This window comes from Aulonocara sp. 'chitande type north' Nkhata Bay, linkage group LG18 (genome assembly GCF_057382095.1).
Source record: "Aulonocara sp. 'chitande type north' Nkhata Bay isolate Kocher_YH1m ecotype deep benthic linkage group LG18, A_spYH_male_GT1.1, whole genome shotgun sequence".
NCBI lineage: Eukaryota > Metazoa > Chordata > Actinopteri > Cichliformes > Cichlidae > Aulonocara > Aulonocara sp. 'chitande type north' Nkhata Bay.
Genome location: NC_141361.1, coordinates 23,782,476 through 23,926,654, shown reverse-complemented (window position 1 = coordinate 23,926,654; position 144,179 = coordinate 23,782,476). Strand labels below are relative to the sequence as shown.

Here is a 144,179-nt window from a genome sequence, read left to right as displayed (position 1 = left end):
CAAGAAGGCCAGATTGTACGTACTTTGTCAGAAAACATCTAACAGAGCCTGAAGAGTTTTGAAAATATCAAACTAAACCAAGATGAACTTGTACCAGAATGACAGGCAGAGAAAAGTATGAGAAATGAAACAGCTCATGAAACGAAGTGCAACACGCCATCTGTCAGCCACTATGGAAGCAGTGTTGCGATATAGGTATGTATAGCTGCCAGTGGAACTGGGTCACTAGTGTTTATTGATGTGATTCCTGAATGAAGTAGCAGGATGAAGTGCACAGGGTTATACTCACTGCTCAGATTCAGACAAACTAATGGTGCAAATGGTTAATGAGTCAAAGCAACCCAACAGTTTCTGAAGGCAAAGTAATGGGATGAATCACCTGGTGTCAGCTCAATAGATCAAGCTTTTCTGTTACTGAAGACAAAGATCCACAAACACACCAGAAGCTGAACATGTTTGCAGTAAAGCCCTCATGGCTTCTACATTTCAGGAGGTCATTGACTGTAAAAGTTAATTCCATTATTTAAAAACAACCCTTATATTTAAAATAATGATCGTTTGTCCAATTGTTAATAAAATTAACTGTGGGTGATGTAGAGAAACAAAAAAACAAAAACAATAAAACTATTGTCTCCAGAAAGTAAATTTAAGAAAATTAGAGTTTTTATTTGGCACGTGTTTTCTGGCTCTTTAAGAGAATCAATGTATTATTTCCTTAAATACTGGAAAGCAAACAAAACTGCACAAGAAGACAAAAACAAGTGATGCCACCAAAGTTCTCATAGTGTCATTGTATTGTGATTTATGATGAAAAACGTCTGTTCCTCCAACATGAGACAATTTACAGAGCTACTCAAATTTGAATTTTCTCTTTTATATGAATGATTAAATTGTTTGAATCCACCAACAGTTTATGAACCCCATTAAGGAGTACTTGACTTTCTCTTATCTAAGAAAACGAAGTCATGTACTGAGCGTGTATCTGACCAAAGATAACAAAATCTGACACCAACAACGTGGAGTTGTTTCTTTAATAAGTGTGTTGTTGATTTTGAGTATGCAAGCACACCGACCCACACGTTTTATTTTTTTCATAGTATTAAGTCATTTATAGAAATTCTAGGCTAAAGCAACAAGTGCAAAGCTGGGCTCCCCCTGAACTGCCCTGATTGTAAAAAAAAAGATTGCAATTGTACCTTGCACAGCAGCGACCGAGCCTCAGCTCTCAGATCTCCTTTTGCTCCTTTGCTTTGTGAATTTATTTAGTACAAGATAAGCAAAAATAATCTCAATCACAAGCATATTCATAGTCTTGTTGGATTTTCACAGCATGCTTTTGATTTTGAGCTGATTAGGAGATTATGAAATGGATGTTGAAGCTCTTTGGTATGTTTTATTACTACACATTGATCTTTAGTGCTGGCTGCATGCTGCATTAGAGCCGCTGCTTATCTACAAGCCCAAGGGCGTGGGAAAATCTACCAAGTCAACCTCCAGCTGATTTACAGTTATGGAAGTCAAACAGCATCAGAGCTTCTCTGAGTGCAGTTCAGTGATGTTTAACACTGCAGTACCAGCATGAAGTGTACACATGTGAATTACGAAGATGGATGGTTAATAGCACGTTGGCCACAGCATAAAAAAACACCTGGATGATACGAGGTAGTTCTACTCATGCTTGATTTTACAAGATATGGGCACCATGTGGACACAGGACCATGGGTCCTTTGGTGTCTGACAACAGGAAACTGGCAGACAGTGGATTATTTGGATTATTTGGGGCAGTGAATTATTTGGCTTGCTGGGTCAGGCCATCGTGGTTTGGATGCTCAGTCATATTTGAGTATTGGGAATTTCGAGGTTGAGTCTTAGGCTCTTTGTCATTTTTCTTGGGTTGATCCAATAGTTTTCACAGGATGGCAGAGTGAATTGTCCTGCTGGGGTGTCTGCTTCTATAACGTATAAAAGAATGCCTGTCTTCCCAACAAACATTGCATTGTAATCCGATTATCCATTTGATTCACTTCAACCTGCAGCGTAATACATCTGCGTGAGGTTTACAAAGTTTCACCTGCTATGACCACATCCTCATTTAGGTTTGACAGCATTTCTAGTAGATAATGGCAGATGGCTTGAGCATTAATTAAGGCTCCGGTTTGCGGAAGCCCTCACAGGGGACTGGATTTGGCTCCCCATGGACTAATGAGAGGTGAATGAATTGAAAAAGGGAGGGAGGGTGGGGCTCGAAAATAAGAGCAAACAGTTTTTAATGCAGGGGTGCCATATATAGGCAGGGAACCAGAAGGTGGTGTGTATGAGGTGTGGTCCTGCTCCTGAAATTCAGGTAAATTATCTCAAAAGATAGGAAGCCTCGCCCAATAAAACCCAGTAAAACCGAAACACAGTCCTAAGTTTTCAAGAAAGAATCACCAGCCACAAAAACTTGAAATTCTTATCTTCTTCTCCTATCTATTGCCAGGATTTTTGCTTAGCCACCTTGCCCAAAATAACTTTGGTATGCAAGCTTTACGGGGATGAATATCCTCAAATTTTGGAGCAGTCAGCTCATAAATATTCCACACTCTCACCGATTTTAATTTCACAGAGAGCAAGTGCCATTTAGAGTTTTTGTGCACAGATGAAGGAACACATTTCGAATGTTTTGGAGACTTGCGTTCTTCAGTAAACAAAGCCTTTCCAAGTCTTTTTCTGTCTGTCAAAGAGAGATGGAAATCACCCAAAGGAGAGGCCCTGGCATGCTAAGATAATAGGATATCTGCTTGTCTCTGTGTTGGTTTTGGTCTTTGCAAGAGCCAAACCTGCCGCACTAAACACTTTTGAATTCTTCCTTCATGAAATATGGATTTGTGTACAGGCGGGCACAAATGCTAATCACTGGGCAAGTGTGTAAGTGTGTGTGTGTATATCTCTTTGTGCACATGCGTAAATGCTAGGGACTTTGTGTTAAGTATGTGTACGCGTACGTGTATGCACATGTATGTGTGTATTTCACCCAGGCCGAATTAGATTTGGGTTTCGAGGCGAGAAAAGGAAGAGACGCATGGAGGAATTTAGCTATGAGGCTCATAAATAGTTTAGCCACCCAGAGCAGATTCATCAAGTAGCGTGAGGGATAAATCATATTCCTCCCCTCCTTCCTTTACCCCTCCTTCCCCTTCCTTGGCTCCTGTCTCACCCTGAAGAGAGGCATGGAATAAAAGATGCTACATGGTAATCCTGAGACTTCAGAGCACCTAATACCTACTTGTGTTGCTCAGATCCTTGATAGGCATCTAACTGCATGCTCCAAACTGCTTAAGTTTTAGACATGTGCTTGCAAATGCACATAAATGAACAAAACTGCGCATCCACTTATGTACACATTTTTTACCAACATGTTCAGTGCACTTTCTCTTGCCTGTGTCAGGGAATCTAGCATCAGACAGTATTGACACTAATGAAAAATCATCATCTACACGTAGGTTGATATACTCTACCCATATGGAAAAGATATATATAAATCTTATAAAGTTTGTATCTGTCTTGTGTGAAACTTGTATGAAAAGCATATAAGTGTGAAAACAGATATAAGATCCCTTGAAAAATTATATAATGAAACTTGTATGTTTTGGATACTTACTAAAACAATGTATGAAAGTAATGCGAAAGTGGCCACTTTCATGACTAATCACATATAAGTTTTTACTATTTCTTTTCCGTATGGGTAGTTTCTCCTTTCTCTCTCTAAAACACACACACGCACACACACACACACACACACACACACACACACACACGCACACACACACACACACACACACATTCTTTTTTTTTTTTCTTTTTTTTTTTTTTTGTGCCTGTCCCGTTTGGCTCTTTTGCCATCAGAATTGTTGTCTAAAGGCAAAGAAAGATGCCCAACGGATTTACTTTACCAAATTGACCATCCCAGCCTTGCCGTAATGGTCCATTTGATTCACCTTTTATTGTTTATTTTATTTTCACTTACTGAATACGGGACAGACTTGACTGGGGGAAAGAAGGGGAGAAAGAAAGAGGGAAAGAGAAACAGCTGGAAACAGCTGAGAAGAGGGACGGGGGAGAAGGGCAAAAGACAAAAACCAACAGAACGGGCAGAAAAAAAAATGCATATATCAATCACCTGGATCACCTGTTGAGAAAGAAAAAAGAAAACAAGCAGAAGAGAACAAGAGTAATAGAATAAACAACATCACAATGATATATGGGAATATGACAGTAAATACTAAATATTAAACATTATTGTGCAGCACATAAGATCAACAGAACACAGTGTGCTTTGAGGTAGGAGCCAGAAAGGGTGTAGTTTGTGGGTGTGATCACCCGTGTGTACACCTGTGAACATGGACGCGCTTGTTTTTTTTAAAAGGTTCCTTCATGTAATGATCTGCTAGAGGGTGTGGGGGGGCCACAGCCCCGTCCTCCAGGGCATGAAGCAGGTATGGAGGAGATCAAAACTCCAGACATCCAGAGGCCCCCAGAACACAAGAGACCAAGGAAGACCAACAGAGGGGCAGCCGCGCCACTGTCCCAGAAAGAGCTGAGGAGAGTCCCTGTCATGAACCGAAGTTCCTCGCACAAGCTGGACCCAGGAGCAGAACACACACACAGAGGTACGAGAGAACAAAAAATAAACTTTATTATAACTGAGGGTGTCCCGGGAGGGTAGAAGGGAAAAAAACACACGGAACCAGAGAAACCGAGGGACCGGGAGGCGAGTCGCGCTGGAACGCCGAGAGCGGGACTGTGGGAGGCTGAAACAGAAAAAGGAAAAAGGATTATTGGGGTGCGGAGAAAACGGCAGCATACGAGGGGAGGTAGAGTACGCGTCTTACGATGATAGCGGGGCCGAGGGAACCGGAGGGAGGGGTGAGGGTCCGTGGGGAGAAGCTCCAGAAAGGTCGAGGCAGCTGGGGCTGATCGTGATCCAAATTTCCGGACGGGCAGGTGGACAGGCTGGTGGCTCAAACACGCCGAGCTGTGATCTGAGTACACAGGGCAGAGTTAGTTCACACGGATAGGTTTGCATAAGGGCTTTCCCGCAGGTGTACGTTACCGCTGAAGGACGACTACGGACTGGCGTGGAGCAGCAGGCTGGGCAGGATTAAATAGTCCACCTGGTGATCCCCTGGGATGGGATGCAGGTGTGGAGATAGCAGCCACGCCCACGGGAGTGGGCATCCCATCAGCACCTCGGACGGCGGGCCACGGACCATGACAGTCCCAGATGAGGGCTCACTCAGCAGCCGTGGAGCAGAAGCCAGGGCGAGTTGCAGTGACGCGCCCGTGAGCTCCGCCGGCAGCCAGCCGTGCCTGAGAGACCGAGCCCCAGGCCGAGAGGCCAGGGGCACCCCACCTCCGAAGTGGCCCGAGCGAGCCCCAGGCTCCAGGCCCCGATAAGCGGCCGCCAAGGAGTGAGTCGGTGTGTACCTGGACGCCCATCCCCGGACACAAAGAACCACCAACGCACCGATGTCTGAGGGAGTCTGCCACTGGCAGGGGAAGTGGTGGTAGAGGGAGATAGGCCTCCAAACCTTGGAGGGCCTGAGATGTCCCCAGAGAGGTGGCGCCTGACACCCAACCTGACATATAGACACAGACATACAGGCACACACATATACAAACATCCATTCCCACCCTCATGCTCTCATATGCACTTACTCCACACTCAACCAACGTGAAGACAGACATAAAGAGACGCTGTACACACGATCACACTCCCCAAGCGTACTCTAAGAACTGGGTCTAGGTACCCTTGCCCCTGGAGGGGGGAACTGCACCCAGACCCAGGTGGTGTTACCCTTTTCCCTGCGGTGGGGGGAGGCAGACCGCCCCGACTCTGCAGCAGCAGGGAGGCCCCACACTCCAGACCGCAGTCGGACGGCCAACTCCTCCTCCTAGCCCCCCCCCCCCCCCCCCCCCCCCCCCACGCTCCAGCAGGCCGCAGAGAATGGGGGTGGGAGAAGACTCCAAACCTCCCTCCACCCGCTCATTGTAGTGTTGATGCATGTGTGTTCTAAGGTGCATTTAAAACCCAGGAGGGCATGGAGCTACCTGCCAGAGAGCAGCAGGTAAGCGCATGGTCCCTCCTGCTAGCCCTCAATGTCTACGTGTATTTAACATTGAGAGGTGTCAGGAAATCTAGCATCAGACAGTATTGACACTAATGAAAAATCATCATCTACACGTAGGTTGATATACTCTACCCATATGGAAAAGATATATATAAAACTTATAAAGTTTGTATCTGTCTTGTGTGAAACTTGTATGAAAAGCATATAAGTGTGAAAACAGATATAAGATCCCTTGAAAAATTATATAATGAAACTTGTATGTTTTGGATACTTACTAAAACAATGTATGAAAGTAATGCGAAAGTGGCCACTTTCATGACTAATCACATATAAGTTTTTACTATTTCTTTTCCGTATGGGTAGTTTCTCCTTTCTCTCTCTAAAACACACACACACACACACACACACACACACACACACACACACACACACACACACACACACACACACACACACATTCATGCTGACATACCGACTTCACGCAGCAGACCTTTTCCTGTGAAGCATGTCACGTAAAACCCGAGCAGTTCAATCGATAGTGATATGTTGCTCTGGATTGTCCAGTGACGTGACAAATATCCCTGTATGCTGCTGCGAGCAACAATTTCCCCCAAATTGAAAGGCCCTGAGGCCCTCTAGGCACTGGTGTTATTTGGCTGCTGTTTTCCCCTCATGGCCATCCAAGGAGGATGAACCTCTCTATATATCATCTCTGTCTCTTTGGATAGAGCCCAAGCTCCATCACCATAGCAATGGGTGTTTAGCCTACATCCCAAGAGACATAGTCATTCCGCAGATTGCCTGAAAGAATGAGATTGTGTGTGTGGCGATGGGTTTTGAGGCTTTGAAAGTGTGTGTGCATACGACTTGTGTTCCTGCTGGTGTTGCCTCCATTTGTCGGTATGAATTATAGATCAGGGTAGCCGTGGGATTTACGATAAAGGCCGAAGAGTCTCCCAGTCACACACCTGAGCCCTGTCGTCTAATTTGAAGCAAGTGGCAACAACTTTGAGGCAACCTGTTTCATAGCAAAGTGCTGAGATGACCACATGACTTTCAAACAATGTATCCTTTTCCAGTGACTCCAGGTAGCTTGTTCTTCACCTCTGCTCTTAATGTCAAATGCATGCAAATGTATATCCATGCGTGACTCATATCCCCTGCCCCCAGTGCTCTCTAACCTGTACTATCTCCTCTCATTTCTTTAGCTCCCTGTCTGTTTCCATTCCTCTGTGCTCCAGACACACTGCTTTCTCCAAACTGCAAGCTGTTTGCTCCTTCATTACTTCATTACTTCACTCTCTCATTCCTCTTCTTCCCAGTGTCTCTCACAGGAGTACTACAGTGGGTTTTCATTACCCAGTAAGCCAATCTTAATCAGAGTGTCCTTTGTGTGCTCTCATTAGCTCAAACGCACATAGTCCCAAACAGATGAATCCAGGTGAACTGCAAGAAGAAGAAAAGAAGAAGAGTGTGTGTGTGTGTGTGTGTGTGTGTGTGTGTGTGTGTGTGTGTCTGTGTGCGTGTCTGCAGTCAGATCCCACATTTAACAGTATTTGGCCTGCTGGCTCCATGGAACAAACTACAAGATTTCTGATTGCACCAATGTATGAATAGCACAAATAATAGTCCCGTGTATTCACTGCTAGTAAGTGGGTGTCATGTGCCCTGCTCCTTTTTCTACACAATGAAGTATTTACAATAGTGCACATCAGAATATGTGGGAAATGTCTGACAGTTGTCTGAGAAATTGTCCAAAGTTCGTGTGCGAACACACCTTAACAGGGTGGCTCATACTAGAATAAGCAGTGAGACATCGCACATATTATAATATATAATGTGGAATATGTTGTCTTTTCCCCGAAACCCATTAAGTTGTAGTTGCTATCTTGCTTATCTGCAGTGGGCCTGTGGGAGAGCAAAGCTGCCACACAGAATACCAAGTATGAGTACATGCATATTTACACTTCTCGTTGTTTTCTGTTTGCAAAGAAGCATCATTGTGGAGGCTTATAGTTGAATCAGGGAGATGATTTCAAAGGCTGTATCTTTATACACGCATTGTTTTGAGGCTGAGTTAGCTGTAGCACAGTGTCTTTGTGTTTGTGCTGTGTTTGTGTTTGTGTGCGTGTGTATGTGTTTATTTGATTACTTTTGTCTACTTAGCAATTAATTTGGGAGAATATAAAGTACTTTTTTTCTTGCATGTGCCTCAGAGACCTCGCTGTGTTTGATTGTCTTGAAAATGAACTCCAATGCACACACAAATACACACACACACATATGAATTTTATCTCCCCTTGTTTGGAACCTCCAGAGAAGAGACAGTCTGTAGCTGGCTACCACCTTACCACTGAGACAGAATCTTGTTTAGCATTTAGATTGGCCTGATCAACCACCAGTTAGCCACTGTGTGTGTGTGCGCGTCTATGTGTGTAGGCATCTATGAATGTGTGCACCAGTACATATGAAAATGCATAGGCTGCTCTGTTTTGTGTGCATGTGTGTGTATGTGTCAACACGTGTCTGCACACCTTTGTGCGACAACTTTTGCTTATATATTGCACAGCGGGTGATTGGTTTTTGTGTGTATGTGCACATGTGTGCATGTGTGTGATGAGCCATGCCTCACAGCACTTGGTGAGCACTCCAGGCCAAGGTTGCCAATGAGACTTAGTGAGGCAGTGAGCCGGGGTCACACAAAGTTACACATTAATCTTTTAGAGGAAAACTTGGCACCACCATCACCAGAGTGCACCACAGCTTTACCGCACAAGAAATCCCCAGCACTATCTACCTTAATCCTGCTCATACCTGCAGGTGAAAAGCTAAAATAAAATATAATAATCATAACCATAACACTGTGCAAATTAAAAGAAAACAATTTTATGTGTTTTTTAAAAACTTTTTTTTCAGGGAGTACATATATGTTCGCTATGATCATCCCTTGTGTGTCTGATGTACAAGGGGAATATGGCGGTGCTTTTCTCCAATCCATAATTGATGGGGGATTTCAATAACACTCAATCACTCAGCTGTATTTAAGGGAGGAGGTTTGTAAAGGTTAATGGGATTCTGACTACAGGCATGCACATGCACACACATGCAGGGTTAAATTGAGTGTGTGTGTTCTCGGCTTGTGTACATTAAAGTTAAAACCCCATAATTTAAGATTAAAAACATCATCTGTATGTGTCCAAGCACATTGCACCAACCTGCAGTTGGCCACACACTATTTGTCATAATACCACTGGGTGTTTATGTGAGTATCTGTCCGTGCACGTGAGTGGCACTGCCTCTCACCTCTCTTCTACCCCGAGTTCAACCAGAGTTCACAGTCTCCCCTACGCCACTTAATGCGTGTGCTGAGGAAGAGAAAGGGAGACACGGAGATACTGTGTCTGCGTCTGTCTTCCGTTCATGCCTCGAGTCTCCCCAAAAGCCACTTACGTGCTCACAAAGTTATAACTGTGTGGAAAGAGACAATTAGCGTGTGTACATGTGTTCACTGTTGTGTTTATGTCCTGCCCAGGAGTGCGTGTCGGCGTTTGTGACAGATGTCCGGTCTCTGAAGACCTGAGGTTCTGCGATATTGTTGCCCCTGAGCGTCTGTTTTATAGCTCACTATGACATTATGGTTTCAGCTCTATTTCCCTCTATTACACAGCTGACGGATGTGCGGTGTTTGACAAATTACATTAGCTTCTTTTAATACTCCTCCAGAAGAGTTCCACGTGCTTACTACAAAGCAACCGTCCAACTTCTGTCCTGTCGTTCGTGTAATGCTTTGCCACTGGGTGATTGTGAGCCAGCCAGGAAAGATGAGTATGATGCATTTACTCTGTGTGCACACATGTGTGTATCGGGCTTAAATAATTCAGCCCAGAGGTGGTGTGCTGGTAATGGTGTGCCCAAAGTGAGCCCGTCTTTCTCTTCCTTTCAGGAAAACACACATCACCACAGTCACAGCGATGTGCACCTGTTGTGGTCTGTGGGGAAGAAGGCAGTTGTGTGTTGATGTTCATGTGACGGTAGCAGTGTGCAAACAGGACGGAGAGCTAAAGCAGATTTGACAGGCTGTCCACAGCACTAACGCCACAAATGGCTGCTTGGATGGAAATATCTTCATCATCCCAAACAAATAGGCTGTCCCTCATTCCTGCAAAAACTCCTGCAGTGAATCTTGCAGGTAGACACCTTTTTTTTCTTTCTCCCAAACCATCACTTTTGTTTCCATGATCTCTGTTCCTCTAGAGTGAGAGAAACCCCACATTCTGCACATGCATGTGTGGAAAAATAAGTGTATGTGTGGGGGAGATCATAAGTGAGGCAGACACGTGGCCTTTGTTTGAAAAATGAAACCGCTCTCAGCTGTATAATATTACAGCAATAGAACGGCAATCAGACGTTAATTGAATCTGGGCTATGACTTTTCTGTGTTCTTACTCAGCTGAGCATCTCTCCAATTTTCCCTTTCTGTCTGTCTCCCTCCCACTCTCCTCCGTTTCAGTGACTCTTATTTTCTCATTTTTCCTGTATCACCAGCTAGCTCACTTTCTAACTATCCCAAACATGTATCTCCTGCATCCTGGCCCTATCTCATTTGAACTAATATTGCAACATTAAGCGTGGTCCCCTCTGCTGTTTCACTTATACCAGTCACATTTCATTAAAAGGCCCTTTGGTGAAATGTCACCATCTCAACTACCCTTTGACGTGGGCCACTGATTTCAGAATCTGGACCGATGGGTGTCTTTGTGCATGTAAGTGTCCTCCCATGCATGTCATGGAATCTGCACACTTTCATACTGTCTGTTGCTCTGCGTCTGCATGCCTGTGTGTTCATTTATTCATTCTCACACTAAAGCTAACACTACTTATTACACGACAATATGCGTATGTGTGTGCGTGCGCGTGTGCTTCTCCTCCTTCACGAAAGCGGAGACTATCTATTCAGCCTGACCTTTTCCTTAATTGCTTAGTTTGGGTTCTGTCGCAGCTCATTTCAGGAATAGCGGTCTCCCTAAAATGACTTCTGACTCCCAATTGTCTCCGGCAAAACCTCACTTTACCTGTCGCAGGAGACATCCCAAAGACCCAGGTTTGAGCAGAGATGCAAAGGCACACATGTACACCGGGAAAACCGGGAAAGTAAGGCAATTTGTTTTTACTGTCACTCAAGGTCATTTGAAAGTATCGATCATGGAGAATGGGGTTTTATGTCATATCTGCATCCTTCTTTATGTTTCATTATGTTTCGGTAGCTAGTACACCTTCAGTATCTATGCTTTGTCATTTGTACGTTGTCTATTTTCTTATTATCCCTCTTTCATATGCTCCTTTAAGGGGTCACCATAACAGATCCCCAGTATCTTCCTCAGTCACACCAACCCTCTGCATGACCTCCCTCACTACATCCATGAATCTTCTCTGTGGTCTTCCTGTTCTCACCCTCTTCATCATCTTGCCACCTCTGAACCTGCCTTCCTCTTCTGTTCCTTTGTCTTTGGCCAACAGTAGTAGTTTGCTACTAGTAGTAGCTTTGAAACAGATCGCTGATAATAAGCTGGATGGTCCATGTTTTCCAAATATGAGGTGATTTGATTGTTAATGATCTCGTACCACAAAATCACAGATAGTCTTCGTCTTCTTTCTCTTTTTCAGAGCTATTTTCTGGATTTAATGCATTTGAGTTACTCCTGTTTTACAACCTTTGCGGCAAAGGGTAGCTTTACAGTGCAGGTAGTCAATGCTGAATTTGCATTGGCATTGGCGATGGAATTTATAGATTCATGCATACTAAACAAAGGCAAATGAGATGTGCTTTTAAGAGTTTAATCAATGCCGGGAGAGCAACGTTAAAAATCTAATTCTAATCAGTTAGTTTAATTTAGCATCAATGCATAAAATGTGGTGCAATTAAAGGGCAGCGTAGACTAAACAGGCAAAGTTTATCTGGAGGTGATTAACTGAATGCAGTTTTTCATTATTCAAATCTTTGAGATATTTGGGTTAGTGTTCTGCTGAATCTTGCCATTTTTGCACGAGGTCTAGGAGACTTTTTTTCCCTTTGAAAAACGACTTGGAGGAGCAAGTAGTAATTTCTTTAACTGCTCAGACACTACAAGAATGAATGTGTACTCTAATAAGGACACATTTTCAGGCTAGTAGAAGAGATATTTTGAAAATGGCAGACTGATATGGGCCAAGTGCTATGGTCAATTTAGTGAGAAGAAAAGAAGAAAAATTTGAGATTGTCTTGTTTCTCTGTGTTATTCCGTTTGCTTCAAATTGAAGAGGCAACTGTTTCCTCGATCCCATCATCTAATAAAGGGAATCTAAAACCACTGCTTCTCCTTCTTAGCGCACACGGTAGACTAATCAGCTTGCACTTTATTAACCTTGTTAGGTGCACCTGTAGCGTACTAACTCCAGCTCTTGGCACAGTTGCCAGCATTCAAACCAAAGCACTCCACAAAGCTGGGAAATAATGCCGCAGGTTGATTATAGGGTTCATCTGAAAGACATTAATCAGATGAAGTATGATCTAAATCTGTAGTTTATTTGTATAAATTGTTTAATGTTTACATTTGTGCTTAATTAACTGGTTGATTTTATTAGATATTTAAAGCTGGCCTTTAAGATTGTACTTGTAGTCTGAGCAGAATGTGTTCTCAAAGAACTACAAAGCACTATCTCGGACATATTGTCTGGGCTCTAGTTGACTTCTCTAAATGAGCATTTCGGCGCTGCCAGCCTACCTAGGCTTTCCTCACTATCTGGTCTCTTCCTTTTTCTCTGTCTAGCTGACAGTCTAATTGTCATGTGGGCAGCCTCTGCTGCATGGATTTAGTGTCGCGCTTGCCTTAATTTAATTGAAAAGCTGCGGAAAGGAAGGAGGAGGGAAAGGAGGGTGGGGATGAAAAACAGATAAATAAAAAGTGGAACCAATCTTTGCCGGGTGCGCTGGGCGGTAAAATGGCTGTGTGTGGTGAATAATGCATGGGGGAGATGGATAGGTCTGTGTGGTTAGAGCCCAGGACTGCTGGCGCTTCATTACTGAGGTGTTTGTATGCTGATGCTGTGATGCTGGTTTCTTCGCTCTGTGACAGAAAAGTGGCTGCAGAGGTGGCACCTCCCTAAGCTATTGCATATTTTGTCATTTATCCCCTCTTTAGGCTTTTTTTCCTCCCTCTTCTGTAAATTTTAACACTTCATTTCCCACAATATTCTTCACTCTTGCCTTATATGCCTTAATTATTACCTCATATGCTCAGATGGTCACACGCACGCACACACAGACACACATGTACACAAAAACAGAGCTAGTTTATGGGAAAAACAACCTCTGGGAAGAAAGAAAAGTTCTGCTTTTGACCTTTGACACATGCTGCTCCTGTTCTGTTTGTCCTACAGCTCTTCTATAACAGTCTCTATACATTATTATTTCTGCTGTAGAGGTTCAATAACAACTGGTTGGTATGTTTGTTTTAGCTTTAACCACAAAGGGTGTGGGACATCCCGCTTTTTAACCAAAAACATGTTTATATACCTAAACGTAACCTTATTAACTTAAAAAAGCTTTGCCAGGCAGGTTTTGAAATCTTGTCTCGTGGTTGGGTTTGGTTGTAGTTTTTTTCTTCTTCACAGGAAAATTGCATTGAAGTTTGATGAGAGTGCATTAGCGAATATATGCTGAAGATTTTAGGTTCTCTAAGACCAAAGATGCTTGAAAAGGAGTAAAATGAAACAGTGATGTAGCAAAAAATATTGCTACATCAGTGTAGTATATAATAATATTGTATTATATACTAATATATACTAGTGTAGTATGTAATAAGAGTGTGTTGTCTACTTTAAAGAGAAAGAAGAGAGCTGAATTGTTCTTGATAATTAGATCCACTGGAGCATTGGATTGTGGTTTTTTTCCTTTACATGATGCAATGATATTAAAGCACAAACAAAAATCAATCATCAAAAACATATTATATGAATACCACCCAGTGATTTAATTTATAGCAAACTACTGTACAAAGAAAGCAGGTGCTGTGTTCTGTTTGTACTCACTTTGTTTTCAGTACTGTGACTGTTACATTTGAGCAGGGAATGCTGCATGTTAGTCAGACAAAGTAAACACCTCACAATGCAGAAGGTACTCTGGAGATTTTTGTTGTTTTGAAAATCCAGGAGACGGGCGAGGTTGCGTTGCTGTTGTTGTCTGTCTCCCACCTTTTCTGCCTTTTTTCACATGAAAGAAAAGCAAAGATGTAAATGCAAATATAGGGGAGGATGTCACTTTACCTCAAGCTCTGATTGCAGAGATTTTGATTTTAATTATCTTGAGGCCGACAGCGCGTTACGTAGCTATCAATAGATAGAGCAAACGTGGAAAAACAAGTCGAAATTTTCCCCAGTGGTTACTCCCGGAGTAGAAAAACAGTGCAATATGATTACCCCGTACGCAATATCAACCCTTATGCACTCATGTTACTTTGACTTACAAAAAAAGAAGAAGAAAAAGAAGAAAACGAACAACTCAATTCTGTCTTGTAGCTGTGGTGGGATTTTGTGAGAACCTATTGGTATGCTATGTCGAAGCAGCAGGTATCTGTAAGGACAGGCTTATGGTGTTCCAGCATCCTGTAATGTATTCCTTTTCATTATATTCAACCTCCCAGCCTGCTCTCATCAGTGGATCAGGAGTGTGCCGTCTTGGAGGCATACTGAGATATAATTACTTTCTAACTCGTGAAGAGCAGAGAAAGAGAGTGGCAAAGAGGCAGGGGGAGGATGGAGGAATGAACAATGAAGTTTAATTATGCTTTATGGCAACAATTATGGAAAGAAAACAGTAAGTCAATAGGCAGAAACACTGTCTCATTTTCTCTGCTGAGGTGGACTGGGTTTTCCACGGGACCCAAGGCAAACCAAAATAAGAAACAGTCAAGAGGAAACAGAGAAAAGAGGGAGAACTATGCGGGATCGTATTTATTAAAGAAACAGGAGAACTGGTGCAAACTCCATCTGCAATCCCCCCACTGCTCCTCCGTACTTCCTCATGCAAACCAAGAGCACTGCTTTTGTTAATTGCACCCTTTGCAGGAAATTAGGAGACCATAGTGGACTCCACTTGTAGTCTCTCCACCTTGACACCTCGTAGGTGTGCAGTTTTGCCCTGCTCTGAGAATTCAAGGAGCTCCACATGTTGCATAAATCCTGCCACTTATTTCCAGAGCGCTGGGATCACTGGGTCACATTTGCAGTGTTGCCTACATACAAAGTCGCCCACACAAGTACACAAGCACACTGTGCGCTCACACACACAGACAAACACTCGCTCAGTCAAAGGTAGATTAATTAAAGGGAACAGTCTAATTAGTGCCATTAAGGAAGGAATAATAGAGAGGCTTGTACATGGGGATAAGAACAGAGGCAGGCTGTCAGTGTGTTTACACACACACACACACACGCACGCACACACACACACACACACACACACACACACACACACACACACACACACACACACACACACACACACACGCAGACATTCTAGGACACAAATCCCCATCTCTCCTACATGACTTTTCCATTTTATTGATGCCCTTAAGAATAAATAGTGCATCAATTTGTTTGCTGGTGTTTACCTGTGTTGAATCAATAATGCACTATGTAACACATTTGAGAGGGCACAAGTCTTTTTCTTTTTCGCTCCATTGTTCACCATCGTGCCTCTTTTGTGTCGGACCAGAGCAGACAAAAGTGGACACAGCTGAATTTTTCAATTGCCCAAAAATGCCTCGTGGACTGTTGAACTCAAGCGCCAAGGAGCCAATCAGTAAGATGGTTTCCAAATGCAAATATACAGTTCAGACTGCACAAAAGTACACACGAATACATGCGCACACACACACACACACACACACACACACACACACACACACACACACACACACACACACACCTGGGGTTACAAGAGGCAAAATTTATACAAAAAGTAAGATGCCTTGTAGCAGAAAAACCTCTGAACGCCCTCCTCTTTCTTTTTCCTCCCCCTTCATACTCTCATAGAGGCAGACATGAAAAAACAGAGCGTCTCTCTCTCTCTCTCACACACACACACACACACTGCTGATTTTATGCTAAAGGCTGCATAAATATGAATCAGGGGTGACAATGGCGTGCAGAGTGGAGCCCTGTGCATCCTATTTTCATCATTTACCTCAGGCTAAATGGATTTGGAACACCGTTGGATGGCTCACCTCTCACATCGGTTTGCCTGCTTAAATGTGAAAAATGGTACAGTTCCAAACTCAACCTTACTTCCTTTCATTTTCCCCCCATTCTCTCACTCGCCTCCGCTCCAGCACTTACTACCACCGATTCAAGGACTCTTTGGGAAGAAAAAAAGATGACCAAAAAAAATTGCAGAGGTATTATCACTAAAGTAATATGCATTCGCGCCGACGGAGGTGGTTGATGTGCACACATTTCACTTGCAAATGGAGTAGAAACGGCATTAACTGTTACAAAGTGACAAAAGTGGCTAAAAAAGTTTTTTTTTTCCTAGTTTCATGGTTACTCGTAAAAGAAAAGTTGTTTGCAGTAACACCGTATTAAAATGTTTTTTTACCTAAATTAATGAAATAATTTTTTGAGGAATGTTTTGGTTTTTGCTGATTTATTTGGAGTCTAACATGTTTGTCTCCGAGCTTCACCGCAGTGCAGTGAAGGTGACTTTAAGTTAATGTTTAGAAAAAACCTTTAACGTCTTCCTTAGTCATCTTCCCCTCACCTGCGTCTGTGGGAGTGTTTTTGTCGTTCTCACCTCCTCGTTTTCACTAACCTCTTCTATGCGCTTGTCCTTTGTTGCAACTCTTTACCCTTTCTCCCAGGTCCTCTATTTCTCTCCATGACTCCTTCTCCTTCACTCCCTGCTGATGGTAACATGTTTATCCATTATTGATATTCTGACTGGGCTCACTTCCCGCCCCCCTGTTGCCCCACTTTCCTCCAGCCTGCCCTACTTCACCAGAGTCCTCATGAGACACACACACACAAATGTGCAAGTTTGTGTGTGAGACAAAAGTTGTGATAACCTTGAGTGTTTGTTGAGGGGTGTGTGCTTGCGCGCGCCTGTGTGTGCGTTCAAGCCAGTCAGACAGAAACAGGGAGACTAAGTGAGAGTCCACAGGCAGCAAGAGCAGAGTTCCTATATTTAGGTCCATATAAGAGACTGTTCCCGGCATCCAACTGTGCATACACAAGTCTCAGTAATACATTATTCTCTCAGGTATTTCATCTGTGACCCTGCAGCTCTGTGGTGCCGTCTCCGTGTGCCTTGTGTGCACATACATGCAGTTTCACATACATTAAAAACAGCATTTTCCCCCTAAAAAAGCCTTTCACAATTTTTAAAGTTCTTTCTCCTGTTTGTTTGCTTTTTTTAAATTTATCTGTGAGATTTATGTTACGTGATGAACAAAAAATGGCTTTCAGTAGACTTTGTGAAGCTTTTGAAACATCAACACATCTTTGGGGGTTTACTGCAATTAACAGTTGGCTACCTTTTCCTTTTATACTCATGGGTCTATGTGCAAGGGCTGTGTGTGCGTGTGGATCACGGGAAAATGAGAAAAACATATGAACATACATCATGCAACACGGATATACACACATACTGACTGACGTGTGTGCGTTCATACTCACCCACTCCGAGGCCTTTGATAAGCCAGACTGTGGAGTGTATTAACTTTATGATTCTTTGAAGAGAAAACATAAAAATGTTTGTTTTGCTTGGAGCAAAAGGTTTGTTTGTAGCTGTCACTGGATTTGGCTCATTTGGGCCCTCCCAGTTGTGGGCTGTTTTTGAAGCTCTTATCAAATAAAGATTTCACAGCTTCTGCTTTTCTCTAGCAGCAGATTGGCGTTAAGCTCTATTGAATCATCTTCCACTTTTATGTACATAAGCTTTGTGGTGATGTGTTCATTCGTCTAAGTCTGGTCTCCTTGAATGTCCTCTGTAAGACTACATTTGCACTTGAGTATTTGCTGAATAGATTAGTAATATTAGTGCATGCCACACACACACACACACACACACACACACACACACACACACACACACACACACACACACACACACGCCTCAAAAAGATCTTGTAAGTATATGCAGAAAAAAGGAAGGGGGCAAATACCTAATGTGTGTGTATAAATTTTTCCCTCATGCTGACTTTTAATTGTTCAGTGCTTCTGAGAGTGTGTGTTCAGTCCAAAGCAATTGATCTGCAGAGTAATGATTGGTGAATAGTCCGAGGTCTTCAGAATCACGGTCTGAAACTTTTTATAATTACCTCTGGGAGCACTGGCAATGATGACGGGAGTAGGAGACAGAGTGAGAGCAAATATGTGCAAAGCACACACATGTGAGGCTCATCTCATGGCAGTAAGAGGTTTCAGAGATTCTTGAGAGCAGATGGGTTTGTTGCCCATTTGTTTGTCTGACTGAAAGAATACACTGATCCCCACTGTGAAAGAAAAGCTCAAAACTCAACAGGCCATCGCATGGTAAATCAATTACTACCTTTGAAATGTTTTAATATTCTTTCCAGTTGGGTATGGGTAAAAATATAAATATAAATAAAATTTAAATTTCTTTGAAAAAAATAAAGAAAGCATGACTTCTAAATATTCTGCAGAAGCCCTGCAACACACTGTTCAGTGTGTCTAATGACGGCTGGGATAGGCTCCAGCCCCCCACAGCCTTGAACTGGATCAGCGGTAGAAGATTGAGAAGAACAGGAAGTGCACGGTCTGTATGTCTAGAATAAAGGTAGCGAGTGTTTTTATTTTGTTTGTGCCAAGATTGGAGTTCAGGCCACTTTCTCAGAAGTTGTTAAGCTATTAAGAGGAAAGCAGCTCAGTGTGTGTAAGTTTGTGTGTGTGTGCTGCGATCCAATCAACATCTGACATCCTTGTGCAGGGTAAAGGCCAGAAACAAACACACTCACACACACGCTTCTGAGTTATCAATGCTAACAAGTACAGGGGTGCAGTGAGCTCCCAGCAGAGTTGCAGGCTTTGGAAAATTGTTTAAGGCCTCTGTCATTGTTTTCTTCTTCTTTGTGCATGTCTGCTTTAACGCGTCTTTTCCTGTCAACCGCACAACGTTCAAATTTGAACTGATCCAAATCCAATAGATAAAGGTGAGAACTGATTCAGTGTGTCTTGCGAAGTGACGATGCTCATTTCAGGGGTATTCATGCAAATGGACTTGCATACACAAGCACACAAACACATTCGCCTGCAAACACGGGGGAGATGAACATCATCAGTACCTCCAGCGGTAAAAGCAAATAGCTTTTGTGTCGTTGTTAAGGTATCATCATTTCTCTTTCTCTTTTATTCCTTATCCGTAAAGAGATTACATCGGAAAAAAGCCGGCAGATGAAACCGTGGAGCAAAAGAGCAGAGGGAAAGGGGATAGAAAGAGCGACTGTGCCGAAATGAAAATAGGAGATTACCGATCGACGGGTAACACAGGATGAATATTTGATTCAGCCTTTTTGTGATGTTTTCCCATCTGGAAACACATAATGTTGTTATATTGGTGTGTTAAGAACAAGCAGCGCGGGGAGGTTCAACGCAGACGCAGAGGATTATTGTTAGATAGAACATTTAAAAATCAGCAATTTTGAATGTTGCTGGGGCACCGGAGAGGCTCTGTTGGTGGTGTCATGGTGAAATTGTGTTTCATCTAACAGAGATTTCAGTGTTTGTTCCCTTTTGAATCAAATAAAGCCTTTGGGGCGTTTGAGGCACTTAGTGCTGAACCTTCTAAACTACCACATTGTTGCTGTAGCTTCACACACACATATATAACTAGTGTCAGTGTGAGCCATACTTTAGAAGATAAACCAATGTAAACTATGGTACTGATTTAGAAGGGATTTATTACACTACGTGTGCATTACTGGGTTGAAATTACTGCAGGATAAGGATCATGTCCTTGTACTGGAGATCATCTGTAAGCAGTGGTGCATATCAGAGGGCTGATGACATATTAAACATTGATGCAACTTTGAAAATAACGTATTAGGAGTTTATTGGCTTTGAGAGGTAAACGCTGGCAGGTGTGCTTGTGTGTGTGTGTATATACAGACGTGCAGAGACACACTCACCAGACATCCCTGTCCTTGTAATTGCTCCTCTCATTGCCCCAAGGCACCGTGAGCTGGCATATAAGCTATATAATAAAGAGTATTATCCTGGCTGGTAATGTATTCCTGCCTCCTCTAGCCTGATGACAGCTGGAATTGAGCAATGCGTGCTGCAGAAGGTGATCCACACTAAATCCCTTTAGGCAGCTTAGAGGTCTGTGTCATAGTCCTGACCTTCTCCTGACAACTAGCGTAATGAGTTTTGGAATAGCAGCATCTTTCATGAATGAACAAGGTTGTTATTTAGGTTATTACTTTGAAGTCTCTACACCTAAGGCTTTGATTTCAACCGTCCAGGAAACCTCTGCCTCTCTATATCCTCTAGAGCCAAGTTCGGCTGAGACAATTGAAAAAAGCAGAAACTTCACTTCCCCTTTAACCGTACTTTCTAATCACAGAAGTTAAGCGAGATCAAGGACTTTGAAAAAAAAAAGTGCACAAACAAAAGCAGCAGCATGCCAGTCGAGTAAAGTGATGTGTCCCATTTTGCTCTGATCCGTGGCATGAAAATCAGCTCCAATCCATCTGTCAAGTTGTAAAGGGAGCTGCAAATAGAGTTTTCCTGCCACTCATTTTGTATCCACCTGTACTTGTACAGCTGTGCTTTGACACAACACGGTGCTTTTCCAGTGGAGCAAAAATGCCTGCAGTTTTGGTGATTCTTTGATCTGAGTGAAGCAAACTGTCAGCTGTGCCAGGTTGAAGTGTTTGGTAGTGTTACAACGGAGAGACAGGTGAAGTCAGTCAGAGACAGTGGAAATAAAGCCACAAATAATCCATCCTTTTACTTGGCTGTAATATGTTGCTACTCTACAGTATATAGCAGGACAGCTTTCACGGAGCTGTGACAGATGGAAATGTGACTGGTCACTGACTGTATATAAAATATGAATGCTGTGACCTTGATGCCACCCATTGGTTATTGGATTAGACTTAGAAGCCTCAAGTTTGGCCAAGATGGCAACACATATTTTGCAGCCAGAAATGACCATAAGGGGGGAACGTGCAGCATTATGAGATAACTGGCTTAACAAGGTGCATAGATACTGTATAGATAGCATAAAACATAAATGTGGCTTCTGGGGCAGAAAAAAGTTTGTTAAACCTGCATCTAATCTGGAGACCACCAAATGGCGATAGCTGTGGTGGCAAAAGGACTTTAAAAGGTCCTGTTATAATCTATGGGAAAGCACAGACTGGAAAGCGTGTTGTTTTTTAAGTGCTCTATAAATAAAGTTGGATTGGAATTGAATTTATTGAATATTTAAAATGCTTCAGACTGCAGCAAACACTGTCAAGAGGTTCAATTCAATGGTTTGAATTAGTTAATTTTTTACAATTGTTGTATTCGGTTGCAATGTTTTGTTCACATACAACAATTACAGTAGTAATTACACTGATGTCTTAATCGCTTAAAGCTCATCTAAACTATTATCACATGCACAGCCTTTGTTAAATCTGACCCATCAGGTTAATAATTTCATAAAATGTTTGCTAGTTTGAGTCACATTTCAGTAATTTCATTATTTGCATTTGCTGTCAACAACAACTAAAGACAGCTTAGCCTCGGTTTTTGTTAGAGGTTTTTTCATCGTGTGCTTTGAATTTTAATGTCTTTTAAGCTGAGGGAAGTTTAGATGGCTGTCATCAGGAATTAATCCAGCATTCATTTCTGCTTCTTCAAAGGGACACCCAGCTGAAAGTCACATTACTGCTACATGCACCTGCTGTATGCAACTGCCTTTAAAAATGCTGTTGATAATTCCTTGTTTTGCATATATAAATATCAGCGTGGTGGTCTTCATAGTTTGGGATTTGTGTCAGCTGTTTTAATGATGGATCTAAATTCAGGTAAATGTGGTTTACAAATATATGTATATAGTATATAGTAGTATATAGTAGGGGTGCAACGATATTCGTATCGATATTGAACCGTTCGATACAGTGCTTTCGGTTCGGTACGCATATGTATCGAACAATACAACATTTGTAATTTATTTTATCAATTTTCCTTCTGACGATGCTGTCTGTGTTGAGCGCTCAGTGAATCTGTGTTCGACTACTCCGCCTAGGCTGCACTGTCGAGCGCAGATCCACTGAGCGCTCAACACAGACAGCATAGTCAGAAGGAAGAGCGCAGGGCAAGCTAGCGAGACAGAAGTTAAGCTCTCCTTGCAACAGGCAAATTGAACGTCATTCAGATCTGGCGTTTGGAATTATTTTGGTTTTCATGTGACGTATGACCCTGAAGGTAAGCGAGTCATGGACTAAAGTAAAACAGTATGTTGAATGTGCCATGCAATGCTCAATTACATTGGTGTGAACTAGTGTGTTAGCGCAGTTAGCTCGTTAACGTGTTGGCCGTCTAGCCCCATGCACGGAGTGATCGGCGGTAGCTCGTTAACGGAGATTTGCCGTGTTGTGGCGTTAAGGTCATTTCAACGAGATTAACCTGAAAGCACTAGCGGGAACACAACGAATATGACTGCACATTTACGCCGACATCATCCTAGTGTAAAGACAAAAACAACAAGCATGCTACTAACTTTAGCCGAGTCATTTAGACAGCTGTTAGCACATGATTCTCCTTATGCTGCTGAGAATATAGCCCAGAAGAAGCGGATAGTATAGCTTTTATTTTGGAAAGAGACATTTCTCTGTAATAAACTCTCTTTTCCAAAGATGAGTGATTCCTCAATCAGATACAGGGCTTGCAATATCGCTAGCCCGACGTCCCGGAGCTAGCGATTTTTTCAGTCGGGCTACCAAAATCTATCTCTTCCCTGCCCGTCGGGCTATTGTAGGAAAAATATATGTCAATGCTTCTGCATTCTTTCGGAAATGTAGCTGGGTAATTATGTCATTGGCATCGGTGAGCCACTGTCAATATGTGACATATTGAAATCGCGTTTGAATTTGCGCTTGTTTTTTTGCTTTCACTTTGCAATCGTGCGAACTGTGTATAGAGAGCGACAGCACTGATCTGTGAGTGATGATAATTTGTGCACCAATTCCTCTGACATCGTCTTATTAATCGTTAGCTTACTATGCAAACATGACAAGTGAAATCTCCCGCAGCAAGCTTAAACATGTGAGAGGTTGATCGCGCAGAGAATCGCTGAGCTTATGTGAGTGAGTGTGTAAAAGCATTTCAGTTCTGCTGAGCCAAATAAGACAGGTCAGGGTGAAGAAGTGACAGCCAAAGAAAAGCTTACCACAAAACGGAGAAGTTATGACAAATCAGACTATAAGGCAAAAAGAAAGTGCAGCTTTATGGTTTCATGGACAAAAGAATTTCTGTGGCTGCAATATGACGAGCTAAATAACCAGGGCTGCACATAAGTGGTCCGCAGGTGCGCATTCGCTGTCAAAATAAAAAACACGCACAAGGGTTAGGGTTAAATTTAAAAACTGTACTTTTGAGTTAAAATATATATTTATAATTTTAATAAATGACAAATTAAAAATGCATGAACATTTTTTTGTATCGAAAAAATATCGAACCGTGACACCAAAGTATCGAACCGAACCGAACCGTGAATTTTGTGTATCGTTGCACCCCTAATATATAGGTATAGATATAGATATAGATATATATAGATATATATAGATTGATATATTTTTGAAGTTTACATTTCATTACACAACAGGAAGTGCAATTAAATCACTTATTAAAGGAATTATTCTAGTAATGTTATCCTGTTATATGAGGCGATATGAAGTCTAAGAGTATGTTACACTTATTAATCTACTTTGACATTTAGCAAAGCATCAACAAAAAACATGAACTACTGATAAGTATCAGTGGAATCCTAAAACAGCTTATACTGTAGATGGTAAAGTCTGATAACTTGCCATTGTTTAATGCAAAATAGATGATCTCATGTAATTTACTTCTTAAATAGAACAGAAGAGAATGTTAATCACAATACAGACAGCTTCAGTGGTTAAACAAGTTTTTTTTTTTCTGCAACGGGTACATCGTAATAGATGAGGTGTGTAAAAAATGATAGTGTAAAAGCGAGCGTGGCTCCTGCTGTATTCTTCAGTGGTCTGAAGGTGTATGATTCATGCACCATCGTGCTTTTTGTGTCTGTGTGGGCTAATGTTTGTGTGAGCAAACTGATACCGGTGTAAAAATGCCCCAGCGGTATACTTTCGATGTGTATAAAAGAAAAGTGCTGGGGGTTTGCGAGGAGAGAGGGGGAAATGTGAGAGAGAAAGTGTGCGCGTGTGTGAAAGAGAACAGGGGTTATTTAATGATCAGAGCAGTGTAATTACCTCCCAGTGTGTTTCAGCCTTTTAGATGGATGATTATTCAAGGGGAGAAATCTCATTTGCATCTTGTACAGTAATATGTAAAAGTGTTCATTCTACACTAAATTAAATTGCCACATTGATTTTTTCCCCTCCCCTTACTTAAAGCACTTTTTTGTCCTTTTTCAGCAGAATTATGGTTTTTAATGTAAATTTATCTGTGAGCCAAAAAAAACAAAACAAGAGAAGACTTACTACATCCATCAGTTTGTATCTCATCGTGTCTCGGGGGTTCAACTCGCAGATCATTAACAAGGTTTTATACTCTGTACTTTATGATAAGGAGCTGGGAAAAGAGACACCATGCAGGGAACCTGTGTCACGGCCTCGCTAAAACTAGGCAGGGAGTACCAGTGAGAATGAACAGTTTCTTGCCATAATTATCCAAACATCTGCAGTACTTAAAACTGCATGTCCTCCCCTTTTCACTCTCTGTAGTGTTAGATTTCACACCAGCCACCCACACATACATACACGTAGACTTACACACACCTACACCTGCTCTTACACACACACACACACACACACACACACACACACACCTCCCCTTGGCAAGTGCACGGTTGGCTATCAGTCTCTTCAAAGTATGAAATCAAGGACCCTACTTTCATTCACAGCACCTCCAATTACAGTGGGAATGAAATAGCACAGAGTGAGTGTAATGACAGCAATCTAAGCCGTGTGTGGGGAGTGGAGCAGCACATCTTACTGAGCTCATGTCACATTTGTTGCTGTGCCACCTGGGGACAAACGGAGAGCCAGAGGAAAAAGAAGGATTCAGGGGGTAATATAACATTAGGCTTTATTGGATTGTCAGGATAAGAATGCGTAAATAAAGGTGGAGAACAGAGAGAGGTGTGGTGAGATTAAGAAAAAAATAGAACCCCAGGATGATTGACAGCGAGCCATCTGTTGATCTTCATGCTTATTTGTGTTGCTCTGAGCCTTTCCCCTCCCAGCTAGTCCCCTGCGTGGCTGACTGGGGGTCAGCTGTGACTGATACTCTGCGCTCCTGTTTTCGGCTGACAGATGGGCGCAGGGACCGACTCTGGTGCAGCCTGAAAAAGGATTCTCCATGCCTCTGTGTGCTGCCACAGCCATTTTACGCAGCTGTCAGTCACAGACAGCATGGTTGACTTTATCAGTTGTACTGCGCTTAACGGTGGAGGTCTGCTCAGAACTGCTGCTGGGTAGGAGTCAAATGGAAAAGACAGTGAGGCTGGGAGGCGACGGAGAAGATGTAGGCACAAAGCAAATGGGTAGAAGTGGGGGGGAAAAAAAAAGGGTGAAGGCAGGTATGAAATGGAAAATGAAGGAGAGCTATGGCATGTTAGATATGAGTGCAGAGTAATTAAAATGACATCAGACGGCGGGGCCACTAACACTGTCTCCTTCTGTAGACGCACACTTAATGAAGATGGCTTCCAAGGCCTTTGGCTCCGCACCAAGAGCAGAGGGGCTAAAGATGAAGTACAACAAGAGAATCAATTCACTCCTCCCTCCTTTCTGCTTCCACTCAGGGAGAGATTTACAAGCCAAGTTATGACAGCATACAATAACGGCAGCCATATTTTACTCCTGCTGTCTGACAACAGCATCTGTGGCCAATCAAAACTACCACAAAACCAAAGTTGTTATCACTGATGGGTGTATGCGTGCGTGCGTGTGTGTGAGCACGCATGCATGCATGTGTTTGGGTGTTGAAAACTGCTTGTCATTGCTAAATGTGATTGTGCCACACTGAGTTGATCTGCTCAATTTATTGCTGTCAGAGATAAGGGATCCTGAGGATAAGGAGACTTTTATGGGAAACACATTAGAAAAATAAACACCCATAAAAGAGCCGGTTTCAATCACTCAGAGATAAATTGAATGGAAACATGATCGGGAAATGCAGTATGCTCTTAAAAGTTCACCTAAGTCCTAAAGGGGGGGCAAGGGAGATGGAAAAAAGAAAGAAATATGAGCGCGCAAGAGAAAATACGGGATACTTTTGGAGCCTGGACAGCCAAACAGAATGAGGGGGGGAAAAGAATGAGAAGAGGAGATGCAGAGAAAAGGGAAAACAGCAACCAGAGAGTTACTTAAAGCTGGATGAAAGTGTGCATGGATCAATAGATATGGATGTGAATAGGGAGACTTTTAAATAAGGCTCTCGCTTGTGTCCTCAGATCCTGTTTCACAAAGAAACTCAAACTCTGCAGATCAATACCCAGCTCATCTCTCTGGTCTGAGTCCTGTAAAGCCTGTAGCCAGTGGCTCCTTTGTATGCCACTGTCTGTCTGTTTGTCTCTCACAGCACTTGAAACCCACTCAAACAGTCTCTTTATCTTTGCATTCCCTGGTTCCCTCAACATCCACACCACCTTTGCTCATTTGCTGCTTGTTTATCCATTTCCCAACAAAGTAACCATCTTTCGAATGACTGCCAAGCAACGATTTGCCATATTTCGATTCCATTTAAATACATGCCAGTTCTGCTCTTCTCTATGGCAGTTTGGTATAACAATGGCAGTGATTCCAGTCTGTACCCAATTCAAGACAGAAAAAGGCTTTATATAATTGCTGTTTTGACATCTGGTATCGGGTAGGGCTTGGAAACCTTTAGAAGCATTTTGGTAGTTTTATAGTCCTGACAGCAGTTGGATTTGCCATGAAATTTTGTACACGCATTTAATGCCACCCCCAGGATGAAATCTAATAGCTGGCTTGTCATATAACTTTTTGCATTGAGCGCCATTATCAGATCAGATTTTTCGATTCATCCTGTAACGGCCAAAAAGAGTTAGCTTGATATGTTGATACAGATATTTGTAGATATGGTGAACTTAGAAAACAAAGCAGTGCTAGCCAGCCAGTTGCCTGCTAAAAAAATAAAAATAAAAATAAAATATGCAGCAAGGATGAGACAAAAACATAATTAAAGAAGACAGATGTCATTTAATAAAAGACTTAAATTTGCAGTACAGAAGAACACACATTTTTCATTAATTCCTGACCAGCTAGTGTGAGTCATCGACAGCCCTGGGACGTCTGTTATTGAGATGCAGAGAGACTGCCAATGGTTAGTTTAAACTGAGGCTGTGCTCCACTGCTTCACAGTAGCCTCTGGTCATGTGTGCATCGATACTCCGAATATGCTACATTACAGCTCTGTTTGACCCGAGGCTTTTTGGATTTTGCTGGGTGTATGCGTGTGTAAGCACAGGTGTGTCAGCATGCACTCCTGGTACTCAAGAAACATTTTATTAGTCACATCTGAGTCAAACAAGCAAAGACACTGTTTTTATGGACCAAAAAGGGTGTTTTGTTACACATGTGTTCGTTTCTCTGTGTGCGAACATACAGATGTAAGGCCATCTCTCTGCCCGCTTTCTTCCTTGTTTTTCTCATTAGTAAATCGTCATTATGCTGTGGCGGTCAGTTCCCACTGTGCAAATGTCACCAGAGCCCTCTCCCTGTGTCACCTCTGTCTGCTTCCTGCTGTCCACTTTGACACCTCTGGGACCCTCCATGCCCTTTCTCTGACAAGGAATCCTGATGAACATGGTATACACACACACACACACACACGCACACACACACACACACACACGTACTTTTGCACATGGGCATACAGACTCACTGATGAAAAAATACACAGATACACACACATTACCATACTAGATGACACCTACGATGTAGCGCGTTGTGCCTGTGGTAAATCTACTTCACACTCCGACAGCGAATCGCTTTGACACAACCTACCTACACAACAAATCCAGCATGGCCAAATTATATGGAACTCCAAAGTGTTCAAAATTAAATAAATAAATAGGTCAAGATGAAATAAATAACTATGTGAATAAATAAGACACAGATATGTAATGTGAGAATGATATTGTGAAATCATGGAACACATTTTGAAAACAATGCTCATTATTGTGAAATATATTACATTCTGCTATATAAATTGACTTATTATTGTGAAATATTATTTCATGGTCATTATTTTTCACAATAACAGAGATTATTCCTGAGGCATTTTATTTATTTCCAGCCGTTTTTATTCCAAAATGACCTTTTTTCAAAGTCAGTCTTTATTTCAAAATCCCGTTTTTCCCGATGGCCTATTTATTTCATAATGCGACTTTTCAGCAGAATGACTTTGTCTGTCAATCAAGAAAGACAGGGCGGAGCCAGTTGTGTGATTGGTTGCTCCTTTACTCAGACATAAGTAATAGCACATGAATTGTCGATTTAGGTTTAATGGTGCAATGCGTCTCCTATGCAGCTGGCGGCAGTATGCAGCTCAAAATAAACTTAAGGCACCGACAAATGCAAAACACTGGGCGCGAATAACGTTACAGGTGTATCAATTCTTGTGAAGGGCATGGCTGCAGGAAACAAGTCCGTTTCTGAGTTACTCAGAGAACTTGCTAACCGCTTAGATTGAACGTCTTCACCTCAGTCTGCGTATTGCAGCAGTGTACTGGAGATGAAGTGGTCCCTGGTCCAAGTTCTCATCACAACCGCACAGGGTTAACGTTAGCAAATGCTAACGCTATCACAGCTAGCTCCACTCCACGAAACGCTGTTCAGGGTAAGTAACGATATGTTATTATTGCTTGGTTAGTCTGTCTGTCTGCCAAATATGAGCTTTTTAAACAGTTTAGTCACAGATTTTTTTTAATACTGTTTTTTATCATAGCAAAGAATTCTATAAATTAGGTAAGAGAAAATAATTGTCTTCTGGGTTAATGTCTGTATTACTATTTACATTGTTGTAGGTAATAGTTATTCATGACTGTTTTAAAGTGGCTTATCTTCTGTGCTAATATGGAAGACAAGTAATCTATGTGAAAGAAAAGAAAGCAATTTTAGTTCAACGTAGTGATTTTGTAAGTGGGTATAATTTGAAAATGCTTTTACTAGTACAGTGGATGTTCTTTAAATATTTAACATTTAAAGTGTGTGTCACTTTACAGACTCCAACTTCAGTTTTGGTTTGGTCTCACCGTTGTAGGTCATAACACAAACAAGTCGTCAAGTCAAGCAGCTGAGGAAAGGGCTTAAGGAAACCATGGTATGGCCGCTTCTCTTACCAAGGGAATCAGAGACTGCTCCCTGTTGTGAGGTAAGGTCAGGTCACATCTTTTAACATCTGAATAGTAAAGGTATTTGGTTAATTTATGAAGGATGAACATTAATTGTTGACACAAAACACCAATATACTGTTTTGTATGCTTGGGTTAGTTGAACAGCTGGGTTACATTTAATAAAAATACACCTAATGTTGCTGATGCTCTTAAGACTACAAGATAAGTAAAGCTATAAAATGACTGTGGCCTGCCACAGAAGATGAAGATGAGGAAGAAGAGGAATGCTCTCGAGGATAAATGCAGAGTGGCAGGTTACCTTCGGTCCTTCATTGAAAATGGTAAGTCTGCTGCGATAGGTATTTTGCCATTGGTTTTCTCTGATTATACTTTGGTAAATTACATACAGTCCAGTGATCTTGGGTCATTAACAAAGTACACTATAGTAGAGCTGGGCGATATGAGATTTTTTCATATCACGATATATATATTTTTTTTATAAAAGGACAAGAGCGGTGAGGTCTATCACAATAGTTTAATTTTTCTATTGAGAAAAAGTTATTTCGCAATACATATCGTTATCGTTCTATCGCCCAGTTCTACACTATAGTATAATTTTGTTTTGTTATTTGCTCCATGCAATACATAAGTGGTGGCATTATCAGTTGCACTAGAATTGTATGTAGACTACTTTTAGCTTTGTTAACATAAAAATATCTATAAAAGCTACAACAGCAATTTGAGTGGGGCAAAAATGTCTGGTGCCCTGTATGTAAGTGGTCATCTTTTATGGTATTTCTCTATAAAAGATTCAAAATAATGAATATAGGATGTCATTATAGTTTAAAACAATCTTCTGTTGCAGCATCTTGTGCACAACAAAAAGCCCTCATCAAGTTTTGGACAGGATGGGAAGTCTTGCCGAGAAATGACTGTGGAAGTGGTCAACAGCAATCTTCCAAAGTCTTCCACCGGTTTTGAAGTACTACGTCTTCCTGCACACTACTGTACCTATGAGTCATTTCTAATGGACATTCAGGTGTGTCTCAACTCTACTGACTCAGGTTTTGGTCTGGTTTACGATTGATTCCATAACCACATGGTAAAATTAGACCATTTCTTATTTCTTGCATCACATTACTGTACTCAGTGTTCAAAGAAACGGACAATCTAGTGAGTTCTAGTTCTTTTTAATACACTTGACAGTGAAAAATACACACTACAGGTGTGCATTTATGGCTTTTTTAATATAAACTGATGAAGAGTTCAGATATCAAAATCAGTTGTTCACTGTACATTATAAATTACACAATATGTTTTGTTTATACTCGCTACTGATACAAAAAAAATTTCTAGAAAAAATTATTTGAATTAAGATGTTACACTACTGTACTGTGTTCATTGTATTAAATCTGCTCAGAGTTGACATATACTGTATATCCAACCAAGAAATGAATATAATTAAAGTGACAGCTGTATAAAACAAATCCTGTTTTATAGCCACTCACTGTTTTGTTGAAAATGAAATTGGTTATGCTGTTTTGAGTCAGTATTAGCTACAAAGCTGTAAAAAAAAAAAAAAAAAAAAAAAAAAAAAAAAAATCCTCCTGACATAGAAACTGATTAAATGTAATAATGTCTTTCTACAAGTGATTCTGAAGTATTGGTAGCACAGCAGGGTCTTGTTCATTCAGTGCATCTGGGAGCTGAATCTCAGGAATGGTGATCTCATTTGATGGGCGGCGATTATGTTGTCCTGTCCAGTCCACACCATAATCCTCATCAACCTGAAAGAGCATGCACATGTTTTAAATCTAAACTGAAGAGGTGTTTCCTGCAGCTGTTCCTAGATGGACTTATTGAGTCTGCCAGGGCCTATGTGAGTTGCTTAGGCATTGGCTACCAACTAATTATTCATTCACCCATTCTAGGTCAGGATTGGTTCTCTTCAGGTATAACAAATTTAACTTTGTTTAAAGTATTGCCATCTATACCTGACAGGTGGGATAAAAGAGAATGGCTTGGGAGACACACAGCAAATCTCAAAGTTTTCCAATTAATGCTGAAAGAACCAAGGATGTAAATGTATTCTTGTTTTAGCTTTGCCGAAGACACCAGAGAAAGTATGATATCTATAATGCTGCTGAAATAGACAAAACCATTTCAATAAACTCGCTATTTAACATCAACCTTGTTATGCATTATCAGAGAACAATCAACTGCAAACAGCAATGAAACATTCAACTATGTACTATTTAAAGCACTAATGACCCTGTTGTCTAACAAGATGTGATAAGTAAGTAGACTGTGGAAAGCTGGTGGGTCTACTCTCTGTGTAAAAGGTTCCTACAGGCTCCACTGACCCCAGTCTCCGAGTTAACACACTAACAGCTAACACTGCTAAACGTGTCTCAACGCCGAGATGGCGCCGATAGCTTTAGCCGTAGCTGCCCCACTTTAGACAGTAACAAAAAAAAGTAAGCGATAATTCATTGTCAAACGTCATAATTAAGGTCAACATCTAAACAATGCTGTGTACAGAATCACACAGGTGCTCAATTACAGCATAAACTTACCTTAGACCTTCCTCCGTCATTTCCCTCCTAATTGTGCTCGGAGACACAGAAAACGTATCGGCAATTACCCCGATGGTTATCCCGGACAGCACTAAAGTCCTGAGTGCTGCACCGGGATTTCTAGACGTGGACGGCCAACATTTGAAGACTGTTCTTCCTCGGCGTATTCCAAACGAACACGGTGCTGAATTGCTCTTAAACCTTCGACAATGCTGTCATCGATGCTAAGATTTTGAAGAGCAATTATCATCCAGACATTTCAGAAACATCATCTAAACGACTCAAAACAGTATCTACAGGTAAATGATCCCTCTCTGATTTGCTTAAATGAGCAGAACTGGCTGAAGTTCACACCAGTCCGCCATCCTCCGTGACTTTTGACCTAGCACGCTGTTGCTAGCTGTAGCAGCCGTCTGCGGAGCCGGTATCCAGGAAAACTAGTCGATGGTAAACGATAAGCCAATAGGTGCAAAGGTCCAGCCCACTTACATTGATTGACAGACAAAGTCATTCTGCTGAAAAGTCGCATTATGAAATAAATAGGCCATCGGGAAAAACGGGATTTTGAAATAAAGACTGACTTTGAAAAAAGGTCATTTTGGACTAAAAACGGCTGGAAATAAATAAAATGCCTCAGGAATAATCTCTGTTATTGTGAAAAATAATGACCATGAAATAATATTTCACAATAATAAGTAAATTTATATAGCAGAATGCAATATATTTCACAATAATGAGCATTGTTTTCAAAATGTGTTCCATGATTTCACAATATCATTCTCACATTACATATCTGTGTCTTATTTATTCACATAGTTATTTATTTCATCTTGACCTATTTATTTATTTAATTTTGAACACTTTGGAGTTCCATAAAATTAACACTGTCAGATTTGATTTAAACACTACTGTCGTGTCTATATGGGTCCACACCAGAGAGTGTTAATTTAACTCTTTTTGGAGAGTTGGTATATTAGCTCTGATTTAGTGTTAAATACCAAATTTGTCTGGAGTTAATAATTTAACACTTATTAACACTAACTAGAGTTTATATATTAACTCTCATAGAGTATTTTATCTTAACTACATACGAGTTATCTTCTAATTAATTCTAAAAGGTGTAAATTTGACTGTTCTGAATTGTGTATTATTGTAGTGTCTACCTTACAATATAAAGCGCCTTGAGATGACTGTTGTTCTGATTTGGCTCTATATAAATGAAATCGAATTGAATTTATCAAAGGGTCTGACGTAGGTGAGATTGGTCAATGCAAATAACAGCATGCTCATTACTCTTTTCTTCAATACGATATGCATGTCCTCCATTAATCACTTTGTGGAACTTTAACATACTTCTGCACTCCCCCATTTTCCACCTTTGCAAGCATATACTGTGTGGAGATTCAATAAAAATTTGTTGTGCAGTAGTTAATTGCACAAATAATCTGGTAAACAACTGCAGCACAGTAAAAAAGAATCATTTTGAGCCATAACTTGTGTAAAGTATTTTCCTAAAAGATAATTCTAGATTCCAGATTTCATTGCCCATATTTAAAGGCAACATTATACCCAGAACACATTTGTTAAAATGGTGCTCTCTGAAACAATTGAAGAACACAGACAACAGTTAATGCTGAAATAAACATTATGCCAACATTTCATGATTTAAACATTGTTTTAGCTTTGAGTTTGAGTTTGACTGGATATTCATATACAAACATTTTTTTTCAACACTATAGTATTTGCCTGCATACAATAAATTTCAGCGAGCTAAAACAGATTATTATGCTATCACTGAGCAACATGGCTAATGCCTTTCACACAGCTTTACTTCAGCTCAAAAAAAGCCACAGAAGCAAAAGCTGATAATAATGATTAAAACAATCTCAGAAAAAAACAACTTAACAAGCATGACAAACAACTCAGAAATATGGAGGGTAACACGTTCTTCTTGCTTTAGCTTCAGTTGGAACCTGTGATACTGGGGGTTGCGTCTGTGAACTTACTCTGCTAGTGTTGTAGCCCCTGTAGGAGTTCAGAGTTAAGAGGTCAGGAGTTAATATTTCCATTGTAACACCTCCAGATATGATATAGAATCGCTCGTTTTTAACACGATTTTAAATAATATTATTTTGCACCTCAGAGTTTCATGAAAAAAATGTGGCTCTACTTAGAGTAAAATTGACTCTACTTTTCCACAAAGTCTATTAACACCAAAACGTTTAACACTTTTAAATTTGCTGTGTACTATACAACACAATACAACTTTATTTATATAGCACATTTAAAAGCAAAGGTACATCAAAGTGCTTCACAATAATACATCCATCCATCCATCCATCCATTCGCTTCCGCTTATCCTTTTCAGGGTCGCGGGGGGCGCTGGAGCCTATCCCAGCTGTCATAGGGCGAAAGGCAGGGTACACCCTGGACAGGTCGCCAGTCTGTCGCAGGGCTAACACATAGGGACAGACAACCATTCACACTCACATTCACTCGCACATTCACACCTAGTGGCAATTTGGATTATCCAATTAACCTATCCCCACAAGCTGCATGTCTTTGGATGGTGGGAGGAAGCCGGAGTACCCGGAGGGAACCCACGCAAACTCCACACAGAAAGACCCCGGCCTGATGGTGGAATTGAACTCAGGACCTTCTTGCTGTGCGGCAACAGTGCTAACCACCGTGCCACCGTGCTGCCCTAGCACTAGCACCAACAGTAGCAGATGGGAAGCACTAATTAGACCAGAAGTGTGGGCTAAATAAAGTAGGTATCAGACCTCAATTCGGAGATAGGGTCAATTCATACATATAAAATATCAACTAGGAGGCTAAACAAAGATCCAATAATAGGATTAAAATAGACGAGATGAGAGCACTGGCTAGTCAGGAATGCCAGATTAAATAGGTACGTTTTCAACCGTGATTTGAAAGTTTGGATAGAGTCCGAGGCATGAATAGTAGCAGGAAGGCTGTTCCAGAGGTTAGGCGCACCTGAGACAAAAGCACGATTGCCTCTGGTCCTCAGCTGAGGCCAAGAGTAATTGACTTGATGATCTTAGCGCTCTAGTTGATCATTGAAGTGACCTGGAAAGTGTTATGACCGCAACAAAGATCTGACTAAAGACAAACCTAAATACTGCTTCTTATTGTAGCTGGCTATTAGCACCATGGTATTGATGTGCCATGTGATTGTGATGCTTTCAGTATCCTTCCTGTAACAGTTTACAGTACAGTCTGTTGTAAAAACATTTTATTGCCATGGAAGACTCAAGAAATGTAAACACTTCAGTTAAATTCAAATAAATACTCATGTGCAAAGTGTTAAGGCCAATGTGTGAACCACCTGCCACTGGAACACAAACAGAGAGGTAAATGTGGGTAAGAGCACTGTGTAATAACAAAAACTAACCATGTCTTTTTACTATTTTTAATTTACTTTTTATATAAATAAAAGAATTGATACAAATATGTAGCTACAATAGTAATGAGAAAAGCCCAACAATCTGACTATGAGCAAGCACTTGGCAACAGTGGGAACGAAGAACTCCTTTTTAAGAAGAAGAGATCTCCAGCAGAAGCAGGTTCAGGCCATCTGCTGTGACCAGCTGAGCAGTGAGGCGAAAGAAAAGTGAAGAAAGGAGAGACAAGGACAAAACATAAACTGTAGGAGGTGAGTGAAAACAAGGGAACAACATGAGTGGAGGAGAAATGGGAAGTCCCTCAGCAGCCTGAGCCTATTTCAGCGTAACTAAATCCAATTAAGTATTTTACTGTCGACATAAATCATATTTTTATAATAACACATAAAAAAATTAGTAATTCAGCATGATTAATAAGATTAATAAGACACATCAAAACTCAAATGATAAAACACGTTTTCTGTTAGTCGGTTTAGAAAGAAAAATGAATAGAATGTATGTTTTGTTGTTGGATAAGCCTTTCCTGCCTATATTATGCCTTCTTATTTGTGTAGCCCTTTGCTATGCTTACAGGCTCCAAGAGCTTTGCGAAAACGCCCACAGTCTGATAACAGTAAATGAAAACGACATTGCTGATGTTAGAGTGGCAGTGACAACAAGGGGAAAAACTCCCACAACAGCATCAGCAGGAAGTAATAGATCCTGTGCTCTGATCTTCATGTGCAGAGAGCTATTCAAAACTGTAAATAAAACTATATATATTTTTAGCTCTGATTATGTATTTTCATAAAGTGGTAACTCTACAAAGCAGTTATCTAGATAGTGTATCCATACCTCAACAGGGCTTTTCATTTTTGTGAAGTTATTGCATTATAATGCCTCGTGTGAATCAGTTTTTTAAAATTTAGATACGTTTAAATTTCTTTTTTGTAGCATTGTTGGCACTGAAGTAGTTTTTTGCTGCTCAAAATAATTGGGCTGAAGGAGGAGTGTGAGGCAGCTTTGACCCCCGCTGGTTGCTAAAGGGAGTTGTTTGACTCCGAGCTGACCAAGCCTGGCTGCTCGCCAGCATGCCCTTACAGCAGTCTGGCTCTTGCCTTCCATGTTGTTCATCTCTGTAGAGAAGCTGCTCCTCAGAGGAGAGTATATAAGACAAGAGAGCTGTGGGGGAAACCCCGCTGTGCAGCAGTAGACTGTAGTTCATCTGATGAGAGGATTTAGAGATCAGTAGTTAAAGCGTTGTAGGTACGTAGGCAGAAAGCTGGAAGAATCTGAGAGTTGTTGAAACAATAGCTTGTCTTAACAGCACTGTGGTGTTGAAAGATAAAGACATGGTGTTTGGCACATGTTTACTAAACCTTTTTCTTGTTGCGCTGATCCCCTATGCAACAGTTCAGTGCCCTTCCAAAATATGCCTGTCTGGAATTAGCTGATGTTTTCACAAAGCCATCAGAGATACGAAATAGTGGCATGGCTGAGAGTTACAGAGTCGACACAACATGCAACAATCTGAAGTAAATGTCGGTCCATTTGCTCTGGCAAAATCCTGCTAGATTTTCCTACAGGTTGTAAATTAACCGCTGGAGATTGATCACAGTGCATGCAAAGAGTCACACACTGATATATGCAGCCTACATTGTATGAAAAAGTTTTGCTCTCTTTCTGATTTCTTTCTGGTTTTTTGGATATTTTTTAAACTTCCATGATTCAGATCATCAAACAAATAAACAAAGACAACCTGAGTAAACACAGTTTCATTGTTTCATTCATTAAGAGGGGAAAAAAGCTAATTGGCCCTGTGTGAAAAAGCAATTCTTCACCTTTGTTGAATCGTGAATTAACTTTGATTAACCACATTTTTCGAAAAACTGAGTTTAATTTCACCAGCCATAGGCCTGTTGATTTAAGAAATCACTTAAATAGAATCTGTCTGACAAAGTGAAGCAGGTTCAAATATCTCAAAAAGCAACACATTATGCTACAATCTATTGTAAAGAAAATCAAGAAGGGTTACAAAGCTATTTCTAAGGCTGAGAGCCATCTGAGAGCCATTATCCACAAATGGAGAAAACATGGAACAGTGGTGAACCTTCCCAGGATTGGTCGACCTGCTAAAATTACTCCAACAGTGCATCAACGAGTCATGCACTGCTAACAAAAGAATCTAGAACAACATCTAAAGATCTCAGTTAAAGTCAGAGTTCATGATCCAACAATAAGAACGAGATTTTGAAGGTGAAAATCGCTTTTGGCTGAAGAGAACACAAAGGCTCGTCTCACATTTGCCAAACACATGAAGTAGTGTTTGGCAAAAGAGTGCTCAGGAGAAAAACCGAACTTTTTGGAAGGTTTGAGTCTCATTGCATCTGACATAAAACTAGCGCAGCATTTAATAAAAAGAACATTATGCCACCAGTGAAACATGGTGCTGGTAGTGTGACGGTCTGGGGCTGCTTTGCTGCTACAGAACCTGGATGACTTGCTGTAACCATGAATTCTGCTCTTGACTACTCTTGAGTGCTCAGGTTATGCAGCAGAACAGTGATACGAAACACACCAGCAAGTCCACCTCTTAATGGCCCACAAAAAACCCAAAATGAAGGTTTTGGAGTGGCCTAGTCAAAGTCTAATTGAGATGCTCGAAAACCCTCCAATGTCGCTGAATTAAAACAATTCTGCAAAGAAAAGTGGCCCAAATTGCCTTCACAATGATGTGAAAGATTTATTGCCAGTTATCACAAACACTTGATTGCAGTTCTTGCTGTTAAGGGTGTCACAACCAGTTATTAGGTGTAGAGGATATCTTTTTTTCCCTTAATAAGTCATTTAAAAACCACTTTTTTTCAGGTTGTCTTTCTTTAATATTAAAATTTGATGATCTGAAACATGTCTGTGTGTTAACTCAGGAATAGGGTGGATACTTTTTCGCAGCACCTTAGGCTATCAGTATGGTGAGCCAAAATACGATCACAACAGTTCAAAATCTGTCAAGAAGCACAAAGTGCACAAACTAAAATCAGAAATATTACTGGACTTAAATGATTGCTAAATCAGACAATCGGGCACTCAGCATGACTTTACTTAGTCGTCCTTACACAATGTAACTGCCTCCACCAACACTGGGCTTTGTTTAATAGGAAATACTAAAAAATAAAACAGAAACACACAAACACAAAACAATCCTCAAACAGAATTTCGAATGAGTTAAAAAAGAAGGAAAATAATGAGGTCAAGGACCTTAACACTAAGGAATATATTGATCTCATTCAGATGAAGATAACTAATCAGTACCTCTTCTTTTTACAGTCTTTGTATTACTGTATGTTTTTAGCCTGTGTAGTCTGTATTGTGTGTTATCTGTGACAGTTGTTACGTCTGGTTCAGTTTGGGTAAGAAGGAAAAACAGCCGAGTCCGTGTAGGTGACAAACATAGTGATTTTATTACATGCTTCTAAGACAGAAGCATGGGAAGACAAGCGTACAGCCACAGATCTCCAAAGAGTGGACAGCTCCCCGTCCTTATATAACCCATGATGACGTAACACAGTCAGACCTTACTGGAAATGATAACAGTCTCCCCATAGTCCAAAGTTCTCCTTATACAAACATCAGATGATACTTTAGAGAAAAACAAGTGTGTGACATGTCATGTTGTGCAGTTCTGTGAGCCTGTGTGTCCAACTAGAGAATGTCCTGACATGACCTCCCTGTGTAAATAAGGGTGAACGTGCGTGTTTACATAACTCTCTATGTGCATGTTCTGATGTAGGCCTGCAAATGAATTAGAACAAGGTCCTGCTGGACCCTCCAGTTATGGACGGTGAATACAATGCTGTGGATACCATTTGAAACTTGATTACAATGATGATAACCTGCATACATTAATCTTTACTCAGATTACCATAGATATAAAACAAAGATTATACTGTCATCAGATTCCACAATGGTAAATGATTAATGATTGATACTTCTAATTATAACTGTGATCATAAAAATACAAAATAAAATATCTCCTGGTCACATTCCTCCTCTTTGGGCTGGCTTGCCAGCCCAACTCACACCAGGATTTGTCTCCAAACCAAACAAACACGTTATGACACTTATCAACCCCAACACCTCCGTTGTTTTCCAATTTTCCCACAACCCAGCTGTTCTTTTAGCTTCAGACTCGAGTGTCAGCCTGTCACGCTTCAGGCCCCTTTACCACCTCCTCTTGGAGTGAAGAAACGCCCTCGGATTCTTCTTTCTTCGACTTCCGGGGTTAGACCACCCTTCAGTCGTTACACAGATCTGGGGATTATTCTGCCCCACTTTCAAACAAAGATCGGTGTGTTTGTTGTCCGTTGTCACCGCCGTGTCCCCCTTTTTGCCAAAAGCCTCTCGAACCTCGTTGGTCTCTGGTGTTCCTAGCTTTTGCCAACCCCTTCCTGGTTATCGCTGTGGTTATGGGATCCATCTTCTCAAGGAGCCCCAAGGCCATGACACTTGACCCCAGTTGCTGTGAAGGGTCCCCATATCTCCGTGTCCCCGTCTGGTGTCTGTTCCCTTCTCTGCAAGAGACAGAAAGCCAACACCTCTCCTGCGCTGGCTCTCCTAACCTAATGTTGTTGACTTTGTTTATTCCAATCCTATGCCATGCTTATGTGTGTAAGCGTGCATGCACTTAACCCTCTGCACGTGAAGTCAATAGCTCCAATATATCAATCCGATCCGTTGTCGGATGAAGCTTTTGACCTTCACAGACTAAGTGCCAGCTCCTTATAAGCACATTTGCAATGTGTGTATAAAAATGAACAACAGACCTCAAACAAATTGGGCATTCTTAATTCTAACTTGAGTGTAGTACTCAGTTTTTGATCATCTAATTATGCTTCTCACTGGTCCCCTAAATTGTCTAGAAACCTTTAATTTTGCCATACCTAAATTATTAAAACACAGACCAAATCATAGACCCCCTATATAGCTTTTGCCTTTATGAGCACACTTCAATAATGAGCAACAACCTGCAATCTGTACCAAAAATCTTCATGGTCACACCTGCAATTAAAGATCAGATGCATTTTATACCTGTTTTAATTCTTCCTTATATAGACCCTCCTCAGTTTCAGGTTAGTTGCGATTAGTCTCAATTAATTGTTCTAATTGTATTTTGCAATTCAGCTAAAAAGCAAACCTGTTAAAGCAAACAGCTTATTTACAACCACCTGCAAATCATAAGAGTAATAAAAGATTCAGCACAACAGACAAGTATCATGTTCAGGTTTCTCCAATCATTAAATCACTATTATTGCCGCAATTTGCTTTATTCACCCTTTGGCAATATTACTCCAAGAGAGAGAGAGAGAGAGAGAGAGCCCCTAATGGCCAGTTAGTGGGCTCTAGGTTAAACTGTCCCCAAATTAGTTATTTGTTATTATTACTTGTTTTCATGTCACTTGTCTGTTTTCTACTGCACCCTTCTCACCAAAGCAAAGCAAACATTAGCAGCATATTGACCGTAGTCAGCCATCCACATCCCATAGATGCTATAAAAACATTTCCTGTAAAAGAATCACACATAAATTCATCCACCCTCTTGTTCTATCTCGGTGGAGGTTAACCTTAAGTCGTAGTCAAGTCTTGTCAGCTTTTACCAGTCAGTCCGTTTGTTTTATTTCCAGTCTTTCATCCATTCATTCATTCATCCATTTTTCTTTCTTTGCTGATAGTGGAAACCATCGCCGCATTTAGATTTCCGCCCTCAGCAAAATGACGTCATTTCAAAAAGAAAACGAAGAACTTTAGCTTGGATTACATCGCTGAATCCTTTTTGGACAGGAACTTACTTTCTAATTGTCCCAGATAAGTGGCTTTCTCCTGTGCCCATTTTAATGTGGAGAAACTCACTTGCAACAATTTTCTCGCCGACGTGTAATGCTTGTAATTTCCGATGTGCAGATCTGCTTAAAGAAAAGATTCACAAACAAAAATCAGTGCACTGTTCAAAATATAAAACAAAATAAAATAAAAGATAACAAAAGCAAAAATACCAACGCCCAGGTCTTAGGACTTGTCACTGAATATTCCTCCCATCAATAAAAATACCCACCTAAACCTACACAGAGTCAAATCAACACCACCTCAACCTTTTCATATTCCTAAACCTATATGTTTTGCGTTCGTGAAACAAAATAGAACCGTTTCCATATTAAGTAATTTGAACTCTTGAAATGTTTTAATTCTCTTAATTCTGCCAGTTTATTTCAACACTTATTCAATGACTTTTATTCAACTGCTACTTGGTCACTCAAATCTTAGCTGTTCAAATTGCCTAGAGTTCAACAAAGTCTAGATCCCCGTTATCATGAAACTTGAACGGGTGTACGATGATTTACTTACAGTCATTTAGAATCATCACTCAACCTAGCTCTACTACTGGCACTGCGTGACTTTTCTCACACTGGAAACCAGAATTTAGTACAGAACTTTAATACCTCAGGCAATCGTGTTCAAGGGCTGCCCCCCCCTTTCTCTTCTTCTTTGTCCGTGTGTTCCTCCTTTTATTAAATCTCCATCACAATGATGTGGCGCTCTGAAATAAGACTCACACTGTTAATTCATCGTTTTCACTCTGCACCACTGCTCAGGCTGTTTTCTTTTCTTTTTAGTGTACAGTAAACAATTGAGTCGAGGCCTTAAGCCCCAGATATCTCGCACAGGCATCGTTTTCATAACCAAACCGCTCCGGACTCTGCTCCCCAGACCACACAAATGCCCTCTGGGCTTATTATTATAGCAAATTCTGTATTTGACTTTGTCGTGTGCAGCATTGAGCCTTTGTCAGTAAAGCATTCTTCATTGCAGCAGCTGGAGCATTGTGTGTCACTTCTTAGTGAATTAAATCAACATTTTGATTTTGGTGCATGGGTGTGTATCAGTTTTTACTCACTCAACGAGTGCATAAGTGTTCATGTGTGTGTTTCTCTTTTTGTGTGTTGGGGTGTGTTTGTGTTCATCACCTTCCTGCTCTGTTGTTTGGGTAAACCAGCGGCCTGAAGCATGCCCTGGGGTCCCCCCCTCCTCTTTGGGTCTGTTTTCATCCGTTGTTGCAGCTGCCTGCATCTTCTCCTTGTAACTTGACCCTTTTGCTTCTGTAGCTCTTTCAGGGTTTACTCCTGCTGTTGGAACTTTGCGTCAAGTCTGACGACCTCCTGCTCCAGCAAGCTTCCGCCTGATTACAAGTCCTGTACGTGAAACTCCAAGTCTGACTGATGAGTTCAATTAGCAGCCAGCTCCTCCGGAGCCATGCTCAATTTCTGTTCTCATGCCTTGAGCTCTTACTGAGGACAAAAACCTCAGAGTCTTTTCCTTCCACGTCAGATTGGAGTCTGTTTATGTTGTCCTTACTTTGCTCCACGGCCTTCTGCAGCTCTGCTGTTCGGCTCTTCTCAGAGGTCAGCATTCTTTTGCTCACCCTCCCTTTTCCTCCGGGCTTAATGCGCGTCTCGTCACAGCTCTGTCAGCTGACACAGTCTGGGAATTTTCCCCCGTGTAGTGAAACGGGCTTTAGGTTTAGTGCTCTCCGTCTCTACTGCATGAGATCGCTTTTTGCAGCACTGTTGACATCCTCAAGTTGTTGTTGTGAGTCCAGCTGCTGTGGCCTTCAGGGGTCAAAGGGTCAAAGATAGTCGCGGAGAGGGCAACGATGGTAGAGGGGAGGGTAGGAGTCCAGGTCAGCTTCGGCTTTCAGAAAAAACAAAAACAAAACAAAACAGGCGAACAGGAAAATGATGTTGTGTTGGCTGTGCTGTGTTGGCTGTGTTATCCCGAGAGGGGAGAAACAACGAGATCTCCCTTCCCCCCTTTTTTTTTTTTTTTTTTCTCACCATATAATCAACTCATAACCCCCCAAGTTGACAGGACAACACAGGTACGTGTTAAAATTCTTAAGATCCTGTTTAGAAACCTAAAAAGGAATTTTCTACCATTCAGTAGTCCTTTGTCTCAAACAATCAACAAAACATGTCCCAATTCGACCCTTTTAACCACTAAATTTGTCGTGTCCTCACTTAATCATCAGACCAGTGCCTTTGTCTTTTGACGTTAAGTTGTTGTCTTGCAACCCAGAGAGTTTATTTGTCAGTAATGTATAAACTATATCATTTAAAAACAGGTGTATGTTAAGTGTCGCTACTTTAATCTTGCATGTACGTGCACATGTATGTAAGCTGTTTCTTCATTGCATGTATGGGTGCGTCTGTATATAGAATAGAATAGAATAGAATAGAATTCAACTTTATTGTCATTGCACATGCACAGGTACAGGGCAACGAAATGCAGTGTATGGGTTAATTTAACTTTTTCTCAAATGGGGCATTCCTCTAACATGCACATGTGTCTGTTCCTCACACTTCTCATACCTGTCTCTGGTTGTGTGTGGTTTTATTTGTTTCAGTCATTTACCAGGAACATCATTTCCTTTTTTCCATGTCTTCCGCCAGAGGTTAACACTGGTGAGATTCAGGGACACAGCACCCAGAGCAGTTCAGCGAGAAAAACCTGCGTAAAACTACATTCTCTTTTTTTTTTTTGGGTGACAAACATAGTGATTTTATTACATGCTTCTAAGACAGAAGCATGGGAAGACAAGCGTACAGCCACAGATCTCCAAAGAGTGGACAGCTCCCCGTCCTTATATAACCCATGATGACGTAACACAGTCAGACCTTACTGGAAATGATAACAGTCTCCCCATAGTCCAAAGTTCTCCTTATACAAACATCAGATGATACTTTAGAGAAAAACAAGTGTGTGACATGTCATGTTGTGCAGTTCTGTGAGCCTGTGTGTCCAACTAGAGAATGTCCTGACATGACCTCCCTGTGTAAATAAGGGTGAACGTGCGTGTTTACATAACTCTCTATGTGCATGTTCTGATGTAGGCCTGCAAATGAATTAGAACAAGGTCCTGCTGGACCCTCCAGTTATGGACGGTGAATACAATGCTGTGGATACCATTTGAAACTTGATTACAATGATGATAACCTGCATACATTAATCTTTACTCAGATTACCATAGATATAAAACAAAGATTATACTGTCATCAGATTCCACAATGGTAAATGATTAATGATTGATACTTCTAATTATAACTGTGATCATAAAAATACAAAATAAAATATCTCCTGGTCACACAGCACCAACCAAATCATGCCATCAGTAGCCATTGATGAATGTGCTAGAACTTTGAGCCCTACACTTAAAACATCAAAAGAAAGACTCCAGTAATTGCAGGTGGTGTGTTCAGGGTCAATTATCCATTGAAGTGAACATAAAGGAAGAGCGAGTGTTTAACTCTGTATTAAGATTGTGTATAAGTCATTTAACCTTTAGCTTTAGGCAATTATGAATTGCCCTGTCATGTTTGACCAATGCTACTGAACGCTGTTGTTAGGACTGTATTAATTGGACTTGTCAAAAGCCATAATTTGGTCACCGTGAGCCTGCATCTGCATCCCAGGAGAGGTTATCGCCAGGGATCAGAGCTGAATGGTAATGAGGCTGCATGGGCAGGAGAGATAAACCCAGAGACACGTATGTATGAGAAAGAGAGACTGTTTTGTTGTCTTTGTGGGTGCATGCGTGTTGCAGAGTTACACTGGAGGCTGTGTGTGTGTGTGTTTGGAATTTAAATGATGACACCACCTACTGCGGAGTACACTATTGTTCACAAGCATAATACATTCCCTTCAGTTTTCCTTTTTCCTCCCCCTCTTTGAGTGTGTTTATGTATTTGTTTTAATCCCATCATGGAAACACAAATCTGTTCACATTGTCACATTAATGATTGTTAGCGCTTACTTTGGGAGCAAAACGCTCCTCCACAAAAAATACAACTTTTTCTTTGGTCTAATCAACATAGCTATACACAGCTACGTGTAAAATATGTGAAACAGCTCGTGGTGATTAAAACACAGAGCTCCTGCTATTTTACACTGATTAATGTGTAATGCTGTTGTTCATGTGACTGGGAGCATCGGCCAGCTGTTTGCAGTGAAAAGGCACTGATAAACGAACTGTACACATGCTGTCTGGCTCCAAATGCTAAATAGTGTAGTTACAACTACCTGCTGAACATAGTGAAGGATTTAGTTGCTAAAAACCTGTAAATTTTTCTCAAGAGTTGCTGAAGACTAACTGAAAAGAAACATACGCTTAAGATGTAATTTATATCTGCCAGATGTGTAAATAGGTAACTGCTTGCTATCAATTCAAGCTTACAAAAGCTTAAAAAAGTGGATTAATTTTCTGTGCATTTTAGTACACAGGAAATTCCCATTTTTGCTCATCAGCAACCCACAATATTTAAGTGAAGACACTGAAAATAAATGTTTTACATGTTCATGGCCAGATACATAATTTGTTTTACTTATCCTTGAGCTACATCTAGAGCCTGATTGGAGTGTGATAAACTGAAATGACTGGGTGCAAATTCCAGGGAGCTTTCCATGGTGTACCAAAGAGTACACAAAGAGCAAAACTTTTTTTTGTCTTTTGTAAAGTCCACTCATTAATTGGAAATAGACAGATTTTGTACCTTTAATTACCAAAGGTCCATGAGTTCTAGAGTTGAACAAACTTAATGAATGAACAGCAAGGGCTTTATGTGGCCAAGAATCTACTGATTAATAAGACAGAGATTGTGTGCATAGGCTGAAGAACCTGCTTGAAGGACAACCGTCTCAGCAGCAGACATCAATCAGGACTTTATGGTACAGTGTCCATGGATAAGTCTCTTTTGACTTCTCAGTTGATTAAAGAATTCAGAGATCACGAGAAAAAACATTCTCTTGTCTGGGGAAGATCAAACTTTGCTCTGGAGGGACTTCTGAGCAGCAGGAACAGCAAAACTGGTCAAAAAGAGTGGAGGTTGAATGCAGAGAAATACATGGAGAAAAAAGTCTGCAGATCTCATTAACCCAAGACTGGGTCAGCAGCGTACCTTTCTGTGTGTATTCACTGAAGCATAATGCCAACACTGGCTTCAGGACTGTCGTCAGCATCAGTAGAAAAACATGAACATGGCACTTCACAGATGATAATGCAATCTAATGAATCTGGAGAAGATAAACTCCACAAATTGAGGTGACTTGCGTATACTCAAGGTGGTATTATTTCCTCTCTGAATTCATTGCATTGCGGATTTAAGGGTAAGGTTAGAGTTAGTATTTATTTCAGGTCATGAGTGATGAGTTTTGGTATCAATGGGTGTGATTGGGATAAGTCAGAATCCAGGGAATGATTAAGAGCCAATAAAAATGTATCATGAGCCAAAACAACCTTGTGTCAATTGAAGAATTGCTGGGTTAGTCTTTGCATGTCATGCAAACAGTTTTGCCTTCTTGGAGACAAATCTGTTACTCCAGCTGCACACTTAGGATTAACATAAGTTACGTTATATCGAGAAACCAGAAAATAATGAAGATCACCTTATCACAAGGACTTTTAATTTCTTGCTAAATTACTTAATCATGGGTGAGTGGAATCATTAGATTGCAGTATGCAATATAGTATAAAGCCTTAATGTATGATGTCGGGGTAAAGCCTTAGTGCATAGAGTTTTGCTGAGTGTTGACTGTGTGAGTCTATAACATCAGCGATGCGAGGGCGGTGGGAAGGGTACATTGCTGCCACACACATTTACAATAAAAGTCAGAGGAAACATGCACACACAACGCATTGATTTGTTTGCAGCTGCTGTTTGCTGTTATGGATCGATACAACACAATGACCAAAACCTCTCTTTCTTTTTCTTTTTTTTTTTTGCTGTCATCAAATGAAACATAGCTTATAAGCTCAAAATGTATTAAATTACCTGCTTTGTGAAATAGAACGTTGATGCTTTTTTTTTACTTCAGGTTGGGCTGTTAGATGGGTTTTCAGCAGAGTCAGCTTATTCTAAATAATTTTTCTTGTTCCAAATCTGTAATCTTTCCACACAATTCATTGTCTTGATGCTTTATTCCCATTCCGTCCAACAATCATGCATACAAATAACATGCATTCCCTAAATTTGATCAGGTTTCCTCTCCAGCTTCAACTGTGTGGCCTTAAAATCGGCTCTTACCATCCATCACACTTTACAGCACATCACGCATTATAACAATCTGGGAGCACCTAAGAGAGGCAGGGAAATTCTGAAACAGCTATGGTGGGAGGGAGAGGATTAAAAGGAGCAAAACAGCAAGGGAATGTGTGTGTGTGGAGGGGTGGGTGGAGGAAAAAAAATTGAGGAGTGGGGGGGGAAAAAGCATCAACCTTTTCTAATCAATATCCATTTCCCCGGGCTGTCATGTTGTTGCGAGAGTGGCTGTTGCATTACCAAACAGAGAGCGTCTGATCCTAAATAAAATATCACCTTCAATGCAAACCATCCCATTCATCTTCATTTAACAAACGCTCAGCTTTTGGCAATACCTTTTATGCACCCTCCCTGCCACAGTTAGAATGAATATGTCAAAATGACAGTTCCTGGCACCTGCATATGGGAGCATTTCTTCACAGAACAACACTTGACTGTTGGTTTCATTATTGCATTGCAGAATTCATGCAAGCAACATGCAATTTCATTTACAGTTCATGACTTATGAGCATATGAGCAGCATATTACATTACAATAGTTTTGCTTTTTTATAATGAATTACTATGCAGCAAATCCAAATAGGTTTTTTTGTGTCTGCAGGGCGTTCAATTCAGTTCAGTTCTTTTAGCGCCCAATCCCAACAACAGTTAAGTTATATTGTAAGGTAAAAACCAAGTAATATTCTGGATAAAACCCCAACCATCAAACGATCCCCTGTGAGCAAGCACTTTGCGACAGTGGAAAGGAAAAACTCCCTTTTAACAGGAAGAATCTAGCAGAAGCAGGCTCAGGGAGGGGCGGCCATCTGCTTCGATTGGTTGGGGAAAGAGAAAAGAAGAAATGGAAGAGAGAAAAAGATCGCAAAGGGAGTCAGGACAAAACACAGACTAAGGGAGAGAGAGAAGAGAGTGAGAGTATGCGGTCATTATTTGCTTTATTGGTAAATTCAGTAAAACACTGTATAACATGCACTTTGTGTCTGTGTGTGTGGGTATGTGCTATAAGTGTCCTAATGACGCAACATCAGTTTAAAAAAAAAAACAGTTTGTGCGTATAGCTGCGTATGTGTCTGCTTGTGCATATCGACTCCTTTAAATACATCTCGACTGACAGCTGACCTTATCAGCAGAAAGCAGGACCTAATTTGTGTGATGATAAGTCTGAGAAAAATATCTGAAGGCACAAATTGGCTGTCCCCTCTCTCTCTTTTCCCCTCCTGGTTTTCCCTCTTTTTCTCTCCTTTCTTCCTCCGCTCTCTGTCCATCCTGAGTATGAGGACGGTATTATGTAAATCATCTGACTGTGTATCAAAAAAAAAAGAAGAAGAGCATAATGTCATTACTGACATGCTTCCGTGATTCTCATGGCTCTCTATCAATAGGGTCTCTGTAGAGGAGAAGAAAAAGAGAGACTCCTTTGGACTGGTTCGTCTCTCTGCTACTGCTCTTGAGTTTAATGCGAATGAGAAGAAAATTGAGTTTTTCGGATGCTGTGCAGCAATTCTGCTCATGTCGCTTGCAGCCTTTCTCTGATTAGTCATCGCAAATGCCAATATCACTGATCAAATTCAGCTGTTATCGTTGTACGCATTAAGATTTCGTTTCTAACAGCAATTTAGCTGATGTCTATCTGCAACTGCACAAGGTTAAAAACTAGCAGTTGCAGCATGGGAATATGCTGAATGTTGCATCTCTAATGAGATTTTGCACACCTGCAGAGCATTTAGTTTGCACAGGGTCCCTAAACCATTCCTGTGTATACCTTCCTGCTCTCCTCATTTGCTCAGTACCTTTCTTCACAAGTAGGCTTAGCACATATTTTTAACAATGTGAAGAAAAGAGCCTCTTCTGGTGGAATTAAAAAAAGAAAACAACTCCCAAAACATTGGTTTGGGTGCATGAAATCAGTTCTGGAAGTCACGTTGAGAATGCAGTGCAGCTGCTCCAAGTGGGATTACGACATGATTTTAATGTTTGTTCAGTATTCCAAGAACAAAACCGCACAGCAGAACCAAATCAGAGTTTGGCTGTAGTTGTAGCAACAGTAACAAAGGACACAATGGAGGCTTAACCGGTTAACGTTAACACAGATTTCAGTTGGGATAAACACTGTGGTCGGGCATCCTGACAGGGGAAGAGTTTAGCTGTTGTTACTCGTGTTTATGTTTACTTAACCTTTTTATCATCAGTTTTCAGTGCAGATCGAGGTGACTAGAATTTTTTTTTTTTTAAATGTGTGGACACATGAGGTCTAAACTGTTTTTAAGATAAACTGCAGACATGAAAAAGAAAGCAAAAGAGCCCTTCATGTATGAAAGCACTCATTTGTCCGTCTTTGTGCTGTCCTCTGCACTCTGATCTGTGGAGCAGAGACAGGACCCTGATCCTCAGAGCTGCATCTCCACTTCAAGTGCTGAGGCAAATGACCCGCTATGGGGCAGGAGGGTAGGACAGAGGATTATATGCATGCAAGCACATGCAGGCACACTTGCGCATAAAACTATAAGAGGGCTTGCGAGGTCTTAACTCATCCTTGGGGTCTGCCCCGAGATGTCATCTCCTCCAGCAGGCAGTTGCTAAGCAGTCCATTTCAGCCTCTAACCCTGCCTGGGGCCAACACCTTTGAATAGAGTACTAATGATGCCTTCTTTATGTCTACGTTTTACTCCCTCTATTTCTCACTGCCTTTATTACTATTTATCTATCATATTTACCCCTCATACTATACTGTACAGTTTTTGCTTTTTCATAGCATTTGTTTATAACACTGCCCGTCGCTGGCCGCACCTGTTCAATATTCCTGTTTGTGAGCATGTCTGTAATTATGTGCACAGCCTCCCATTTGCAGCTGAACACATCTTTGTAAACCTCAGTGTCCATTAACATTGCATTTACTGTCTCTGTATCATTAAGGACCACAGACGTGTGTCCTAGTAAAAGACTAGGACATAAACTGAAGTGATGTAGCCACGGTCAGACTCACATTATTCTCTGTTCTATTTCCATGGCTGCCTGGGAGCCTAAAAGCCTTCATAAATTACACTGTTATTTGGGTCAAACCTCTGTTAGTAAGCACGTGGCAGATTTAGAGCCTCAACTGCCTACCCTTAGCTGAAAATTTGAGCTGCATGTGTGTATAACCATGTTACTACACACATACACATGCATGCACAAAAAATGCACTGTTGTAATGATATAAACAATGAACATTCATTCATGTCACACACAGTTCAACAGCAAGAAACAGACGGGGAGAACAGTTTAAATGTTTTTTTGTTTTTGTGAGCAGACCACAAGAGGAGTTGGAGTCAGCAGTTGCACAATGTTTTAGGAACCCATCTTGTGTGGTCAAACATCAACTATCCCAGCGTGTGAGCTCAGTCCATGTGGTTATGGATGGTGTGTGTGTGTGCGCGCATATGTTGGTGGGCCTCCAAAGTCGCTGTTAGTTTTCCATGACATTTTACAAACCCCATGCTTGTGGTTTTACACTTCAAAAACCCACCGAGAGTTATTCCTCTCTCAAACTTATAATTTGACTGTCCTGCTGTTTTTTTTCTTTATACCTCATTTTCTTCAATTCTACTCAAGCTGCTCTGTGATTGTGTGCGTACTACTATGAAATGAAAGGGATGATTTAACTGAATAGGTTGTCTGAAAGCTACATTGGTTTATAACTTAAACATTGTTAGTCACTATCTATTAAAAAAAAACGTAACCAGAAGGCTGTTAACATCATGTTGCCATAGCTGCAGTACACAGACAGCTTTCGGGTGCAGCACTGAGTTGTAGGATGTCAGAGAGCAATACATAGTAGGGGTAAAATGTGCATTTTAAAATGACTTTTTGGATACAGGAAATTATTTTGCCACCTGTGTGTACAGGTAAATTCATTAGTATATCTTACTGATTTTAACATTAAGGTTGGAACATGTTCATGAGTGCGGGTTTTTACCAGGTATAATGTTTGTAATATTAATCGCTAGTTTGCCATGTTAATAATTAGCCCTAAACAAAAGGTTAGCATGTCTTCTTTTCTGTTGACCGCTCCTATTAAGAGTCACCACAGGATCATCAACCTCCATCTCACCCTATCCCTTGCAACTTTTTCTGTCACACCATTTCTCTACATGTCCTCCTTCACAACATCCATAAATCTTCTCTGTGGTCTTCCTCTTTTCCTCCTGCCTGGCAGCTCCATCTTCAACACCCTTTGTCCTTTATGTGCACTATCCCTCCTCCGCTCATATCCAAACCGTCTCAGCCTTGTCTCTCTAACTTTGTCTCTAAATCAACCAACCCGAGCTGTCCCTTTGATATACCGGCTTCTAATCCCGTCTATTCTGGTCGTTTCCAATAAAGGTTAGCAGGTATTTACCAAAGTATTCAAAATTTTGACCTGACTGTGGCAGAACCAGAGCAGTAGATCTGGGGCCAGCTAAAAATTAGGATTCTCACCTGAGACAGGAAAACTTAAAACCAGCAAGATGCCAGTGTGTAGATGTTATGTTGTTTTAACAGTTTCCTTCTTCATCCAACCTGTAATCATTTTATATGCAAGAATCTGAAGATTTAAATTCTACTTAGGTTTAATGCTTGCAATAGCTACTTTGCGACAAGTGACATTTTAAAAAAAGTTATAATATAAACAAATAAATGAATAAAACTTTTTTTTTTTTAAATTCCTTTATTTATGTATTTTATTTTTTTTTGCAGGGAAGTCAGTTTAGGTACTTTTTATACTCAAAATTTACATTTCCAACACCATTTTGATGAGCTCTGATTAGCAGCACCTCTCAGCCATGCTTTCCTTTTAAGACACTTCGCAAATTCCCAGAGCCATCACCAATCAATCAAAAAGTAGACATGCCCACCTGTCAGTGATGGCCGTTATGTTGATGACAAACTGTAGGGAGTAGGAAGAAGAGGAGATATGAAAGAGGAAAACAACCAAATCAAGGTAGTGATTTATATAAAGAAAAAAATTCATCCATACATCCCAAAACTTCACCAAATCCTTCATGTAATCAATCATAGCTCCTGACAGAGTAAGAATAATACCACAGCATGGAGACAATTGTGTAACAAAGGCAGCTTTCCCAACCTAATGATGTCTCTCAGCTTCAAATGTTTCCAAACTGACAGTAAAATGTTGAGAGCGTTCCATTTAAAACTTTGGAAAATTTGACAGACCACTCCACATGTCTGGAATATCATATTGTGGTAGCTACCCAACGTTCTTCAAAGGATCACAACTGTTACAAAGAAGTACTTTATGTTGGCTCTGATACTTTATTTAATTGGGATTCTGGTGTGCTATGACACAATCGAAAGCAAAACAGTAACGCTGCAACAGCTGCTTCTGCAACACCGTTACTCCATAATCATTCCAGATGGGAAAAAAAAAATGATTGTAGCAGTTGATGAAGATGAAACAATAAAATAAAAGCAGCGTGTATATCCAGGCTAATGCACAGAACACAACCATATTGTTTTAATGCCTATTTTGCTGTTAAGACATTACAGAGGGCCGCAGATAACCTTGTTTAATGGGCTACAGAAATGCAAATAGTCATTTGTTGGCCCCACAGGTTCTGCAAATCCATTTAATTTAGAAAACAATACCTTTGGATGCTCCAGCAGTAAAACTGCTTCCCCTGGCCCAGCCCCAGCACAAGGAGGGGGTTGCTCCTCCCTGTAACACCAAAGCTTGATTGATGGCACTTGAAGAGCTGTGTTTGATTATACGGGATAGGAGAAACACATAAATACGTGGTGTGTACAAAAGAACTCTAATGTCTCTGCACCTCACAAACACATGTACACATGCAGGCATCAGACGTAGGAAATCATGCAATGTACTGCAATCAGCCGTCAGACACACACACACACACACACACACACACACACACACACACACACACACACACACACACACACACACACAGTTTACGAAATGATTTTGCAGGAAGGCAGAAGCAGGCTTGTGCATTTCTGAGTAGGAAGATGTTAGACGTATGTTTATGTTTAAATAAATAAGGCCTCTAGAAACACCATCACCCCGCATGAGTCACTGGATCACTCCATGGTTCGTGTGTGTTTATATTTCATAGATCAGAACATGTCATCTTGCTACACTAGGATTAAATTGCGATTTTCATCATTTTTCTGTGTCGATAGAGAGCACGGTCTGAGCGAGAACAAGCTCACCTTTGGTTCGACTCCTATTTGAGTCAGCCAACAGCAGTTCAGCATGTCAGATCTGCCATGCATTAAACAGTGATTTCCACATCTGTAAAGGATTATGTGGTCAATATTATCTCAGTCCTTCCAAACCCCTCCAAGTTTTTCTTCACCTTTTTTCTTTTCCCAAACTCAAATGTTATTTATTTATATCTGCCTCTGCTCCATTTCGAAATCTGTTACTGATTTGGAGAAAGGGGTTCAATAAGGCAGAATTCGTGCTGATTTTGTGTTTCTTGTTAGCTGTTTGGCTTGAGTCAAAATAAACAGCATTAGAAAATTCTTCAGTTTTTTTGTTTTATTTGTGATAATCATGGATAGATTACAAGGCGGTCAACTCCACTGCACGGTCTCTCTTCTTAGGGGGTAGTGCCTTGTCACCATCGTTATGCCTTTTTGCCTTTTTATTCATTTAGATCTTGCTATATTACAGTATTGCAATATTTAAGTTTTACAGGTAAGTGTGATGCAGGCTTTTCTAGGAGGTTTTCTGGGTAGTAAAAGGACACAAACAGGTAAGAACACGGCTGATGAACACTGATCAAACAGGTAAGCAAAGTAAAAGGCTTGAGCTACACTACCACATGAGCAGGATAACAATCTGTGGTGGACTGGTGGAGACTGGGTTTAAATACTGCATCGACTGATGATGGAAAACAGGTGAACCTGGCAGGGGTTTCCTGAGACCACACCCACTACTACAAGAGATCGATTGTTCACACCTAAATTCACAGAGACAGGAGACAAAAAGAGGGGGAGAAGACTGAGAGTGGCCACGACAAGTCTGTCACTGCAGAGCCTTTGCCTCCGTGTAGTTTTTATCTCAGTGTTTCTCTGTTAAATGATTTTCATTGCTTTATCAGTGAAACTCTACTATTTGCTGAAGGAAAAAAGCTGAAATCACAGCCCTGGCAGCATCCATTTTCTTGTTCTACTGCATTCACAAGAACTTGTACACACACTCAGACCATGACGCAGACATATACCCGGGGTGGCGTCTCGTTCCTGTGGCTGATGAGAGCAGGCATGATGGGAGTGAGGCATGTAATGAGATTTATAGAGCCGGGCTCACTTTTCAAATTCAATCAGGAACTTTGATTACTGATGAAAATTTGAGACAGGAAATCGCTTTGATAGCAAACTAAAACCTCATGAGACAGAAGAGCACTGATGTGTGCATGTGTGTTCAGACCCGGGGAATACTGAGCCTGTCTGAACTTGGCCATATTTGATTAGAGCGAACACACGCAATGCAATCAAGAGCTGCAAAGCAGGAACTTCTGTGATTTTTGCCAATGACTGATGAAATCTTCCTCGTGGATCAGATTTTATCTACTTCTCTCATTTTGGCTGCACAAACTCAAATACTCAAAGTAACTAAATAATGTTAAATGAAATTCCGTAAAAAGTCTAATAACTATACTGAATATTTTTAGTTCCTGTGAGAGTTTTTATTGTTTGAGTTAATCTAACCACCTTTTAAAATAAAATAAAATAAAAATGTGGCCCATTTTGTGGAACAGAATAATATTTTTCCACTTATTTCTGCCATATGTCTGCTAAAATCTGCTCTTGCCCTTTGTTTTTTTGTAGCATCCTGAGTAGGCGTATTGGGGAAGTTCTGGATTTGCAGGAGCAAATTAAGGACGGTGGCAAATATTATGCTCATGTTGCAATAATGACGCGTTCTGCTTTTGTGCCATTATGGTTGAATCTCAGTTGCTCAATTTGTGCTTTATTTCACTTCACATTATAGCAGAGCTGTGACACTATTACTTCAGTGGGTTGATGAGAATCGTGTTAGCACAGAATTTGACATGTGCAGAATAAAAAATTTGCTTTTTGGAAAAGAAAAGCTCGACAAGGCATTGTTAAAGAATGACTTAGTCCCATTGGTGAAGTCACAAAAAAGTCTTATAACTGATAATATTATATATAAAATTGATCTCTTTGCCTGACCCTTGGCCGAGGTGGTGGATCTATCGATGTTTGCTCCTCTGTGTTATATTAATGGCTGCTGTTGCACATGAGGGGACACTAACCCACACCTGACATCATGACAGAGGAGCCCAATTACCATTCACAGGGGAATGTGTTTCCATGTGTTCATGTGTGTCTGTGGATCACAAAAAAAAAGACAGAGAGGGAGAGGGACAGAAACAAAGGCAAAGACTGGAGATGAGAGATAGAGTGCTTGTGCATGTATGTGATACAAATATGACAGGCTCATCAGTCACCAATGGCCTTTTAAAGTGTTCTCCATAGGGACATCTGACCTTTTCACATGATGCCAATAGCAGCTGCATGAATCAATCCTGTAAACCTTTGGCTCCTGGTAGCCTCTGTTATCCAGAGCAAATGTGTGAGATGACATTCCGCCTGCAGAGACACCTGGAGACTAAAGCCCAAAGTTATGGATCTGCCTTCAATGGTGAGAGGAAACCCATGGTGATAGCAGTAAGACAGAAAGAGGCAATGAACCTCAAAGAGAGAGCTCCATGTGGAGAAAAGTTTTGGATGGATGAGTGGTTGTATAGATGGATGGAGGTGAGGGGAATTAAAAAGCTATGAGAAAAGGGAAAAAGCAAGGAGAGGAAGATAATGGGGTAGTCGAGGTCAGAGAACTGGCCACAACCTTTCCGTCTGTCTGCACAGGATGGATTGGAAGGGGGAGGAAAAAATGGGGATGCACAAGGGCAGCAGGAAGATTAAGAAGAGGGCAGTGGGAGGAGATAGATACTGAGGAAATGGCGAACAGGGCCTGCATTTTTTGCATGTCACGCCTTGTGTGAGTGTGTGTGTGTGTGTGTGTATGTCCGTGTGTGTAGCGATGGTTGAAAGAGGGAGACGGAGTGAGCGAGCGATAGGGGAATATGGAGCCCAATATGATGGGCTAAATGAGGTGTAATGGTGGTAACATAGAGTGACAGCAACTGGGCCAGTGCATTAAGGGGTTAACCAAGGCCAGAAGTCACTGACCTTCCCTTTCCCCTGAGACAGAATTATCTCTCAGTAAGGAACACACACACAGCACACACACATTGATAATGAAGATGTGGTTGCTGGGCTGCTTTATATTGCCATTCAAGAATGTTATGATGGGAATTTCACCAGCGCTATCACCATTAGAGCAGAGCTAGGGACAAAAAACAAACAAAATAAAACACCTTTGGATTTGCCAGCCATGCATGGATTTTATGGTAGGCTGATACTCACCAAAACAAAATTTTGTACTGCACCCTTTGGTACACATACAGAAAAATAACCCTTCACAATACTTTCATCTACACATCATTTGTATTTTTTCTTGTTCCACTGAAGTCTTATATGGAAAAAAATATATTAATAAAGCTGACTGAATTTCTTTTATCTGAAACCTGTAAGTAGTATGTGACAGACAAAACACAGACTAAATCCTCAGTATTTCTTCTAATATAATAATATACCTGGACGTTACTTTAAGTTAGTTTCCTCATATATGATTTTAAACTGTATTAAATGTGATTTAGGCAAAGATTGTTAAAAAAAAATCTGCAGGTAATGTATATAAGTCCCCCAAGACAACATCATCAGTAATCATGTGTTAGAAACCAATAATCAAATATTCAAAATGAACAATAATGAGATAATGAGTTGTAGGTTACATCTGAATATAACATATAAAAACTTCACCTCATCACTGTGGCTTTGGCTCAGGTGGTAGAGTGAGTTGTCCACTAATCAGTACTGGAGGTTTAATCCCTGAGCCAAATCTTTTGGCCAGACAGTGAAACCACTGAACCCAAAGTGTCTCCCAGTGGCAGGCAAGCACCTTCCCTCGAAGCTACCATTGCTCTCGCTCTCGCTGCGGCTGTGTGTGTGTGTGTGTGTGTGTGTGTGTTTGAGAGAGAGTGAGAAAGAGAATGGGCAAAAACACTGTAGAGCACTCAGGCTGTTATGGTAAAAACGTGATATAAGCGCAGTGCATTTACTACTAATTGAGAATTTAATTAAAATGGATATATGGAAAACATACTTTGCCATGTTAGTTTATCCAAACAATACACTTATTATTATAAATCATACTTGTATTAGTATGATTCATAAAACATGACTTAATGTTTTATGAATCATACTATGAGAACTGATGAGATACCAGTAGAAATATTGCTTCAAGTTTGTTTTTAATTGATGTTTGTTTTGAAATTTTACTAACAAGCACTGCTTGCCTTGGTTGTTCTCACAGAATGCATTTTATATAAAAATCTCTCTCTCGTCCCCTCTGGGGTAATATATGTTTGTTCTTCAAGCTTGGGTCCTCAACCTGAGGCCTCAGCGTTTGAGGGTTCTGTGCAGTATCTTAGCTTTTCCTATGATTGCACGCTTCTGGACAGAAACCTCTGACTGGCCTGGAGCTGTTGGAGTCACTCTTCTAGTTTTGACAATTTTTCTGGCTTTTGTGGTTGCCATTCCCATGTCTATCACAAATGCAGTTTTCTGCTTCTTATTGCCCAACACTATTTCTTGTTGGCTGGCCAGCAGTTGCTTGTCTGTCTGGAACTCACCAGGGGTGTTTGGGGACATCTAGTCTGTATGTGGCACCAATGTTCCTGTACACTATGCCACCTGGTTGTGCCTCTCAGTGTATGCTTTCCCAACTAGCTTCTTACATGTTGCTACTATGTGGTGGGTTTTTTCTTGTACCTGCCTCTATGGGTCTGATGTTTAAGGCCTATTCTTGTGCTGCCATGATCAGAGCCTCTGTACTATCCTTTACATTGGCTTTTTCTAGCTACTTGTAGGATTTCTTGACATCAGCCACTTCTTCCGTCTGTCAATGCTACATCCCATGCGGGGGCTTGGTCATCCATGATAGTTCCTCCTCCTGTTGCTCACCGTCAGTCTTCAGCTGTTTGAGGCTTTCTTCAAACCGCTCATATCAGGGGGCCATCTTAATGATGTGTTTGGGGATGCTCAGTGTTTCATCCTGGATTGTGGCTCTTATTTTTACCATTCAACTGGTTTCTCAGCCCCTTCTGGAAGTATTTGGCTATGGATAAGATTTGTGCATCTTTATCATGGTACCTGTTGTGGGAAGCCTAAGTACTTGACGTCGTCTTATATGTTTGCTATTGTACCTCCTGGTAATTCCACCCTTTCAGTCCAGATCACCTTCCCTATCTTGCCAAACATTTGTCCACACCTATGAGCCCAAATGACATCCCGATGACCTTGCTGTAGATCCTGGTGAGGTGAATCAGTCAATATCTTGTTCACTCCCAGCATACAGTTCGATGTCATTCATGTATAGAAGGTGGCTGATGGTCGCATCACTCCTGAATCTGTTTATGTAATAGTGGGGACAGTGCATCACCTTCATTTGTCTTCATTTGTTGATGATTTGTGCAGTTGCCTTGGAATTGGCATCCAGTCCTTAGGAGTCCAATTGGGTTTCTGATGAATGCTATTAGTGCACTATTAGCCTTGTATAATGCCAAGTACTCCAATATCCATGTCTGTCATATAGTCTAAGGAGCTTGGAGAGAAAAGTGTCTGGACTTCTTTAAGTTGATTCAAGCAATTTAAAGAAGCAACTTAAAGAAGTCCAAACACTTTTCTCTCAAGGCTCCTTAGACTACCATGACCTGGATGACTGAGACCCTTCACAGACATACTGTCTGTCATATACTTTTGTGTAGTCAATCTAGGCGGGGGTCAAGTTGTTCCAATTGATCTTAGAGCCCTGTTGTACTGCTTTATCAACCAGGATCTGGCTTGGTGTTATTTCCAATATCTGAGAGGAGCTTCTATGTTGTTGTGAGGGAGGTAATCGGCTGCCGTGATCAGGATTGTTTTGCCCTGTGTTAACCAGTCTGGCTGAGTAGCTGCTGTTAGTAGTTTCCTTATTTGTGGTGCTAGGTGACCACTGACTTCTGTTAACTACTTTAGCCAGTAGACATGAATCATGTTAGGTCCCGGTGCTGTCCAGACCTTCATTACGGAGACTCATTGTTGGATGTCTGCCTTTTTAATGTCACTCCGACTCATGGAAGGTGCTGTGATTGGATCTTAGGTCCACCAGCCACTTGGCGCTGGTGTTGTTTGCCATCACTGTTGTAGATATTTTATTGTCCTTCCTTTTCATCCAGGACCTGTCTCTCATGTGCCCATCTTCTTCCTTAATAGTGGCTTCCAGCCTTCTTCTCCATGGGGAACTTTCTCTACATGCATGCTTTATATTATATCCAAGTGCCACAGTAATCCAAGGATTACTGTGGCAATATATATGAGCTCATTGGTTTCAGTGTTACTGACAGTGGGGATGGTGTGTAGAGCAGTGTTCACATCAGCAAGCATCTACTGTAATGGGACTCACTATCAGTATATATATCAGCCTCGATAGTGTAGTGATAGCAACATTACTGTCATTACTGTCAACACATACAAGGCCAAGGCTGAGAATATGGAATTAATGGAATACCAGCCGACCCAATGAGATGCGTTTTATGCGATACGTGACAACTATAAATGAACCGAAAGCCATCATCTACACCTGCCCAGAAGCACCTAGTAGCTCAGTTCAATAAGTAAAATAAAACGTTAGATGAATGCTGGGACTATATTTTTTTTGTATATATAATATTTGTAAGTTTTTTTTCAATCTTCTCTGGGATCTTCTCTCTGAGGGAGCAAGACAAGCAGGAAATGTGTTGAAGAAAAAGACACTGCAGGCTTCAGGTGAGAAATTAGAAATATTAGCATATTTATTACAGCGACATGAAAGACATTAAAATGCCTACACCCTTTACAACAAGCAACGCAGAGGAAATTGGCATGGGGACAAATAAGCCTTGTATGATGGCCAAACAAAGAGAGAGAGGAGGACAAAGAGGGAGATAGAGTGCTAAAAGTCTCAGATGAGAATCACTCATTAACATTTACGATACAGACTTTGTGGAGAATGGATACAAACACTGTATTTAAGTTCAAGCAAACCAGCCCACATAGCTAACCTTGACATGGTGAAAAGTGATAAAAACCAGGGAGTTCAGAGTAGAAACCAAAATGGTTTCTTCTAAAGTGAGAGTGCTGATGAATAAGTGGGTCAAAAAGAGGACAATGTCAACAATTCACCATTATTTTGCAGGCAGTAACATAATGTTAAAAATGCAAGAGGAATTTGGCACTTATAAAGAAAAGAACTGAAAGCCAATCATATTCATAATTTGCAAATAAATAACAACACTGTGATTTTCCCCGTCCACTTTTACAGGTCTTCATGTGTGACGGTTCTAATAGTATCTACTTAAAGGTATGGAAGTTATGATGGTACAGTTTGAGGGGGCCTCTGGGATGTTATAAAACCAGGGTGTTAATGTGAGGTTACCTTAAGAACACAGATAAATACACTTTACTCTCAATATCCCCTGTATAGGGCAACAAAACAGAAAAATAGCTCAGAAAATAAGGCATCTAAAAGGCCAGCGGTCACGGGTAGTCCGCTAGAGTGAAATCATAGAGTTAGCAAGAGTAGAATGAACAGTTTCAAACTCTGAATTTGCATCTGCGGCTTATGCTGAAAAAAGCAGAACAGTTTGTCACGCCTCTATTTTACTAGTACTAAAACATTGGGGCCGAACAACACAATTAAAAAAGCAACTTTTCACTGGCAGCAGAGTGGCTCAGATTTTATAACTATCAGGCCTGTCTGGATTTCCCTTCTAGCATGGTGCATGTTACTAATTATATTTTTGAAACGTTAGACAAACGTAGGTTTCTACTTCAGAATAACAATATGCTAAATTACAACCACCAGGGGCACATTTTATCTGTTGTAGATAACTAATCAATTAAATTTACAGGTTTAGTCAGAGGCGGTACAAAAAATGAAGATAGCTTCTGGGTCCGAAAAGGACTTTAAATCTACATTCTATTTATTGGCCACTGGGGTTGATACTGGTGGTTGCAAAAACACTTCCAGTCTTGTAGGAGTTGATAGAAAAATGTCACTCTGCTCTAACCTCAGGGGACAGTTTCCTCAGTATGAGGAACGGTGACTCATTTGAAGGCATACTGAATACAATGAATAGCATAATTCATTATTATTATTCAGAATATGATCACTGGCTAATGACATGTGATTGACAAGCCATTAGCAAATGAGAGTGTGGTTTTCCCTCATTAAATCCAGTTTAAAAATGCCAAGATGATGATGAGGTAAACACACACCTTGGGGCTTCAAAGCAGAACTTCACGCACAAAAGTATGTAAGCACATTGGCTACGTCCATCTTTTATACCGTCTATCGCCTTAGCTAAGGTCTCTCTTGGCTAACTGAGTTTCCAGGTGACTTCCAAAGCCACATGTACTGATTGGACATATACATGTACTGGATTTAAAATACCCTGTAACTCCAGAAAATAAAGAAATTTAGTAAGTAAAAGATGTACTTCTTAGCCTTTGAAGTAAAGTCTTGTTACAAAGCTAATAGATAAGCTAACAGTCACAGCTCACTTACATTAGTTCCGACAAACATGCTGCAGAAACCATTTCTTACACTTTTACTCTTTTGCTCTTGACTTTAGGGAAGCAGCATTACCCTTCATACTCTTCACCCTCTAAAAATACTCTTATACCATGCAAACTACTGCAGCATGTATAGAAATGCAATGCTTGACAAGTCTGCTAAGCTCAGCTATCATTTCTAGGGTAAGGAGAGAGCAAATGTTCAATCTGTGATATCAGATCCAAGTTTAAATGGAGGATTTTTCGTGTTAGACTTTTCGTCCTTCCCTCTCCTGAACAAGCATCTTTTTAAAATTGTGTTGTATGCAGTCCAAGGTCAAAAAAGTGCATGTAACGACTCTTTAAGGTGGATATGCAAATGAAGCCAGTGTATCAATAAAGAAAGTCCATTCTACTCATCCTAACGCTATAGTAGAAACTGCAGTCACTCTCACCTGTCAATAAAAGCTGAAGCTTTGCACCATGCTACATTCCTTTGTTCAGACCAACGTATCACCTTCACCTCTGTATGACCCACCCCTGAACGAGAACTTCAGAAATCTCTTTTTCACAATAAAAGTACATCATAGTCATCATCATTGTTATCATTACAAACATTCTAACATTGGAAATCAACACTGTACATATTTTACACTATGATACAATCATATATTCTGTACTTTATGCCACTGTTGGTCCTATGGAGTACCACAAATATTAAAACTGGGTGCAGAAATACACTAAAAGCGGGTTCAGTGCCATTATTACAGTGTACACAAAGAGGGTCCCTTCATATATTACTGTATAATTATTGTGATAGTTATTGTGATAAGCTGCAGTTTCCTTCTAATACAGAAAAAAATGCTTCTTTAGGTTATGGGTATTTCTTTTTAAATAAGGGTGTTGAAAATGACAGATACCAGGGAAGTGATAGAATACAACACGCACAAATCATCTTTCTTTTTTTTAAAGTCAAATTTACCCTCTTGTGGTGGCACCGCTGAAAGTCAACACTGCTTCTATTTCATTTTGCTGAAAAAGGGTCCAATGCTTCTTTTCATCAAGCAGACTATTTGGAAAACACAAACCACTGTAATTATTCTAACTGGCCTTGTGTAACCATCCAGCCACGGGAACTGATGAAAGAAAACCATAGAGTTGGAATGGTGGGTCGTTATTTAGATGAACATTTCAAAGTTACTGTACATGGCACAACACTGGAAAAACAAGTCATACGTCCTTAACAGTGTCAAGTCTGTCACGACATCTGTCCTGACATCTGTCTGCATCAACTTTGCTCTTCACAAAACACTATAAACCTCTTAACATACCTGAAATACTGGAAGGCAAACTTCTGGGCTGAAGTGTTTGCAACAACACCATACTATAACACCTGTGATAGACTGCTGTTTGGAAAAGACGACGGAAGAGTAACATTTTCTCTGTGCTAACTGCACCGTAGCTGTTTCTGCTGTATTCTCTGCTGTTAGTTAGGTTGTACTGTAAATGCAAGAGTACTTGCAAACATGCACTGGGTATAGTTTTTATGGAAGTGTGTCTGGGAGCAGTCACTAAGGAAGCCCTGGTCTTGGTCCAATACACTATTTAAAAACGAATCATAGTTCCATCCTATGTGAGCTAGCAAATCTATATCCCTCTCTATCCCTAAAGGTCCAGTTTTTCAGTTCCCCTCTCCCCAAACCCAAACATTCATTTCATTCAAAATCTTGGCTCATTCACTGGCTTTCTGTGTACAGAGAGCAATGCAAGGGGCCACACGCGTACTAAGTAATTACGTCTGTTAAGGTTGAGCCTATAAACCTCACCAACAATACAAACTTTAGGTCCATCTCTATGGTTGTGAGACACACAGCCCATATAAACATATATCTACACATGTACATACCATCTGACCCTTTTTAAACTCTTCAAGGTGAAAACTCAAAGCCAACAAAATGACAGAAAAAACAACTGTACACCTAACAGACAGTGATATTATATTCTAATTTGTTTTTTTGTCATTTCTTTTGTTTAAAGTCTTTTCCCCTCCTGTTTTGTTGAGTTGACACGGTGTGAAATGATCAGGGATGCTTCAGGTGCAGCCTTGCAGTTGGAAATGTGTCTCTTTGATGCTCCATAATGGTGACCGTATTGCTGGGACTCTGAGAGCTAAAGCCAGAAGTGCCCACCAAGGATGGTACAAATGGGGAAACTGCGAGAAGGTGAAGGAGGCAAACGTCCATGTCGTCTCCATCTTAATGTGTCTCAAAATCCAAGAAGGCCCAAGCACAGAGCTTACATCACAACTCTGTTGCTGTGGGGAAACTCTTAACAGGGGCATCCAGTTTGACTTTGTCTCCTCGTGTTTCTCTAATGTTGAAAGTGTTATACTTGGACGTGCGTCCCCTGGGTCTGCAGGCTCTGCACACTGGACAAAATCTTCTTCTGGTGGCCAGCCAGGGACACTCCCATCTTAGCCAGTTCACTAGATGGAAAACACAAAAAAATACAGGCAAAGTATTACGAAGCTATTTTGTTACGAAGAAAATGCATCTGTTTTACATTTAAAATACCAAGTTTCATGTCCAATTCACTGTCTTCACATTCAAATGACACCAAAGTAGATTGTGTTATTACTCATGCTGAAAATCCTGTAAGTCTGCACCTGACACTGATGTAAAGGATAGAGTCCAAGCTGACATATCCAGCACTGGAAAAGTTCTCCTTGTAGTGGCCCATCTTGATAGCATCTAACCACTCATCCACTGTATTAACACTGAACTCTGGCGTGGACGGGTCCTCCCTGCTGGGATTTTTAAAAAAACACAAATACAAATTCAATGAAGCTCTGGCCGGTTTATGGCTAGAAAAACAGTTTGTTGTCACTGCCGAAGTCAATAATTTGTGCGTAAAAATAAAAACTATTCGCATCAGTCTTGGTTCTGCCGACAGAATCATTATAATTCTGCAATGACCGCAGCACGACAGCCTCAAATCCCCGCTGAAAAGAAAAACATAAACTTTAAACCCAACCATTAGCGGGTAAGTATGATTAATGCTGCCCTCACCCCAGAGCAAGCTTGTGTGGTATTACTTATAAAACCCTTGACTTGTTTGCTTGCTTTTTTTTCTTATAAATTGTTAGAAATGATCTATTTGTCATTGCACACTCAAAGGTAACACAATCTTTTTTGCTAAAAGAACTTACAATATTCACTTACATAGTGCAGTATATGCTTTTGTGTAAGCCTGTGTAAGTCTTTTCGTCTTGTTACATAGTTCTCTGAGTCTGCTGTGTTCTGCATTTGTTTTTTTCTGTTGAGTATGTCGGAGTGGAAAGGGATTGGAACGTCTGCATGCTGTTTTCATTCTGAGGGTTAGCTAAATGCCTGAAGTTACAAAATGCAAATGCACAAATAATTATATTCAGTGGATGAGTGCAATATAACTGGGGATTAGGGGCATCTACACTGAATGTGAAACAAGCACGCGAGTCTGTATCAATACATTTCCATTTCATAAATATGGCTTTGTTTATAAAAGATAATAATGTTCTTTCATGTCACCTCATTTACTGCTTTGCACTTTGTACCTCTACTCTACAATTTAATCCAGGCGTGCCAAGATTTATCAGTGAAATTTGCAGTCATAATTCACATCTTTCTCTCACTGACCATGCTGAGCTGTTTGCCAGCTCTCTGAGACTGGCTGGGTTTCTGATGAGCTTGTCCAGGATTGTGACAATCTGTGCAAACTTTGGCCTGTCGCTTCGCCCCTTCTCCCAGCAATCCAGCATGAGCTGGTGCAACACCACAGGACAATCCATAGGAGCAGGAAGACGGTAGCCTTCGTCTATTGCTTTGATCACCTGCAGGGAGAGAGGTATCGAGTTCTGTGATCAGTACTATACAGGAAAAATGTAAAATGTGCAAACTTGTTGTTATAGATAGGAATTTTACTGAAGACTGAAAAAGTAGCTCTTTATCGCTGGCAGCACTGTGTAAGTGCACTAATTTGATTAACATCGAACCTGAGACCGTGTGTTTATGTGTGACTCACATCCTGGTTGGACATCTCCCAGTAGGGTCTCTCTCCATATGAAATCACCTCCCACATGACAATGCCGTAACTCCACACATCACTTGCTGAGGTAAACTTCCTGTAGGCTATTGCCTCTGGAGCTGTCCATCTGATGGGGATCTTCCCTCCCTGTAAATGGTCCCAGAGGCAGTCAGCATTTATTCACATACTGAATATCAGCCGCTCTGGGCCCACTGCATCGTGCTGCCAATAATAGAGTGAATACTTCAAGGCTGTTGTATTAGCGCTGTAATAAATCAAGATACAGCAGAGTACTGTAGAGGAGAGAAAACAAATTATAAAATGGTTGCTGCAAAGAAGCCTGGTGCAGTGCTGTTTTTAGGAACAGAGCAGGAGAGGTTATACACTAAGCAGCGCTCTGCTTTAATATGACAACAGGGGTTAATGTTTGCTCCAGTGTTTGTTCTTATACTTGTCTTTCTTCTGTTATCTTTTTTTTACTGCACCACCGCCCCTGCCTTTGTCGTCAATCCTCAGATCAAAAGGATTCATATAGCCCACTGTATACACACAATAGGCAGCAAGAGCTCTCGCTCTCTTTCACTCTGACACACACACACACACAGACACATTGTACCTCTATAGGCTCCGTTCAGCTTTTTAACATGCGGCAGCTGCCTCTGCACCACCTAGCATCCCCCATCTCTGCTCGGTCAAAGTCAAATAAAAGGCAAAGCTTCCAAGTCACTCTGCACTGTACTTTTGTTTCCTCCACCTCTGTACACACCTACCGCACCCCTTTATCTCCCCCCTCCTAACTACGCTTACTCCATCCTTCTGCCACCTTCCCCCCTTTCTCTCGCTCTCTGTTCTCTTCCTGAATCATCTTCGTTTTCGGGCTCTACAACCCCCACCTACTCCCCCCTGCACCCCTCAGTGCCTGCAGCTCTCCATCTACGTCTCCTGACATCAGTAGGAGTTTGTGTGTGATTTCAATAGAGCAGTCAGCGGCTGATACACTCCTCCCAGGGCAATGCTAATGCCATATTAAAAATAACATCCAACCCTTCCTATGAATATGAATAATGTCATCTCCTTGTGGACATTTTAGATGAGTTACTACGCAGTGGTTTAACTTACTGACATTTAAGTTTCTCCATTCTCTCCGAGCTCAGTGAGAGGATGCTCTCGTTGCCAAAGACTGCTGTGATTTGACTTGACAGCATGGGTTTATGGTATTGGCTGTGAAAGCCTTTGTAGAACAATGTTCAAAACACACTTGCCCAATGCAGTATAGTGTGAAACCGTACATTCAAGACATTGTCTTTTTTCTTACTTATTAAAGCTTGAGCTTGCATCCTTGAAGAAAAGGGCCAGTGAGGTCACTGCTGAGAATACTGGGAATGTGGAGAGGCAGAGTGCCCACTTTGCATCTAAGACTGTATTCCGGTTGCACACCGTGCAGTAAAACTAATTTGAACTTCCTGAAAGTGGAAATCTCAATAGTGACGAGTGCATGAAAGCTTTCCGTCTACAGTGTTTTGCCTTAGCTGGCTCCACTGTGAGAGTGTGTCTTACCCTTGTAGTGTAGGCGGCCTCTGGGTCGTCCTCCAGAACTCGGCTCAGGCCAAAGTCGGACACCTTACACACCAGGTTGCTGTTCACCAGGATGTTTCGAGCTGCCAGGTCTCTGTGCACGTAGCTCATGTCTGACAGGTACTTCATACCTGAAGCGATACCACGGAGCATGCCGACGAGTTGGATCACCGTGAACTGGCCGTCATGTTTCTGGAAGGAAGACCAAAGAGAAAGGTTTATTGAATTGTGCCCAGTTCTAGTATTTCTGTCCTGGGACTCCACTAGAGAATCTTTACACGAGTCGCAGTTCAGCGTATCTTTATTCATCCTTGGTTTTCTTTTACTGGCCATTTATGCAACCATCAGTTTATCCACTGTTTTAGCTCTTAATGCCTTTAAAAGCCCACTTTCTTCTGATTGGTAGGCTTTGCTGAAACATTTGTTTTGGGGCAGCAGAAAACTGGTAGATCCATAATACTTGGATAATATTCCCAAAAGTAAAATTTAACACAATTTGTCAAACTTTGACAAATGGCAACTTTTTAATATCCATCCCTTCATGTTTAAATAATACACCGTATTCATAATACAAGCAATGTGTTCAGTAAATTCCATTGCTTACCTGCTCATTGTAAATCATGACAGCCCCACACAGGCTTAAATGTCAACTGAAGTGGAAAACGTCTGCCGTCAGATTATATGAGTAAAATGTTATTCTGTGGTCACCAAATGACCAGTAAGTCCCAGGATTTGAGCTTCCGCAGTGTCAGCAATACACACTTAGCAAATGTCCTGGTGTAAGGCTGTGAATCTCTTTTAGATCCAGCTAACCCCACAGTTTAACCTCCCTTTGGAGCATGGCAAGCAAAAGATGGATGTCGCCTTCCAGGGATCAATGGAGGATCACATAGAAATCCAACTTGCAGAGGATTGGACCTGACAGAGGAGACAAAAGTTTCCTCTCAAACGCTGACCGCGTGCCCATGCAGAGCTCACTGGATTTCAGATTTGAGCTGTCTTTGGCAGAGAGTGGAGGCCGTTGATCGATGATGGTCCAGCTCACCTTCCTGTGCCAATTATTTCTGCCCTGGGCCAATGGTCCCCGTTAAAAAACCATTCATGTTATCAGTCACCCTCTCTCCTTTATATCAACTCTCCTTCCTCTGTCTCTTTGTTCTCTCCATCCATCTTTGTCTCTCCTCAAGACTGTGTCTCAGAGAGGGAGAAACTCTGTAATACTTTGACTCAGTCTCGATCTCTCCATCCATCTTCCTTCATCTTTCTGCATCTGTGCCTCCCCTACACCCTCTTCCTCTATCGTTTCTTTTCTCTCTCTCTCTCACTCCCTCCCTCGGCAGCTGTGGACTAAGTTAATTAGCTGGTGGTTTTGTGAGATGCTGATTGATTGGACTGTCTAACAAACCTACAGACTTCCTCTATCAATCTGCCCACCACGTTGCATTGCCAGTAAAGAGGAGGAAGAGTGGAGAGGACAGGGAAAGAGAGATGAGACAAATGCAGGCCAGAGAGGCTGACAATGAGATGAATGAAAGAGATGAGAGAAGCAAGAAGCGGGAATATTAGGCTAATTTGGGCATGTTATTTTATAATAATATATATTTTTTGTTACCTCAAAAAACAGAACAAAAAAATTAGGAACTTAATGGACCGTAAACTATAACCAACTATAAAGATGACTCCATGTTTATACTGCTCCCTGTGGACACGTTTAGGACCCTCGCTACAGTACATGCTCTCACACAAAACGTGTGGCTGTGTGTGGCAGTCACACTGTGCCTGAGCCATTTTTTTTTTGCTTTTACTGTGTTTTGCTTCAGTTTGCTACCAGGATTGGTGTCTATTAAGCAATGGGTCTATCATCACAGCCTTAATGGCTCTGAGCACTGCAGTGAATTTACTGCCTGACAAACGACACTGAATCTAAATCTGTTCAGCTCGGTGTATGGAAACCGTGATTCAGCTAATTTACTACACAATCTTTACTACTTCTACTATATTTCTATTTTGTGCTTGTAGATATCACAATTTTAACATTTTCATAATGCTATCTTTGCCGTTTGAGTAGTTCATTAAAGTATTCAGTCGATTAAATAAAAATATTCACATAGAAATCTGTTACTTAAAGTTAAAACAGAAGCCACCGCTACAGTTTCATTGTTGTTTTTAATATATATCCTGACAGAGCAAAATGCACAAAAAGCAATATACTTTCTTTGTTTTATTGCCTACCAGTCAGCATTCGGATGCAGTTTTCCCCCCTGGAATATGGACTCTAAGTGCATTTCATTGACCGATTATCAAAAACTGTGTGAGGAAAACATTACCCATCTAAATGTTTCTGTTTGCTTTGCTTTTCCCCCCCAAATTGTTTGTGTTCGTGCTCATAACATGACTACAAACCCTTCTTAAATTCTCTATATATTGTAACCATGACGACAGTGATATTATCCTCCTTTAACTGTACCATTAAGTGAAAATGTGTCTTTTTTATAAAAAAAAATGTCAGGTGTTTCCCACCTTTTACCCGATAATAAAGAACATAATAATTTTAGATTCTGTACAACAAAAGCCTTTATAGATATTTTGTTGAAAACTACTTAAAATAATTCCACCAAAGTGTTGGTGGAATGAATTCTTCAGCTTTAAGAGATGAACAACAACTTAAAATTTCAATGTCTCTTCAGCTGGGACATCATTTTCTTTGTGGCATCTGTAAAGATTCGTGGCCCTGACCTTGGAAGAAAAGATGTATTCCTTCCAGCTGAGCCGTGACTCACCTTGAGGAAAGTGTCCAGAGATCCATTTTCCATGAACTCCGTTATGATCATCACTGGCTTACCTACAGAGGAACATTACAAGACAGCTGTTAGTAAGGCTGAGTTACAAGGAAGAAATACACAAACTATAAAGAGCCGAGGACAGAGAGGAGGCAGAGTCCACAGCTGTGACCAGCCGTTCCCTCCGTCTCCGTCTCTCTCTAGGGGATAGCATGGCATGTCGTCATCAGTCACACTGACAGCTTCTAATCAGCCCTCTCCATAAACGCCAGGAGATAATTAGAATAGACCAATCCACCAGAATATGTGTGTGTGTGTGTGTGTGAGTGAGTTTAAGGGGGCCTCCTGAGATCTCATGAATACTAATCAGCCTCAAGGGAAGGGGGTTGTGTTGTTGGATGGCTGTGCACCTGCACCTGCATGAGTGTGTATGTGTGATGAAGGCGTGGGTTGACTGACAGGCCCTGTGCACTATGGTCCCCTGCATGGCATCTGGTGCGGCTTACAAATGATTAACAAAGTACCTGCAATCACATACACACCCATGCACGCACACACGAATACCAAAAACTGCAGTTGTCCGTGCTTTAAGGGGGTTCTCCCTTGGTACCACCCCCTACAGCCGAGCTTTGCCAATCACAAACAAACATACAATGTGCAGTTACAAATGACTGTGCGTATGTGTATGTAGGTGGGTGTGTGAGTAGCTTGTAAACATGATGAATAGGTCACGTTTCCCAAATCAGGCCTCAGAGATGTTGGGAAAAAAACCTAAGGGAAAGATAAATGAGGGAAAAAGTATTTTAAAAAGAGTCTTTCTTGCTTGTATGCATCGAAGTACTTAGCTCAAGTAAGCTCAAGAAAGACAAAAACCATTGGATCAGAGAAGATGGGGAATGATGGAAGGGTGGGGTCTGAAAGCAATGAGGAGACAGGAGGAAAAAGGAGGAAAGGAAAGTATGGATGAGCGAGAGAAGAGAACGATAAAGAAGAAGAAAGGGAAAGCAGGGGAGAAGAGACGAGAGGAGAGGCGGAGGGATGGTGGGAGGATGGGTCAAAAGCATGTCGTGAAAAGGCAGGAACAACACCACCGAGGCCTACAGTAAGATTGTAGGTAAAGACAGCAATACATCACCTTAAATGAATTCAGTATCTCACCACAGCAAACACACACACACACAAACAGAGTTGGCCGGTCTCTGGTGGTGGTGTCTTCTTTGACAGTAACATTAGTCTCAGGGATAAAAGTGAAAGAGAATTGGATTTTCTTCTGCTGGGGGTGAGGACTGCTGGTCACATTTATCTCCACACGGGGCCTGTGTTGTGTGTGGCCTGTCGCTGTGCTTGTGTGTGTGCGTGGGTGTGTGTGTGAGAGAGAGAGACAGAGAAAAGGAGAACTGAACTCAGGGGTGAGACAACTCAATGATGACTGTTTGATTTCAGCTCAGATCATAGGTGGAGAACGTATGCGTGCGTCTGCGCATGTAAACGCAGCACTGGCAATAATCTGATCCTGAATGATGACTGAAAGAAGCGCTGACTCTTCATACCGTTTTGTTTACCTGCACGAGATGTGTTTGTTTCAGTTTTTGCGAATACTTAATTGCACTTTGTGGACTCCATAAACGTGAATGCATGTATGTAATTCTGCGACAAGCATCTGTGCATATGGTATTCTACAAAGCAGACAGCCATGAAATGGAAAAGAGCTGTAAAAAACTAACCCTAAAAACCAATTATGTGTTTGAGTGTGTGTGTGTTACATGGGTGTCAGCAGCATGTATGTATGCTACAAGTGAAGACTGCCCTCAGGTTTGCAGTGTTGGAAGCGGTCAAGAGTGAAGCACAATGAAACACATTCATCCTTTTGTCTCTGCCTTGTGGGCCGTGTTAGTCTGGCATGTACTCACACACACACACACACACACACACACACACACACACACACACACACACACACACACACACTGCTATCACTAGCCATCATCTGTACACCTGCCATACAGAATTACCCCTCCAACTCTAAAAGATAACAGAGGTTACCAATGAAACGGCCACACACACACACACACACACACACACACACACACACACACACACACACACACACACACACACACACACACACACGCACTCATGTTATATATTAGCTCATTTCATCTATTTTTTGTCAGGTGCTCATGCAAACACACACGTGCACACATACACACACTCAACGGTACAATGAATCCCTTTTACTTCTTGCAGCAACTTCATCACATGCCATTCACACTTCACTTCAGCTCGTCATGGAGCTCTCTCAGCCAAATCTTCGCAGGCGCTCCTCAATTTCCTCCTGAAAGCACATAATTAACTAATCACATTCATATTCATTCGAATTTATTGCCTTTCATTGGCTTCAGAATTAACACATCCGTTTGCAGAGCCGAAAGCGCCTCCCACTGTATGCACGTACGTGTATGTGTATTTTAGTGCAGACTGCAGATTGGGTCTTGATGTTTTGTGTGCTTTAGTGTGTTATGAAATGGATCAGAAAGGAGTTTGCTCTTATTTTACATCACTTTATTAAGTGAAAGAAGAAAGTGTTGTCTCTTCTCTCTCTGGGATAAAGGTGGGATCATTTAGGCGTTGCACGCATGTGCGTGTGTGTGTAGATGCGTGTGTTTGTGTGAATCTGTGAATTGCCGTGTATATATGAAAGTGATAGAGACAACATATATACACTCTATCTGGCAAATTACATTATGAGAGGCTGTTTCTGTGCGTGTTGGTGCGAGCGTAAACGAAAGTGATAGACTCTGTGTGTGCGCCAGTGGGCCGCATTACCGCATTATTGAATGAGGCGGCCCAAGGTACAAACGAGAAAATGAAATAACTGCTGTATTGATTAATGTTAAGGGTCTGAACTAAATTATACAATGCTTTTAACACAGGACAGATCTCTGTTCTGGGAAGAGCCACGCGAGGTTGTGGGGGAGCGGAGCAACAGAAAGACAGAAACTCAATAACCTTATCTCCTCTCTTCACCTCTCCTCCTCCCTCTTTGCTTTCTCATCTCCTCTCATTTCCTCACGTTTGTCTCCTCTCCATCTCTCCTCTCCTCTATCTGCTCCCTCCTTTCCTCAAATCTCTTTGCACATCTTCCCCCATCACCCTCATTTATTCCCAAGCCCCATCCTCTTTCATTTCCTCCCTCTTGTATCCTCTCTCATCCATCCATGCCCCCTGCTTCCCCACATCCCGTTGTCACCTTTTCTCTTCGGTCCCCCTCCCGCTTCCCCGTGTCGTTGTCTGTGCAGTCCAATCTACAAAGCTACATGCATATTCAGAATACTTTCAAAGAGTCTGACAGGAAATATTGAAACACCTATTGTTCAGCGCACAAAGGTACACAGTTAAAACTAATCACTAGTTTCTTCAAACAGAAGACGAGAGGAAAATGTGGTTTTGCAGGGTTTAACAGCACCTTTGTAGAGCAGCCTTTTTAATGTTTGTGCGTGTGCGTGCGTGTGTGTGTGTGTGTGTGTCAGATGAGAAGGACTTCGGTAATTGAGGGTTTTCCAAATGGGCCAATTGTTGCAGCGATTGTAAAACGCATAGAGGATGGATGGATAAAATGAGGGACGGTGGAGATAAAAAGGAGATAAGGAGATGGAGAGGGGCAGGGAGGAGGGGATGATGGGATGGGGGTAGATTGCTGCACTTTTCTGATGTGCAGTGAGACAGACAGAAAAAAAGAGCATTTTTTCCCCTTCCTTTTCTGCATGTGGCCCTCTAATTAGCATGACAATAGCAGCAATCAGGTGATAGACAGCAGAGCAGGTTATTAGTGTGACACATAGGAGCGGATGAAGGCTTATGAGGTTTTAAGCAGTGAACACAGACACACATACACTCACACTGATAGTCAGAATATTGTGCCAGAACTGTGCCAGATTTGTTACTACTACCACAACTTTGGTTGAATCAGCCACACTTTTACTAAAGATACTTATAGTACTTTTACTATTGGCACATCACAGCCATTTAGATAATTAGTACAACAAAGGCTCCTATTGTACTTCATGTAACAACAAGATTAAGAGCCCCAATGCCGCCAACAGTTAACATTACTCCTGTCTGCACTGTTGAAACAAGTAATCCATTATCCAATTAAAGATCAAAAGAAAATTATGCTGCAGTTATTAAGATAATTTAGTGACTTCTCAAGAAAAATATTACATCATAGCAAAATAGTGTTTGAATTCCGGACTACTTGCAAAAATATGATTTTAGCCTTGAAAATGGAAATACTTATTATCAGGAGTTCTGCTGCAGTGCATTCTGTCATTTGTATAAGAAAGTATTGTGCAGTACAACACGACTCCCTTCAAGTTTGAGCTTCTCCGTAATTACACCTACCTACCTACTCCTACTCAAACCAATACTCCGCCTTCTACTTGTAAGTCTGCTACTGTTTACACCAACACCTGAGTCTAGATCAGCTGGAGTCAGCCTGTCTGATTAGACTGAGGGTGGTGTAAAAGGACCAGCTGGGGCCGCAGAAAAGGGCCTGAAGGAATTATTGACCCCTCTCAACTCTCACCCCCTCGCCCGCACATGCACACCCGGGGCTGTGACCTGTGAAATTACTGCTTTGCTCGTGAGATTTGTTTCTGAGGGGCTCTATCAGCTTCTCAATGTGCCGTGAAGACAGGTGAGAAGGCAGACACAAAGTAATACGTGTAGAAGAAGGCGAGCGCTCATTAAATACACCTGCTAAAAGCACGCCAAAGCGCACAAACGTATTTTTACATTCAAAGAACATTACGAAGTAATGAGTACTTGATTATGTTAAAGCAAATCACTTGTCAAGTCGTTGCTCAGCTCTTTAACCGTCTCCTGTGTCAACCCCGCTGATGTCCTCTGACCCAAAACGTCAAGGATTTGGCAGTAATTCTTCAATTAATTCTGTTTTTTTAAAACAGAATAGTGGCAGTTACTGGAAAAAAAAGAGTGCTATAATTACACGTTTACATGTTACATGTCTCTCATGTCTGAAAGATCAAGAGAGATAGACACAGACAGAGCGAGAGAGAGACAAAGAGAGTGACAGCACAAGAAGAAATTAATAAGAAATGCAGTGAAGTCTCATTTGTAATATGCATGCTGTTGAATATTCATGGAGCCAAATACACATCCAATTAACTTTATGAATTATTAATAATTGCAATAAAAGGTCGTGTATATGCACTTGCTCTTTGTTGGCCTGAGTTGCACTGAACAGCTTGGTGTGATGGACTGAAAATCTTTGTTTGTGTCACTAAGCAGGAACAGGAGGGAGTCAGATTAGGGGAAAAGCCGAGGCTTATTTTGGTGCCTGTATCTTTATAAATATGACGATTCTCTCTCTTATTTGCTTGTCTATAGACCGCCCTCAAATATCTGTCAGATCAGAAGAAGCTTTCAGATTGAACCTATACTGTGCTGTAATGCAGGCGAGCTAATTGTTAGGGTTGACACATTTTCAGTATTTGTAACTGGGCATCTTAACCATTATAACGTGACTGTTATGCAGTGCTGCACAGCCAAGAGAAATATTTCTGTAAATAGCTCTTAATTTGTAAATTAACAGTTAATTAAATATGTAATAATCCATAAAGTTAATTAAACATGAGTAATTCATGTTACTTTGTCGTGTAATTAAAAATCATTTATTTTAAAAACTTTATGTTGTACTATATGTTAAGTAGCAATCAAATTCTGATGACATCAGCACACATAAAATGATATTCTTTAGTCATTATTATCATTTTGTTGTAAAAAAGTGTTTTATTCCCATAGGAGGGTCAATAGGCCACAAGCAAGCAGCATCCGAGAGAGATGGACAATGTGATGAGAATAGTGAGATGGGTGTCAGTCATCATTGATCTTCATTTATATAATGATGCTTGGGCTCTTAAAATCCCATTTTAACACAGTGGTAACCTAAGTGTCATTTCTCATCCCACAGGGTCATGTTTGTGAATGGGCCTATTTTGTAAGTGAAAGAAACAAGCAGGGAATAAGCTGTACAATTATTTTTAACTTTAGCGATCCAAATACTGTTTATAGATGCATTACACTGTATTTATTAACAATTTCCAAGGTGCTTTAAACATTAGTTGCAGTTTTACAATAATATCTGATTCATTATAGATGATTTACAAACTAATTATTAACTAATTTGATTACGATGAATAAGAATTAGTTCATTGTTTGTTAACATCCAGATATTAACTGAAGCTGAATCAGCTATAAATGTGCAATTGTTGAGAAATGAAAAATCTTCTTAACTTTAATGCCTCCAGCCACTAACAAGCGTGTATGATACTTATTGTAAAATAGTTTTGCAGAAATCGAAAAGTTGAAATTATGATGGGACCACTGACGCAAACAAAATATTGTAGATTACTCAGGCTACAGTCTCAAAGAGCTAGAGACAAGGAAAAATGTACATTTCCCAACTGTTTGGCAAGTAGTTTCTGGAAAATCGGCGGCTAAAGCCCAGTTACACAGGTCTAGAGATTGATCTGTCAGTCCAGTGCAGCTCCATATACCAACCAGTGCAACCAGTTACCCACAGTGACCGCCAGCAACCTACTGTAACCACTTCCAACAGTTAGAGAATATGTATTTTTCCCTAGCAACCTGTGGTTGCCAGGGGGTCGCTGATTGATCGCAATGCCTGCATGACTGGGCTGCGCAACAGATTTCATAGTGAAAGCTAGAAACCTCCAGTAACTACTTACCAACTAGTTAGGGAATATGCATTTTTCCCAAGCCTGTGGTTTCCAGGAATTTAACCTGTAAGCCTGAGCGATTGAAACCATAGTACAAAAAAACAGAAAAGATCCTTTTTTTTCTAAAATTAAAAATTGTGACATAAAATCAATAAAATTAATAATTATCTGTTGGCTGTCTGCTCATAGTCACATGTATATTTGACATTTTCCTTTATGGATTTTGGTTGTGAACCTGTCATAAGGGCAGACATATCCAGACATAGCAAGAATCAGGATTTCCTTCGAATTGCTTTGATGAATCCTTGCACTTCTTTCAATCTTTGGGCTCAAAGGCATTACGTCGATAGAGATAGTCAGCTGGAGGTGTCCGTGTAGTATTTTCACATTTATCTGGGTAAACGTAGCAGTTACGTTGTCAGACATGGAGTGAGAATGACAAAGAGAGTGAGAGAAAGAGAGTGCTAGAGGGTGAGGAGATGAGACTGGGATTAAGTGAATGAGACAGACAGCGAGAATGGAATAGAGCGAACCAGGGGAGCCACTGAAAGAGAGGGATGGACACTGACTGAGAGAGAAAGCAGCAGCGCGAGATAGAGGTCTGAGACAAGAGCCGAATAGATTTCGAGAAAGATGGAGTGAATGATCGAGAGAGCGTGGCTCAGTGATAACCAATCAACTGTTGTACCAGCACTGCCTTATCTAACACGAACACACGCACTCATTCTAATTTGCCTAAAAACAATCCTGTGAAGTAAACAAATGGTCATTTAAGAGGAGGATGGTTACATCACATGCACACTGCCATGCGTCACCGCTGTGTTACCATGGTAATGGAGCTTTTATCTGATCCAGGGTCAGCTTCGATTTACATCACTGACAGCTCTGCTAAGTCTCAAACAGGTGTGCGACACACAGAGATCGACACAAGAGAAGGGAGAGGGGAGCGAAGGACTCCTTAAAAACATCGTCGTAGTGTAAAGGCTTCGTCACACTGTTGCCTTCACTTACATCTCGTGACGACGCCCTCCAACCTGATGATGTTCGCGTGGTCAAACTGTCCCATAATGGAGGCCTCAGACAGGAAGTCCCGCCTCTGTTTGTCAGAGTATCCTGCTTTCAAACTCTTGATGGCAACGTAGATCTCTCTTTTCCCCTGCATACGCAGCCGGCCACTGCACACCTCGCCAAACTCTCCTACACGTGTGCACAGACACATACATTGAGTTTAACATGGTCTTTTATTGACTCCTTTTAATCCTTAAAATTAAGAAATCATTTAATCCCTTTTTCCTTTATTAAAGTAGTCTACTGCTGGGTTTGTTATGCCAACTCACCAGCTCCGATGACTCTCTCTATGCGAATATTGGAAGCATCTATCTCTTTGGCAAAGTCTCTGACAGCCTGGTTGGGGTCTTCATAGGTGTGAGGATGGATGTAAGTCCTGCTGCCTGGAAGCTTGACTGCACAAGTGGAAAAGCGAGGAAATGGGCACAGAATTTAATTTGCTTACAGCTTAAAAACATGCACTGTAAGAAAATCCGGCCATGTTGGAGATATGGTCTGGAATATTAGGAAAGTTCATGGAATCTTTATGGTAGTTTGGAAACACTTTCCTCAACACTGACTTAGTGTCTAAGCAGATATTTGTACAGCGTAAATTCGTGTTGAGACGGGAGCTTGAGCGCTTTGTCTGAGTGACATTACAAATTATTACATAATAATAAACACATATCTACTTTGCTAGCAGTGGTGTGAAAATGACTCAGAATTTTAACAGGAACCCATAAGACGCTTCGCTCTGCCAGCAAACATTTATGCAAGAAACTGTGAAACAATGTGGTTTATTCGGTTAGGATGTGAAAAAATTAAAGATTTCTGTTCTGGCTCCAACTGTTAAAGTTCTCATTGTACATTTCATTTACAAACAAAGCCCGACTGCATTACATGCATGTGAAAAAATAAGGGGTTAATTCTGAGGACGTTGTCACATTAGTGCTTGCCTTTGTTCATTTACTGAAAAATATTCCACCATCTGTTTGTTGTTTACAGCCATAAATACACGCAGTGATATGATTCATAACATGTGGGTGGCAAGTCTGGTTTTAAGACAAATGACATGCAGATAATATTTATCTAATATAATATTATCTGGATCTGCACATGCTCGTGTCTTTACCTCGCCCATGTTGGAACTGCATCTTTTCTTCATCGGGGTCTTGCTTGGCTTTGATATATCCACAGTGCCTGAAAAAGAGATAATTTTTATTCTAATGCTGTACAATAAGCAGCTCTAAGCTCACAGTAGTGACTATTCTTCCACCACAGTAACGCCACCATCTTCTACACCAGGGGTGTCAAACTCAAATACACAGTGGGCCAAAATTCAAAACTGGAACAAGGTCGCGGGCTAACATTAATATTTACTGAAAAAAAAAATCTTCCTCCAGATTTAAGAATGAATCTCTTCTTATGGACTCAAACAGGTTTTGCTGAAAAACTGAATATGGAACAAGCAAAGCTTAATACTAAACAATATATATATATTAGCTGTATAATACCAGTAGGCCAGCTCTAATAATAATTTAGTATTGGCTTCGCGGACCAAATGTAATTAGGGCCAAATTTGGCCCGCGGGCCAGAGTTTGACACCTATGTTCTACATCAACGAAGGGCATGCACACTCACTGGCCACTTTGTTAGGTACACCTGTTCAGCTTCTTGTTAATGCAAATATGCAATAAGATAATCACATGGCAGCAACTCAGTGCATCTTTGGAACATCATGATGACCTGGGGTACTTTAAATGTAGCATCAAAATAGGGAAGAAAGGTAACAATGAACTGAGCAGGAATGGACTGACTACTCATGGTGAAAATGTCTTATAATGCCACTGGTTAGAAGAGAATGGTCTGCTTTGAGTTAACTGGAAAGCAACAGTAACTCAAATATTCACTCACTACAACCAAGCCATGCAGAAGAGCATCTCGAATGCACAACACGTGGAAGAAATATGTGGAGGTGCCACAGATGTCAGAGGACACCTAGATTTTGAGGCAGTTTTGAAGGAAAAAGCGGGTCCAATCCAGTACTAGAAGGGTGTACCTACTAAAGTGGACTGTGCAGTATGTATGTAATTTGCACATATCTGTTTGCTATTTTAAATCAATGTTATTTTCAGGGAAATCTCTCCACACACCTCTTTCCTCTGAATAAAAGAAGGCTGGAGAAAAAAATAAAAACAACCATTTTTATATTTCTCTGCTTCCAGCGTTCATTGCAGTCCTCCTCGCTGAGCTCTTATGCCCGAGGTTAGAGAATTAATGTGTTTGTATATGTATATGGCAGAGATCAATGCACTAATGCACTCCTCTGTACCTTCCCTTGGACCCTTCTGGCCATCAAGCACCGCTTTTAACTGTAGCCACACACACCCACATTTATGCCCTTTCCCCAGCCCCCTCTGGGCACCCTGCAGCAAGGGTCAGCCCAATGATCAAGACAAAATATTGACAAATTGATCAGCTCAATCTTGCACTGCAGCTGTGTGGAAGTGTTAACTTTTTCTGTCTTACAGACCTCGCGGGGGAGGATTTGTGCTTCTGTGTGTGTTTGTGTGTTCCTGACAGAACGGTGTATTTTCTCTCCACTTTGTTGGTCGTTTGCCTCAAACAGTGTTTAAGAGCTATAATCAACCATAACACTGTCTCTGAGATTTACCGCACCTTTAAATTTAGATCAAAACTTCAGGACAAAAACATAAAATGTAAAAGCAGTATCATATAATGGTTCACTAACCACAACATAAATACCACATGGTTTCTATTTTTCTCTCCTCCTCTTTCATTTCAAGGTAATTTACAATAAGTGAATTTGTGGATGTTTATTTATTTGTTTTTTCTTTGCTTTGTATTCTTTAGTTTATTACTATAATCTAAGAGGACTGCTAAAGGTCATAGGTCTCCCCTCCTTTCCTCCCTTTTATCACATTCTCCTTGAGTCTTGTACAGGTAAAGGAGGACTTAGCCAGTATGTCTGTCCATCATGAAGACAAATTGATTTGGGCTCAGGGCCAGGAGTAAGAAATCTGAAGCATAGACAGCGCGCGATTTAAGAAAGCAGTGGAGAGGAGGACGAAAGAGAAACGGAGACTGAAAGAAACAGCGGGCCAAGATTTGATAAAGCAAAGGAGAGGAGAAATGAGATAAAGACAAAAATAATAAAAGAGAGGACTACTGAGGGAAAAAGAAATATGATGTGCTCTGACTAAGGATGAAGCACACGGCAACAGAAATGCAGAAAGGTGGGGTTCCACTAGGCTCAGAAAATCTCAGTCATTTGGTGTTTAATCCTTGTGTTGATTTTACACAGCTGAATGCATGGCATAACCCAGACATCAATAGGCTGTTTTGGGAATACACACAAACACACACACACTTAACGGCAGAGACTGGTTACTGGTATTTGAGGATAAAGAGGAGGGGGGCATAATGTTCTTATGAAATGGGAGGTGGGGCCCACCTGGTTATCAGCTGAGCTCAAGCTAGCTGAGCACCAAGGGACTATCATTACCCCCTTGACTCACACTCCCACACACAAAGAGCTTTGGGGCATGCGTTTAAAACATATGGGGAATGGGTACATGGGTCACACCTCGACTCTAGCTGTGATAATCTCGTGGGGATGCGTACACACACACACGCAAACACATACGTGTGTATATGATCAGCAAAACACCAAAACCAATGGTTGAAACACCTCCGGATCACTCTTTTAGTTTGTAACCATGGGTGCATGCTGCTTATCTGTGAGTGTGTGTGTGTCTGATGGGAAATGAACACATTTCCATAGTAATTACAGAGCAACTCATTTCTCCTCTCCAGTTAGAAGTGTCATGAATCATTAGCGCTGCAGTTTTAAACACGGTGCAAAACCTGACATGGCTGTGGCTTTTGTTTTCCCCTGACAGCTGTATCTATGTGTGTGCGTCTAAAACAGATATTTAATATCTCCAATTAAATGCAGCTGACCTGTGATTGCTCGACTAAAGACGCTGGAATAAGACCTTTCCATTTCTTTACTTGCTAATTTTAGTGATTTTTCACGTTTCATTTTTAAACGAAAATTTACGAATAGTAATAGAAAAATTGCACAGCTGAAAACAAGCATTGCACTGTCGATACTTTGCCATGTTTAAACAGTTTAAACAGTTCATCTGCTCCTCCAGTCGAAGGTCATTTTTTTCCCCCATACAGTCTAATCTGTTTCATCCATTGATCACAGCTAGTGATGTGGTGTGGTTAAAGTCGAGAAGATTTACAAAAATCTTAACCAAACAGTATCTGTTTTAACAACCTTCCCCCCGTCTGTTTGCTCTCAGCGTGTTGGGTTTGGCGTCCCAGTTCAAGAGCTAATAAGCAGAGCAGTGAAAGACATCGCAGAATAGCACAGCTTGGGGTGCTTTAGTGGCTTCACAACTTAAGATAATTTTGTTTCTCCTTCCAGGCATCAACACAGTGGTGCACAGTTTCAATGATTTATCCACACACTGCATCCACCCGCCTTTCTGGCTTAAATTATTCATTTCCATTTTGGAATCCATGTTCTTGTCATTCACTCGGGATTAATTAACCAAATCTTAGAATATCAGTCTCAGATACTGTGTGCTGTAGGTTAAGATACCCTTCTTTCTCTTTACAAGTGATACAGGAGTCAAGGAGATGATATAATTGTGTTATGTTATATAATTATATATACACTGACCAAAAACCGACTGAGTGCAACTGCTTAAAACACTGTGTTGCCCGTGACGTACCCTTGTTCAATTACTAGTTTCTTGCCGCATGGATTTACCATACGTTATGAACACTCATAGAGTCTGGTGCAGGAACAGACTTTATAATGAGGAAGTCCTCCTGGATTTCCACTAGCGGATCCTCGATCATGCTGTACTGCACTGTAACGTGAACGGTCCTGGGCTATACTTTGCTGCGTCTGATTTAAAGTACACCCACCAATCACGCAAAAACACACATTAATGGACTTCTGTATCAGTATCAAAGCCGGGCTCTCACCTTTCTCTCTGCCTCACTGTTCCACTTCAGTGAGGACAACAGGCTATCCCTGTCCTCCAAAGCCACACACTCCACATTTGCATATCAATTTGCTTTTTAATATAATACTCTGTCACTCGAGACCCATTTGTCATTCGGCGAGAAAGCTTCTACCCTCGCAGAACTCCATCCATATATTATTTTCGTCGTGGCCCCTCCCCGTTTTCTTCCCTCTTCCTTTCCCCCGCTGCACTTTATCTCTCTGAGGTGTTAAATTCTTCCCTAATTCTGCCTTTAAGTGTCTGACTGCCAACATGTCCTCTCTTTCTTCTTTTTGTTGCAATCCATTCATCCTCTCTGAACAGGCCCTGACTTGTGCTCTTTATGTAGTTGTGCTGCTTTCTTTGTCAGAGAGCAAGATTCACCACTAGGAGCTGGAAGGGGGGGATAAAGAAAGATATAGGGAGAAGGAAAGGGAGATTGAGAACGAGAGTGCTGACAGGCAAGAATGCACAATAGGGGTCCAAGCCTGCATACCAACTAACAAGCAATCAGATGGAGGGGAAGAGTAAGGCGAGACAGGAAGGCAGCCGTAGGAATAGAAACTCCAAGGTTAACATAAGTGATGTGGACAGAGAGCGGGAGAGCAGGGGCAGCGTTTGTGCTGCAGCAATCTGAGCTGAAGCACAAGCAGAAGAGAAAGAAGAGATGCAAACAAAAGGGGGAAAAGTTAAACAGATAAAGCAGCAAGGAGAAGTAAAATCTGGAAACAATCCAGTGTAGGCTATCCCCACAAGCATAACGGGATCAGCAAACTGCTGTTCACCCCTTAAGGAAAGAGAAGAAAGAGAGAAAGAATAAAAGACTTGATAGACAGATTGAGAGCAGATGACAAAAAGAAGAGTGTCAGGCACCAGTTTGGCTGTAGGACATGTCCTGAGAAAGAAATGTTATGTGTCTTGGCTAAACCACAAGGTAATAGGAAAAAAGAAGATCAGAAGAACTGGAGAAATTAAGGAGTCGATTGGACAAATAACAGATGTGTTTACTTCATCTTATACATACATATATATACATCATATTCACTCAGTTTTTATTCATCCACGCATTCCTGCTCTAAATTAAAGGAAGCCAGATCATTTCATATTGTTATCATTGCAGATTACTGCAGTGTGTGATGGCAAGAACACACCAAAAAACCTGGCCAGGTTTCCAGTTCATTACAAGACAAGCAGAAGATATATCCACACTGAAATGTACTCAAACAGACACTTTGGGGTAGTCGGCCCACTTGACTCTGGGAGGGTAACAGAGCACACAGAGGTTAACTCACATGGACACGAGGTGAATGCTCGATATCAGACTGTGCCGTTGACACTAATGTGGGCTAAAATATCAGACCTCCCGATGCATGCATCCGTATTTACTATTAAAGTTTAAGTGATACGTCTCTCCTCAGGAGGTCAGGATTGTAAAACCTGTAAAATCATCTGGCCTCCTGCATGGATTTTGCTTTGCATGTGGGACATATGCACATTTTAATTTTTCTCATTCTAATTTATACTTTAACCAATTCAATTTTTGTATATAGTTAGCTATTTAATTACAATAAAATAAAATAAAATCTCAGCATTTATGTTGTTTTAGCCGTCCCTTGATCACTGAGAAAATATGGTTAAAAGTTGTTACACAGAGGTTTCTAACACATTACACACACTACACTAACCCCTGCAGCGCCCTGTTCCAATAAGTCATTTTGTCCTCGTCCTGGATATGTCTTTTTTCAGTTGTTGTCCTGTTTTGTTCATAAACAAAGTAAATTAAAAACTATTTTTAATCTTCATCAGTATTTCACAGTAGCCCAAATATAGATGCCACATGTGTATGAGTGCAGGAAGTGTGAAAAAGCAAGCCCCGTCTTTCTCTGATATTGTCAGTGTTATGCCAAGTCTTCATTTTTTGGTCTATTAGCCTCGGGTTCCATTGCTGCTTCCCATTTTCCCCTCAGTCTGACTCCAAACTATTGAGAGAAAGCGAGTGGCAGACAACACCATCGACAGCAACGAGCTGTGCTGATTTGTGCTTCCTCTGATAATTGAATTAAGTAGTCAGTGATTCTGCTGTCATTTTATTAGACCGGGGCTGGACTAGGTTGCTAAAGCTCATCAGTGCAGTGTGGAATTAGGACAATGACCACTGTCAGATATTGATTGTGTCCTCTGGTCTGTAATATGTTGTTTCAGAGGATGCAATAGCCTGCAGCTCGTAAAAAGCTATTTTGTCAAAGAATCATTAACATCTCTCTATGCTAAACACTGAGTGTAGCATAGAGAGAAGAAAAAGAAAGCTTGGAGTTGGAAGCGCATGGAGCAGCAGAAATATGAGAGCGACGAGTTATAGCGAAAGAGTGAGAATGCAGGCAGGGTGGAGTGGGTGGAGATGAGTGTCAGGGGTGATTTGTGACAGAATAGCGGGAAGAGTGAAAGGGAAGGTTTACAAGCTGGTAGTGAGCTATGATGTATGGTTTGGAAACGGTGGCACTAACAAAAAGCCCGGAGGCGGAGTTGGAGGTGGCAGAGCCGATGATGCTAAGATTTTCATCTGAAGTGACCAGGAGGGACAGGATAAGAAAGGAGTATATCATAGGCACAGTTCAGGTTGAGCAGTTTGGAGACAAAGTTAAAGATTCAAGGCTGAGATGGTTGAAAGAAAAAGTGGAGAGTGGAGAACAGTGCCACTTGAGAAAGAACCAGACAGGGACGCAAACAGGCTGATCAAACGAAAGGAAACTTTGGCCGGACAGTATGAGGAGATCGATTTTTCACAAAAGGCAGAGAGAGTTCGAAGGGATGAGAGCGATGCAAATACAGATGGTGGAATAACCTTGAAACTGAGCAGGACAGAGGCCACTCTTTGAAAAAGTATAAAGAGAAGGTCCAAAGACATAAACAAAGCAGCAATGTGAGGCAAAGAGAAGAAGCCAAAGATGTAACCTTCGACTAGTTTTAGCTTGAACTTGAATGTTCTGGGGGGTAATAACCAGCCATCTTTTATAAGAAGTTAGAAGTCGGCTGTCGACTAAAAAATGGATACACTCGAAGGTACGGAAGAGTCCAAAGAGGATCATTCATGTAAAAACTGCATTCATTTCCTTTCCTCTCTTCTCCTCCTCATCTCCTCGCCTGTCACCTCCTCTCTTCCCTCTCGTCACCTCTCATCTCCTCTCCTCTCCTCTTTCATTTCCTGTCTCTCCACATTATTTTCCCACTGCTAATCAGAATGACTAGAAAAATGAAATCAGTAAATCATTAGTCACCCCTCCAGCATGACACAATGAAATGACACATCTATCCACACACATAAATAAAAACACCCTGCTGTGGGCATCTGCTCTCGTCATTACTCGTGATAATGGTGATTCCATTTAATATCAAGCTATTAAATAAAAAATAATTACTGGGAATGAAATCAATGGATTAAATTCACTCTCATTATTTTCGCAGCAAAACCGAAAACCTGAAAGCTTGAGCGGCGACAAACACTGAGGTGATTGTGGATAATTAATTGAGTCAAAGCAGCATGGAATCAAAAAAACAAACAAACAAACAAAGACAGACTGATTTTTAAAAGTTACTGAGCGTCGATGAACAGAACGAGCGAGTACGATTTCTTCTTCTGGCTCTTTTCACTCTCCATCTTGGCTGCGTCTGGCACCAGCTCAGCACTCTCTGACCACAGTGTAAAAAGATTTACTCAGCTCGGGCTAATTATTAGGAAGGGGAAATGATTAGCTGAAGAGTTATGACTAATAAATCTGTCTATGTTTCATTAACACCCTGTTTGGAAACATTTCATTCCGGTGTCTCTCATTAAAGAGAGTGGAGTCGAAGAAGGAAAGGAAAAAGAAGGTAGGGGAAAGAAAAGGTAGGACGTGAGGGAATCCTAGCAGTGTGGTCTGAAGCCGTGCTTTGGTAATGGGTGTAATGTAGAAGAATCTTTAACAGCACGGTGAAAGGTCAAATTGTACAGGATGCAAAAAGAGAGGGAGAAGCATGTCATCTGTATCATTAAGTGAAGTGCATTTTGTATTTGCAGCGAGATCCGTGTGAAACTAATTTCCCTAATGATGTTACTACACCGACGCAACTTGATTAGGTCATGTTCGTAATATGTGCGCTTATATAAGTGTGTGTGTAGTGGATAAAAGCTTTTAAATGCACCATAAAACCCTGGATGAAAACAGTTTTTGAGGTTTTTCAGATGTTTATAGGGCATTTGATCTGTCCCACTGCAACATCTGCTCATTTGCATAGATCCTGCCTGATACATTCTTGCACCTGCGGCAACTAGCTGCTGTTATTGCACTGTTTGCACGCTACTTTCTAGGCATTCTGCAGACAAAGCTGTATTTGGCTACACCCTACAGCTTAGCTGCATTCGCTGACAGCGCCGCCATCCAAGCAATACGTACAAATGACACCCTTGCATATGTCTACACGCGTGTCGCCAAACCTGGCCTGTTTTAGATTTTTACACAGAACCTTCTGGCTAACAAACCATTATTAATGTTATTATTGAGCAAACAGACCAACAGCACCCACAGGGGAAGCTGCATTGGCTGATTTTAACCTCAATCAAATTCACCGTTTGGAAATAGCAGGTGTGTTGCTTATGCCCTTATTTTTTTTTTCTATTTCCTGGGGTGGGGGGGTTCTAATCTTTTTCATTTTTTCGAAATACAAACTGAATATCTTTTTCTCACGGCATCTTTGAAATACAAAAACAGCCCCCACCCCCAACACGCTTATACATTTTCGAGCTGTTTTACACTCAGCGTTGTAGATCTTCAGCCTCCTTCTCTCAATGCGTCTTCACGCTGCTCTCTCCTCTCTCAGCAGCGTGTTTTCATTAGCACATGCCTCACGTTTTTTTCATCCTTCCTCTCCTCTTTTGTGTCATTAAGTTTTTAAGAATAACCCTGGGCTCCACAACAGATGCTGTGGTGGTAAAAGAGCTTACACGCACAGACACGATTGCACATCAACAGGATATGCTATTGTGTTTGCGAGGTAGAGCTGTTACCGCTCTCTGTTAGTGAGACTGAAAAGTCTTTCTCCTACTATGACAGCTTACTTTCCTTTGTGTTTCTTTCTCGCCGCCTTTCACCTTTTGTTATTCCGTACTCCGCTTTAAAAAAAAAGTTTCCTTTCTCAGAAATAAGAATAATACATAACAATGAAGATGATAAGATTCGAAACACTGCAAGATGGCGATCAGCAGATTTCTATTAGATCCCAATTCAATGGAAAAATAACAAAAAACACAGCTTTGGTGAATAGCAGTACGTCTTATTTTGAAGTAAGATTCGAGTTGGTTTCTTTTTTTCATATTTCTTTTGACGTTTGCTTTAACAGATTGTGACCCTTGACTCCCTGCCAGATATCTACAGCTCTGACAACAGATGTGCTCCACGCATGGACAGACTACAGACGAACCAACTTAAAAAAAACGGGCATGACATAGATGGAACAACTTCACGCAAACTTCTCGCCAAAACTCCTACTTTAAAAACACGAAAACAGAAAGAAAGAGAAAAAAAGGCATTCAGGAACCTGGCATGTAACCAAAATCTACGGCTGTTTGGAAAAGGAGACGGTTGTGAGGCCGAAGGATCATTAGACTGCAAACAAAGCAGAAGCACAAACACACACACACACGCACACCGATGCTGAGAGGCAGAAGCTGTAACATGTTTAACAAGAAGAACGAGAGAAAGTGAGGAACAGCGGTGAGAGCGTTTTCTGCGTGAAAGGCCATCTGCTGAATCCATGGCTATGCCAGTCGCTTTCTAGCTCCCCATCGTTCGCACCTGCCAGCACGCCAAAGCACCCTCAGGAGGACAAAAGCACCTTCGCATTTTGCACGCTTTCGCACACAAACACACACCGTAACGCGTGTACTCGCCTCGCAATAATGGCAGTGTCTGAGGAGCTTTCGATGTTTTTCCATGTTTTCCCTCCTGCGGCAACAATAACATAACTGCACTTTAATAAACGAGAGCAGGACAGAATAGAATAGCTGCAAATCAAACCGTTTATGAGGCTGAGCTGTTCAGCGTGCAGCCAGGAAAGGCTACATTAAGCCTGTATGTGCTTCTGTGGCTGTGAAAGTTATATTATAGTTGAGCGATAGGAAGCGCTGATCACATTGTTCAAAATGTTGTTAGCATTCTGGACTTAGTAAGACCCTTTTTACACATGGTTTTAAAATGTATTGCTAGCAATAAGTTTAGAAGTGTACAGTTAGGAAATAGTGCCGTTTGCACCTGTGTCATCATGATCCTCCAAGGACTTCCTTACTGTATATGTCAAAGAGCCCCTGTGCATCCCTTCATTTGCTGTCTATTGCCAGCCAAGTTCCAGGCTTGTTTAGCACGAGCTATAAAAGACAACACAATGGTTTGAGAAGAAAGGTGTGATTTATTTCAGCATCTGAGACTGCCATTTGTCAGGGCGCAGGATAAGATGAAAAACAGCCGCCACATATGGACACATTAGCATTCATACCATGTTAAGAAGTTGGATCAAAATTCATATCTGCAGTTGCTTACATTTTGTTCTTAGCGCCGCCCACTTGCGATCTGACTGCACTTCCATTCAATTTAGTGATTACTGGGGGAAATTTTTTACACAGCGAGTAAAGGTTGGGGAGCTATGGAGAAAAACGCACCACACACATCTCGTGGAAAATCAATCAAGAACAGAACAGGAAATGAAAACTGAGGAGCCAAAAGACGTTCAAAATAATGAGAAAAGCAGAAGCAGAGAGAGTGAAATTAGAGAAGGGAGAATCTGACTGATTGACAGATACGATGGAACGGGTGAAAAGAGAGAAGAATGGACAACACGAGGAGACATTTGAAAAAATAAAAATGTTCTCCCAATTCCTCAGAAACCTCAAGGACGACACTTTTATTGCACACAGAAGTGCAATCGCCCACCTATCAGCTCTCCTAGTCTTACTCCACGTCTCTCTCTACTCTTTCAAACTCGCTTGTAATCTGCCTTTTCATCTTTTACCCCTTGCACCTCTGCCTTCTTCCCCTGGCTCTCCTTCTCCTTCCATCTACTTTTCTCTCCTCCTCTTTAAAGCCCACCTCCTCTTTCTCTCTATCTCTCACACCATCTGAAAATGTAGCTCTCTTGTGGCTCAAACATACTTCAAATGTACTTCTCCCCCCCTTTGCTGCAGCCTGTCATTCTCACTGCCAATCTAATATGTTTATTCTCCACTTGTGTCTCTCCTTTACCTCGCTTCTGTCCATCTCTCTCCCCCCTGAGCTCTCTCTCTCCCGCTCTTGTCTCTCTAGTGATGCGGCTTTGATCCTCGCTTCCTTCCCCAGTTACAAATGCACTCCACCTATGCACACATGCACACAAATACACACACGCGCACACACTCTTGACAGGTGTACAGATGTTGTTTAATAGAAAGCAGTAATCAACACTGCCTTCTCCCCGGCATCCACACCTCTGTGAGTAAATGAAAGAAAGACAGATACAGAGAGAGAGAATAACAGAGGAAGAGAGGGAGACCTTAAATTGATGGCAGTGCATCGACCCCTCTGTAAAACCTAGTTAACACCTCGCCAGCCTGTGAAACCCGATTAGACAAGTGGTAGTGTGTGTTTGTGTCATCGCCTCGCGTTCAAAGCACAAAATGTTGCACAGGTTGTTTTTCTTTGCAGACGGACAATCCCATTACAGGCTCTTGATTAAAAAAATGTTGATGTGATCCTGTTCACGTGCTTTGAGTGCAGTGTGCGTCTGTGTTTCTTTGCTGATTACCTTCCTCTTACTCAATAGTGAATAGAGCACTCAGCTTGATAAGCAATCACCTGAATCAATACTAATCTTTTAAGCGAGTGCATGTGCATGTTTGCATGGATGCATAGTAGCAGAGTTCTTAAAATGTGGCTAATCTCCTGTAATTTGAACTCATACAGGATAAACATTTAATTACAGGTACAGTGAGTCACAAATGCCTGTCATCCCTACTTCTCTCTCCTCATCCATTTCTTCCTCTCTAAAGAGCCTTCTTTTAACTTACATCCTTTCATCTTCTAGCCTCTCAACCAATCTGCATTCTTTTACTTTCCTTTCTTCTTCTTCTCTCACGTCCTTCTCCTCTATGGCCTTCTGTGAGCCAGAGCATTACCAGCAGTCTAACCTTCAAAGAGAGTGATCATTGAAAGTCCATGCTCTTCACATACAGAATAACACGGCCTTTAGTTGGACTTTGGCGCCTGTGTAAATGTCAAAGTTGGAGGGCCTGCTTTGGCACACCCATGCGTAATCCCTCAGAGACAGACAGAGAGATATGAAGAGCGCTTAGCTTGCGTGTGCATGAATGCACATGTTCATAGGGCTCACTGAATTTAAGCTCAGTCAATTTCAGCCTAAATCTTTTTTGTTGGTGACCCAATAAAGTAGAACAACTGAGAAAATAGCTGTCTGGAGTTTAGCTCATTCGCTGTGTTAGAGTGGCCAAAAAACTGTATCCCATCAATTTAAAGGGTAAAATTTCTGATATTTTAGGTTCTTTTTATATCTTTCCTCAGGCAAGCCCACTGGTTCATACTGAACATGGGAACTGTTTAGTCAGAAATATTATATAATTTTATTTTTTTTAAATAACAAAAAAAGCATTTCTTACAACTAGCTGATTTTTTTCAACAATTGTTATTCCAAAGGAGTAAATATTGTGAAAAGAACTTGAAATTGTGGCCCATTTTCAGCTGCGTTTAAGTGCGCCTTTGAGCAGCACTGACTCCAAATAAAGTCGCCACATTCAGTGCATCAAAAGAACGTGTCACCCACAGCAACAGTGTAGCTCATAACTGTGCTTTTTAATAGTTGTTGGACAACAATAAAGGTCTGTGGCCCAGCGAGACAGTAAGATGTACCAGGCTTTGGCTACAGGGATTATTTCCAATACATTTAAGAATGGTGACAAAATGACATAATATTAACAGGGAGGTAATTGCCAACCCCTTCTTACTGCTGGCCCTACCTTCCGCTGACAACGAAGCAAGTCACCAGGAAGATGAGGAGAACAATTCCCCCTGCGATCGACACAGCCAGAATGGTAGACTGATTAGGGTCCCCTATGGCCAAAACATCTACAAAAGAGAAAAAGTGAAGACTGTTATTTAAGCAAGCATAAATGAGATTGGGAAAAAAAAGTCAGCAATGTTTTCTACAGGGGAAAATTGACAGAAGAAAATACTAAGGAAGGCTGGGAGTTAAAAAGATAACAAGTGAGAGTGAGAAAGTGGCGGAGGAGGATAGAGATAGAATGAAATATGATAGCAATAGAAAAAGAGGTAAAAGACAGAGGCTGAGGGAGACTGAAAAAAGAGAGGGCCGCAAACGAGTAAAGGAAAGAAAGGGAGGTGGATGGAATAGTAAGTAAGGTCCTTGATGAAAAGCACTCTCCCTCTCTACATTCCCTGCGAGGGTATGAGAGTAGACATGAAAGCTATTCCCATTCTTCTGTGCTGTCCAAATGGATATGTTAACATTGCACATAACAAGGCTACCACCGAGAACTTTCTGCAAAGATGCATCGATTTTTACGCCACACCAATCGAGCCATTACTCAAAACAAATACCTCATTTATCTGGTTTAGCTAAGCATGGGCAGACATGTGCGACTGAGTGTGTATGCACTGCATATATGTGTGTGCTTGTGCCTGTGTTGAAGAGGCAAATTAAAGCTCCAAGGTAAGTACAGATAAGCATTGATCTCCTGTTATATTTTGTGGTGCACACGTACTCACCTCTTCTTTAACAATCAATAGAATTGATCTAATTAGATTACTGAGATATTGGATTAGCTGCATAAGGCAGATCCTGTATTTTAGAACACTGAACTAGACTGTGAACCTTTATTTGAAGGCACAGCAACAGCTCTATATACTTTTGAGCATAGAAGAAGTGAGATCAGAATTTTCCACGGATTCATCAGCTGACATTCTATAAACCACGGAGTATTTTGGTGACAGCCAAGAAAAGATAATTTACACCTTGTTGTATTCATTAAAATTTGATACTAGGAATTGAAACCATAAACTCAATAGCACACAGATTTAAAGAGGATACAAATTAATTTAACTGTAGGTATATTTTCCTGTAGACTTGTATAAACTCTAATTTCTTTTTGCCCTCTACTGTCAACCTTAAAGAATGCATAATTTGCACAACTTACGTAATTATTCTCATTTTTTGTGTTTTATATAAACGCTCTAAATATTGAGATGTATATGTTGCATTAGTAGGAGCAATTTAAAGGCATTTGTTGCAGGACCAAGTTTATAATTACTTTAATTGATTACTGAAATCTGAGGCCATGGTTCTCAGCCAGAAAAGGGTGGAGTGCCCACTCCGGGTCGGGGATGAGTTCCTGCCCCAAGTGGAGGAGTTCAAGTATCTCGGGGTCTTGTTCGCAAGTGATGGGAGAAGGGAGCCGGAGATCGACAGACGGATTGGGGCTGCAGCTGCAGTAATGCGGACGCTGCACCGGTCCGTCGTGGTGAAGAGGGAGCTGAGTGTAAAAGCGAAGCTCTCAATTTACCGGTCGATCTACGTCCCTACCCTCACCTATGGCCACGAGCTGTGGGTAGTGACCGAAAGAATGAGATCGCGGATACAAGCGGCAGAAATGAGCTTCCTCCGAAGGGTGGCTGGCCTCTCCCTTAGAGATAGGGTGAGAAGTTCGGCCATCCGGGAGGGGCTCAGAGTAGAGCAGCTGCTGCTCCACATCGAAAGGAGCCAGCTGAGGTGGTTCGGGCATCTGACAAGGATGCCCCCTGGGCGCCTCCTGGGTGAGGTGTTCCAGGCATGTCCCACCGGGAGGAGGCCCCGGGGCAGACCCAGGACACGCTGGAGAGATTATATCTCTCGGCTGGCCTGGGAACGCCTTGGTATTCCCCCGGATAAGCTGGAGGAGGTGGCTGGGGAGAGGGAGGTCTGGGCCTCTTTGCTTAGGCTGCTGCCCCCGCGACCCGGCCCCGGACAAAGCGGATGAAGATGGATGGATGGATGGATGATTACTGAATTACTTGAACTGTCATCCGTATGTATGCTATTCGTATGCCTTCCAGACAGCGTATAGTGCAGTTCCAACCATTTACACATGTATCCCCCTCTACTTTCCTCCACTTTGTCTTGGAATCATTGATCATGTTGAAGAACACATTACGCAACCTCTAAAGTAGAAAATCCTAGCACGCACAATAAGGTGATAATGAAAATGAATGACCCCAACCTTAACATCAACAACAACAATAAAAAGAATGGATGAACACGGGGAATTTGGAAACAACATGACAGAGAAGCAACACAAAGCTGTTTATGAGGCCTGAACAACCCCGCTGAACTTAACCAGGCATGGATTTGCCTTTGGTATAAATTCCTAGTATATTAAAATCTAAGTATAAGGCATGTATGTCATGTATTAAGCTTTTGCCTTTAATGATGACTAGATATATATCTCCAGTGTTCTGTGCAAATCAAGATTTTCAATCCTTCCTTGTGAAACTGGCTTGTCTCCCTTTCACCTGATAAGTATTCCACAAAACTTTCGAGCCACTGGTTCAGATACATAGATGACAACCTATGAGACTGCCAAGGTGTCTCTGTCTGACAGCAGAACTGAAGAAGCTGTTCGGATGAAAGTAAGATATTCCATAACCATACAGTCGATTGATTTAAACAGCAGGGATGACTTCAAATCTTAGTACACTTGATATAATATGGATGTACATTTTGCTCTAGAGGTAATCTTTGTCCCGTTTTTTTTTTTTTTTACCAGCACTTTTAGATTTCTAATATTGAGAATGCATACTGCATTTGAAGAACAGGCATGTATTAAACATGGACTGGCTGCTATTCCAATTTTCAGCTGACCACATGGAAATTTAGTAGGAGGAAAAGAGATGAAAAAGAAACAAATCAACTGGACAAAGTGGGACAAAACAGCTGGGAGGAAAACTGAAATATCCGATTCCCTATAAGTAAACAAAAAATCTATTATTCCTTGTTTTACTGTACCTTCGTGACTTGTTTCTAGCTCAATCTCTCCACCATAGCTCCCATACCCCCCATCAGTCCGAGCCCGGACCCTGAACACATAAGTGGTCCCAGGTTTGAGCCCTTCCACTGTCATCATGTTGGAGCGAGTCTTCAGAACTGTATAGTTCTGTTCTCGTTGGTTCTGGAGCAGAAAAAAAGAGTGAAACAGTGAGTGAAAAAGGAGAGAAACTTAAAATAGATGATATTAAGTGTCCAAGAAATTAAATGAGTCTGGATTTTAAAAAATGGTTGAATATACAAAAACCTCTAAAGAGGTTTATACAGAGCAAATAATAATATATAATATAATAAACAAAAATAGTCTGAAAATAATAAAAACCTCAAATTGTTGAATTTAAATGTCTCCAGGGTCCAAATACACCTCACTAAGTTTTCATTTGTTCATCGCTGGACCATTGGGTGGCATTTATACATGAGCATCTGTCAACTCTCAAATCTTTTCCTCTCCACACTCCAAAGCATTATGCGGTTACTAGTCCCGCTTCACTTCCTTCCTCAACTACCTTGTGGGTGTGCGTGCACTTATATACATGTGTGCAGGAGGATGAATAAAGAATAAGTGTGTCTGTCAGTAAGCTGATTCCCTGCAGAGAGGCTGATACTCTACCTAATGGAAGACACTTTACAACACGGATTAACACTGTTTTACTGGTAATGCCTGCCAGCCCACACACACTCATGATCAGATAGCGTGCACGCACACAGACACACAATCTTGTTCCATCGTCCACACGAGGACACTCATTAATCTAATGCAATCCCAAGCCACTTACCCTGACTTAGAACATCAAATTTCAATGCTTTTTCCTAATCCCAAACTATTTCTCAACCCTTTTTCTAAAATAAAGTTTTTAACCCTAAAAAAAGCACCTATGGGGACTTGTTTGAATGCTTGTCCTTACTGTGACGCAAGTCCCCATACGTTGGTAAGTATTTAGGCTTAAGTCCCCGCCGGAATATAAAAACAAGCTCAAAACCCCCACACTCAATTTCATCATCTCATCCAGGTTTTACGAGGTTTGTTCAACAGATGTTTGGTTAATTAGCTTGGCATGAACAGTAAAGGAGACGTTAGTGATAAGGCAGTGAAAACATAGAAAGGGAGAAACTGAAAAAAGGCATTGTAGATGTTTGTAATGAACAAGTCATTAGTGATATACCCAAAGGCTGCAGTACAAACAACAAGAAGATTAGAAAATATGTAGTGTTACGGGGTACTCAAGATATTTTCAGCCGTGCATAATGACCTTTTGGGAGAAATACTTATTTAGGTAAGACAGTTTATCCCACTTGTGCATTTTAGTGTATGTGTAGGTCTTTATCACCTTCTCATAGTAGATAACCTCATATTCCACGATCACTCCGTTGGGTCTCTCTGGGCCCTGCCAGGCCAAAGTCACACTGTCCTTGCTCCGCCTTTCCTTCAACACTACGCTGACTATAGAAAATAGAAAAAACAAAGGGAGAAAGTGTGAGTAAAAGAGAAAGTAGAGCTCTGCAAGACAGGCTGGTGCAGGACCATGACACGAGAAGACCCATACTGCAATATGTCAGACATTTTATTGTGTTAATGAAACAGCTTACAAGATGTGTGACACTCATTTTATCATGTTATCTGCTCATGTGATCAGTGCAAACCCCAAACCCTACGACTTCCGATCCATTCACACATCGGAGCAGATGCTTGTGCGGTTTGAAAGTGTGTTTGCTTGTGCATGTGTGTGTGTGTGTGTGTGTGTATGTGTGTGCATAGTTGAGAGCGACAATCAAGGCATGTGGGGATTTTAATGAGGTTAACAACCTCCCACACCCCTTTCACCTTCCTCCCACCTCTCATACACAGTAGTGTGAGACCTGAAAGAGATCGTCACCTTGCTACACTTCTGTTACGCAGTCCCTGCATGTGACATATGCAAATATGATTGCACATGCAGGCAAGGGTGCAAAGATGTCATTTAGAGTCAGAGTGTTAGAGATGCTTCACATCAATGTTTATAGTTCTCACATAAGCATGATGCTATTTATAAACAGAAAATGTTCAGGCCACATAATATGTTGCTTTTTATATATATATTTTTATATTTAGATATTTTTTATAAGTATTTACTGCATATTAAATCCCCAAATGTCTTGAAACATAATAAATAATACTGTGAAAGAGCTTCCCGGCATCAACAAATACATTCATATGCAAATTGGGATCTCTTTGTTTAGGACGTGCACATGTTCTCACCTGTCTGCGATGTTGTGACATTTATCACGACTTTTCCCTTGGGTGTTGGACTTAAGGCCGACACTCCATTCTCACTCTCAATTGTGAAGCTGTAGTTGGAGTCTGGCTCCAAGTCGGTAACCAACACGGTTGTTGATGACAGACCAAAGTTCCTGGGAACAAAATGGACGTTGCTACCGCATTTTGTGCACTTCTTGCCATCACCAGAGCACTTTGTGCAATTGAGGTTGTAGATGATGTCTCCTCTGCCTCCGGTGTCTCTGGGTGGTGCCCACTCCAAGGTGACGCAGGTTTCATTCACAGTTGAGATGGGATTCTCAGGAGCAGATGGAGGACCTGAGAGAATACAAAGGCTCTGATCAGTTTCTGTATCTTTTTACTATTCATTATTTATTTATTACATTTTTTTAAAGTTCCTTTTAAACTGCTTTAACAACACTAAATCTAGTGTAAAGGTTTCTAAATGGAAACCTTGGTGAAACTGTGCACAGCATTGGTTAACCATCATTGTCACTGCCTTCAAATGTTGCTTAAAAAGGACTACAAACGCCCAAAATCTCACAGGTTACAACTGGATTTAATAATGCACATCCAAATATATAGTCATCTATAAAATAGTATTACAATACATGTGGCACCCTGCTAATTAATCCAAGCTATTCTAGCTTTTAATTGGTGAGAAGCATGGCATAAAACTGTCTTTATCAGAGCCCCTTCTTGAAATACAGACAAATATTATTTTTTGAAATATCCAGTCTTTCAGTGTGCATCGTCTTCATGCTCATTACCAAATGAATTGCGATTTCTATAAAGAACAGACATCACGCTGATTAAATTACAAATTTAATAATTGACTTCAACCACGAGGTGCATATTTTTCCAGTCTGTTAATTAGCTTTGAAATCGACAGTGATTGAAAGAGTTTGGCAGATTGTCACATCGAAGAATACTGTATCATATTGCACTTTCCAATTTCAATCTTAAAGCTTTAAAGAGAATTCATATAATATTAAATAGCCGATACTTGACTGCACAAAGATTTTTTACCATGTGAAATTAACTCACACCCTGAGAGTGCTCTGCAGATAATAAATAGTAAGAGGACAATGATCTATGGAAAGTGCCCAAAGTAATTCTCAAAAGTCAGTTGCATTTTATGATTTAAGTGGTTAAAATCACTCTGAGCTTCAGCTGAAATAATTAGTTTATCAATTTATTTATTATGTCAGTAATCATTCTCAAGGAACCAAAGAAAGTTACACGCAAATGCCCTCCAATATACCTTTAGATGCAGTGCATTCTTCTTGAAAGACAGATTAATATAATATCCAGTGTTTAACATTCAGAACACCAAACTTAGGAAAATATATTTTATATTTCATTAAACTCTTTTATAACCACGGATATATCAGTGGAAAGGTCAGTTCTGAATCTGAAGAATCCTTGAAACACAAACACATCATCAAGGTAAGCTATTCCTGTAGCATGAGAACCACTCATATAGAAACCCCCGACTGTGGATACCCACAGCACAGCAAGGTGCCAGTATTTCAACCATATGGAATTTGGCAGCACATTCCATGCTGACATCTCATCAGGGTCCTGGCTGAGCCGTGAGCCCCAGCAGGGGACCAGCAGAGCTTGAGACTTTCTTGACTGGCCCTCCCAGTGCTGAGACCCGGCAGCATGCGACGGAGCCCCTACTACGTATAATTGAGGCCGTTGGTTATAAATCTTCTAAGAGAGTGTGCTGACTTATTCTAATTCTGTCTTTTTTTTCTTTTCTCCATCCTCACTTCCCTTGGCTGCACTTAACTGTCCATCATCACCGTTGGTACTGATCGGTCTTTTATGACACTTAGATTATATGCCTCTGATACTCAACGATTTCCCCCACTGTTCTATTCTTTTCTTATGTCTCGAGTGTCACTCTCCATCTTTCCATGACTAACTCTCTCACCGTTTCTCCTTATTTTCTCATTTTCCTTCCTCAATCCTCCATAGTGCTCTTCACCATTCAAGAGAGATGGCGTGCGCGTGTCTGCCCATACATATTTGAACAAACCGTTACTCATTTCCAGCTGATAACACCTGTCACATCTCACCTGCTACAACGATTAATGAGTGTAATCTACCATAACCTGATAATGGGTTTGAGTATGCGTGTGCATGCTTGTGTGTGTGTGTGTGTGTGTGTGTGTGTGTGTGTGTGTGCACGCGTTCCTCAATATTTCTCAAGTTCCGTCTCTCTCCTCTGCCATGACAATGTCCTTTCCCGCCTCCACTTCCCTCCGTCTATCTTAATCTATCTGTTTCTGTTTCTCCTGCACACTCAATCATCCCCCATCTTTTTGCGTCCTCTCTGTGTCTTTCCATGACTATGTAGCCCAAACTCTCTGGCTGTATGTGTGTGTGTGTGTGTGTGTGTCTACGCGTAAGAGAGAACTGAAACCGAAAGAGAGAGCATTTGAACCACGTATCTGTGTGCTGTTCTTGCAGCAATTGTATCCATGGCAAACTGATTAAATGAAAAGTAACTAAATAATTTCATAGCCCAACAATAATTTCACCATAGTGAACTGTAGTGAATATTGTGACTGTGATGGCTTGAACTTTCTGACAGTGTTTGAATCACTCACGTGTGCAAGCCATTGAGCGAGGGTCGTTCTCAGCACGGTAGAAACCTTTCTCACAAATGCACTCTGTGGCTTGTTCCTGTGGGGAGGAGCTGTGAGGGGGGCATTTGGTGCAGTAGGCATCTGTAGCTGAAGCTTTGTAGGTGCCAGGTCTGCATGCTGGAGCGAGGAAAGAAGATGAATATGGAATAAGAAGTTGTACCATTGCAACAAACACAATACACAGTCAGCATTTATTAACCATAAAGAAAAGTGTTGCCAAACACTTTTGTTGTGAACACTTAAACACCAATTTACTATATTGTTGTTTGTAATGTGATGATAAAAGCTAGTAGTTGCAATTGCAGCAGAAATCCCTGCCTTGCTACAATGTGATTGTCTAAATTTGGCTGATTTGGACATAATACTGTCACTTACTGTGACATTGTACAGGCCAAAGAAACTGCTGAGCTCTTAGAACAAAGCTGTGTTGCTAGAGAAACAAGAAATACACACAATCAGATGACTACTTTTGTTTTTATCTCTCGATCAAAAAAACCCAAACAATCTGAATTTATGTCTGCACGTGTCTCATCTGTCATGACGTTTTGTTGTCAAGTCCCCAAATCTTACTTTTAAGTTAATATTGCTATCATAATTTAAAAACATAAATAATACAGAAAGTATACAGAATTATACTTGAAGCCTGCACATAATAAAGAGAAGTCAGAGAAAAACTTACAAGTGTCCTACCCTTCTCCAAAAATGGTTATTTTTTGTCTAAGTTCTTATTTTGACTCTTAGTTATTATGTTTTAAACATAAGGATGGTCAAGTGTGTAACTGCAAAGTAACATGTGTGCTGGTGTTGCCACTCTTAACTAAAACTACATTCTGCTTCCTAACATAGACCAAATGAACACAAATCACATTTTTTTCCTCTCAACCAAGTAATTGCTTTGCCTAAATGTAACCAAGCAGTTTCAGTGTCAGTGCAAAAACATGTGAAAATAAAAGCAAATGGTACGATTGGAGCTTAAAAACGATCTCTTTGAGACTTCTTAATACATACTTTTTTGGCCTTTTGCAGTAGAAATTGTCTTATATCTCATTTAAAGATCAATATAATTGCTCGTTCAGATAAGATGGTTACAATTCTATAACACGTACCAAAAAATACAAACAATGCAGTAAAAGATTTTTCTTTTCTTCTTTGTTTTTTGCAAAAGATAGATACTACAGATACAGGTGGGTCACAGAATGTGCCATGCAGCGCTCGTGGCAAAGAACAGGAAAACAAAGTCTGATTTAATATGTTGTGACAATAGGTCTACGTGAGCGCCTTTCACATGAGGCCAAAAGACTGGTGTAACAACAGAGTTGTACGATACAATAACACAGTTCAACAGCAGATCAACTGTCATTCCTGTTATATAAGCATTAGCTCTTCGGGCAACCGAGGGCTCAAAAATATATACAGCCGCAGTCACAGCAATAGTTACAATAATATAATATGACTACTGGTAGAGCTGTTACAGTAGCTGCACATTAGTCATTATGTGGAGTCATAAAACTGGGGAGGGAAAACCGTGATACCGCTCAACAGGAGCAACCTACTGTAATAGACTGGGGACGTGAATGATTTCCCTTTTGCATCCTAGGCAGGAAAATAGAATTCCTGACTTTCCCTTTGGTAATCTGAATATAGATTACGCATGTATTTATTTATACATTCATAGTCCTGGTATTCCCGTTATTGTGAGGCTTTTTCTGCCACGGTGGTAAATAGTATTACAGTGTACAAAACTCTATGTAAGGAAAATGAGGGTGTCTCAAATGCAATTTGATAGGCGCCTGGCGTGTGTATGTGCACGTTTGTGTGGATATGTATACATGCAGCTATGAACAGGTTGGATCAATGATGCGACCGATTCCACCAGGTGCTGATTGCACCAAGCGCTCCTGTGTGAGAAGGTGTTAAGTATGCAGCGTGTGTGTGTGTGCGAACGCATGTGTTCGCCTGCTGATTGCTTGTGCTGCTGGTGAAGGTCATGGATTTAATCAAGCTACGCGTCACTTGTCCCAGAAAGGCTGTATATTACCACGCTAACACACACACGCACGCATATTCAATGCCGCGGTTAACCTGCAGACAGCGGAATAGAAAAGTGGCCTAAAAGTAGTTTGATTTCTCACTGTGCAGGTAAGTTCCTCCACCTGGATGCTGTGTGCTCACATACAGACAGTATTTTTAGGTAAATCATTCATCATAGGGGAGCAAAGTCCACTGGCACAATCCCCAAAAGACCTGAGAGAACACTGAGAGAAAAAAAAGGGGATGTGGGTGTGTAGGTGTAAAAATGAGAGAAAGAAAACGAGAAAGAAATGAAAGGAAAATAAAGGGAGTAGTAATTCTCAGAGGGTTTCTGCTCTCTTTCCTCCTTCCTGTCAGCCTTTAAGGTAATGGGTGCCTATGTGCTGTGCTGGTGACTGTGTGTGTTCCTGTTGGCTGGGCCGTAGGAGCACGGTGGAAAAGCGTCTTTTCTCCTGGGGGGACGCTGCATCCGGAGAGTCCTGGCTACAGGCGCTAGCCAGCCACAGAGGCACAAAGGGCCTCAGCGGTAAAGGACAGACAGGGCACCCTATGCCAGCCTTGGCACACATACAACTGCCTGATCAAAAACTTTGTTCAAGAATGGTGACTTGGCCAGTATGAGTAGAGCTTCCTCATGTGCTGCTTTCTACTCCCCTTTTCCACCTCTTTTACTTTCTTAGTAACCCTTTTCCTTCTCTCTCTCTCCTTCCTCTCTCTCTCTGCTTCTCTCGCTACTTTTCTCAAGCTACTCCCAGAGTCTGCCCCATGGGAAATATGGTACTTGAGTTGGTTCCCTTATGATTAATGATTTACCACAGATATAAAAAAAAAAGGGACAAGAAGCCTGAAGCAGTAAGACAGTGATCGCATAAACATACACACAAAGCAGACACACACAAGAGCAAAAGTTTAGACACAAAAACTATGTCGTAGAACTATGAGCTAACTCCAAATTAACATTTTCCTCAGCTGACGGTGTTGTGTGTGTGTGCGCGTGTTTTTCAGATCTGTGTATGCATTTCTGCGTATGATAAAGAGTGGCCTCAGATCCAGTGTCCTATTAATTATTCATGTGGTCACTAGAGAGAGTCGGTGTATTTATGCCAATCGATAGCTCTTAGATATGATATAGTACTGCTACTCAAGACACACCCTCAGTCACCATGCACTGATTGAGATGGGAACAGCACAACTTCTTCCTTTGGGAAAAACACTGTACACAAGAGATGATTGAGTTCTGTTCCACTCCACATCTTATTGTTTTATAGGACCACAAAAACTGATTAGTTCTATAAATCTATTACAAAATGCCAGAAGAAAATAAAATAAACATATTGCAGTTTCCCAGGGCCCTTTGAAGTCCTGTGTGTACACAAACTCCATAGAAAAGCTATTCTTAGCTGCCAGGTCTGAAAAGAGTTGCCACTGCTGAAGTGCTCTAAACCTGCAATTATGCACAGGAAGTGACTCCCTTCCAGTTGTAGAGAAGTCTATGACAAAATGACTTTACGTCTTCAGATTTAATACCTTAGTACTTTTATAGTTTTTTTTGTGGTCCCAGTACCCAGTTTCAAATCTTATGGAATATACACAGTGTTCATTTTGTATATACACAGTGATGGAACCCTTCGAGTACCCCTCAAGTGCCCAAGAATAAAATAGGTGATTAAACAGGGTGTGTTTTGTGGGATGGCAACCTTGCAATCGATAAGCCGTTATCATCTGAGCTTGTGGTGTCATCAGTTTCTCAGTCAGAGCCACTTCTTCTCTTAACTTACAGCTTCACAAACTATAGCCAAAGCTCAAAACTTCAGACTTGAAACGCAGGAGTCAATAAACAAACAGGTCCATCATCTATATGGTGTTTATAGGCACTCAGCAAAATATATATTCATCATCAAAGAATTTTCATCCTCTGAGTTTTTTAGTATCTATTAACTCATGGTTTAGGTTTATTTTCCTCACAGTCTGACAGTTCTGGTTCACTCCCAGCACCCATCAGCCTTACTTTCAGCCCAAGGAGACAGTTGTTTTCAGTTAAAAGGTAGTGCGAGGTAGTGTATAACAATGGGGTTTTATAAACCCATTGCTCAACACCAAATGACAGACAGTTAGCAGCTAAAAAAGCCAGTAAAGCATTTAGCAGATGAAATAGCGAACACCTGCCTCAGGAATCGCTGGAGGGAAAAGAAACGCAAATGTTCGGCTACAAGAGTTCATCAGGTGATCAGATTCTTGAATTATTTTTTCTTGTGTTTGCATTCAGCATATGTGACTCTTTTCATACAGATTTTCGAGGTTTAATGATTAAACCTGAGCAAACGCTCCTTGAATCTCATAAGAAAAAAGGAAAACTGCTAATGTTCACATGCCAGAAGCTGTGACAGTTTGTGACCATTTTTTTTCTTGACAAACAACTCAAATCGTCACCAAAATAGCAGTTAACGTCCTCTTTACTGACAAATTACATGCGCGTTTATTCCCAGTCACTTTCAGTAGGCATAAAACCAACGTGCTGTGTTAGAACAGTGGTTCACAGCCTTTTTATTCCTTCCCTCGAGGATGAATATATTACAATCTCATCCTACACTTCTGCACACGTAGCCTTTACAGTCAATTTAAATTATCCTGTTCAAGGGTCACGTATATATGGAGCTGGTTGACTTTGTCTGTGGGCAAAGCTCTGACCTATGCCGTGATTAATGATTCCTGGCAGCTTTGATGACCCCTCGAGCCAGTTCAGGATACATTCTAACATGTTAGCTGTGTTTCTCTATGAACCGCTACGCTTCAGCAGTGATTAAATGCTTACACGAAAAACAGAAGCTGCTGACTGCAATAGTTCAGGAAATGTGTTCCATTAATGTTCAATAGGGCCTTTACAGATTTAGACGCAAGTGTACGCACAGGAACGCGAGCCCGATATCTCACCGTCAGAATCATTACACGCTAATTGCATTCAACCAGGCGCCTCTGAACGTATGCAAAATCACCTCCGCTGCATTATTCTGACACAAACACTTCCTCTGGATGACGGTGAGCGCTCTCCTCCTCTTCACTTCCCTTACAAAAGTTTAAGAGCTAATTGCTCCGTTCTTTTGCTTACTGTCGCGCTCGGTTCAAGTCAAATATTGGCTCTCGGCCGGATTTACCATAAAGGGCAGAAAAGAGGAGAAAATTGTGCGTGTGTTTGTGCATAGGTGGGGGGTACACTGTGTGTGTGAAAGGCCATGTTCAGCTGGGAGGAAAGTTGTGTAAAGCTTGCTGGCCCATGGGAGATGAGCGCCATAATTGTCACCATGGCAACAGCCTTTCAAGATGGAACCTTTCGAGTACCCCTCAAGTGCCACAGCTCCCGGAGCACAGAGCAGTCTGTGTTCGAGTGAGAGTGTGTGTCTGTGTGTAAGTGCGTGTGTATATATACACATCCCCGAGTTGAAGCCAGCTACTTAAAAATTGATACATCAAGCGTCAGTGGAGAAATCTGACGAGATTGAAAGTGACGTCCTTTATGGCCACCGGGGTCACATCTGTAGGTGGGTTTGTTTGTGTTCATGCGTACATGCCTGTGAAACGTGTTTTCAGTCCAACTGACATTGTTGTCACACAAAACAAACCTCAGAAAGATGGTCAAAAATAGCATACGTGAAAAAAATTATGTGCAATAAAAAGAAATGAATAAAAATGGCGGCCATCGAGCCAGGTTTACACCAAACGTGTGATACACAGAACAAAATACACAGTTCCATTACACGCTTAATGGTGCTTCACTATATAAACACATCATTTTGATTAATTGATTAACTGGAGCACAGCAAAGAGTGTGTACCTTTTAACAGCGGCAGAGGAGCATAACCCATGTGACTTTATTAACTGAAAATGTGCCGGTGACGTAAGTGATTTCAAACGTTAATAAGTGGAAGTAGCGTATGAGGTGTTGTGTGCGGTGTAGAGTTCTGTTTATAGAGACCCAAGTAAAGTGTGTGTGGAGCTCTGTGTATGTGTGTGTAGTAATGAGGAGATCTGTGTGAGATAGAGATGTCAGCATCCAGAGTCCAGCCCCCTGCTGAGATCCTCTAATCCTTAATCGGAGTTCATAACAACATTTAACACCATAATATTCCCCATTACTACTAATCCTGCCCCACACATGCACGCTCACACAAACACACAATTCCCGTGGAAGCATTCTGGGTTAAGAAATATCCCAAAGAAAGAAGGTATGTGCCTTATTTTAAAGTCAAGTTTGACACAAATCTATATGAAATTATTGGCAAAACTGTCACCTGCAAGCACAAGTTGCATTGCAGAGTGCATAGGCTCATTTGCAAACACACTAAAGCTGACAGCAATGCTAATGTAAATGTTTGTTCACTAGCATGCTGGGATTCAGTGCGCTAAAAAAATACATTTTAATGACTCATTCGAATATTTGTAGACTCTGATTTTTTAACATCAGAAAGATTTACTTGTTCTAGCAGGAAAGGCTACTGAAAAAAAAACAATATATTGCAAATAGGAAACAAACAGAACAGACGTTGCCAGTATCAAGGGATATTTGCTGTACATGCATTTAGCTGCATAATTACAATAAATGAAGAAATGCCATATGAGATGAAAATCTATGTGTATAGACAGTCCATCCCACCATAGAAAAGGTGTTAAAATACACTGCCAAGATGTTTATGATAGAATCCATTTATTTACAAATGTAGGATTACGAGGGATATGGCTTATAGAAAAACACCTCATAATTAATCAGAAGCATATCTGTTCTCTGTGAGTGACAGTTCTGGAAATGCTCTGCTGTTAAAGACACGGGCCTTGAGGTTTTAGTGTACAGTGAGTTTACATTACTGACACCCAGTTCAGCTGCTACTGCTCAACACATGTGAGTGAAGCTCACAGTGGGGTTATTCTTGAAAGTCTGATGTTTTCTTTGGAAGCACATGATGTATAGCAGCAGTTGCTTTTAACAGACTGGCAAGTTAGGATCACATGTTTGCAGAGCGGGCATGAGCCGTGACCACATGGAAGCCATAGACCTCTATGATTGATGCCTCTGGACAGACCCTTACTCTATTTATGGCGTCTTACAACTTCTCTGACACGCGTGCGCATAAAGGCACAAGACCACTGTGGATATGAAATGGTTTGTGATGTCCAGTACATGAAGCACATGAGTACACCCAGGCTGATTTCTGATCTACTCTCTGTCCCTTGGACATCAGCCAATTACTGAGAGCGGCCAAGGGGAACTCTCTCTCTTCCTAATTCTCTCCATATCTGTCTTTTTTATGCCTTTCTTTGTTTCTGTTTTTCTCTAACTTTCTGTGTCCCCTACTGTCTGTCTACTTATGTTTTACTTCCATTCTCACCATCTCTATTTGATTCTCATTATGCATATATGTGTGTGTGTGTGTGTGTGTGTGTGTGTGTGTGTGTGTGTGTGTGTGTGTGTGTGTGTGTGTGTGTGTGTGTGTGTGTGTGTGTGTGTCAGAGAGAGAGTGAGAGAGCAAAAGAAAGACTGCGTATGTATGTGTGTCTTTATTTCCCAGTGGGCTGTCTGTCATACTTTGACCCTGACCTTCTCCAGAGCTCTTGCACAAATATTTACTCTCTCGCTGACAGGCACACACACATACACAAACCGCTCAAAAAAAAAAAAGAAAAAAGAAAAAAAAATCAGGGAAAGAGAGCGAAACAGAGAGAGCTCAATTTCAGTACAATTAAAGCAAACCACATCTACACAGAAACGCACTTTTCTAGTGGTAACCCAAGATGATGGCACGCTAATTTTGAGCCTGGGTGATTATCTTGCTGTCTAAAAACAGATAAAATAGATCCCAGGTGCATGTGTGTTTCTGTGTGAGCGGGGTCATGGGCGAGGGACGGAAAGAAAGAGAGGGAGAAAGCATGACAGGCCAATAGAAGTCTGCTGGGAGTTTGACTCACAGTCTGAATAACTTATTCTTCTGTCTGTTTTGCCATCAAGATAAAAGGCTGTAGGAACACAGCATCTCCTTTTGAACAAAGCCCACCAGACCGACACAAAAACACACGCAAAGAACAAACTTTTACTATTAACACACAACTTTTTGCCTCAGTAGCCACGTGCAGCTTAAATATCTTCATTAAAACATTACACACACACACACACACGGCAGTAAACGTGCCCACATCGGCCGGCCCCGTGACCAGAAGAGTGTGTGTAGGAGGGGCAGTGAGCCTCCTTTACTCATCCACGTTATTTTCAGTTCATCACTCTCAATAATTCATTTTCTGAGGCAGGCAAGGAAAGGAGAGCCCTGTGGCTGTTTCTCTGTGTCAGTCATAAACACACTCTGCCAGATGTACCTGTCATGTGGGACGCCATATTTTCACTGCCTTTAATCTGTGTGTGGGCAGTGGATGACTTTGTCAGCCAAACTCGCAGCAAATCGAATTGAGATAGCACAAATTTGCACTTGTATGTTTCAATCTCTTTCAAAGTTGCAGACCGCAACATGGTTAGGATTTAGAAAGAGCTAACACTAAAGCAGCAGAAAAACAATGTTTAAGCTTCCTGCCTTCCTCAAGGTCACACTGGATCAAAAAAGTTTTTATTGTTAGTTTCTAAGTGTGTGCTTATTTATGATACCTCTATTTCTCTCTGTGTGTCTGTGCTTCAATCTATATCTGAGAGATAAAGAGTTGCCTGGTTAAGAGTAAAGTGTTCCATAAATACATCCCCTTACTATATGTATGCCCCTTACTCAAGGTAAAGCAAGTCAAGGTTGTCACGGGAAAAATACCAATGCATGTTTTACATTTAAAAAAATGCTCAATTCAGTCCTGCAGAAGCTTTTTATCTGAATAAATATCGACAAAACAATTAGATCTCCGGCCAGATCAACAAATGAAGCAGCCTTGAAAGCTAATGACACCCGTAGACCTAAATGATGTCCTTTTAGCATGGGAATGCAGCTGGGTGGCAAGAAGCCATAAGGAGAGGACTGTGCCATTCATGCTGCTATTTTCAGCCTAATTTAAATGATTTAGACTCAAATTGTATGTTTGCAGTTTGTTTGTTTGGAGATGTTAGTCTCTTGTTCTTCAACAACAATTCTTTATAACCTATAATACATTCACGAGTACAACGAAACAGTGTCCTTGGGTTGTCCTTGTTGCTCTTGGAAAATAAAATAGATAAACAGACACCATTAGAAGTTTAGCATAGCAAGCAATGTGCACACGATATACTGAAGTTTTTCAAAACTTGATCAGCTAAAATATCGACAAAAACATTTAGGTGTGATTATTAGGTAAGTTCTAGAGGTTTATGGAGGATCTATCACGTAGCGTTCTCATTTAGTCACACAGAAAATTACAATATTAGAAAGAAACTCCAATGATCACATGACCCCCTATGAGCAAGTGCATGGCGACAGAGGGAAGGAAAAACTCCATTTTAACAGAAAAAAGATTGTGGAAGGACCAGACTCAGGGACGGACGCCCATTTGCTGTTGGGTGTGACCAGAAGGAGACAGGATAATAGACACACTATGGGAGGGAGTGTTTAAACACAGTAATAAACACACACCTCTAGTGCAGCCTAAACCTTTTGCAGGGATGTTCAGGTCACCGGATCCAGCCCTAACTATCACGATAAGGAATGTATTACTAAATATAGTTTTATGCCTAATCTTAAAAGTAAAGTGTCTCTTTCAGGAGGGTGGCCTGATAGCTGAAGGCTCTACTTCTTATTTGACTTTTAGAAACTCCAGTAAATGGTATAAGACAGTAATGTCTTTGTATCCAGTTTTGCCAAGACTCCATGAAAAAGTATTTTTTTCATAATGTTGACAAGCAGGCAAAAAATACCGAGTTCTCCTTTTCAGACCACTGACATTCACCTCTGTCTGCAAATTCTTTGCCTCGCATCTCTTCCCAGAAAAAGGCAAATCATTTCCAGTAAACAGTTTTTACTACCTAGACAAGGCGTCCTTCAAGCCAACAGGCATCGCTGAAAATTTCTACCTATACCACTACAGCAGCTGGTCTGGAAAGCAATATTTATAACAAAGAGAAAATTAATGATGTAACTATGCGCTTTGTTCTTGCTCTTTGTTCCGTCTAATGCTGCAGCTGAAAAGTCCTTTGGAATCTTTGTGAATGTTACCTTCTGGCTGTGAAACAATAGTACAGCTGTAATAAATAGAAAAGCAGCAGCGAATTGAACTACATCTGTACAATGAAGCTGAACAACCAGGCCTGTGCAGTGCCAGACCTATCAACCTGACAGGCTGATCGTACATCTGGAAGTAATCCATAAACTAGAAAGAGAAAGAGGGAGGGATGAGGGGAAAGGGTCAATGGCCGCCTTCCTGTTCTTGTGCTTCCTGTTCAACAAACCCACTGGCTACATGCAGGCGCCTTTGATTTTAAACTGAGAAAACTGGAGACTGATTCAAGACCATAGAAATGTGAAAATTATGAGCTTTCCCATGAGTGCGCACATGTTTATCCCTAACTGGAACTCAACGGCATATGGAAGATGCCAATTAATGGGAACTGTACCCAAAGGAAACACACTCTCCCCTCTATACCTCTCCTCTCTCTCTCACTGCTTCCGTCTGTGGGGAATAGTGCTAAATAAGGACGTGAAACATGCGTTAACAGTTTCTCAGTCCTTGGCCTGCTTTTTCTCTTTTCCTCTTAGGGTTTGTTCACACGGTTCAACCCACTGCACCAGACTCAGCTATACAATGTCCCGTCACTTCAAAGCCACCTTTGTGTCCTCTGGTTTTGTTGCTTCAAAAGGCACAAACGCCACCTTGGTGTTAAGGTGGCATTTGGCAGCTCGTCTTATGTGTGGCGAGTGATCAGCCATCGCAGACGAAGCGCTTTGCGACTGTGCATGAATAGACATTATCTGGGTCAGTGTTGTGTGGGTATGTAGATGGGGACTACGTGTGTATGGAGGATATAGCGAGAGCCTAAGCCTTTGTGATTTCATGTCATTTATTCAAACACAAAAGAGAGGAGATGAGAAAGAGGGAGAGGGGAAAAGGGATGGAGTTAAGGAGGGACATGTGAGAGAGAGGAGATAAAGGAGAATAAAGGAGTAATGAAGGAAAATGTGGCTGTCATTAACCAAATAAATGAACAGGGAAGTCAGACAGCCAGTGCAGCAGAAAGGCACGCACTCGCACAGACAGGTAGAAGGACAGAAAACTGGCCTCCACTTGGCACATGTATCCGTTTGTCCTTTAAGAACATCTGGATCGTAATAACACCCTGCTTCCTAACACTTCAGTAGCTTGCTGCCCCCGTGCCTGCAGCAGCGTGCACACGTACACTTCATATACTGTATGCACACAAAAATCTTCTGACTAGCTGTCTAAATCCTTCTGTTAGCCGCCCACTACCTTCCTATCCACACCTACATGCTCTCAAGCTCCCTGAGCTGCCAGCATGAGAACAGCAATGAAATAAGAGGTGTGTGTTTGTGTGTGTACATGTGTGTGAGACATAACATACAGTAGGGAGCTCTTGACCTTCAAAAGTCTGTATCTGATCAAAATAAAATGCTTGCTTTACCCACTGCTTCAACTGTCCACATTAGCCATTCACACATGCACACACACCCACTCTTCTGCTGTTGAGGGTAGAGGGAATAAAAAAAAGAGGTAGGTTTCCTACTGAGCTTTCAGCATACACATGCGCACACACACAAAAGCTCAGTCTCTTTCATAGGTGTGAAGATTAGCCTTTCCCTGTGTCTGCTCCCTCTTTAGACCTTTCATTATGAAGGGAGGACTGAAATCCTCTTATGAGATATAAAGTGTAAAATTCTATTGTAAATATGCTTCTGAGCATTATGCATTTTCCTGATACTTTTGCATGTCCAAAAGTCTTGGAATATCTCCATGTTTCCCCAAACATCTGATTTGTCTGATTCACTGAACGCCTGAGTCGGGGGGATTTTTATTTCTACGTTGACTGACTTTTGTACACTATGTATGAAAGGACAAATTTGTCATTGGATCAACAACAATTTGTCTTTATTACAAGCACTTCAAAAAAGCTTTCGTTTGTAGGATTCAGTCGAGCAAAGATTTCGGTTTTGCTCTCTTTGCATCCTCAGTGATACCAAACATGGTTACCTCCATTCAAAAATGCCCCAACAACAAACATCTTTGCATATAACCACCTACATAACACTCTGTATGTTTCACTATTTTATTTATGCAATGATTGTAAGAAATCCATCCATCCATCCATCCACTGTAACCCCCAGGACACCTGGGAAAGGCTGTCACCTCACTTCTCTAGACGTTGAAGTGGTGTATTAAGAGATATAACAAGTTATTTGTTGAGTTTGAGAAGCTCGTGTAGGGGATTTTATTAACTTTGATTAAGTTTCAGTCTTTATGCTAAGTTAAACAGTTTATACTCTTTTATTAATGAGTCTAACTATTAAAATATTCTGTGTAGCAACCCAGTGTCTCTGTAGTGATAAGCGATCAGATAATTCACACCACATCAGATGCACATTGGTCTCGTTCCTCAGTATTTCGCGCTTTGGTTTCGATCCAATTGGAGAAGTGAAAAGAACAGCAGGAGAGCTGAGTGGAATCAGTATGAGGAATGTGGTGTTACTTTGAAAAGTTCCTCTTGTAAACTACTTCATGGCAGCATCAAAAAAGCAAACGAATAAGAAAAAGGGGAAAAAAGACTATCAGACAAGTGGACGGACAGACGTGTGATGCTGACCCATATTATTTTCAGCTCAGAAAGAAGGAGAGAAGAGGAAGGGAGGAAAACTTGTGTTGAGGTGACATGTGTCTGCCCTCCTTCAATTCGTCTCCTCCGTCTCTTCACATCTGAGGCAGTAATTGGTGCTGTCAGACCCACAGAGAAGGACAGAACACACGAGCGCACACGTAGGTGACACAGCTACATACATACACACCCACACACGCTCCTGCCCTTCAGCATGTACCCCTAGGGCTTAAAGCAGGAAAGGTTTGAGAGGAGTATTCACTACATCCCCTACTAGCTATGAAAGACAGAGACAACAGGAGAGGGCAAGGGAGTATGCAGTGAAAATAGAGGGGATAGAAGAAAACAGTGGCAGACAGAAACAGAGAGGGCGAGCAGGACTAGAATGCACAAGAGACAAAGGCACATAGAATAAAGAAAGCAGGAGAAGGAAAGAGGAGGGAGTGGAGGAGCGGGGCTTTGGCTACGCAGACAGAGGCTTCTGCATGGGGTGGAGAGAGACGGAGTTGAACTGACAAGGTAGTGCAAAAGCTACACAGAGGGAGAGAAGGAGAGAGAGGGTGATTATGCAACTTCAGTAGTGACAAAGCAGATGAATATGATTTCTTGAGACTGAGCAAAGGAGTTAAAGGCCATTGCAGTAACACTGCTTTTAGTGCATGGCTGAAAACACAACTAATGGCATTACCAGAGTGCATCTACTGCCATAGCCAGGAACCTGAATCAAAATTTTTTAATGAAGGTGATCCAGGTCAGTACTAAAGGTTAGTCAGTTCCTTCTTGGTAGATGGTCCCTTCTGTTTTTAAACTTTATATTAAAAGCCCCATAAGTTTCTTATTAAAAAAAATAAATAGAGGGGGTATAAGACAGCATCTTCAAGAATGAACAATCAAGAATAAACTTTAATTCATCATATTGGTTATCACAATATAGAATATTTTAGTCTATGAACCAAAAAATGTTCCAGGGACTTTTGAAAGAAACTCCTTTGAAAGGTTGATACCTCTAAAAGTATTGTTTCTTTGGTCTTTCTCAGAAATAGAAGGTGAAGGTACCGAATTAAACAGTTTACTTCCAGGAAATCTCAGAAGAAATTATTCGACCTGTAAAAGTAAAGCAAATAAATCTTTGTCCCTGATTTTAATGACTGTCTTTAATAGGACTGGATAAGAGTGAGTGCCACAGGCAAGTTAGCAAAAGCCAAAAAGCATTACCGTTAATTTGTTTTGGTCCTTTAATGAGATTTCCAGGCAATAAGAAGAACATGGAGTCATATATCATCACTGTCGCATTAATTATAATAACTCAGTAAAAATATATCAAGATGACAGAAGACTGTTTACATCTCAACCTCGTGGTTTGTTTTTGCTTACGTTATTCAAAATTAAGACCACATTTCTCATGAATACCACTGTATCCTATTCCACAGTCTGTTGATATGTGTGCTGTTTATCCTGGACAATGTATTTCCCCTTATATGTCATGAAACAACCCGCCGGATTAAATCTAGCACAGTGCCCTCGGTTAACAAGATCAAAACACACATATCCATACATTTAAACACACTTAGTTTCACACTCTCTCCAGGGAACGGGAAGCATTGGGTTGGAAAAGGGAAGACGAGAAAGATGAACCCATGATCTATAAATGTTTAACAAGTGCAGACAGAGGAGATAAGGGCTGCTAGGAGGAGAAGTGAGACAGAAAGAAAAATGGTGAGGTGGAAAAAAAAAAGAAGACAATGGCAGAGGAGGCGGGTGGGGAGCAAAATGGGTGGCTTGTCGAAAACGAGAGGTGGAGAACAGTCCCATAATAGAAGGAGACATCACAAAAAAGGTTAGAAAATCGACAAGGGGAGGGGAAAGAGACAGAAATTGTGAAAAAAAGCTGTAATTGGAGGTGCCTGGTGGTTGTCTAACACAGAGGGGCTAGTAATGATTCCATTAGCGCTTTGCACCGTGAGAAAGAAAAGACAGAAAAACAGAGAGAAAGGAAGGCAGAGGGAAAGAATGACAGAGAGAGAGAAAGAGAAGCCAAAGACAAGGAAAAGATTCACAGAGAACACAGGACGATAACGGTGAATGTCAAAGGTGCTAAATGGTAGAAAAGAAAAAAAAACAAGCACAGAAAAGGAACAAGAAGGAAGGAGAGAATTGAAGACATCCATTAAATGGCTCGCTCACTTGTGCTACAATGACAATTACAAAATGCCCTCCTGAAGCTCTCCCCCCGAACCTCACCTCTTCATCTCTTTGTGTGACAGCAAACGTGAGCGGATGATTTAAATGCATTAGCAGAGTGTGTTTTCCCTATGGAAGACCTCCAGACCTCCAGACTGTTTCAGGCCAGGAACCTTTTGTTTGGAGCTGATGCAGAGCGCTGAGAGGACCCTTTAAAAGCCTGGCTGTTGTTCTCTCAGGAACACATTAAAGTGCAACGTACTGAGTTGATGTACTTTTTTTTTGTTGTGTGTCCTCTCATGTCTTTTGTGAATCCGCTTGCTAAAATGAGGCTGATTACGGATGCAGCTGCATTAGCTGGCTAAGTGAATTCTGACAAGGTAAGGTGATAGTATGAAAATAGAAGCATGTTCATGCAAACGCAGCACAGGCACAAAGTTATTTAAAACAAAAGAAAGACGGTTTCCAGGGAGTGAATTTTTGGCATTATTATGTTTGGCTGACACTGGTGGGACAGCGAATTCTCCTGCTGTATGAGGAAATTTCATTGCTATGCAAATCCTTCCCATGATCCTACAAAAAATGTTTTTCCTAATACCGAGTAGGTGGCGCAGACATCCCTGCGGGAGGGAAGATCCAATTCACCACAAAGGAATTAAAATCTATTGAAAATGTTTATTTATTTGTTTATTTTTGTTCCCAGAATAACTATTACATATGAACTGAATACAGAAACCTGGCTTTCCTTCCCATGTTGAACGCAGTGGACACCTGTTTTCCCTGCAGCTCTGGTGACCCTAACCTATTAGACATGGGCCGTATATATATTCCTGACATGTGACCTCAGACTGTCAATAAGACTCCATCATTACCTTTGCACGCAACTGCAGCACACACACATACGTGCGCACACAAAAGCTAGACTGTTTAGATTTTAGAGTTTAAGCCAGCTTGTTAAATGCTCCTTTATTACTCTATTTATTCTCTCTGGAGTGAGAAGAGTCAAGAATCTGGCCGACGAGGTCATGGAGATCACTGAGGTCAAGCACCCTGCTGTGTCAGACTGACTTTAAATAGTTTTTAGTACTGTGACAAAGACCTGCGTAGTGTAAACATCTGCCAGCTAGCTCACCTGTCAAATAACTACAGTGTGTACGTTTACAAGACAGGCATGTAGCTCAACAGTCTGCGTTTCATGATTGAGATGCAGCTCGAGTTCTGCCACAATCTGCGCACATTACCAGTCTGCAAACTGCAGAGTACAGCTTGTTCTTATTCACTTGTCTCTAAGGCCCAACTGCCAAGTTTTCTGGGCGTCTTGGCTGCTGCTTCTCCCAAACAACTGAAATTGCATTATGCGCACCGATTTCAAGTCTGCAGTGATGAATATCTACGATTCCATTTTCTTTTCGGCGAGGAAGTGAGCCCGTAGGGACAGGTGACAGCATGAGCTTAATACAGCTTGCTCACTCAAACGCATGCATGCACAGTATGTACACACAAACTCACACATGCTGCACACACCATCTGGGGAGTTTTACAACTCAATAATCTGCTTCCTAAGGCATACCTTTTCCTCCCCTCCTGCAACACAACACACATCAATAAGCAGTTTCTCACACACACTCATACTGCTCGCCTCTACTTGAGAAGGGAAAATGAGACGTTCAGCTCTGTCAGACACACACACTCACACACACACACAAAAGAGGAGATGCCTTAAAGCAACTTCTACTCTTTCCTCTACAAAAGCTGTTTTCACTGTACTGGGAGGGATGACACACACACACACACACGCAGTTAAAAAAAAACCACATTCACACAGAGTGTGTCCCTAACCTAAATACATAGAGTCATTGTCATTCCATCCTCTGTGTCACTGCAAAATTCACTACAGTGTATCTGCACGCAGAGGCAGCCACATAGATATGTACACACTTTTATACACAACACCACTTCCAAAAAAGTGGGGACACTGTGAAAAATGTGAATCAAAACAATAAAATAAACTGTAAATCTTTTAAAACTACTCACAGTACAACCTTTGAAAGTGAGATACTTCAGTGTTTTGGGAAAAACATGAGCTTATTTTGAATTTGATGGCAGCAGCGTGTCTCAAAAAAGTTGGTACTGAAAGTAGCAGCAAAATGGTGCAGCGAGAGTGCAGACAGGGACTAGAAAGAGAGCATATTTCTACCAAACTGGCTTTTCTTTATCGACTCTCTTTTAAATTTAGAATTCTCATTGTTTACAAGGTTTTGAATAATCAGGCCCCATCTTATCTTAAAGACCTCATAGTACCGTATCACCCCCATCAGAGCACTTCACTCATAGACTGCAGGCTTACTTGTTATTCCTAGAGTATTTAAAAGTAGAACGGGAGGCAGAGCCTTCAGCTTTCAGGCTCCTCTTCTGTGGAACAGCTCCCAGTTTGGATTCGGGAGACAGACACATCTCTCTGCATTTAATCATTAGTTATTATTAATCTCTGTCTGTCTTCCACAGTGTGTCTTTGTCCTGTCTTCCTCCACTCACAGCCAATGGCAGAGGTGCCCCTCCATGAGGCTGGTTCAGCTGGAAGTGTCTTTCTGCTAAAAGGGAGTTTTTTTTTCATTCCCTCTGTCGCCAAAGCGCTTGCACATAGAGGTCATCTGAGTGTCGGGGTGTTCTTTGTATTATTGTATGGTCTTGTACTTTACAATATAAAGCACCCTAAGGAAACTTTGTCGTGATTTGCTGCTATATAAATAAAAATTACTTGAATTGAACTGAATTGAATTAATCACCAAAACATGTCAGCACCTCACTTTTTCCTCATTTGTCCTGTCTCTGTCTGTCTCTCCCACACAAATGCACAAACACTTGCACGCTTACATTCTGTCCCCTACATGCCTGAGGACCCCAGCCCCACTCACGTTGGCACATGTCCTTGTTCTCTTCGAAGCCTGGTTTGCACACACACCTCCCGATGGGAACCAGCCATCCGCCGTCTGCACTGCAGTACATCTTGGGAGGCTCAAACTCCTCAGAGGCGTTCACACACACACCGTGCACCTCAACCAGTGCCGTTTCTCCACCCGTTATTGTGTCAGGAAACTGGGCCAAATTTAGCACAGTGAGTGGACATTTCTTGTAGAAGACCCTCACGGAGACCAGAGCAATGCAGGCGCCCAGGTCCTGGAAGGCCAAGTAGAAACCCTTTTTACTCAAGTTGTTGATGGTCCGCACTTCCGTGTTTAGCTTCATGACACGGTCGCCAACGTCCACCTGTGAACAAAAGATATATTTTACATGTGAGTTTGGTGAATGGGATAATGCAATCTTTAGCAAACTGAAAGCAATTGAAAGTGTTCTTATGCTCTCTCTGTGCGAGTATCCATACCTGTGTAAAGCTCTCATCTGCAGCAATAGTGTCAATTTTGATGTACTGACTTTCCTTGATAAACCACAGGTTTGCATTGTTGGACTCATAGTAGTACATGTTGAATGTCTGCAAAAACAAACAGCATCCATCAGAACGACGCACAGTTAACCGAGACAGATAAAAAGTATGAGCGGGTCCATCCAATGTGAAATTTTAACAAGCCATCCACTGTTCTGCAGCTCTTCAGCAGCTTGTCTCCGTATCTCAGTGCATCTGTCTGGATTGAAAGTCAGCAACGCTGTCTGCAGCTTCATGAGAGCGCAGCTCTAAACTGTCACATTAAGCCCATTATTTATTCTGGAGATGTAGTAAGACTGAAAGGCATATAAGGGACAGACGAATTGAAATGTATACAGAACAGAGCAGTGTTATAAGAGAATGGAGGGCGGGAAAAAGATTAATAAAAAGAACGAAAAAAGCCTGTAGAATAAACTTTGATTTATTCTCCAGCTATTGCTTCGTGTTATTTTTCTGTGTTTCCCTGTTTGTGTTTAGTATTCTGACTGGAAACGGATGAAAAATAAGTTATTTTGTATTTTTTAACTACATTACAGTAACTAGATTACACACACCTCCTTTTGACAGACCTGTTGATAATACACATGTTAACAACCTTCATATAAGAACAGGAAACACACAGAATGGTGAGGCGATGGTCTTAAATATGCCTTAAATGTGCTTCCATTCATACAATTCACAGCACAGCAATAAATAAACTGCATTTAATGTGTCTAATTTGTAAATGATCTACTTAGTGGTCTAATTAAGATGTATCTACTAAGTCACACATTTGAGGAGTTAAAGAAGATGCTGCAAAAGCTGCCGAGCACAGTGGATAGTCAGAGAATATTCTGCGGGAGTGCAAACAACTGCAAACAAAAAACCACTCAACTTGAAATATAACTTACCCGTGTGCTATTGATCTAAAAAAAAAAAAAAAAAAAAAACCACTAAGGAAATGTATTCTTTTTTCTTCTTACTTCACACCAAAAATATTTCAAAGAGCAGACAGCTACACAGCAGAAGCCACGGAGCCTATCAACACTCAATGTTTTGCTCAGGACGAGTGGGCAAACGAGCGGAATAAATGCAACAGGAGGCCTTAAACACAAACACACACACCAGCTGCATCGGCATTTGTTATCTAACCGAAAAGCCCACATGCTGATCATGTGTTTATGAAGCTTGCTTGTGCATTATGCTTGTGTGATGCAAACCTCTTTGCAGGTACCAGGGACCCCGGGTAGACTGTTACAGTCTCTTAGGGTGAATTTGATCTCAATGTGGACGCGCTGCGCTTCTTCCCGGCTGATGTGGCGCGTTCTCAGCCAGTTGTTTTGGTTGGCTTCCATGACGTTACACACCTGGTAGGTCCTCATCGGGGTATTCCTCTCATCCATGACACTGATCTCCTCCCACTGAGAATAAGAAACAGGAGGTAAATAGAGATGATTTATAATGATGTTTTCATTTGCTAGTTTAGCTTTTTCAAGCATATTTGGGACATTGCATATTAAAATAATTCCATTATTTAGCTTGGGGGCAAAGAAAGAATTAGGGTAAAAGGAGAAAGATTGCATGAAGCTGCAAAGAAGAGGGAGGGAAGAAAAAAGGAAGAGAGAGTGAAAGGGGGAGTAAGTGGATGAGTGATGAGGGGATGGAGGAAGGAAAAGAGAAGTGATGAGGGCTGCTGAGAAGTATTTGTGTTAAAGGGGAAATCTCTTTAACTAAAACATAAATTTCAAATCAAAGAGCAAGGGAACGTGAAACTGAGTCAGGGTGACGCTCAGCGGCACTGGGCCCAGGCTGACAACAGCACCACTCCCTTTCATCGTTAGCGCGTGGACAAAGAGGATCTCAGTTTTAAATACTGGTTACAGGGAAACTGGGTCTAAGTTCAATGAACTGTGGTTTAGTGCAAAGCAACACTGCTCTGCAAGTTCTGTTTTCATGTATGGGTGACTATGAGTGATGATGTGTGTCAAGATCACTGAAGGACTGTCTTTGTCTATGCTGCACGTGTTCGCAAAGTGGGTATGTTTTTCCTGAAGTGAACGGGCGATTTAACGCTTAAGAGGTAGACGTGTGTGTGAGACGTGCAGAGAGAGAGAGAGAGAAAGACAGAGAAGGAGAGAAAGAAGGAGTAGGTAGGACAGAGCTACTTTGTCTCCCATCATCCACTACCATCTGTTTCCACTTCTGACTACGGCTGTAATTGAGAACACTTCTCGCATGAGCAGGAAAACATTTCTATCTACTCACACATAGACAAGCACCCACATGCGTATACCACTCTCAGACAGACACACAAAGAAAAAGAACATTTTTATTCCTTAAAGAAAAGGAAAATAAGGTTTCAGTGTCTCAAGATATCTGATCCATTCAAGAGGACGCTAACTCAATTTTCTTTGACACACACACACACACACACACACACACACACACACACACACACACACACACACACAGGATAGGCTCTAGTTTGTGGCTAGGACTGAAGAGACCACCATCTTTGTTCTGAGCTCCTGTCATCATCTTAAGGCTGAAGCCTTTAAGCTCCAGAGTGACGAGCACAGAGTTACTTACATGTTCTCGTTACCCACCGTACTACAGTATACACAAATACGCTAACCTGTGCAAAATCAAACAACAGTGGACCCAGACCACGACCCACCAAGGTAAACACCAATTATCTCTGACATGTCCCAAAAGTCCAGAGAAATAAAGAAGAGACGGGCAAGGAAAGAGCCGAGTAAGCAGCAAAAATGCAGAGAGAAACTTTCAGACAAGCGAAGTCCAAGCTGAGGTTGAATTCTTGAGGTTAATCTGATGTGACAGCCCAACAACCCGGCAAAAGCCTGACGCATTTCACCTCGAAGTCCTGAGCACTAAAACAGAGCCACATAAAAACACACATTCTCACACACATTTGCGCTCACTCGCCAGCTCTCCTGTGCGCTCAGATGCTTTTAATCTCCACAGCCTCTTCTACTGTGTATGAATTGGAGCTTGAACAAAACCAGCTCTCTCTTGATCCTGACCTTAACAGTACTTCAACAGACAGAGAAATTCAAAGAAGAAGAAGAAAACAAGAGAATAAGAAGAAGCAGAGGATTATATAAGATGCTACAGTCCGCTGACACAAATGTCCCTGACAGGCAGTTAAGAGTTGGAGATTATACACAGCATAAAGGACGTATTACAGCTCGACGATTTTACAAACGCAGCGGCTGAGACTCGCTGTGATCAGCTGCACTCGATTCAACTGAAAGAACAAAAACGTAAGACCGAGGGAGGAAAAAAAATGAAGAAACACAGTGAGAGAAAGCGAGAGAGAGAGAGGAATGAATGTTGGTAAATAACAGGCACGACTGGCAGCTAAATAGATCCATCTGTGCAGAGCGGAGACCAGTCGGACATCACAGGACGGTCACACATACCCACCCACACAAATACACAAAGCTGATTCCCCGGGGAGGGGTGATTAAAGCATTTATGGGAATAGTCATTGAGGGATAAAAAGGGCTTTATAATGTCTTTGTTTATTTCTTTGTAGGCAGAGATTGGAGTGGCTGGATTGCTGCCACTTCCTGTTGAGCAACTTATTTCCCTGCTCGCAAAGTCTGCTCGTTGTCACTTCTGCCGGGTGTGAGACGCAGGTGTGCTTAGGAAGTTGAGAACAACCGGGCTTTGCTAATTTGCTAATGATACAGATACGTCACACAACTGAGAGAAAGTCTCCTAAAAATACAACTGAGGAAACGTTGGGATAGGCTCAAGGGCTTCAGCTTTCTTGTTTAAGACGCAAGTGCACAAACACAAACACACATGCACACACAACTTATAACTATTGCCAGGGCTTTGTTGGCTCAAATTGAAACCCTCCTCCCTGAACTCTTAATCACCTCGGCCAATCAGCGCAGAGCCAGCTTGATTGCTTTGAAGTGAAGCAGAGACGTCGGCTCAGCGTTTAGATTCAAGCATTCACCGGCTTAACATAACATCCCTCCTTCTGCAATCATCTGATGGGTACACCTATGAGGACATAATTGGCCGCCAAACTCTGGAACAAGCTCTGGCTTAGCGAGGGGGAGAAAAAAAAAAGAAAGACAAATGACAGGGTAGGGGATAAAAAGTTGAGAATTTATGTCAGGGGACCAGTGAGGGCTGGGGAGCCTCTGGGGAAGCCGAGAGGCAGTTGGGCCTCCCATTTTCAAACATCATTAAGACATATCTGTTTTGTGTCCCTCACTGCTTTGTGGTGACATAAATGGGTCGCTCCACTCAGTCTCAGCCACATCCGGCCCTGCACGGCTCGGATTAAGCGTGACCCGTGAGGGTCAAGTGTGATTTTGGACTAATTCAGGTAGACATTGGCCTGATATTGGTGGGAATTGCCTCTCACTGAGAATAATCCTCAGGTTTAAAGCTTAAAGGTCAACTAGATAATCCCCCTGATATAAAACACAAGGCATTCTCACCACCCTAACACATTTTCTCTCCTCTCTGAGTCTCTTATCGCTCTATTACTTCTCTTCTACACAAGTTAGTAAATCTTTACGACATTCATTTTTAGACATATGCAGAATCATCATAAACAAACAGCACTTTTGCCAGCACGATTGGCAGCCCTTGTTGGTCTCTATACTGTTTCTTTTTTTATGTTGAGTGCCACCAGCTGAAAATTAAATAGATAGTTTGCAGTTTTACAAATAGAGATACAGTCCATGACTTGAATTGTGCAGAAATTGCAAGCAGTAAGCTCTTGTGGCAAGAAATTTTTAGCTTTATTGGATCTTGTAAGAATAAACTTCCAGTAGAAGGCCAAACTGTGCCAGGAGCTACTGTGAAGACTTAAACAGTGCTGGCGTATTGGTTTCCCTGAGGATAGGTGGCAAGGTAAATGCATTTTTTACTCCAAGGACCATCACAATGAAATGAGACTGCAGCGTGTTGTGCGCTCTGCTGAGAAGGTGATTGGCTGCAGACTCCCATCTCTGCAGGACCTGTACACCTCCAGGACATTGCGGCGTGCAGCCCGGATCTCAGCTGACCCTTCTCACCCTGGACACAGTCTGTTTGACCTGCTCCCCTCAGGCAGGAGGCTCCGGTCCATTCGCACCAGAACCTCTCGCCACAAGAACAGTTTCTTCCCCTCTGCTGTTGGACACATGAACAATAACCACATGATTGTCCCCGCCACTCACACATGACCCTACGCTGTGTCACTGCATCATTTCATGTTTGGCACTGATCACCACCTGCACTCATGTATATATCTTTCTACGTAGCACTCATAATTCTTATTCTCATGTATATATCTCATGTATATCTCATGCACATATCTTTCTTTCTACATAGCACTTTAATTCTTATTGTCTGCACTGAAGCACCGCAGCAATTTCCTAATGTTGTAAACCTCAACATCTGGCAATAAACCCATTCTGATTCTGATTCTGATTCTGAAATAGAAAAGTAAAGATTCAGCAACTGTAAAACTTTGGACTAAACGGTTTAAAGTAGTAATTTTGCCCATGGCCTGCCTTAAAAGTTTTTCTCAACCAAACAAATTAAGAAAAAACAGAAAACCGATTAAAAGAAGTAACAAAAAACAAAATCATAAAGAGCTGATATGAGTTATGCTTCAAGCTCATTTGCTTAGTGCTTAAGCGGATAAGTACAAAGTGGGATGAAAAGTAATGTGAGGCAGAGGCTTCAAATAAAATTACTTTTATCAATTATAAAAGTTTGCCACAACTAAACTGTTGAATTTCGGGTGATTTATAGTGGTTACGCTTTGCAAGTCTCAAGTTTTTTAATTTTTGAGGAGTCCTTCAGTTGCACTCCCTTTTATTTGCTCTGTACCTGATTACCCTCAAACGTCAATAAAGAATCGATTTTTATTTTTGTGGCAACATCATAGCTCACTGTAGAAACTTGTATATTTTCTTAAATTACCAGATGAAAAAGAGCGATCCAGGTGGGAGATAACGTCGGCTCTGTGTATCAAACGACAGCATGAGATGGGCAATGAAAGCAAAAGATTTTACAAACTAATTTCCGTGATCTGATTAAAGAAGCAGATAAAAAGTAAAGACTCTAAACACTTTTATTTTTGCAAAGTCTCAGGTGGATAAAAGGAGGCTATATTTATAGTATTTATTTCACAGAGGTATTGTGTGGAGACCAGCGTCTCCCCATCTGACAGTCCATGAAAAAAAGATATTCAGGATGGGGTACGCTTCACTTTCCAGCCAACACATTTCTTTGAGGGTAAACTAACAACACGTGTTCACCCCAACCTGAACTACATATTCAATAAAAGTAACTTAAATTAGATTGACCTGCTTAGTTTAGCCACAGATGGAACACATTCTGCTCTTTCTGCAGGGACCGCAGAAAAAATAAAAACATTCACAAACATCTACAATATGACCGCACAATAAGAGCATTTCAATTAAGCGAACTCGATACCCTTGATTGCCTGAGAAAACAACTTTGCCTGGCTCTGCACACATCAGCTGCCTCTCCACTTCACACAACCATGAAACCGCGTGTGGCATCCTGCAATTTAACACACTGATGCTGAATAGTGGAGAGGGAAGACGAGCGAGAGAGAAGTGTGACTCAAGAGGAAATAGAATTAATTCAGTGCCATTCAACAGCCCCTGCACTACAGTGACATACAGAATCCGCTCTATTGAATGCACTTCTTCATTCTTCCTCTATATGCTCTTCCTCTTCTCACTGCTCTGATTCATGATAGCTGCACTCCAAACTCCCGTGGTCCCCCATGACCAAGAAAGTCTAGTTATGCAACACACCCACCCTGCAAGCACATGTACACAATGCAGAAACACTAGGATGCATATGCCATCTCCTCTTATGTAGGAATATTTACTCCCCCCATCGTGTCCCTTCACTCCATCCCAAAAATTGCAGCCTGTAATAAATGCAGGCTCCAGCACCACAGCAATTTCAGCGTAGCAGAAATAATTTGTAAATTCCCACTGAAAACTCCCGATTTAGCAAGGACTGCTTATGAACCCAGTGCTCTCTAAAACACACACTCCAGTCCTCCTGCTAGCTTTGAGTCCTTACCTCTTCCCCTGAAATAATGCAAGCCAACATAACATCTTATTTTGTGCCAGATCATATATATCTATGTGTGTGTGTGTTGCACACTGCAGGTACTCACCCCCTCATTAGGATAAGCCTCCCAGCCCAGGTCGGCCAAAGCTGACATTGAGTCCAGCAAAGTAACTGTGACAACACAAGGAAGATAAAAAAAAAAAAAAGAGAAAATGTTAACAGACACATACAGGACATTTTTGTGGCATTTGTTGATCCCTGCCTCCTTAAAGAACGACTGATGTTTTCCAGACATGGTGCGGCATGTTTCTCTCTTGAATGTATAACATAACATTATGTCGCATTGTAAGTTTTCCACAAAGACACTTTCAAAATGTGTTCCACAAGGGCATCTTTTGTTGTGTTGGAGTACACCAGCAATGGAATCAGAAGCACTGGTGAACCTATAATTTTAACTCCAAGATTACTGTGGTTGCGCTGCAGCTGTTCCAGTTCAAGGGGACACAAAGTCATTCAATGAAGCCGTAAGAAAGACTGTATTTACAGTTGAAATTGGCTTCAGACAATATAGTGAGTAGTCAGACGAAAATGCTGGTTACATGTTATATATATTTTTTAAGGCTCACTTCAGTTCAGTCGGTGGCTAGAAGGAGATTATTGTGCTGTTAAGTGCAGGAATAGTACAATAATAATCTGTTTGCCTTTTGATGCATTATTTTAAGTACATTTGTTGTTGATTGAAGACGTGTGCATGTCTGGTTTACTCTGAATTCAACGTGCTGTTTCCAGTGTGTGGTCTCTGCATAACAAGAGGAAGTAGAGGGGGGATGCAGGAAGGTGAGAGTGAAAAGTGAGAAGACGCTGTGGCAGGCTGACCTATGGGAGGCACAATGAAAACCTGTTTAGATTGCACAGCACGGTTCTGCACCTGTGTGTGTTTATCACTTGTTAGTAGAGCCTGAGCGATATAGGACTTTTAAGGCTCATACTGATATTTAATTATTTCAAAGTCTGATACATTTTTATCATATCTTTGTTTCTTCTAGACACGTTCCTGCAGATTTCCCCGACATTTGTAATGTGCAGTTGTTTAGGAGTTCCTGTTAAGAAAATATGGCACAACATTTCATGGATTGCTCTTTTATGCGGTGCCAAACTCTTCCAGACTTGCAGAGAAGTTGCAGCATGCCCTCTTGCAGGCAAAGTATGCAACATCAATGCTCATAACATGGTTGAAGGGTGTCTCTTCTTTATGTTTTTAATTTTCATTTATCAGCTGTTATAAATGCTGATACTGGCTGATACCAATGTATCGCCAAATTGCTAATACCACAGATATATGGTCGTGGTACTTGTTAGTGCATTTATAGATGAGCGGCACTGTTCATTCTTGGCTCACTCAGGTCCTAATCAAGCCTTCAACACTGCTGACCATCAATATTTAATCAGTATCCATCTGCAGAGACTTCTGCTTTGCTCTTTCTTCTCTCTCTCTCATATTGTGTGTGCTTCACAGGTTATCCTTCCTTTGTGAAAAGGTTTGAATGTATGCTTTCAATCCACAGATCCAAGATCAGCTGTGTGAGTCGCTGATGTGACACAATTTAAACAAGAAGCATCCCTCTTAAGCAGCGCACTTTCATATTCACTCCAATTTTTATAAGGTAGGGGCAGTGACCTGGAAAAACTATTTACCGCTACTGTAAAGTTTGCTCTCTTGAATGCAAATGAGGCTAATCGCTCAATTGAAAAGGGCTGAACGTGTCTGTTTACAAGGCCTCTGTGTATCCATACTGCTAGTAGGTATAACAAAGGGACTGTAAAATTGGTCCAGCCTCCTCTTTTCCTTCCCTTCTCTTCTTCTTGTGCTCATGCTGCTCATCAGCTCTAACTGAAACCCAGCCATTCCCCTCAGCTCAGCACACTGTGTGACAGCAGGGAGGCGTGTCATGCTGTAATAATGCGTGTATATATATGTGCACTGTGCGCGTGTCATAGCACACATATCTGCGTGTGTCTGCTTGCACTTGCACAAAGCGGTATGCGAGTGAGAAAACAGCCACAAAGAAAGTAGCGCGCATGGTATAATGAAGCAGAGAGAGGCGCTGCACAGTGGAGCCGGGGTGAGAGAGAGATAGATTAAATGAGAGGGATGAGACAGAAACAGTGGTGGAGATGTGCTGCGCAGCGAAAGGTCAGACGGAGCCTCCAGCCCATGGTGTATTTAGAGGAACTAAAGACCATTTAGACTGCTTTGCTCAGTTCATGGGCTTTGGAGTGGCACAGAGAAATGGGACATAATAGTATAATAATATATGATTTCAGAATCCAACAAAGAGGCACACATCCACATCCACGCACACACACACACACACACACGTTATTTTCCCCCACACTCTCATATCTCTGCGCGAAGATAAAAGCTTCCTATCAACAAGGAATTTAGCAAAATTGCCTGTTTCAAATACAAGCAATTATGAATTATGTGATATTCTCTGTGATTCACTTCTTTTAGTACCGTTTTATGTATTTCACAGAGAGTATAACTGAGTACCTTTGACAGTTATAAAGGGTCAATTCACCCAAATTACAAAAAAGACCATTCATCTCCACAACACAGTGCAGATGATTGGAAGATTAAAACTTTAAATTAACTCAGCTGAAATTCTGAATCACCGTGTCTGTCTATAAATAAGTTACTTTGTCTGGATAAAATACAGGTCACTTTGTATTAATTTTCTTTCTCAACTGCTTTCGACCAAAGGAACTGTCTGAATAAAAAACGTTGATAATATTTTGTGGAATATATACCTGAAATTTGTGGAATTTGACAGCCAAACTGTCCTGTAAAAGCTCCCTAGTCTAAAACTTGATTCTGCCACAGATAAGTTAAAGTTCATGTCATTATCCAAATTTTGAGTTTTTTTCTTAAAAGTTAGCATTATTAAGTCAAACTTTTGAGATATGTAGTTTGAAATTGTGAGATAATGACCCTTGAATAATAGTTTTAAAGGTTGAAGCAAACTTCCATAACCTGGTGACCTTGAAAAAGGCAGCAGGTTTAAGACACTTTTATTATTCTAGTGTATGGAATTAGCCTAGCCTAGCAAACAGCTAAATGCTAAAACTTACCAGTTAACATCTTAGGGGCCAGATTTATATAGCATATAAGCACAATATCCAAACAGTGCTCATAGTGTTGGTTCGTTTTACAGGCAACTTAAAACGAACAAGTTGCACTATTTTCTAAACACAGCCAGAATCTGTTTATTTCAAGCACAAAAAATGATATGCATTTTTGGTATTAGCAGTTAGCATTAAATTGCAGGTAGCAAACATCATTAAATCCAACTTCTTGAAATGTTCTGTCTTTGTAAATATCCGAAGTAACTAATCCTTTTTTATGTCCAATTTAGATTTTGTCTCAAACATGTGAATTTTTTTTTAATTTTGTTTGTTTTTTGTACTTGCTGCTTTTTTCTCATTATAGCAAAATATGTCTTATTGTTGTCTAGTCAGCTAAAGCATTACTAGGTCAATACATAGACCTACTTTAAAGCCATTTTGCAGCCCACTGGGAAAACACAACCACATAAACCTACAGATCAACACTTTTTCTTTTCTCCCAACACCTGTCAATACCTCTTATCACTTGTAATCATTGACTGGACACATCAATAATGTATTAGGTATAGTTTCCTGGCTGCTGACACAGCCAGCATGTACAGACTATACTGTATGCATGGCTGTGTATCTGTACGTGACATGTGTCAAAGACAAAGATGCAGAGAAATTATGTAAATACATTCCAGTCTTCCCCAAAATAAAAAACAAAACCACACCTCAGTCTATCTAAACACTTTCATCATGTCTCATTTTATCTCTTCTTCCCCTTCTCAGGGGAAATTGCCTGAATTGTGTGTGAGTGTGAAATCTAAGCCTGGTCAAGACCTGCCTTGGCCCAGAATAAAAACTCAAAGCTCATCACTCAGTCACTCAGACCAGGTTCATATTTGATCTAATGACTGGTCTCTCTCACACACACACACAAACATACACACACAAACATGCACAGGCAATCTTCAGGCCGTGAGCATCTAAACATGACAGCTGAACATCTTCCAAGTGTGGAGAGACCATGTGAAAGCAAAGAGATATCTACTAAGAAGGTTTTTCCCAACCTTTCTGGCTAACAATACGCCTTCCGGGGGACCCAACAATTTCGCTCACGGACACCCAAACATTACTTTAATTGCCTGAGGCCTTTGTCAGAGGACACAAGTGCACAGATCCGTAGTTGTGCACATGTGACCCGATTACTGTGAGAGTTGTTTTGTTACAGAGAAACAAGCTGTCGTATTGATTTTCAACACCAGACTGTGAGGTTTACATTCTGAGAGTGAAAGATGAGGAGGAGGTGGGGGTGGAGGGTGTGAATTTGTGAATTAGAAATTCCTGTACAAAAGCAGTAAAACACTGAAACTGCAACTACTTATAGAACAATGCGGAGAATGTGCAAAACTTTTTTTTTCTGTTTCTTTGTCTCTTCATCGCCTTCTGTGTCTGTCTATTTTTCCTTCACACTCCCGCTTCCTCCCTCTGTGGTGTCTGTCTCTCTCTGTCTTCCTCTCTCTTTCTTATCCGCTGTCTTTTTAGGTCTCTCGACCGCTCGCTCACTGGATGGTATCCACCGCTTCAGCTGGGCTGCAAGAAGCTGTGATCCACCTGCCAAGAATCAAACAGCACTGCCAACAGCCAGACTGGTGCACAAAGAGACCAGGATGCTTACACACACACACACATACCTTAAGACTGTGCCAGTGCCACAAAGAGAGGGACTGCACAATAAGACCACCACACAGACTCAATCTACAGGACAATATGTGACTACATAATGAGTTTATAAGATCCTTTTCATCTCAGAACACATCATATTAAACTGAAACGAGTAGGCTTAGTGGATCCTGAAGAGTCCTGCTGACACTACATTAAATATGCTGATATCTCACTGTCTTCTCCTTCTATAAATATAAAACCCCGGCTTTTATGCTTCTGTTTTGTGTTACAATAAAAATGTTAATCACAACTTGCAAATTCAAACATACCTGATAAATTCAATTGCAAATTCAGAAAAAATCTAAAGGGAGATAAATGAGATGCTGCGAAGCTTAAGCAAGCAGCGGCTGCACTTGAATGAAGTTTTTAGAATTTTGCATAAAATCAGCCAGTTCCAATATGATCATCACAGGCTTAAAAAACAAGCAATCAAACAAACAGTATGGTCCTAGCACCAACAGTAAACTGACTAATTCCATCTTTTATATATAGTCTGCCTTAGCTATTTCCCACATGACTGAAGGATAGTGTTTTCGCAGGTAGAAAACTTCCATAATCAGTAGTCGTGTAGCTATATTATAAAGGGGTAATAACTGTTACCTTAGCGCAACAAAAATTGTGGAAACAGGGAAACAGCTAGCCAAGAATGTAGGACCATTCCTTTGAGTTCAACAAAATGTCAATAGGCTTTAAGAATACAGGACAAATTTCTCAACACATAAAACAGCTAAAAAAAAAAAAGAGCATGCACACAAACACACACACCTTTATCCACGCTCCACTCCACTGAGGGTGCAGTTCAACGAGTAAGAGCGTTGTCAGGGCAACAAATGAGCTGATGGAGAGCAGGATGAAGGAGTGGGAAGACTTGAGCCCTGAACTTTAGGAATACACTGGCGTCACACCAAGACTGCTACCCTTGCTGTCTTTTCATCAGCCCTCTCTCCAGTCATTCACCAACCACTAGGGGTTCTCAATCAGCCCTGTGCTTTTCTCTCTCCATCTGCTCTCTCATCCTTGCGCTCATGCCATTTTATTAAAACTGAGCGATACAGTATATCCTTTGTATCCTTATCTCCAGTGACTTCCCGGCATTTTGTTATACACAACATCCCTTTCCCCTGTTTTTATGTTTCCATTGAATGCCACACGGAGGCAACGGTGAATAGAGTCAAGTATTTAGGTTTATTTGTACTGAGCACCCTGGATGCAGAGCATGTTAAGATAAAAGTTGGAGCTGTGAGGGCAGCACTCTGTTGTGGTGGATGCCGTTCGAAATATCTCTATTATATAATCAGCAATGACAAGACATTAAGTCACTCGACGTTCACTATAAATTTTTAATGGATTACCTCATAGCTTCGATGGTCTGTTTTAACCTTATGAGCTAAAAGCAGTTTTCCTTTTATAACTCAGACACATGAACATCATTATGTCACATATGGAAAAGTTTTTACTACATTTCAGGCAATATTATGTGCCCTTTATGGATGTGGCGTTTAATTATTTCTTTTATGAAAGAATCCTAAGAAGAAGAATGTTATATTTTCTTTATAACTGTCTGCAAACCGAATGGATCTATGAATAATTCAGCTGATTTGATTTAAATTCTAATCCCGATCCTTCATTAAGTCAGTTCTGTTTCTTGCTGCTTTCCCACTATGCATCTGTTCAAATAACTTATGTTGGTTTACTACACTTCAACGGGCGCAAAATTAAGTCAGCTTTAATCAAAGCCATGTCGTCAAAAGCATTCATTCGCTCTGTCTTTATCGTGAAGCTGCAACAATTTCTCTATTAAAGTGATTCAGCAAAATCAAACACAGAGGCTTGTTGCATTCAAATCAAGCCATCTGCACAAAAACAAACCTGACAAAGGACAGAAAACCTACATCATTTGTAGGGAGAACTTTTCATAATACAGAATCACCTTTTGCCAAGTAAAAATGTATTCATTTAAATGTAATTTTATTTATATAGCTTCAATTCACAACAACAGTTGCCTCAAGGTGCTTTATATTGCAAAGTAAAGACTCTACAATATTAGACAGAAAATCCAACAATCACATGACCCTCCGATCAGCAAGCACTTGGCGACAGTAAGAAGGAAAAACTCTCTTTTAACAGGAAGAAACGTCCAGCAGAACCAGGCTCAGGAAGGGACAAACATCTGCCACGACCTGCTGGGAGTGATGGGAGGGAGAAAAGAGAAGAGAGAAGGGATAAAAAGCAAACTATGGGAGGAAGAGCCAAATTTTACAAACTGTTAATTATAAATATAGTAGTAGTGTATAAATACACAAGGAATGAAAAGAAAAGAGTGAAGAAGAAACACTTAGTGCATCATGGGAAGCCCCTCGCAGCCTAAGCCTATTGCAACATAACCAAAGGAGGCTTCAGGGTCACCCGATCCAGCACTAACTATACGCTTTATGAAAAGGAAAGTTGTAAGCCTAATCTTAAAAGTAGCGAAGGTGTCTGTCTCCTGAATCTAAACTAGGAGCTGGTTCCACACGACGGGCCTGAAACCTGAAGGCTCTGCCTCCTGTTCTACTTTTGAAAAATTCTGGGAAACATAAGTGAGTCAGCAGGTTGAGATGACAGCCATGAGATACATTTTATGAGGAGGTCAGGAATAAGGTCAAACAATGTTTTAGAAAACCCAATTCAATGCAATGACTTTTGTGAAGTTTTTTTTTATTTATTTTTAAAAAGGGGAGATTTGAATGGGAAAAAAAGCTCCAGCAACCTAAAAGGCATATCATGCAAAATCCCCCCAAAATATTAAAATATTCAAGTATGTGATAAACTTCGGCTTGTTCAGCTTGCACTTTTGGAATTACATTGTAGCAGAGGGCAGATTAGCCTACTCTGCTATTTCACAAACTGGAAACAGTAGCAGGACAGAAACAATGATATTCTGACAGACTATGACAGGAGCACTGCCCTAGTTTGTCGCTTGAAGAGGCTCTGGAGTGCGAGCGTGAGGGCACGGCTTCGTCTGTGCAAGCTCGTCGAATGCTTACGGGGTTGAAGTGTGACACCCAGTCAGATCCAGACACTTGTTTTCTTTAATAAGCTTCTTCCACCAGTATGCCAACAACTCATCAAGGGCAAGGAACGGCAAACACACAGACACACACACACACACAGTGATGTGCACACACAAACAAACGTAAACCAGAGACCCTGAAAATTCAGAAATAACCTGCAGTAGAAACAACCACACATGCTGTATGCCTCCACATGTGTCTCACACACACTGACACTGTGGCACGGATTTAAAAATGCTTTTTTTCTTCTGTTTTGTTGTTGATAAAATACAACATCTGCAAACACTTCCATGCTTATTTCTCTCCTTTTTTTGCTTTTCTGCTTCTTGTTGATCTTTTTTTTTGTGCCCTGTTAGTTCTTAAAGACATTCCTGTTGATCAGACAAGAGGACAAACACACACATTCACACACACAGAGACAGGCAGCTGTCACACAGTGGTTGGTCACAGGAGGGCAAATTGGCCCGGAATCTCTGGGGTGATCCTCAGCAGTCGAGACAGAGGAAATCACATGTCAGATTAAAGCGTGCTCACCCAGGTTTTCTACTGATGTTGCACCCGGCCAACTATCAGCACATGCACACACATCACTGTTTGTCTTTACCACACGCACAGTAGATGCCTAGCAGATTGCGTATCTGTTACAGCGCCTTCATGTGACAAACAGAAAAATCAGATGGAGCTAAAAAACGACTGAAGTTAAAATGCTTCAGCAAATGCTGTTTGACGTTTAAAACAGGGAAAGACACTGTAACTACATTTGATCCATTTCAAATTCAAGGGTAGCTGTCAGTATTTTCTGGAAGCATTCCAGGTGTTTTGCTCTCAGCCGCTCCTCTGCACAAAAAAGAAAAAAAAAGGAGAAAAGTCTGAAGCACTGGCCAGTAAAGATGTTGCATCAACGACTGAACCAAATGCTAAGATGTTTGCTTGCAAAGCTGGTTAACGTAGGCTTTCACAGCCGCAGCAACAACCACAAAAAAGACCGAATATGAGAGAGAGAAAGGAGTGAGGAGACACGGAAAAAAACTAATTCAATTTAGCCAAAAATAAATAAATAAGCAAAAACTAACATATCCGGGACGAAGGACGCCAGGGGTGTGCTGTGTGTGTGAGTGAGGAAGGACAGTTAGAGGGAAAAGAAGGAGAGCTTGAGGGTGGTGGGTAGATGGTAGTCAAGGCCCAGTGATCAGTAATTTGACCAGCAGTTAAGGGCTTGTTCATATCAGAGAGGGGGAAGGGGTCAGCAGATGTGGTGGTGGCAGAAAATGGGGGAGGGGCCACATAGCCAAACTTCACTGCAGCCATCACACATCGCAAGCCAAGGAAGGTTTCCTTTGACATTAATGAACTCGACATCCGAAGGGAATCATTCAAGCCTAAAAACTGTTCATGTTCAAGCCTCAGCTGGTTGAGACTTGCACATATTCATCCCCGTGGTGGGAACTGAGATAAAAATAATCTCCTGTCTCACAACACTTCTGAATATAAAATACAAAAACAGCCCATATCGTTTCCAAAAGTGAAAGTAAACATATGGATACACAGGAAATATGCATATGGCATTCATAATTTAGATCCTTATCTTGTCTTTTTTTTTAAGAGCTGCTTGAAAGATCTATATCTTGTTTCTCATACATGAATAAACCCGAGTGCTAAAAGAAGGTATGGCTGTTTTGGGGGGAGTGATAATGTTCTGAATTGTAACATGAATGGAAACTTAATATATACTTAAAATTATTTTTCTGTCTTTAAAGGAATAGATTGAAGAACATCTGCCACAGTCACATCTGTACAACACACATAAATCCCAGTAAATAAAAATGATGGTGGACTACATGTTGGCAGTGACCTAACTAAGAGACCGAGATCATCAGCGACACTACTGTACCATGCATAGCCATTTTTAGACTTTACACACACAGACAAAATAAACAAAATAAATACAGACAGACATAATGCATTAATTTGGGGGGTTTAGGGGGTCAGACCAGAGTGGAGTTAAGCTAAGCTGGCTAGCTTCTGGCTTGGGCTTCATGCCTGGCACAGAGACATGACACTGATTTCAGTCTTCTCGTCAGACTCTCATCAAAAAAGCAACTCCACGAAACTCCACGATAATATTTTAAAAAAACTACTAGGTTAAGTGTAATACAAACCCTCTTAGCCACCGATGACTAAGTATGACTAAGTATAACACAACACAAAGGCTCTTGTGGGTGCTGTTATGGATGCTCTGCTCAGTAGGGCTCAGAGATATGGTTGAGCTCTTCAGCTGTTTTTTTTTTTAACTACATTCCCCCGTCTGTCTTTCTTCTTGTTCTCCTTATGCATTTTGCTTTGTCTCACACTTTTTAAAAAATCCCAGTCTCTCAGCCTTTCTCTCACTCACGTACACACTTAAACACACACACTTAAACACACACAGCCTCACACACAATGAGTCCATGAGGTGAAGCGCGCACAGCAGAATCATTCTCTGTCACTGAGTTGTATTTATAACCCCATCTATCAGCCAGCCCCCGGAATATGTGCCACTATTCTCTGGACCGAGACCACCAAACTGCCCCCCAGCCATGCATTAAGATAGGATAAGTGTGGGAGAGTGTGTGCACGCGTGTGTGTGTGCACGAGTGCGCACACATCCATTCGCGCTCGCGTGTGAGCCTTTGTTAAGCAGTTGTAGGAGCTCCACCTGATTACAGAAAGCGTACGGGAGCTCCCACCTTACTGTTACACTGGAGGTCAGAGAAATAGAGAAGGAAGAGGAGAAGAAAACAAAAGATAAAAACAATCAGGGACAAAGAGATGGAGGCCACGAGGGAGGCTGATAGAAAGGAGAGAAGGGCAGATATAAAAGACCGGGATTAGAGCGAGCTCGGAGTGGAGGCAGAAAAGAAAAACAGGAGGGTGCTCGCACTTGCTGCTTTCCTCTGCTGCTCTCTGATGAGAAAGGAGATCTATATCCTCTTCTGTCCAAGGTCATGGCTGTTACATGGGAGCAGAACAATCTCATGGACTCTCGCGTGCACACACACATACGCGTGCGCGCGGCGGCACATCGTGAGGTATGGTTCTGCCGATAACTACAAGCAGCCATTATAGATTAAAGCAATTAAACCAGATGAGACCTTTGACCCAACATTATACCACAGTCAGGATCTTGTGTGAATCATAATGTGAATGTGTGTGTGTGTGGAAACAGAGGGCATGCTTTACATATGCTTGCCTCTGCACTAACTGCTCACCTCCGTGTTAACCTTAAGAAGCAATACAGCAATCTCTCGCAGCACCCTAAGGTCAATTCAATTTTTAAAAAAAGATTCAAGTGCGTTCCCATGAGCAATTACAGATTACAGTAAACCTCGAGACTAAAAAAAACCCCTCGGTTAATTCATCTGTACGTCCACTTGCACAGGGATTTACGCTTTAATATGAAATTAAATCAACATCCAGAGTTGGAATGGAAAGAAGCACGGGGTTCCTTATTTTCTAGGAGTGAGGAGGTAAATTTAGAGGCAGAGAGGAAAGACACAAAAATAGAAAGGTGTGATAGTCTGCTCCTTTCCCCAGCACGATTCGGCACAAGAAGGATGAGAGAGAGAAAAAAAATCGCAGGGAGAACTAGGTGCAAAGCAACAGAGAAAAGAAACAAGACATGTTGTACCTCTGCATAAGAGAGGATAAAAGAAGGGTGGGAGATGGTACGGCAACCAAGGGGGGAAACCTGTGAGCATCCACCCTGCTGTTACATCAGTATGCCCTCGGGGTCCAGACAGAGGGAATGGAGGGCTCCCTCTGCTGGTGCGCAATAACTCACAAAGTCCTTTTCCTCCGTTCACTGGTGATAACAAAGACCTTCAGACCAGTTTTCTCACTCTTTATCTCACAATTTATGAATGAACCCATTTCTGCAGAGTCTTATGGGCCCCATGGAGATGCAATTACAGCAACAATTTCAAGCGGTTCTTTCAATTTTACCAAAGCCCTCTGTTACGACAACCGAGTTTCTTGTAAATGCCAACCAATTTTGGAGCGGATCAATAGCTCTGGTGGTAAACTAAGCTTTGTGACAGCTTAACACTATTTTTCCTGCTAACGCTATCATGTCTATCAAAGGGATTGTGTTCTTAATTGAGCCCTGAGAGCTGTATCTCTCCTTTTATGACAGCCTCGCTTCTAGTACGAGACAGACTCAGAGGGAAGATTTCCTGGAATAACACGACTACCGAGAGGCGTGGGTGGAGAGTATGCACACTTATAAGCAAACACAGGGTACACACACACGCACGCACGCGCACACACATAGACACACACACTGGCACAAAGAAGCACAATCCCTTAGCTAAGCACGTGCGGTCACAGCAGGAAAACTGGCAGGCCAAAAGGTAAAAGCGAGCCACAGAGTAGCTGACAAAAGTGGCTTCGTTGGATTACTGTCCCACTGGTGAATGTATACACACACACAGACCAGACACCACACACACGGAGCAGTGGGCTTAAAGGTGCCAATTAGGCCAACAGTCTGAAACAGCAGGAACTGGCTGGAGGATGACTAACTTGTAGCACATTATTTAAAAAGTGCATTTAGAAGTAATGAAAACCCTCTGACCCGTCAGTCACCCCACATGAACATGATCCACATGTGCCTGCAAACATTCACAGCGGCTCACATGCTTCTGTGTTTATTTATTGAAATCAACAGGAGTTTCCTTTGGCTTCCAGATGGTTTCATCATTCGTGCTCTCTCCACTGAATATTTCAGCAGTGTGTTAGTGTCTCCTTCACATCCATTGTCTCCTGCAGTTAAAAAACCCTCCTGCTCCTCCACTCCATCTCTACTCTCCCTCTCGTCCGCTGCCTTTCTTGTCCTTCAAAACCTTTGTTCTGCGTGAACTCCTCCGGGCTGTGACATACATTTAGCAGCAATGTATGTACACGCAGCTTATACTGTTAAGTCAGCCGGAGACAGGAGATCCCATTTAACCTCAGTGGGGCCTGTCATTGTATGAGTGTCCCAGAGCTCACTGTTTAATCTATGTAAGCCTGGAGTTGAGGTCTCTCCGTATCTGTGTATGTGTGTGATAGTGATTGAGAAAACACAGAGAAAAATAATATAAATGAAAGGCAACTCATAGTGACAGAAAAGCTTTGTTGAGCTTCAAAACAAGACTCAGTGGAGCTTTTGGGGGAACACTGAACAAAATGATTCACAGGATGACAAGTCACAGCTGTATCATCTCCAGCCAGACTGTCTGACAGCCAACAAGCAAAACAACACCACAGACTTCCAATTTAATCCAAATAACCTGCTTCATAAACTAATAATTGTTTTGTTTTTTGTTTTTCTGGCTATGACTTTAGCACATTGATCTGCTGTTTTCTCCATTTAGTGAAAGTTCAACTTCCCTTTAAACAAGTCAGCCCCCATGTTTCAACCCAGCAAGCAGTCAGGAGTAGTTAGTAAGTAAATACATTGGCTAATTTCAGGCTGAGCATCGATGTTAATACAATAACCGAGAGAGGCTCAGCAGCAGCGTGTGACAAATTTAATGTAATTGCTGCTCCTCATTTGCAGACTGAGGCAGTGGCAACAGTCCACGGCAGAGAAGAAAACATTTATCAGTCTGTAATAATAATGAAGATATCTATAATTAAGAGGAATTTTGACAGAGATGCCAATGCTGCTTTGGCATAATCATTATAAGTTAGTATTCTTTGACGCAGGGAAAAATAGTCCACTGATTAATAAAATGTCACAAAGTGACAAGTCGACCTCAGCATTCTCTGGATGATACACGACAGGTTTGCCTGCGCTTATATGTCATAAAAATTTCATGTCAGCATGCTCGGAAAAGAAAAAAACGTGACGAACACTATTTTTGTCTCTCTTACTCCCTCTCTCCGCTTTCCTTTATGCATGATTTATAAGCAGCACTTAACGGGAGTCTCCGCCGCTGCGCTCCGCTCCTTCGCCGGCGAGTGGAGAGCCGCGGGATGGGGCTCCCCATCCAACAACTCAGCGCACGACCAAGTCATCTAAACTCACTCGACTTTAAAGCTCCACGAAACACGTCGGGGGCAAAAACCCACCTTCATTCTCCGGGTAATTCCGTAAGGCTCGGCATGGCGGAAAAGCGTGGAAAAGAAGCAGAGAGGACAGGAGGGAAAGGGACGGATAGATCCACAGTACGCGTGGTGATGCCATTTTTCAGGCTGCGCTGCGCCCTCGCTGCATCCCTGTTCGCCGTGTCGAGTCGGTGAGCGCAGCCTCGCAATTGAGGCAGGGAGAGAGAGCAGAGGAGAGGACGGGAGAGCAGAGAGAGAGAGGAGGAGACGCTGGGAAGGAGGGTCCACAGTCAGCCAAGTTCTGTCAATCAGCCGCCTGGCTTTTTGGGTGATGTAAAAGGCCTGTGGAGACTCTGTATTACACTGCAAAAAATCAACATATGATAATGTGATTTGGCTTCATGTTGACTTTTATGAAAAAACATTACAAGCGGCCGAGTGACAGAGTAAAATTTAAAAGCTAACTGAGCGCAGTAGCCTTCATAGTTGCTCTTGAAGAATAATTATTGGCTGAAATGTCACAGCAAAACCAAACGTCATTCATTTCTGTAAATCCAACTTCGTAGATCTTGAACATTTCAAAGATTATGTATTTATAGCAAAGATACTTTTATCTAGCTCACTGTTTAGCTCATTTATATTAATAGCAATGCATAATTTGACATTTGTCACCGGTTATGTTGGTAATGAGAACTGTAAGCACTGAAAAATAGAAGCAAATTGGCAAACCCCAAAGAGGCCTCGTTTAAGGGGTGAATTATGCCTATTAAAAATGATGCCAGATCATTCTCTTATGGAAAATGCCAGAACAATAGTCCTTGGCAGAGCAAACTATTACAAAGCCAGTCATCTCATTACTGTTTGGGTAACATTGTAGGAAATGCTGTCAACTATTTTGTTAAGAGTCGTGGCCTCACAGTGATTACTGTACAGGTATCAGCTCGGCCTCTTTCTCTCCATGTGCCTTTGCCCAGTTCCTGGTATTGTTGCTTTGGAAGCAACCAGCAGTAAACAGCATTGGCATGCACAACAGATCTCCTTATGGAGATTTATTCAGCCCATATTACATGTATGTGTGGGCTGGGTAAATGTGTTGGTAAGTCTTGAGCAAGCTGTCCTTAAACATGAATAAATAATGTGTTTGTCCTGTCATATGAAACCTGAGGAAGAGCTGAGAGTCTGCAAGGTCGACCTTTCTATCTTCCACTTTTTAGCACGTCCCACTGTCAGAGCTGGTGGGACGTGCCCCTGAAGTTAAAAAAAAATGTGACATTTCACCTCCTGAGAGTGTCCATTTATGTTTGTATTCATATACAGAATCTGAATCATGGTTTTAAATTATTTCCCTGAAAACCAGACATCATTTCACGAGAATATGGCACATATAAAGCTAAAGTTACTAACAGTTAAATGAGACCTGTGATTATTCTGAGCCATTCAATTCATATTATTAGCAATAGGGCCTAATTGGAACTACTAAATGCAGTATCCCAAGAAAAATGCTTATTTACTTTATTGCTAAGAGGTATAAGAATGATGGCACTCTCAATTACATCAACCTAACTTTGTTATGTGAGCTTTCAGAATATAAAACTTCCTAATAATTATGGATTCGAGTCAGACAGAGAAAGGCTAGAGTTTTTCCTTACATTTGGGCTTTGTGCTGAACTAGTGCGGTTGGTTACATTTCAGAAAGGAGAGTGGCATCGGTATTCTCATGTAACCCTTTTACGAAGAAAGCAGATTACCGCAAAACAGACTAACTATTTCTTAAATAGCATATCTGTGTACATATTCTTGGCACGTTTCCCTCTGTGAATTCCCAGTGAGAAAAACTAAAGCAATCTCAGGTGACTTGTAGGTCACCTGATGCGCTCGGATTTTTTCCCCCTTGTGGAGCCTCCAGGCAAATGTGATGTAACCATCCCCTGATTTATTGAAGGACCATGACCACAATTATATTTGCCACGGGTAACGTTCTTCTATCACGCTTCTATCCCAAATGAGGCTCCTGAAAGAGCTATAAAACTGTCAAACATACCCTGATTTATGCTGAAATTCTGCTTTACCTCCTCCCAGCCATGTGCGCCGTTTTGCATTTGTGTTTTGGCTTTTGTGTTTTTCTCTCGTTCGTGTGTATGTATGTGTGTGAATCCACCACCTCCACACATTTGTTAAGGCTCCAATTATGATGATGATTTGTTCCTTGCAATGGTTTTACTTGGATGACCTAATTTCCTTATTGAGTGTGGGAAGAAGAAGAAGAAGAAGAAGAAAAAATCTTCCCTTCCTTCTACTCACTCCATCCCCGCGCGTTTCTTCCACTTCTCCTGCTTCTTCTGCTGCCATGATGCTGCAGCCATCCATGCGCTGACAAAACAGTGCTGTCATGACTTCCCGCAGCGATGGAGTGACACAGCCCCTCAAACTCGTGTCACCCCCTCCACCACAGACATGCACACATGCATGCACCCAAACACACACCCATTTTCCATGCTTTGTGGAAGACTCTGGTTTTGCATAATGACACGCCGAGGACACAGACACACATAGACACACGCTAACACATGCGGTGACAATCCACTGACAGAGCTGACACTAGTCTAACAAATGTTTGAAATGTTGTCATGTGTTTCTTTATGCCTTTATGCTCATGTCTCTATCTGCATCTCCATGTTCTGACACCTTTTCACCCTCCTAACTTCACATGCATTTCCACAAGGAAATACGGATTTCTTTGCAACCTGTAATTTATTTGCAGACGGATTCTTCTTTCATTCATTTTCCTTTCTCTTTTGACCTCTAGATTCTGACCCTTCACCCTGATTAGCCTGACTGGGTCAGCGATTCACTACAGTGGTCCACTAACCAGCCAACTTATTTCTGTGCCGTTTCCTTACAAACAAATAAACACATTGTTGGAGCGCTCCCTTTCTAATAAAACCGAGAGAAGTTACAGACTCGGACTAGCACAAAAGGAAGTGAAGCAGGAGTGCGTGCTGCATGCATGTGTCATTGGCGGCGATTGCTTGTTTGACAAGGGGGCAGAGGTGATGGCAGGGTCGTCTGCCTTGCCAGGAGCTCCCCCGCTCACCCTCCACACTCTCTATATACACACACACACCCTTAGCCTTATTCAAAGCCACTCACTCATGTGGTAATGTCTCTATTGTGACACCCTGAACGCTTTTTGGGCAACAGCTTGGTGCTGGCATTTGGGCAGAGGCATGTGTGCGCATATGAGCATGTGCATGTGTGGCTGCGTCTGGCTCATGCACTGAGGAATCTGCCCATGCAGAGCTTGAAGCATTGAGTTTTCTGCCTCACCCTGGTGACAAACTGAGGGAGATTTGGGGGACAAGGGATGGGAAATGTTGGCAGCTTCAGGTACTGAGATTAAAGGACACCCCTCCAACCCACCCACACACACACACACACACACACACACACACACACACACACACACACACACCTATATATCTGCACGCACACATCAATTCATCTCACTCCATTCTTACTTTCTGATACCGCCACCATCTCAGTGAAGAAGGCAAAGCGATTCGTCATGTCAGAGAGCCCTGGTGTTGCCATACAACAAAAGGTGAAAGGGAGTGTGGGAAAGGGCTGGTGCACAAAGCCCTCCCTGCCCCTGTCTGTCGCCCTGTCTCGGTTGCATACGCGAAGCTGAGGGCCCCTTCAGCATCCCCCACCCTGTAGCACATGAGGCCCCTATCTGCAAAAACACATCCAATCTCCCTAAACTAGGATATATACACTTCCATATCTCAAGCTTGCTTCTGCTGTGGTATCCCCTAGTTGAGGCATTAACACTAACACAGCCAGGAGGGATTTCT

General features: G+C 41.4%; 2 protein-coding genes across 6 annotated transcripts; one reads left to right on the top strand and one right to left on the bottom strand.

Annotated features, from left to right (window-relative positions):
• Window positions 1-28,822: 28,822 nt before the first annotated feature.
• Window positions 28,823-31,145, top strand: LOC147308603 (uncharacterized). 2 transcript variants are annotated; one of them, XM_086273283.1, is made up of 4 exons: window positions 28,823-29,228; window positions 29,652-29,762; window positions 29,984-30,065; window positions 30,590-31,145. In XM_086273283.1, the coding sequence occupies exons 1-4, from the start codon at window positions 29,181-29,183 to the stop codon at window positions 30,703-30,705; spliced, it is 357 nt and encodes a 118-aa protein (XP_086129409.1). In that variant the 5' UTR covers window positions 28,823-29,180; the 3' UTR covers window positions 30,706-31,145. The 2 variants fall into 2 exon arrangements, 1 of the variants encoding a protein (XP_086129409.1); XR_015126229.1 differs by lacking the exon at window positions 28,823-29,228 and having other exon boundaries at window positions 29,242-29,762; window positions 29,939-30,065; window positions 30,590-30,656.
• A 29,668-nt stretch (window positions 31,146-60,813) lies between these two features.
• On the bottom strand, window positions 60,814-140,518 carry LOC147308602 (ephrin type-A receptor 3-like). 4 transcript variants are annotated; one of them, XM_086273235.1, is made up of 19 exons: window positions 140,350-140,518; window positions 126,474-126,538; window positions 120,493-120,693; window positions 119,234-119,341; window positions 118,767-119,118; window positions 100,833-100,988; window positions 98,194-98,529; window positions 97,286-97,398; window positions 95,919-96,081; window positions 92,878-92,986; window positions 79,931-79,998; window positions 79,089-79,214; window positions 78,763-78,948; window positions 70,991-71,052; window positions 68,193-68,402; window positions 66,633-66,782; window positions 66,248-66,441; window positions 65,239-65,379; window positions 60,814-65,058 (listed from the first exon to the last, which is right to left on the bottom strand). In XM_086273235.1, exons 1-19 carry the CDS (start codon window positions 140,462-140,464, stop codon window positions 64,959-64,961), a joined length of 2,955 nt encoding a protein of 984 aa, XP_086129361.1. In that variant the 5' UTR covers window positions 140,465-140,518; the 3' UTR covers window positions 60,814-64,958. The 4 variants fall into 4 exon arrangements, with proteins under 4 accessions (XP_086129361.1, XP_086129362.1, XP_086129364.1 ...); XM_086273236.1 differs by having other exon boundaries at window positions 65,239-65,376; XM_086273238.1 differs by lacking the exon at window positions 65,239-65,379.
• Window positions 140,519-144,179: the final 3,661 nt, after the last annotated feature.

What these genes read in the sequence shown, in the direction of transcription:
- LOC147308603 (XM_086273283.1), top strand. Translation starts at nt 29,181, where the DNA reads ATGCTAACGCTATCACAGCTAGCTCCACTCCACGAAACGCTGTTCAGG. An exon ending in TCCACGAAACGCTGTTCAGG is followed by an intron (nt 29,229 to 29,651) that starts GTAAGTAACGAT and finishes TCACCGTTGTAG; the next exon opens with GTCATAACACAAACAAGTCG. An exon ending in AGACTGCTCCCTGTTGTGAG is followed by an intron (nt 29,763 to 29,983) that starts GTAAGGTCAGGT and finishes GGCCTGCCACAG; the next exon opens with AAGATGAAGATGAGGAAGAA.
- LOC147308602 (XM_086273234.1), bottom strand. Translation starts at nt 126,701, where the DNA reads ATGTTATGTTATACATTCAAGAGAGAAACATGCCGCACCATGTCTGGA. An exon ending in CAGATGAGAGCTTTACACAG is followed by an intron (nt 119,119 to 119,233) that starts GTATGGATACTC and finishes TTTTGTTCACAG; the next exon opens with GTGGACGTTGGCGACCGTGT. An exon ending in TGCTTCGTTGTCAGCGGAAG is followed by an intron (nt 79,999 to 92,877) that starts GTAGGGCCAGCA and finishes TCTCTTTTTCAG; the next exon opens with GCACTGTGGATATATCAAAG.